General features: G+C 31.9%; 15 protein-coding genes and 1 pseudogene across 20 annotated transcripts in view; 6 read left to right on the top strand and 10 right to left on the bottom strand.

Moving 5' to 3' along the window:
• LOC108334568 (soluble inorganic pyrophosphatase 1) overlaps window positions 1–2,588 on the bottom strand; it is a 3,189-nt gene extending 601 nt beyond the window's left edge. The window contains exons 1-7 of one of the 2 annotated variants that reach the window (XM_017570425.2): window positions 2,416–2,588; window positions 1,890–2,026; window positions 1,674–1,702; window positions 1,249–1,314; window positions 970–1,077; window positions 807–872; window positions 219–339 (exon numbers count right to left, since the gene is read on the bottom strand). In XM_017570425.2, coding sequence (XP_017425914.1) covers window positions 219–339; window positions 807–872; window positions 970–1,077; window positions 1,249–1,314; window positions 1,674–1,702; window positions 1,890–2,016 — 517 coding nt within the window. In that variant the 5' untranslated portion in view covers window positions 2,017–2,026; window positions 2,416–2,588. Of the gene's footprint in view, window positions 1–218; window positions 340–806; window positions 873–969; window positions 1,078–1,248; window positions 1,315–1,673; window positions 1,703–1,889; window positions 2,027–2,119; window positions 2,271–2,415 lie in introns of those variants that run through there. The other variant, XM_017570426.2, reaches the window with a different exon arrangement.
• A 1,730-nt stretch (window positions 2,589–4,318) lies between these two features.
• On the bottom strand, window positions 4,319–8,445 carry LOC108334805 (uncharacterized). Its single transcript, XM_052869542.1, has 11 exons — window positions 7,077–8,445; window positions 6,592–6,702; window positions 6,484–6,516; window positions 6,173–6,350; window positions 5,898–6,079; window positions 5,509–5,645; window positions 5,328–5,423; window positions 5,082–5,151; window positions 4,926–5,000; window positions 4,703–4,748; window positions 4,319–4,529 (listed from the first exon to the last, which is right to left on the bottom strand). The coding sequence occupies exons 1-11, from the start codon at window positions 8,223–8,225 to the stop codon at window positions 4,468–4,470; spliced, it is 2,139 nt and encodes a 712-aa protein (XP_052725502.1). The 5' UTR covers window positions 8,226–8,445; the 3' UTR covers window positions 4,319–4,467.
• An 8,239-nt stretch (window positions 8,446–16,684) lies between these two features.
• Window positions 16,685–18,372, bottom strand: LOC108335125 (isoflavone reductase). The gene is made up of 5 exons (XM_052869541.1): window positions 18,053–18,372; window positions 17,835–17,969; window positions 17,521–17,758; window positions 17,209–17,412; window positions 16,685–17,093 (listed from the first exon to the last, which is right to left on the bottom strand). The coding sequence occupies exons 1-5, from the start codon at window positions 18,266–18,268 to the stop codon at window positions 16,930–16,932; spliced, it is 957 nt and encodes a 318-aa protein (XP_052725501.1). The 5' UTR covers window positions 18,269–18,372; the 3' UTR covers window positions 16,685–16,929.
• A 30,496-nt stretch (window positions 18,373–48,868) lies between these two features.
• LOC108335124 (isoflavone reductase) lies at window positions 48,869–50,451 on the bottom strand. The gene is made up of 5 exons (XM_017571064.2): window positions 50,164–50,451; window positions 49,947–50,081; window positions 49,633–49,870; window positions 49,318–49,521; window positions 48,869–49,202 (listed from the first exon to the last, which is right to left on the bottom strand). The coding sequence occupies exons 1-5, from the start codon at window positions 50,377–50,379 to the stop codon at window positions 49,039–49,041; spliced, it is 957 nt and encodes a 318-aa protein (XP_017426553.1). The 5' UTR covers window positions 50,380–50,451; the 3' UTR covers window positions 48,869–49,038.
• A 5,717-nt stretch (window positions 50,452–56,168) lies between these two features.
• LOC128194303 (isoflavone reductase) lies at window positions 56,169–57,834 on the bottom strand. Its single transcript, XM_052869540.1, has 5 exons — window positions 57,517–57,834; window positions 57,299–57,433; window positions 56,985–57,222; window positions 56,666–56,869; window positions 56,169–56,553 (listed from the first exon to the last, which is right to left on the bottom strand). Exons 1-5 carry the CDS (start codon window positions 57,730–57,732, stop codon window positions 56,390–56,392), a joined length of 957 nt encoding a protein of 318 aa, XP_052725500.1. The 5' UTR covers window positions 57,733–57,834; the 3' UTR covers window positions 56,169–56,389.
• A 5,085-nt stretch (window positions 57,835–62,919) lies between these two features.
• Window positions 62,920–64,425, top strand: LOC128194302 (isoflavone reductase-like; annotated as a pseudogene).
• Window positions 64,426–73,292: 8,867 nt separating this feature from the next.
• Window positions 73,293–74,889, bottom strand: LOC108335208 (eugenol synthase 1). Its single transcript, XM_017571170.2, has 5 exons — window positions 74,580–74,889; window positions 74,362–74,496; window positions 74,053–74,290; window positions 73,752–73,955; window positions 73,293–73,656 (listed from the first exon to the last, which is right to left on the bottom strand). The coding sequence occupies exons 1-5, from the start codon at window positions 74,760–74,762 to the stop codon at window positions 73,490–73,492; spliced, it is 927 nt and encodes a 308-aa protein (XP_017426659.1). The 5' UTR covers window positions 74,763–74,889; the 3' UTR covers window positions 73,293–73,489.
• Window positions 74,890–80,578: 5,689 nt separating this feature from the next.
• On the top strand, window positions 80,579–82,968 carry LOC108335850 (uncharacterized). The gene is made up of 4 exons (XM_017572031.2): window positions 80,579–81,407; window positions 81,511–81,613; window positions 82,262–82,467; window positions 82,601–82,968. Exons 1-4 carry the CDS (start codon window positions 80,791–80,793, stop codon window positions 82,872–82,874), a joined length of 1,200 nt encoding a protein of 399 aa, XP_017427520.1. The 5' UTR covers window positions 80,579–80,790; the 3' UTR covers window positions 82,875–82,968.
• A 7,376-nt stretch (window positions 82,969–90,344) lies between these two features.
• LOC108334598 (syntaxin-112) lies at window positions 90,345–98,352 on the top strand. Of its 3 annotated transcripts, XM_017570466.2 has the most exons (9): window positions 90,345–90,620; window positions 92,269–92,425; window positions 92,518–92,589; window positions 93,177–93,236; window positions 93,730–93,824; window positions 94,143–94,212; window positions 94,323–94,435; window positions 96,535–96,563; window positions 97,261–98,352. In XM_017570466.2, the coding sequence occupies exons 2-9, from the start codon at window positions 92,294–92,296 to the stop codon at window positions 98,181–98,183; spliced, it is 1,494 nt and encodes a 497-aa protein (XP_017425955.1). In that variant the 5' UTR covers window positions 90,345–90,620; window positions 92,269–92,293; the 3' UTR covers window positions 98,184–98,352. The 3 variants fall into 3 exon arrangements, with proteins under 3 accessions (XP_017425955.1, XP_017425952.1, XP_052725499.1); XM_017570463.2 differs by lacking the exons at window positions 90,345–90,620; window positions 92,269–92,425; window positions 92,518–92,589; ... (2 more) ...; window positions 94,143–94,212; window positions 94,323–94,435 and adding exons at window positions 96,741–96,780; window positions 97,074–97,154 and having other exon boundaries at window positions 96,519–96,586; XM_052869539.1 differs by lacking the exons at window positions 90,345–90,620; window positions 92,269–92,425; window positions 92,518–92,589; ... (3 more) ...; window positions 94,323–94,435; window positions 96,535–96,563 and adding exons at window positions 96,614–96,780; window positions 97,074–97,154.
• Window positions 98,353–98,674: 322 nt separating this feature from the next.
• On the top strand, window positions 98,675–100,311 carry LOC108335668 (pentatricopeptide repeat-containing protein At5g66520). The gene has a single exon (XM_017571742.2). The coding sequence runs from the start codon at window positions 98,749–98,751 to the stop codon at window positions 100,306–100,308; it is 1,560 nt and encodes a 519-aa protein (XP_017427231.1). The 5' UTR covers window positions 98,675–98,748; the 3' UTR covers window positions 100,309–100,311.
• An 85-nt stretch (window positions 100,312–100,396) lies between these two features.
• Window positions 100,397–103,617, bottom strand: LOC108335670 (putative glucose-6-phosphate 1-epimerase). Of its 2 annotated transcripts, none has more exons than XM_052869538.1 (10): window positions 103,465–103,617; window positions 103,267–103,383; window positions 103,061–103,183; window positions 102,846–102,897; window positions 102,387–102,524; window positions 101,976–102,074; window positions 101,619–101,716; window positions 101,065–101,172; window positions 100,903–100,984; window positions 100,397–100,665 (listed from the first exon to the last, which is right to left on the bottom strand). In XM_052869538.1, the coding sequence occupies exons 1-10, from the start codon at window positions 103,530–103,532 to the stop codon at window positions 100,600–100,602; spliced, it is 951 nt and encodes a 316-aa protein (XP_052725498.1). In that variant the 5' UTR covers window positions 103,533–103,617; the 3' UTR covers window positions 100,397–100,599. The 2 variants fall into 2 exon arrangements, with proteins under 2 accessions (XP_052725498.1, XP_017427233.1); XM_017571744.2 differs by having other exon boundaries at window positions 103,061–103,174.
• Window positions 103,618–103,671: 54 nt separating this feature from the next.
• On the top strand, window positions 103,672–105,640 carry LOC108335669 (uncharacterized). Its single transcript, XM_017571743.2, has 4 exons — window positions 103,672–104,015; window positions 104,101–104,317; window positions 104,405–104,714; window positions 104,815–105,640. Exons 1-4 carry the CDS (start codon window positions 103,723–103,725, stop codon window positions 105,297–105,299), a joined length of 1,305 nt encoding a protein of 434 aa, XP_017427232.1. The 5' UTR covers window positions 103,672–103,722; the 3' UTR covers window positions 105,300–105,640.
• A 119-nt stretch (window positions 105,641–105,759) lies between these two features.
• On the bottom strand, window positions 105,760–108,715 carry LOC108335667 (laccase-11). Its single transcript, XM_017571741.2, has 6 exons — window positions 108,054–108,715; window positions 107,825–107,976; window positions 107,460–107,704; window positions 107,245–107,373; window positions 106,239–107,162; window positions 105,760–106,105 (listed from the first exon to the last, which is right to left on the bottom strand). The coding sequence occupies exons 1-6, from the start codon at window positions 108,159–108,161 to the stop codon at window positions 105,975–105,977; spliced, it is 1,689 nt and encodes a 562-aa protein (XP_017427230.1). The 5' UTR covers window positions 108,162–108,715; the 3' UTR covers window positions 105,760–105,974.
• A 1,557-nt stretch (window positions 108,716–110,272) lies between these two features.
• On the bottom strand, window positions 110,273–112,972 carry LOC108335250 (laccase-11). The gene is made up of 6 exons (XM_052869537.1): window positions 112,780–112,972; window positions 112,535–112,686; window positions 112,180–112,424; window positions 111,915–112,043; window positions 110,884–111,807; window positions 110,273–110,615 (listed from the first exon to the last, which is right to left on the bottom strand). Exons 1-6 carry the CDS (start codon window positions 112,894–112,896, stop codon window positions 110,485–110,487), a joined length of 1,698 nt encoding a protein of 565 aa, XP_052725497.1. The 5' UTR covers window positions 112,897–112,972; the 3' UTR covers window positions 110,273–110,484.
• A 6,824-nt stretch (window positions 112,973–119,796) lies between these two features.
• On the top strand, window positions 119,797–122,695 carry LOC108336075 (tubby-like F-box protein 5). 2 transcript variants are annotated; one of them, XM_017572392.2, is made up of 5 exons: window positions 119,797–120,169; window positions 120,581–121,010; window positions 121,095–121,182; window positions 121,566–121,695; window positions 121,783–122,695. In XM_017572392.2, the coding sequence occupies exons 2-5, from the start codon at window positions 120,657–120,659 to the stop codon at window positions 122,453–122,455; spliced, it is 1,245 nt and encodes a 414-aa protein (XP_017427881.1). In that variant the 5' UTR covers window positions 119,797–120,169; window positions 120,581–120,656; the 3' UTR covers window positions 122,456–122,695. The 2 variants fall into 2 exon arrangements, with proteins under 2 accessions (XP_017427881.1, XP_017427880.1); XM_017572391.2 differs by having other exon boundaries at window positions 119,799–120,169; window positions 120,619–121,010.
• Window positions 122,696–124,137: 1,442 nt separating this feature from the next.
• On the bottom strand, window positions 124,138–129,330 carry LOC108336114 (U-box domain-containing protein 5). The gene is made up of 7 exons (XM_052869536.1): window positions 129,098–129,330; window positions 128,698–128,989; window positions 128,040–128,111; window positions 127,553–127,738; window positions 127,023–127,130; window positions 125,657–126,810; window positions 124,138–125,334 (listed from the first exon to the last, which is right to left on the bottom strand). Exons 3-7 carry the CDS (start codon window positions 128,091–128,093, stop codon window positions 124,563–124,565), a joined length of 2,274 nt encoding a protein of 757 aa, XP_052725496.1. The 5' UTR covers window positions 128,094–128,111; window positions 128,698–128,989; window positions 129,098–129,330; the 3' UTR covers window positions 124,138–124,562.
• Between the last annotated feature and the right edge of the window lie 13,433 nt (window positions 129,331–142,763).

The raw sequence follows: 142,763 nt of genomic DNA, 5'->3' as shown, positions 1-142,763 counted from the left end.
AGTTATCCAAAAACCTATGGAAGATTTAGTGTGTTTAGTTATAATCCATTAGACACTCCTTGCAAGAGTGACAAGATAGAAAATCTGCAAGTAACAAGTTTTTATATTAGCTTAATCTTCTTTAGGCTCTATTATAAGAGAAAAACTAATTGTCAATAACCACGTATTGAGATGCATGTGGTTACGGGTTTAATGTACAAGTGCAAATAACAGGATACACTCCTCAAAGAATCTTCTGATTTCAGCTAACCGATGTGGAGGAAGCTCCTTGATGTCCGTGTAATGACGGAACTCAGGGTCATCAGCACAAACTGCTATGATCTTGTCATCCCTCTCACCCTGCAGTAGAAATAATAATGACACCAAATTTCTCCAATGTTCTACTAATTGGTGACAAAACTATTCAAATTGTGTGATGTCCAGAGGCAAGAAAATTATAAAGTAAACAAAAATTGCAGTTCTCTACACTCTCGTTGACATAAATTTAACAATGTTCCTTGCAACCTACAATTTTATTTCGTTGCTCCCAAGGAACGAACCTCCTTCTCAATCTGACACTCCCAGCTCAAAATGGACTACGGATCGAAAGGTTAACGGTAACAAATTTCACCTGTCACACCAACTACGTGGTTTTGTTTATCATTTCAATAGACTTTGATGTTTAACACACTATTACTTGCAGGGAAGCAAATAATTAACAATATAGCATTTTTTTCCCAGAATAGACCCTCTCACCCTCACTTCTATTTTATTGTCCAATGCAAATCTTAGTGAAAAACAGAAAGCAAGGACGAGACAACTTTTACCTGGTCAATCATGGGCATTAGTCCTATAGCGCGAGCACGAAGGAAGGTACCAGGAAGCACGGGCTCCTTCTCAGAACAAAAGTCCAAATTTTAATACAGTTGATATTTTGGCCAGAAACGGACATTCTGCTAAGTATCAGGAACAAATAAAATTGAAGCATACCTGCATCAGAACCAGCACGTCCATGGGATCACTGTCTTCACAAATGGTTCTTGGGATAAAACCATAGTTGTGCGGGTAGACAACAGATGAGTAAAGAACTCGATCAACCTAATTTGTTCAGCTCTTTCGTTAGTGTGTTATTTATGCTTCAGTACAGACAGGCAGCAATGATAGATGATAATGCTACCCCATTAGAAGAAAGTCTTTCATCTTTTTCAAACACATCAAAGCATATGGAATGGAAGAAGGGGAATGAAAGTAAGAAAATCGAAACCACACCTTTATAAGTCCACTTTTCTTGTCCAACTCATACTTGACCTTACTGCCTTTGCCAATTTCAACCACCTGCCATGGGAATTGATTTATTTCTCTAAGAAAAACCGTTGGGAAACAAGAGTTCAATGAAACAATCTATGCAGGAAAAATGCAAGATTCTAAGTTCCAATCTGTTGTTGAGATCGCCTTATTTAATCACAGCCTCATCTCAAGTATAAAAGGAGGGTTTCGTTATCATCGTATCCTTGTTAAAGCTAAAGCACTTTTTTTCTAGCTGCATTCACCAAATCTGTAATATTTGAATGATTGCCAGAAAGAAATTAATACAAGCCCCGAAACTCAGATGAACACGATGTTGCAAGATGCGTCCTGAAAAGGATTATTTTTTTCTAAGATTTGCGAAAAGTTACAAAACAGTAACAGCTTACACAGTTGAAAACAGACGGAGCTCCTGGCCCTGCATGTAGAAAAACAAGTTTCAGTCCAAATAGTTTTTTTTTTGAAGAGGAACTCTTGAATCACAATAATTTGCTCTTCAACTAGGAGAAAACAAATACAACAGATTTCTTTTTTTCCAAAAAAGAAAACAAAATTCATTATAATTAAAAGCGACCCCCCAAAAAATCGTACAAAAGTTGGTGTACCAATCTCTAAGTCGTGCCAGGGGTGAGCAGCAACAGTTCTCCGTGACAGAGAAGAAAGTATTCTTTCATTAAGCTTTGGGTGAGGTAAATCCGAATTCCATGCACTTGAATCTTCATGGTGAGCCATATCGACTTAACTACATCATCATCAAACCCATCACACACACAGGCACAAAGAAGACACTATCAGTCCGAATCATTTCAATCAAAACAACAACAGAAGAATCCACCTCATTTCTTAACCAGATTGATTCCAAAAGACCTAGGAATCTGTGTGTACGAGGTATATAGTCATATGAAAAACCGATTCAATAGACGTAGCTAACTAACAGAGCATCAGGTTAAAATAGACCCCGGGACCTCAAAAAATAGCATTATTTGCAAAATGGTGATTACTCTTTTCAGGTCTACATATGTTGCATTAGATCATGAAGCAAAAGCAGGAGCATAACAAAAAAGGAAGGCGAAACAAAGCATAAGGAGCGAATCATAAAAAGGAAAGAAGAGAAATTGCAGCAGAGTGAACCTTTTGCCTTATTGGGGTCCAAAGGGTTAAGGAACTTGTGAGACAGACAGAGATAGAGACAGATATAGAGAGAGACTGGGAGGAGGTGGGTGAAGGTACGAAACAAGCAAAGAATATAACAGGTGATGTATGTATCTATCAGACGGTTCAGCAGCCAGTCGTGGAGTGAATCTGTGTCGTATGATTAAAGTGCGCTTTCATCAGACGGCTACGGATTATAACAGAATATTTCGATTTCAGACATAGTCATAACATGGTCTTGTGCTCACTGCTGGCTGCTGCAAAACTATCATAAGGATCTTTTTCCTTTCCTCTGTGCTGCCTGCTCAAAAAAATACTTTTAAATCAAATTATTGATAATTAAGTCACGCGTGTAAATATATTATAAGTCTATTTAATTTATAAATTAATTAAATACAATTTTCAGTTTATCAAACTAAAAATTTAAATCAGACGAAAAGGTTAAGAAGTGATCAAATATAAATTCAGGCAATAGTGATATAAAGATTCATTGAAAAATGCAAACAGTGATCTAAAAATACGTGTACGAGAGTCAGCAAAACCTCCCTCTACCAAATTAAAGAAAACGCGTATGTTGTCTACCCATACCCAGTTATAGACTAAATCTAATCTGTTTATTTTTTTAACCTATACAGAGCAATTCAATCTTATTTTTAAATACTGTTTTGTTACGTATAATCATGTATATTTTTTTTTTCTTGCAAACAATTTGACTGACAATCATAAATATATTTATTTTCAGTAATAATAATAATATATTTATTAAGTATAAAACTGATTTTAGTACGAAGTTATTACTATAAAATCATAACTTTAAAAGTGTAATTAAATCATGAGTTAACATTTGTAAAAAATATTAGTTAATCCATTAATATTTTTCAAACTTATAAATATTTTATGTCTGTTAACTAAAAGGCATTTGTAACTTTTAATTTGACTATTTAAATTGAGAAAGGAATCTTGATATTCGTCTAAGAAGTAGAATACAGGTAATTCAATTCAATTCAACTGTGACAAGTTCCAAAAAAAGTAGCCACATTGAGATGCTTTAATGAAAGAACAAGTCTAACAAATATGCATTAGGATTATATTGCCAAACCTTCAATTATAGTGTTTCACACATGTGAGTGCTATTATGAGGTATGCTAAAACTTTTTAGCTGAAGTTTAATCGTTAGTTTTTTATGATAATTTTTATTAGAAAATCCTACACAGATGTTCGAGTTGCGAATTAACAAAGTTAACATATTATGAAAACTATAATAAATTTTTTTAATACTTCCATATTAATTTTCAAATTATATACAAAATTAACATTACAGTTTATCCGGTATATATAGTTAATTTTGACTGTTTCAAATTTCAAAATAACATACTCAGGTTAATTATCTTATTTCAAATGTTTTTCATTTTAGAATTAGAATTTTATTATTATTTTATTTTTAAATGACATCTCAAGAGAAAAAAAATGTATTTGAATTATTTTTAATGTTAAATGATGTAAAACTATATAATATATTGAAATACAAATTGTTAAATTTGGTAGAGTAATAAGTTAATTTAGGAAAAAATAAATATAACATTCTCCAACTTTAATAACTATTAATCCGGTCCTAATAACTGTAATTGAGTTATTTTTATTGGTGTGTAATTAAATTAAGGTAGAAGTATCTTATAATAATTAAGAAGAGATTATGAAATATTGTGTGCATGCATTTTACTGATGAGTTTTATTCAAACATCTTACCAACAGAAGTAGCTGATGGATTAAAGTTATGTATATTACTCTGCATAAAGTGGTACACTTTTGCTAAAAATGTTGACAATTAGTTCCACATTTCTGAATATAAGAGAAGAAACAGACTCTTATTTAAGTAAATTCCTTTCTGATCTCTACTAAAATATTTTTCTTTTGACAGGGTTCAAAAGGAATCACGTTCTTCAACTAAGACGTTATCAGTGCTGTTCGTATGATATTGACATTCTTAATTTTCTGAGTGAGAATTCATCCTGTAATGACATCCAAGTTAACCTACACATATTGCCGATTGCCAGAGTTTTTTCTGTACATGCTCATGAACTTGGCCACAAATTCTGCAGAGAAGAGCAAATTAGTCAACAATATTATACCCAGAACAGCAAGTCTCAGCAGGTCATTCAGTTGTATGAATCATTGTATTACATATGCAATACAATGATAATGTTACTTTTGCAAGGCAATCTATAGAGTTAGCTTAAATGCAATTAGAAGGGTGATTTTGCCTTACCTTCTAACTTTAGTAAAGCTGTTATTCCTGGTGGGAGTCTTCTGTCCTGTTCATTATAGACTTTGGTTACTAATTTCCCAAAAAAACAAACATGAAAGGATGACAGAGATTGTCTAAAATTAAATTGAAAAGGGTATGTAGCACAGAGGTATGTTAAAAATGTGTCAATTCTGTTTTACAATTTACTATCACCTTCAGATAAACTATGGAAGGAGAAACTCACATAATAGGCATGCCAGTAGTATAGCTCCCTCTTTAAGCTGGCATCAATTCTTTTTAAGAGATGTTCTACGAGTTTCTGCATGTTTGAACAGAATGTACTTTATGCACTACTATTTTGATGAGTTGAATAAATTATTTATGGACTCTTATTGGTTACCAGGAGAATCAATTTCGGCTGGACAAAATCCAAGAGAAGCATTTGAAATTTCCCTCGAACTGAGAGTAACCTGATAAAACCATAACAAAATTTACATTAAAAACTTAAACCATAATCAGATTGACAATTTCAAGCTGTTACTTAGAATAGAAGTAAAACATGTGAGTCTTATTCCGAACCCGGATAATAAGAAGCTATTAGCTTCTAATTCTGTATTTTAGAACATAAGATAGAGAAATTTCTTGCCGTGAATATGATGGATCAGCTAGGATCTCTGTGGCAACTTCTATTACGATCTCCTCCCATACAACTGAAATTGGTTGTTCTTCTGAAAATGGATAGCTGTCCATCATAGTACCCCTATTTAGTCTATGGAGACAATTTTCTAGGAATGTTAAAGTAAATGTTTCCAGCCGGAAGCTCTTACTTGTGTGCTTTGCATGCTTCCAGAGCCATGATTGCTTTTCTGAGGTTCTGCTTAGATTTTGTAGCAATCTTCGCAGCAAAGTTCATGGACAGATCAAATTTCTCATTCTTTGCTATCTGCATAAGAACCTCAACAACCTGTATAGTTGAAGGTTCATGAGTGTTAATTAGTTATGCTTTTGTTGACATTAAGTTAGTTCCCTCTCAGAAGTTATACGATCATTAATATTAATCGAAGGAAAGTTTGATCTTTTCCAAAATTTGAATTAAGACAACAAAATAAATGATCTAGGAAATAAGTACACATAGAAGTGAAAACAAAAAAGAAACTATGATTTGATATGTTGTAGATCGATGTTAACTTTTACATATTTCAAAATTTATTCTTACTTCGTGAGTTTGAGGAGCATCAACTTGTACCGTTTTGAACCGATTTTTCACAGCATCAATGATGTCTGCATCATCTTCACAGCAGAGTACTAATTTGCATATATCAGAATAGCGGTCTACTATCCATTTGATAATGTGCTGAATGTTATCTACAGCTTTGTGGACATCATAAAGAACTATTACTGAAATTCAGAGAAACCAGCCACATTAACTAGACTCACATAAAGGGTAAATCTGTTTAGGAAGCTAGATAAACAAGTAATTAAGCTCCTAACCTTTAAAATCTGACTTGAAATTAATATTGCTTACTTCAGGGGCAATAGCATATATATTGCTTATTTCTTTGATTAGTCCCATTAAAGCATATTTAGCATTTGGTTCTGAATTTACATCAAGCTCCATGTGATGAGGACTGGATGTTATGGGTACAGAGACTTTCTTAAGCCTTTGGTCCTGTCAATTTGGTGAAAATGCTGTGACTTAAGGGATTGAAGATGCTACTTTTTGATATAATACTCATGAACGGTTTTTTTGTTTATACCTATCACATATCAAAAGCTAAGGTAGGAAAGCGAGAAATCTCTACCTGAATAGGGAAGTGTCTTAAATCATGAGACAGCTGCAAAAGGGTCTAATAAAGTCAGCTTAGAAACACAAAACACGTCCGAAAGGAAAATTATGGGAAGAAACATACATTATAACATGCATCACCATATATTTCTCTAAGAAGAGCCATCGCTAGCTCTCTTTTTCCGGAACCAGAGGGTCCTTTGAGCAGAATATGAGGGCAAGAGCCATGAGACACCTGAAAAGTAAGATAGCTTGAGTCATAGTTATAAAATTTACAAGTACAGTATAAGAAGAGGACTAAACTATGCAATTCTGCAGGTGTTTTTGTTATTATTTTTCACTCAGAACTAGAATTTCACACCAATAAAGTAATATGCGTTTTGAAAATCTGTACTGCAAGTTAGCCTAAGTTACTTAACAAATTTTCAATTCTAATTGAAGAACATCAACAGAAAAAAAAACACTTTTTTAACTCTACGTCTAAGCTTTGTTCATATGGAAACTAAGATGTTTTGATTAGATATAAGAACTTGAGTACATTAGAAAATTTGTGAGGCACGAAAACAATTAAGGACAGTGGAAGGCATATGAGAACATATGGAAACATACCAATTCCTTCAGAAGTTGAGCTTCTTGTCTGTTGCAAATGAAGCCATTAAGGGAAGCAGGTTGGTGCTTATCTGCCAAGAATTGTGGGAGGCTTTCCACTACCACTGCTCTCTCAATGTAAGAAGATTCGTCAATGGGTCGACGTTCAGGAGATTTTCTAGTGGTTCTACAGTTACCTGTTCTCATGCAAGCAAACCATGTATCTTTCTGGTTCTTTTTTCTGTTAGCTGTGAATTTCCTCATGCTTGCGGTCGTCTTTCCACTACCCTCGCTTGTTACACTACTTGTCTTACCAGTGACACTTCCCTTTCTACTCGTGGCAGCAGAACTCAAACCCGTGGTTGATTGAGACAACATATTCATATTCATGTTAAGATCACCGTTATTTCCTTTGCTTTCAGATGGTGTTCTCGCGGAGTTCACCGTTGGCATTGGACCGAAATACTCACTCTGTTGGATGCGTTTCGGCAACGAAGAATTCCTCCCTTCATAGGCATTGCATTCACGAGAAAAGAAAAGGTCACCGGGTTGAATGGAATCAGTGCTTTCAAGCACCGATGAATAATCACTTCTGGGATCATTGGATAGCTTCACCTGGGCTATCATTTCGTTGATTTTTCCAACCGAAGGCGCTTTGAAAGGAGAAGCTTCTCTTTGCTTTAGAACAGTGTCATTGATTATCCCTCCATGGTTGCTCTCTTGAATCCTCAACCTGGGAGCAGTCACTGATCTCTTGTAGTGTGGCTTCTCAGTTCTTTGCTCCCTGAAAGGGGACAAAGTTCTTCCAAGGTCAGGTCTCGGCAAGGGACTGATATTTCTTCGTGTATCCAAACCTGTTACGGGCGATGATGAAGCAGCAACATCTTCTGCTACGTGGAGCTTATAGGGTGATTTGCTATTGTGTCTTCTACGTGGAGCTGAAGTTGTTGAAGCTGATGAGATTTCATGTTCAACCCTGGAAGGGTGCCTCCTGTGTGGTGCCATGGGGCTCTTGTTCCGTTGTAGAATGAAGTTTCTTCTTTCTCGTTCGTGGCGTGGAATCTCTTGCCACTCGGTCTCAGTGTCCGATGGCTCATAGCCACTACGTCCCTTCTTAGTTGAGTTTGGAGTCTGAGGAAATCGGTTATAATAAGGCGGTGACTGAGCCATACGTGAAGAATGTTTTTTACCCGACCTTGATTGCGCTCAAACAACAACTTATGAAACTGGTGTTGTAGTTCTCTTAGAAACTGAAAGAATGGAGTGGAATCTCGTAAGAAGTAATGATATAGTGACAGATAAAAAGACGAGTTTGATACTTTTGAGACAATGCTACAAAAGGGTATCTTCCAACGCAAGGAAAAAGAAGAAGAATAGGGAATAGAAGCACGATGGTTTCGAAATGAGACGCATTGGTGACGATAATGACAACATGCTTGTACGTGGGTAGATGAAAAAAATGTGTCGTTTAGGCCATCGACGTTCATAGGATGTTGTCGTTTTGTCGTCTGGCTTTGGGATGTTACGCATTACATTTTACATAGGAATTTGGAGCATCTCGTGAGGTGCCAGCATTTGGTGACGACATTACCCAATTTTACTTGGTTATCAACGTTGTTCTATCCTGGTCAAGATGAACTTAGTTAAATTCACCGATCTTTATATCAAGTTAATTATGCTTTTATTTAACTTGATTAATTTGTTTATATATTAACTGTTCTCACAAAAGTTCTCGGGACTGGAGGGATCCTTTGAGAGCTTTACGTCTCCACATTGCTTGTTCGATCCACTTAGTTCCGAACAAGAAATTAAGTGCTGTTCTTCAACTTTCATTAATGTGGAAGCACATTATATTTATACTATTTTTTTTAATGGATTTTCTCATACATGGACCTAGGGCAGACCCAAGCAGGTGTTGGCCCCAAAGTTAAGTGAATTATTGTGATATAATTTACGTTTAGCGCTATGATCTTTTATTTAATATTGGTTATTAGTGGTGGGTCATCCAAGTGTGATATTTAGGAAGCTGTTCCCAATTTTGTCATGACCCTGTAGTAATTACTGTACAATCTTTTCAACCTTTCTGGGGACAGACTACTGCTTTTGTTTAGGTTGTTTCACGACCCAATTAAATTAAGCCCACAAGATTATTTGTTTGTTCTTTCTTGGATGTTGCTCTTCCATCATCACTCTTTCTCCCTCCACCTCTCTATTTCTCTTTTATCTATCTCTTCGCCTTTCTATTCATATTTTATTCAAGTAAAATTTTATGAGTTAATATTTTTTAACTTCTATCCACTCTAATCTCCTACGCACACACAACCTCTTCTTTTTCTTTAACATTTCAGTTCTCTCATTGTTTATGTTTCATTTCTTCTTCTTCTTTAATGTTCAAATTCTTTTTCCTCTATTTCTTTCATTGTGGTGTGAGAGTGTGGTGAGTGAGAGGTTGCAGGTGGTGGTGGAAGGAATTGTTCTAGCAGTGTCAGTAGTGCTTGAAGGTGAAAGGGATGAAGGTGTGTGTGAAGATACGTAATCAAACCTAAATTAAAACAAATTAACGTGTAAACCTTAAACGGATATGAGCATCCGTCAGCGGATGTCAACATCCGTTTAAGGCCAAATGGATGTCGACATTCGTTCATGGCCTGTTATCTTCTTTCTCCTCCTCTGCACACACGGAAAGAACACAAATCAGCACAATTGTGAATAGGTGATGATTTACAAAAGTCAAATATAAGATGTAGGATAAAACTACAATAATAAAAAATATAAAATCAGAACATAATTTGAATGTGTTAGGGGATGATTATAATCATAGTTAATCATCATCACATCTTCTTCTTAGAGTTCTTGAGATATTTTTTCAAAAATTGCTTGAGAAAGTGGATTTTTGCAGCCTGAAGTTAATTTCAAAATTATCAGCGAGGTAAAGCCCACTTAAGGCAATATAAGGCCAATCGTACTTTATAAAAGTGATTGCCCGCTCTCTCAAGTTATTTACAAAATGATCTCTCAAGTTAATTACAACATGACCAGTGAAGTAATAAAGCCAAATCAACCCAATCAAAAATCCAGCAGCCAATAATTCATCACTAGAGGGATAGTCACCCCTTTCCTGTTTCATTCCAGCTTCAAGTAATCCAACAAGCTTAGCAATTCTACACTCAAGGGGTTCATCGTAGATAGAGTCACCCTTTTCCTGTTTCTTTTCAGCTTCAGACATTGCAATGAAATATCACTTTTGTAAGAATCCCAAATTTTCTCAAGAAAAGTATTAATAATATTGCTGAAATTTTCATAGACTGTCTCCAGCTCTGCTTGATTCAAAACTTGTTGAGACTTTGGCAAGTATACCAAATCGTTTCAAGTAATAAAACCGGTAAGACCGGATATCGTTTCCCAAGAGACTCGTGTCACCAAACAATCGTATAATTTCCAAGTAACTCAGACTAAAGAATGCTTCATAATTTGGGTTTTAGTGCAACTAAAGTAAACATGCAACATAAATGATAAAAATGATCTTTGATACTCAAACACTTGGAAATGGGAAGATTTGAAATGATATGGAATTGTGTTGTTGGGGGTATGATTTCACCTACTTCACCCTTAAGTAAAGAAAATCACTTCCTCTTCATTAATATGCCAATGTCAATCTACTAAATTACTCAAACTCAATCCCTTGGTAGAGAGAGCCTAGACTTCTTTATTAGGCTCCAATCCCTTGGAAGACCTAACAATTATTTCCGCATTAAGAATTGAGATTTAAGACAACCAAAGGTCCTAGTTCTATCCCTAGATACTATTTCCTTTAGGTGTTTAATCCAAGTCCAGATTTACTCAACATTTCCCAATATCAAGCAAACCCTAAAATCATGTCATGGGTAGCAACTTCACAACAAGCATTAAGAAAAGGAATTAAACACTAACAATCAATGAAAGAGACATATATTCATTTAAAACACAGTAGTTTACATAAGAGTTCAGTGGCTACATCAATCCCCCAATAACAATGAAACTAGCCCTCCATGAATGGAAAGCTCAAGCTTACAACAATGGTGGAAATGGAAGAAGGAAGAAGACCCAAGGGTAAAGAAGGACTGTTCCCACAGCTTCTAGCTCGCCTCCAAGAGCTTCAAATGAGAGAAATCGTGTTTGGGCAGCAAAAGATGTAGATCCCCTTGCGTTGCAGCCCTAAATAGACCAAATTTGCCACATCAGCATCGCCACCGCTCAGCTGCACGCCAGCTACACCCCAGCGGCAGCATTCCAGAGAGCTGGCGCTCAGCTGCACGCTAGCTGGACCCCAGCGACAGCATTCCAGAGAGCTAGCGCTCAGCTACACGCCAGCTACACCTCAGCTACAACAAGTCTGGACGAATGGGGCTCAGCTGCACGCCAGCCGCACCCCAGCTTCAGCATTTATCTTTGCTCTCAAAACTTATTCTTTTACCTTCATTCTTGCTTATATGGTTCTTCAGTTTGGCATACAAGCTTTGATGTAAATGACCAAAACATACTAAACAATGGGGATTAGTGATGAAATTGAATCATTAAAGTGTAAGATGCAACCACTTAAGAAACTAAAAGAAAACTAGGATTTACAAGGCAAAAAGCTAAGAAAGAGTTGATATTTTCTCTCAATTCGACACTGAAATCATGGTAAAATATGTCATTATCACCCGCTCTCTCAAGTTAATTACAAAATGATCTCTCAAGTTAATTACAACATGACCAGTGAAGTAATAAAGTCAAATCAATGAAATATCAGGGGTTCATCGTAGACAGAGTCACCCTTTTCCTGTTTTTTTTCAGCTTTAGACATTGAAATATCACTTTTTTAAGAATCCCAAATTTTCTCAAGAAAAGTATTAATAATATTGCTGAAATCTTCACATACTGTCTCCAGCTCTACCTGATTCAACTTGGGGACCCCTGTTATAAATGCTTTCTGCAGCTGCACCTTTTAGTGATAAAAAGAATTATAAATCTATCATGCAAATGAAGCAAAGAACAAACTTACCTCTCGTAGACCCAAGACGCAGAAACGAAGCACCAGTGACCACCGCACACACTGCCGCACCGCCGTACCGCCACATCGTTGCACTGTCGAATGACCACCGCAAACACCTCGCACCGTCGCACCACGGAACCCAAACGAAAATGGAGACAGGAAACAAATGAATGGGTATGGAAGAGACATAACGGATCTGAGAGTTGGAGGGGGTGGGAACGAATATTGGAGGGGATAGGAACGAATCTGAGAGTTAGAGTTGAAGGGGGCTCTGGAAAGAGAGAAAAGAAAAAGTGAGAGTTGCAATGGGGGGTGGGGCTGCGTAATGAAAATGACAGTGAAAATGGGTGAGTGAATATGAATAAAAATTTATGGTTTCTGAAGAGTAAATAAATAAGGTTAAAAAGTAAAAAAAGCTAATTTTGTAATTAAATATCTTTTATAGAGAGTTGGGGAGGTGGAAGGAGCAAAGGTGATGGTGGAGGGAGCAACACCCTCTTTCTTGTTAAAGTTTAAAATTTAAGTTATGTGGGTTCTCAAATGTTCTTTCCTAGTCCAAATTACATGGCCCAGACACTGATATATAGCTACTAATTTTCTCTCTTTAACTCACTCCTAATTTGTCGGTTCGAAACTCTTCCATACTGTGAGTCCTCAATTAGATTCTCACGTAGATATCAGTGACAAAGCTAAAAGAAAATAAGACGGTGAGTTTAACTTTTTATTATCAAATATTAGTGTTGAAAGTTAGACGTGAACTAAAGATATTATTAGTTTAGAATATATAAATAAATGAAAATTTTATTTTATAAATTAATTTTGTAAGATTGAATTAAATTTAAATTTTTTTAATATAATATTAGAATTATTATTAAAATTTATTTTAATAAAATTTATTATTTATTAAATATATTGTTCTACTCGTCGAACTACTATAAAATTATTTATTAAAATTGTTCACAATAAATAAATAAATAAATAAATATATATATATATATATATATATATATATATATATATATATATATATATATATAAATTTCCCCTATAAATTAATTTAAGTTTAAACTTTATTCCTTAGTACTAATATAACATTAGATTATAAATATAAAAGATAAGCGGTGAAATTTATGGTGATTTCTTTCGTCAACTAGATCATCTTACCATCTTTTTGGAAATTTTCAAAACCTCAATTTTTGACATAACTCATTCCTACAATTTTTTTTATAGGAAAAGTTTACTCTGACCACTGACTTTTTCAAAATCGACTACCTTCAACTATTTTTAATAATAAAATATTATACGTAAATAATAATAGATATAAATGAAGTATTATAACAAAATAATATTTCATGTACTTGTAAAGTGAATGTTCAAAAAAATATTGTTAAATGATAGGGACTTTTTTATATTTTGTACAAATTTTAAATTACATTTCTTATAAAAGTTTATAAAATATGAGAAAAGATTTGAATGGAATTAAAGATTAGGTAATAGCTTTAATGTAACCCATACCTTAAGTCTTCTTCTCATCCACTTTAAGATAATATATGATATTTTATACTAATTATTATATTACTTTTGATTTAGTTTTATTTTATTATTGAGTGAAAGTTTGCCTAATGCAAGTTGCTATTTAGCTTTTAGGCAACACCTATGCCTAAAATATGTCAATCCTTATTTAGTTGATTATGAAGTGGGCGTACAGTTTTTGACCAAAATTTGAAGGAAACTTTAATTGGTTCGAGAAAATTGCTTAAAATATTATAGATTTAAGTTTCATAATCTTCCAATATATTAGAAAAACATACCCACAAATTCAATTTCCTAGAAAAACATAGTTGGAAATATTGTTGACAGTAAAACACTTCAATAATTAAATAGTAGAAAAATTACCTATGAAATTTAAGACATGTTCTTGCTCTTTTTTTAATAGATTTTTTCTATAAGAAAGTGTAATTTTTTTGCATGATTATTTTTTTAAAGATTTTCTTACATGAAAAATTTTTGTATATATTTTTCGCTAAATATTCCTAACGAATTTTCAAATCTTATATCTAATTATTTACGAGGAATTTCCTACCCATCAAAGTCTGCATGAAAAAAGCAGCTAGAAACTCGTATTTTATCCATAGAAAAGTACAATATTTTTAACATTAAATTGAGGTGTACTTTGACAACTACACATATATTAAAAAAAGTAATAAAAGAAATCCTTATTTGGTGGCTATAAATATCATGGAATACGAAATCACGAGTGTAAGAAAAAAATCTCTATACAATTGCGTAATTTACATATGACTCTTACCAAGTCAACTTATTGGAAAGTACCTTTTTCCTAACTCTTTGTTCACTTGAATGGATTTTCTAATCCTTTATTTACTTGAATGGATTTGGGAAAGAGTGATCAGGTGGATTTAAAAGGATTTGAAAATAAAAATTTTTGTTGTTTATTTGAGTGAATTTGTAGGTAAGTGAGAGTGAATTTGGAAGAAAACATTTGTGAGAGTTAGTGTAGGATTTGATTGATGTGATAGATTAAAAAAATTTACTTCCAAATTCACTCTCACATACTTGTAAATTGACTCAAATAAACAACATAAAAATTTATTTTCAAACCCTCTCAAATCCATTTAATCACTCTCTCCCAAATCCATTTAAGTGAACAAAGCTTAACTGGTTTACAACGTTTTCCACAATCTTAGGGGCTAAAATGTCAAAACATATATGCTTGTTGAAAAACTTAGGATTTTGTTATTGGTCACAGAATTGAAAAATATCCATGTTCTATTTTATTCGATGTGCAACTTTGTTTGTATCCAATAATTCTTGGAATTGAAATGCTTAAGAATCATACTCGTATATTTCAATTATATAAAATTAAAATCTTATTTCAACTTTAATTTTATTTTGAGAACTCTTTCCTTATTGGTTATATAATAGTTAAAGGTAGTTATTTAAATAAAAAATTCTACCCGTGCATGGGATGTTAATAATAATAATATTATAGTAAGTGAACCTAGCGATTGAATATTAATCAATAGTCCAACCTATTCCATTATTATATAGTTTTTTAATCAAAAAGGTCAATTTGTGATTTTCAAAATTTTGAAAATTGAAGTCTGAGAGAGAGAGGAAAAAGAAAAGAGAGGTAGGTGGAGATTGAAATTGTTAGAATATAATACGTAATTCCATTGATATTTTCTTCATTTTACAAACTATGTTGAATTTGACTATCAACCAGTGTTGCTATATTGTAGTCCTTGTTTACGACACTAACTCTGCAATAAATAATTTTGTGGAAAGTTTTGACTGTAGACTTGTTAACTTTCCAGCATTTTTTTTACATATAATAAAAAATAATTTTACTTTTTAGTTTATTTGTCTCTACTAATTTTATATTTTATTGATGTTGAATAAGTGTTGAGCAGAGAATAAAATTTGTGTATCATTGCTTTTTTTATGCTGTACAAAGTTTACTCTGCAAAATTTAGATTGGAATAATAGTTTTAATTGGTAAATAAAACAATATGTTAAAATTATACTCATTCACAAATTTCAATACTGTATCTTAAAAAATGTTTTTAAAATGGCTTACATTTGTATTGAATTTCACTGTATAATTGAATTAAATATTCATAGAAGAATTTTATAATTATTATTATTGAAAGTGCAGTCTGATGGAGACATCAACCCAACTCTTTTCATTACCAAAATGTTTTGGTTATTAATTTTTTCTTGCTTCTCTCTTTGGAATTTTAACATTGCACTTCAATGATAATTTTGGCATAATTATTTCTTAGGAGAGGTTCAGATGTAAAAATAATGACATTTAAATGCAAGTTTATTATAGTCTATATTATAAAGATAATTACATTTTTATACAATATATTTAAGTATTATTTATTTTTTAAAAAAATTATTACTATTATTTTAAGGTAATAAATGATTATATCTGCAAGAAAATTTTACTACTTTTTTTATATTGGTTTAAGAGTTAACTTTGTTAGCCGGACAAGTTCAATAACATTTTAAGGATTGTCAACATCAAGTTAATTATAATATTTAATAAAATACATTAAAACAATTCATAATATTTGTAACAGATAAAAGATATTTTGGAGATCGTGAAGATATTAAGTTTGCATAACATTTTAAGTAAAAAAAAAATTCTACAACTTTTTTTTACATGTGCTTAATTTTAATTGAATAATTAAATCATTATTTCTTTTTTGAAATGTTTATCTTTCCCAATAAATCAATGGTAATTTTTTTAAAAGTTTTCAACAGGAACAAATTATCATCAAATAGATTTCATTTTTCTTTCTCTTGAATTTGACAAGAATGATCTTTCATTTTTACGTTGCACGAAGAATTAAAATTATGTAATTCTTTCATATTTTTGTTAACGAATTGGTATTTTATTAAAATTTTGTTATTATTTTACTTATATTTGATTTTTTTTTAACTTTTAAATGATTCAACTCTGTTTTGATTGGCAGGGAGTGATAATCAACTCTGGTGTGCGTCTTGAATAACGTTTGTTGTATTCATGGATCATCTTGCAGAAAACTAGAAATGACAGTGATGTAAAAATTTGAAAAGAGAACGTAGATGATGCGCAAACAGTTGTACCGATTTCATTATTATTTCTCATGTAGAATCTTACATTCATGCGGAGATATTGTTGAAGACAACATAAAAAATAAAACACTAGTTATCAGTAACAAATAATTCAAAGTACAGAGCCTGCAATGGCCATTTTTGAAGAATTAAAAAAGGAAAGCGGCATTAGTTTTATTAAGCTGGCTGCAGAGTGATAAGAACATAGAATTGCATTGGTTTGCGAGACTTGGAAAATCAGACAAACTGGTTCAAGTATTCATCCACAGTTGAGTATTTAACGTAAGGATAAGCCTCCGAAGCTTCAACATCTCTGGCAGGATCAATCTCATACACTGCATCTTTCCTTATCTGTTGGGAGTGATACAACGCCAATAGATAATTATTTGGGAAAGATGACTCTGCAAAAAACCAACAGATGCTTAATTTTAATTTCACACAATTGATGCAACCAACATATGCACAAAATAAATTAGTGAAGTTTAATAATAAAGAGTGGTGTTACTTGCAACATACCCTTAATCTGCTTAAGAACTTCTTCCTCTGGAACATAAATTTTCTCCAGAGTCTTTCCGATTTTTTTCTCCCACATGGATACAATCTCATTTAAGGTCAAATAGTTGGCAGGGAGTCTTATGTGCACGGCTTTGTTCAATGCATTAGGGTCATTCGCTGCTTCGATCGTGAAAGTTCCCACATCAGCCTCAGTCACATATGCTCCTGAAACAATATAATATATACGTAAACATTAAAACAATTGACTTGTGTCTAAGCTTTTTATAGTTTGTGTGTACTAAAACAATTATTATAATTGTACAGTATCACTACCTTTGACATTTCCATCTCCTTGAATGAATATCTTGTCCCGAGGAGGAACAGTGATATCAATTTGTGCCAGGTTACGTAAGAAATAACCGGTAAAAGCATGACAGCATAGGTAAGTGTAAGGGACTCCCTCCGCTTCGATTACTCTCCGGATTTTTGCTTTTTCCTCAAACACTTCTCTCACTGGTTCAACTGAATCGTGACGATCCACGTCCAGTCCAAATTCAGATGGGAAGAATCTCTGTGGAGGAATGAAATTAGTATGGAAAATGTGGTTATTTAGAATAGATTTATTTTGATGAGCAAAAGAGGCATACCTTGACGTTTCCAGCTTCTTTGATTGCTGCAATGATCTTGACCTGGTCTTCTATGAGTAGTCTCCCGAAGGAGCAGATGACGACGTCAACCTGTTTGATGGCGTTGACGAGACTCTGATGATCGTTCATTTCTCCCTGGAGAGAGAAAGGAGTGGTACGATTAATGGTGTGAAAAGAGAAAATGGTAAGAAAGAAATGAAGAGAGGAAGGGAAGGTACTTGGATTAGAAAAACTCCAGAATTTTGGAAGTTCTGAAGGAGTTCATCCCTGGTTTCAGGATTTGCAGCTGTGACGAGCCTTGGTTTGTTAACATTGGCTGGAGTGTCCCTGACCAACACATACGTTGGATTCCCTGCCTTCACACTTGCCCACACAATGTGCCTTCCGATGGCTCCTGTCGGTCCCACTACGAGGATTCTGTCTTTTCCGGTCATCACAGCAGATCAAACTCAAAACAAGAACTTAGCAGTGTATGGCTTTCTTGTTCTGTAGGTAATTGATTAAAGCAGCGATGGCTTTGTGATGCATAGACAATAACACTTTGATTGGTATTTATAAAGCCAGCAACTTTGTTGTATGAGGATTTTTTTGGCTTAATAATTATGGTTAATAATAATGCAATTGCGTAGTTTCTGACAAGTTCAACAAATATCCATTTAGTTAGGGTCCAGCCACCTGGTGTTGTCAATTCTCAATCAACCATTTGACTGTGGTTGTTCGTTAAAGGTGTGCTTACGAGTAGCTGCCGATAGAGAGAGACCTTCCACAGGGGATGACCAAAAATACATTAACAACATTTATTGTCACTGCCATGAAAATAAAATATCCAATAAATTTAAAAAAAAACATATTAAAAGAAACCAATCAATACAACACAACACTCAGCAACAACCAGAGATTGGGATCAACCGATTTAAATTATAAAAAAGAATAAAAAAAAACGATGTAGGTACAGAGGAAACCCAATCTTAAACAAATGACAACAGAGTAAACAAATTTTAGTAGTAACGATAATTGATTATAGGAAATATTTATTTTAATGACTCTAAAGTTTATTGTATTTTATATCTATCGAAAATATTAGTTTCCAAATTTGATAACTTTTGACAACTATACGTTACAAGTAATAAAGAATAAGTTAGAATATAATTCTCTTAAACTAATTGAGTTACGTTATTTAATTAAAATTATTTATCAAAATCAATTTAGAAATAATAATGATTGAATTCATAACTAATGGAATAAATTATAATAACAAGAATTTGAAATATTATGACTAAAAATTTAAAAAACTTTGTTGGAATTGAGTTTCATGAATCATATAAAGATAAAAATATGTTCAATGTTTCATTTTTTTATTTAAACATTCACATCAAAGAATAATAGTCATAATCCCTTATCAACTAGTTCTAAATTAATATATCAAAGTGTTAATCCTTTAGTCAATTTAACACACAATTTGCATTAAATCTGATGCTAAGAATGACTAAGTTATTGGGTTTATCCCTATATCCCAAATCACTTTGGTGTTCTATATGTCCATGTTCAAAGTAGTTACTTTCCAGTAAACATAGACATTAAAATAACATTATATTTCCATAGTAAATTCAAGAAACAACATATGAACGAACAACGATATATTGAATAAGAAAATTACATCAGAGTGAGTTCATTACATCCAATTCCAACGAAAGAGAAATTTAACTACTCTTAGTAATTTAGAACGTACGCATTTGAAGCAATAGTTGGGTTTATCCCTTCCCAAATCACTTTGGTGCTCTATATGTCCATGTTCAAATTTACTTTCCAGTAAACACAAACATTCAAATAACATTATATTTCCATACAATGATAGTAAATTCAAGAAAGAACATATGAACGAACAACAATATATTGAACAAGAAAATTACATCAAAGTGAGTTCATTACATCAAATTCCAACGAAAGAGAAATTTAACTACTCCTAGTAATATAGAACGTACACATTTGAAGCAATCTCTTACAACAATGGTGTCTTGATGTCTTGAAGTAATCTCTTGAAGTTCCTGAGATGTTTTTGTTTCTTTCCTCCGTTCGGAACTTTTTTCATACCAACTTTCCCTATATTTTCCACTTTAAAAACCAATTGGAAGTAACTAATTCGCTAATTCCCTAAACGCACAACTCTTCATGCGCTAAGCGAATATTCAACTGCATATTTAATGCTGGCTTAACTAGAAACACATATATGACAACACTCGACTTGATACATAAATTTTTGTACAAATTATTAAACAACTTTTTTACTTCTAATTACAACATTTTTTATGAGAAAAAATATTATTTCATAAATAAATACAAATTTGAGTTAATTAATAAGTATGAAAACATGTATTTTTTATCTTATCAAAATTCTAAACAAAATGTACTATCTTTTCTTAGTTCAGAACTTATGACGTTTCTTAAATAAAAAATTATCTATGTATGTTTTAGAATTTGAAGACAAAACTTATTAATATAAACTATATGATTATAAGTAAATTTAATGGAAAGTACAAGCATAATAATATTCCTTTCTTTATTCTATGTATATAGTTTTATGTAGCAGTGAGTTACTGACTTTCAATCAATAATTGCGTTCTCGCAGTTATTTCCCTCCTTTAACTTCCTTCTTTGTATTTATCAATACCCTATATACCTTCTTTAAAGTACAATAATATTTGTAATAAATATTATAGTCTAATTTATAGAAAACATTATCAGTATGATAGTATTATTCAAACTGTGTTAAGTATTTTATAATGTAATCTGCAGAAAGTTTTACTAAACAAATCTTAAATTTTATTATTATTATTGTTATTATTATTATTATAAGCTACCTAATTGTGACTTTAAGTTAGTTTTAATTTCCTTCTTAAATACGAAACTTGATAATATAAATAATTATTTCATGTATTTTTGTAATTATATTATGGAAATTCTTTAAATTTATTTAAATGAAATTAATTATTCTCAAACCACTTTTCTCTTAATATATTCCAAACGAAAATTTTCTCATAATATATATTTTTCTCTTATTTTAATTTTTTGTTTTAAAATTTTTTAAATGATTGTGACATGTGATGTAGATTCGAAAATGGAACAGGATTCACACTTCCATTGAAGAGTTGATCTAATAATTTATCCAAATGAATCACATAGTCAACTAACTAGCTTCTCACACTTAATTATTAAAGAAAATTTAAAATTGATTATTTTAAATTCTTAAAATTTTTCAAATAAGTTTTGTGATAAATGAATACAATTATGTACATTTAACACAGTTTTTACATTATTTTTGTACTACGATACTTTATTTCACAATTTCACTCATTTTAAGTCTTGCTTTTAGAGAAAAAACAAAAAGCCATGTGAGACTTTGAAATTTATAAAGACATTCTTTATGGAAGAAAAATAAATATTTTACACAGAACTTTCAAACTTGGAACACGTACTCTTACTTTGAAAAACAGTCAATACAAAATTCAAAAATTTAAACCAAATTCTTTCCTTTTCCTATATAACGTATGCTTTTGGCTACTTCTATGTAATGTGACATCATGACAGATGAGTAAACCAACCCAACTTCCAACTACTCAGCATATATTTAAGTACGTTTTCATAATTGAATTTTAAACTAAAGTGCATACCTTTCGCTGTCTATATCAATTAAAGACTTAAATTAGAGTTTATATTTTTTAATTTCAATCCTCCATTTATTTGTTTATTATTCCACACATATCTATAAATTATACTTGTATTATGTTAACTCTGTCGTGTGATTTTTTTGTAATTTTTACAATCGATAATTTGGTTCAGTCTCTGGTTTTAAATAATGATAAACGGAGTTTTCCATTCACAACAACTTGTATGATAGTGTGATGTTTATAATTATATATCTACACAACTTATGAGAGTTTTAGTACATATATATGTTTACAAGTATGCATGATTGACTTTCAACTTACATTAAGGATAAGGATGTATATAAGCTATTAAAAACTAATGCAAAAATAATTTAAATACAGTGTTATTGGTATAATAATAAGATTAAACGTTACCGATTTAATTTTTTTTATAAAACATAAAAATACTTTTCTATAATTATTTTTTACTTTCAAGGTTTAAAGTATAAGAATGTTCATATGATCAAATTTTTCATAAATTCAGTCCAGTTTAAATATTTTTCAAATGTTGAATTATTTATTTTTTAAATATTAAAAAATAATTTATTTTTTACAAAAATTCTCTAAAATAGTTAGGAAAAAAATTGTTTTAAAATTATAAGTTTTAGTAAAAGAAGATTTCAAAACCTATATAACCCAACTAATTCAACCCAATGCGATTTTGGTTAAATTGATTATGACAAAAAAAATGGAGAAATCTAACTCAATTAAAACCTTTTTTTTTATTATTGAATTAAATGATGAATTTACTTAATCCATAACTTATAACCGGTATACACTCATGGTTCAAAGTAGGATTTTCCAATTGTAGAAAATATTAAAAACAAAAAAAATTGAATCACTGGAAAAAATAGAGAAAAACTAAATATATTTAAATAATCAAAACTAATAACACATAAGAATTAGACGTTTATATAACTCTACCTAAAAATAAACTAGATACACATTATGACAAAGCACAGTAGTATGGAAATTGTGAGAGACTCTGTGTCAAGCTTTTCTACTCAGTTGTACATTTTTTTCCTTTTGTTCATGTTAACCTCTGTCCCAAGAGTTAGTTGTCTTTTTCTAAGGTTTTCAAAACCAATTTTTATCTTTCAATTCCAAGAACAAAAACGTCAAATTTAACCCATTTCACTGAACAAATTTCTATTTATATTGTTTGTTATTCAATATTTACTGAACCAAATATTTATTGTTATCAATATCAAAATACTTAAAGTCAATAAACTTTTTGTTTATGGTGTAGTTGTGATAAGTTGTTCAAGATCTTATAGTTGTTCTGAAATATAATTTTTAGATATAATCGTTCGTTCAAATTATTCGAAGAGTTTTTAGAAAAGATATTATGATGTCAAAATCAACTCAATTTTAACCGTTAAGAATTAATACCACAGTAAATACAAATTTGCTATCTCTTTAATTCAAATATATATTTATAAATTTCAGGGATATATTTTTAATTAATATTAGTCTAATCATGACTTAATTGTGTATATTCATGTTTTTCTTATAAATTTATCAACATTAAAGTTAATCATGTTAATTCAGGACCGACCGATTTACCTCTTGATTAATAGGTTTCATTGATGACTCGTAAATGATTCGAGTTAAGATTAACCGTCCGATCTGTGATTGATCCAACAATTTTCTATTATAAAATCTAACTATTTTCTATATTATTTTAAAAGTATAATAAAAATTCATTACCATAAAAAGTTAAAATAGTACATTATATAATTAATCGTTAAATAAATTATTTTAATATTTTTAACATTTTTTTTATTTTATTAGTCTGAAAAATGGTTAATAGAAACTAAGAAGAACTGATAATATGCATATGATAACTAAATTAGTCTACTATAAAATAAAATAATGAAGGAAAAAAAAGACATGAAGCCAAAATAAAAAAAAATATTTTAGGAATCAAAATAACTTTTATACTTGTGAGAACAAAATAATTTTTTTTTAAGCAACTTGCAATTTTGAATTAAAAATAAAAACCTATTTTGAAATCTTTTTTAACATTATTCACAACCAAAGGGGTCGAAACTACCATTCAATGAATTCGGTTGTCATTTTATAACCATAACAAACATCAAAGTTGATTATTGCCCAAAACCAATAATGTAAACACAAGGGTCAACTATTGAAATTTATACTTAGAAACTCTAAAAGTATCCGAATGTGGACCATTTCTTGATATAAAAAGTTGGAGATATATTTTTTAATTCCATGTTTTGAACGATGTGGATGACTTTTTTTTTTAGAAAAAAAAAATACCATTTCATTAATATATTCCGTTTCTAATATATTTTGTCCATATTATGATAGATGTATTTTAGTTTTTCATACATTTTTCAAGTTTTAAATAACTTAGTATATTTTTTTAGTTTTTATTAGTGAGTTCGCATACTATAAACTTATGAGTTAATAAAAAATTAGTGAGATTTATAGGTTGTAGAATGAGTTGTATGATTACATACAGCTAATTGCAAGTAAAATAAATAATTAAAAATTTGCTCGTTTCTATGTGCAGTCCAGTTCACCAAACATTTTGTTGATTAAAAATGATTCTGAAATGTGAATATATTATATATATTGAAAAAATGCGACTACATTTTGAATTTTGACTACTGTACCATGCTTTTGATGATCAATGACTACTATAATACAATAATGTATGTTGGGTGTTGGGCTTACAATTTATATAGTTTATTGATGCATTTCTCAATTAATTTTAAAAATATATTAGTACGTAGACTTATTGAGAATATTTATTTAATATTTTTTCATTTAATTTTTTTAAAGTTGTTTTAAAAGTATCTTTTATATAAAGATATATATTATATATATATATATATAATTGATATTTATGAAATTAAAATTAAGATATTCTAACATTTGGTGTTGAATTATATTTTATTCTATTTACACTAATTTTATTTATATATAGAATACATTAATAAAATAAACTAAAAATATCTTTTACATAACACGTTTTTAATGTCTTTATATTTTTAAAATATTTTTTCAAAACAGAAAAATTTCATTTATGGTATTAGAGTCATAATTCTTACAATACCTCTAAAATATAATGAAATTTCTCATAAATTTTTATTTCAATATTTGATGATGAATTATGATTTATAAGTTTTAAAAATGAAAATTTTATGTAAAGGAATTAGATTTATAAAAAGTTGTAGAAAAAAAATGACACTAATTCATTGTCTAAAAATCTTACTATGATCCAAAATCAAAATAAAAAGAAAAAGAAAACGATAAAGAAAATAAAGATAGAAACACGTTTATTTGTTAATATTTCATAAATAATCCTCACGAGAGTTATATAATTATAAAGTCGCTTAAATTTTTCTTAGGATTATTTAAAAGCATAAAGGAAATGACAAGATTTGAAGTGTGAAAATGTTAAATTTAATAAACAAATTTAAATTAAATGATGAAAAAGTATAAGATCATTAAGAAATAATTAAAAAAATTGTTAAATAATGTTAATAAGATAATTTATTGAAAAAGAAGTTCCTAATTTTAGATTTATTGAAAAGATTATAATAATGATTTTAAAGATACATGAAACATCTCTTGTCTAATATGAAAACATGAATGATCCATCTGTAACATCCCAAAAATACAGTATAAACTATATAATAGAATAATTACATTTAATAATAATTCAGATCAGTCTTATATTAAGAAGAGCGTATGGTTATGGCCGAACGACCTTACAAAAAAAGAGTTACAAATTTAAACTGTACAGAAGTACAAGTCTGACCTCACAGTTTACAAAAAAACCAAATACCGGATGATCATATAAATCAAAAGGGGAAAGGTGATCGAACGACCACCTGACTATAAAACTAAACTACTGACCGAACGTTCTATTGTTCAGTCTTAACTTCAACCTCGACCAAATTTTCTTCTTCCAGCGCATCTTCCAACAGCTCGTCCCCTTCTGCTCACATCCACAACGGATGATCATTGCAACGACAAAGACGGACATACAAAACAAGACAAGACAGGAAAACACAGGGTAAGCTTATGTAATTTAATTCATGGATAAACATACATTTCAAACAATCAAACACACAAGATAAATTTAACATACGTATCATACAAAACCTATTACTAGACTGACTGTCCGGCCTGTATGAAATCTGTGTAGCTACAGGCGTCCGTGCACCCGGGTGATGTAGTAACTGGGATGCCCTCAACAGCTGCCACCCGAGGTTAGTCCTATCTGTCCAAAGTACCCCTAAGGACTAGGACCTCCTGCCGTTCCCACACATGACCTACCCTCCTCTATGTGAAGATGAGTACTCACGGAACATCAGGATGAACGGCCAGCTTAGCATGCCCACAGTCATACTTTACAAATTCCAATAATTCATTCATGAGTCGTTCCTCCCCGGAACGCTCGTCCAAAATCAACATATTTCCAACCATATCATATTCTCTTTTCTTTCATTAATAATCATCTCACTTAAACATTTCATCCAAAGATCCGTTCAGATACAATTTACCGAACGTTCAACCCTGACTCAGAACGAGACCGAACTATTGGAACGAGACAGAGAAATCTCTCGTTCCAGTATAGAATAAGACCGAGAGGGTTACTGTTAGGTTGAGAAAGAAACTGAGTACAATCATACATCACGAGAAGCGAATAGAACGAACTTAAATTACAAAATGAGCCAATTAGATGAACTGACTCATAAGAGCTACATCCGAACACCTAAATGACCAAGCTCATTACTAAGGCTCTAGGCCGGAACCAATGGACACAGACACTTCAAGATTTTCAAAGAATAGTACGTAGAGGAATTTCCCATGAAGAAACCGAACGGTCAAAGACTGTTCAGTAACAAATATACACTATCTTAGGGGAATTTCATATTCAGAATTCATATATATTCAAACTAATTTCTTAGTATATAACTTCCTAATTTCATACATTCTTATCATAGTACATTTCATATTCCTCATACATCAGAACATAATAACCAACATATTTCATATAGTCAAATATCTCAACAATCATGCTTCACTTTAATTTTAACAACACAACGAACGTTCATACAGCACATAATCATGTAAATTAAATTAATAAGCTTCCCTTACCTCTGAGCGTGAACGAACGTTCCTAGAGGCAGAAATACAGTTCACCACTACCAGTTCTTCTACCCTCAATGCTCGACAATTTTCCAACTAAACCAAGTAAAACCAAAATACTCTCAGAACCACTCATTTGAATAATGGTGATCAACACAGGAAACCAGAACTGGATTTGCATGTCTAGGAAAACGAACGATTGGTTGAAGAGAAGGACTTACCAGCTCAGCTTCACAAACCGAACGGTTTATCTGGAAGCTCTTGACGTCGGAAGTACTTCTACGGTGCCTGAATGATGATCGGAGAAGAGAAATGATGAGATTTCTTAGAGAGAAGATGAAGGAGACGTAGTGAGAAGGAGGAGAAAAATGAGAATTTCAGAGTCTGGGAAGAAGGGTGCATGTAGAAGAGAGTAACGGGAATTTTCAGAAAAAGTCAGTTTTGCTTCCCAGTCAAAACGAGCGTCCGCTCATCTGCTGACACCTGTCTTCCACTATCTGATTTCCAAATCATCGTTGCTTGACACCTGGCGTCCGTTCAGAGGGGTTTTTGGGTGCGTTTTTAATGGTTCTGACACCATCCAATTATACATTTATTATGTAAATTGTATATCAATGTTTTTATTATAATATTGGTTATGCAAAATAGAATAGTTCTCCAATAATTATACATTATTTGATATTCAATTAAATGCATGTTTAAAATAGTTATTAGAATTTAATACCTATTAATACCCCCAAACTTACAACTTTGCTTGTCCTCAAACAAAAGTACTTCTCCTAGCAAACAATTCAATCCAATGGTCTAGTAACTTTAAGCACGCTTTCAATCAAATAAACAAAATCAATCATGCTTGCTCAACTTAGAAATCACATTCAAGAGACAATATAGTCTTAGCAAGCTAAACTTCAACCATGGTGCTCACAAATTCAAAATCACATGATAGATGCAGATGATAGATCAACAAACATGGCAAGTTGTTTTCAATGAGTGCATGGAACCAATCCTCACCAAGGAAAGTGTTTCACTCAAGCACAATGGTGTATAAGGATGTGTGTCTAACTCTCAAATATCACAATGTTACACAAATCAACTTTGCCTTTCGTTTCAACAATTTCAAACACATTAACAAGCAAGTTACATCACAAGGACTTTTTGAAGCTTGTATTGTGGCTGGGCTAAGAAGAAAATTTGGTTTTTCTGGACAACAAAGCACCTTGAGATAAGAGACCAAACAATTTAATTCATGCTATAGCATAGTATTTCTTTTTCTCCAAAATTGAATAAACCACTCTCAACTTATTTCCCAACTCTTTTTCATTGAATTCATGTTTTTGTTTTTCTTCTTCTTTCTTCTTTTTCTTTCTTTTTAACTCAACTTATTGTTTTTCTCAATGCTCCCCTTTTTACAAGAACTCCCCCAAACTTAAACCATTCTCCTCATTCTGACATATATGTTCATCTCTACTCAAGGTAAGGAGGTTAAGGATTTGTTTCAATAAGCTTAAGGTTTTAGGAATGAGAAAGTTTTCTTTAAGGTTCAAAGGTTATACATTGGCTTTTAGGCTCAAAATGTAGAAGAGGTGGAAGAACAAGATGGCCTTGATCATTTGTAACAAGCAAGTAACTAGTTCAAATAGAGAAACTTAGGCAAAATCAACTGTGATTCCAAAGTAATAACATTCAACAATAAACTCTGAGGCCCAACATCTCACAGGTTTACACAGGGTTCCAAAATTTGATAAACATCCTGCCAAGTATTTGATCACATTTAAAACCAAACATCTATCTAAACAGATACAAGCAACCACAATCTCTGTTCAACAAGCTCAACCACATAATCTCAATCAGATTTTCAAAACAATTCTCATGGATAAAGAGCAAGCACAACAGCTTTGTATTCAATTCAAGCATATCAAATGATTCACTCAAATCTCCAGACCAATTGCACAAGAACTATCCACAAGGCAAGTCGAAAAAAGAAATCAAAAACACAAAAGCTGAAAGCAGATAAAACAAGAACTTAAAACTGAAAAACCGATTTAAAATGGACTCTTTGCAGCTCCAGCAGTGTAGAACACTAGCTTCACTTTTCATATGTAACATCTTCCTCCAACAGTAGCTTATACTCCGCAACTACTCCACCTCCCCCATCAGTAGGGGCCTGGCCCCCAGGCCATGCTACACGAGCAGCAAAATCTTCAAGTCATATGGTTGCTCAACTCATGCATGCCTCAAAGGATGACCACTGGTGGTTTTAAACTCTTTAATTCCTAATGAAGATGTTATCCTGTAACAATAAAGCTCAAAGAAAAATTAGTATCCCATAGTCAACAACTGAAGAGAAGAATCCATAAACACACTAAAAGAAATCTGCAAAAGAAAGCAGCAAAACAATCAAAAACAAAAAAACAAGTAAAAAATTTTGTGCTTAAACCAGTGCTGCTGGGGCCGGGCGCCTACCGAGCAAGAGGCGCCGGGCGTGAACCGAGCCAGGTGCTACTTGAGCCGGGCGCCTGCTGAGCAAAGGTCTGCTTGAGCCGAGCGCCAACTGAGCCAGGTGCTGCTTGCGCCGGGCGCCTATTGATCAGGTGGCGCCGGGCGTGAATTATGCAGAAAACTGCAGAATTCTGCAGTTTTCGAAATTAAGCTTCCCAACTTGTGATTTTTGGTATATGACCCTTATTCACACTCAAATCAATCCAGAATATCATGTTTTCATCATTGAAACTTGTCTAAACTATACGGAATGAAATTGAATGCATGAATGGGTGAATTGAATGCACATTTCCAAAGCTTTTTACTCTACAACTCAAAACTGCACTTATGCATCCAAATCATATTTAAGCACTTAAGATCACACCAAAACATCCTAGAACACACTCTAACATGTCATAACAGATTTAAGCACTTGAAAACACACCAAACAAACCACAAAAACACATTACAACTCAAAAATCACAACAATTCAAAACTACACAAACATGCAAAACATAAGCTACTAATGCACATAACACAAAAATCATACAAACACAAGTAAAAAGGGTAAGAAAACTGGGTTGCCTCCCAAAAGCGCTTGTTTAACGTCATTAGCTTGACGGATTACTCAATGAAGTGCAAACTTTGTTGTTGGTGAGCTCCTTTCACCAACTCCTCTTGAATCACATTCTAGCCACCAAATCAACTCTCATAGCTTGAATTCTTCATTTTTACCCTTCCACTACCTTGACATCTTTAAATACTCAATCCTCTTGATCAACTTTAGCTTGCTAGGCTTGAGTTCTTTGTCTCTCATCCAAGGGTGGTGGTGACTAGTCTTTCTCTTTTCCTTCTCCCTTTCTTCTTCATCTATCACTTAGCACTTGGAGCATCTTCAAAGGAAGAAGAAGTTGGGGCAGCTTGTGATGCTCAACATAGTTGTCTCCTTGTGTCCTATAATTTCCTTCAAACTCAGGGTCTTCATGATGCTTTTGAGGCTACAGTCCTCCATGTATGAACATCTCCCTGCATATACACTTAGACACAACTAGGCTAAAGCCACAAATTAGCCCAAACAAAACTGAAAATCTATTTACAACAAAAGAGTTAGTTCTATATACAAAATCAAGTCTACATAAGTTAGAAACCTCACAAAAGTCTAGTATTGACACGAGTCCCCGGCAACGGCGCCAAAAACTTGATGACCCAATTACTTGTTAGCCGTTGCTAGGACTCGGGTTCAATCCCCAAATCCCCGGCAACGGCGCCAAAAACTTGTTAGTCCAAAAACTTGTTGGGCTCGATTTCGGCAAGCGTACCGAATCGTTCAAGTAATAAACCGGTAAGACCGGGTATCGTTTTCCCAAGAGACTCGTAATACTAAAGAATTGTGCGATTAACAACTCATATAGACTCAAGAACATAACATCAATTTACAAACAAGTGCAGAAAGATAAATTCATACATAATTACAAGGTTGGACTTTGGTATTGAAGGCACTTGGAAATGGAAAAGACTAGAAATGGTATGAAATGACATTGTTAAGGCTAGTTTTCACCAATGCACTCTTGTGTATGACCAATTTCGTCTCCTCTCTATCAATTTACTAAAGTCAATCCACTGAAACACTCTAGCCCTAATCCCTTAGGTGAAAGAGCCTAGGTTTTCCTTATCAAACCCCAATCCCTTGGCAATCTAACAAGCAAAACCCGCATTAAAGAGCTAGGATCTAAGACAACATGTGAATCATCTTCCATCCCTAGAATCAATGACCCACAAGGACTCCTATTTCAATTCCGGGTTTCATCTTACGTCCCCATAATCCATAAAACCCCAAAATCAAGTCATGAACGTCCCTATTACATGCAAGCTTTAAGATCGGAAACAAGAATACTAGCAATTGATAGAAAAGGCATATATATAATCAAATCATTCAACAATTACACAAGAATTCAAAGGCTACAACTAATCCCAACAAGATGGGTTTGGTTCTCCATTTCCATGGAGAACCCTAAAGCTTACAAACATGGAAGATGGAAGAAGAAAGAGACCCAAAGGAAGAGGAGGAGATGTTCCCACAAGCTCCCCACGCCCTCCATGAGCTCCAGCCGTGAAATCGCACCTCTAAAGAACCAAAGACCGTTTCCCCTTCGCGTTTTAGGGTTAAATAGACTCTGTTTGCCACATCAGTAAAAATCGCGCCCGGCGCTCTCTGTCAGTCGCGCCCGGGCGCGAGGCTCTCGGGAAAAATCGAAAACTCACGCCCGGCGCCCTCTCTGTTTCGCGCCCGGGCGCGAGCCTCTCGCAAAAAGTCGCGCCCGGCGCCCCGTCGCGCCCGGCGCGTATCATCTGGAAAAATTAAAATCTAACGACCGTCCTATTAGCTCCTGGACGAGCGCCCATTTCTGCCTTCTGGACGAGCGTCCGCTCGTGCTTCCACTTTGGACGAGCGCCCGCTCTTCTGCCTTCTGGACGAGCGTCCGCTCTCCTGGGACGAGCGTTCTTGCGCTGCTGATGGCGTTTCTTCGTGCTAATTTCTTGGTCCAGTTCTATACATTGTTGGAGACTCTTCCAAGCTCATTTTTAGCTACAAAATAAGGGATTATTGATGAAAGTACATCAAAATAGCCAAAAACACAATTATATAGAAAACAAGACAAAACAAGAGGATTAAGCAAGTTATAAGTTAGAAAGGAGTTGATTTTGTTACTATAATGATGCTTAAAATATGGTAAAATTTAGCATTATCAGCTTCCCAGTCAAAACGAGCGTCCGCTCATCTGCTGACACCTGTCTTCCACTATCTGATTTCCAAATCATCGTTGCTTGACACCTGGCGTCCGTTCAGAGGGGTTTTTGGGTGCGTCATCCAATTATACATTTATTATGTAAATTGTATATCAATGTTTTTATTATAATATTGGTTATGCAAAATAGAATAGTTCTCCAATAATTATACATTATTTGATATTCAATTAAATGCAGGTTTAAAATAGTTATTAGAATATAATACCTATTATAAAAAAATTAACTGCAATTATTATTGTGCTTTACTTTTAACCACAGTTCATGCTAAAATCATTATTATTTAAACTGGTGAAGAAATATTTAAAAGTTTAAATAAAGTTAAAATAATATAATTTGCTTCCTGATAAAACAACGTTTGATACATGTATTAAGAAGTCTTAATTTAACTTTTATTAAGAATTTATGCAAATACTTAAAAAATGATATTTAAAATTAATAATATGTTTAAGATAATGAAATTTTATTATTTTAATATAAAATAATTATAATAAAGTTTTATTATTTTAAAATATTTTATTTTTCTAAAAATTATCTTTCTAAAAATTATCTTTCTAGAGTGGTTTTCTTTTTTATAAAGTTCTGTTCGTTTGCGAAGAAAGTTCTATTCACACGAATATGATATACGGATTAAAAATAAATTTTGCGTTCGTTTAGATAGATTGTCGAGGAAGGAAAGGTGAGTGAGTACGAGAATCGTTTTTTTTTTCAATCCTCCAAGAAGAAGCATGATTTGCAGAAAAGGATTTACAATCAATTCTCATATTTGTCCTTGCTGCAATTCATAATTCCCAAGATACATATTTTATTATATTCCAATTTGGTGCTTATGTTTATAGGGTTTGGAAAACAAAGTTACATAAGAAGGCTACTATCCATATCTCTTCATAATTAATTTTATTTTTTTTCCTCTAATAATAATAATAATAATAATACAGTCTTTTATTTTCATATTAAAAATTAATTTTTATTTTTTCTATCTTTATAATAATTTTTACAATTATATATAATATTAACAATTATTATTTTATATTATTTTTACTACTAATGGTACTTTGGTAATCTTTAATTTCTATCAATTAAACCATTTTTTTTATTTGTCACATTGATCAAATCCTACACTAATTTTCACAAATTTTACTTCTAAATCCATTCTCACCCACTTCAAAATTCTTTCAAAAAACAACAATCAATTCACTTTAATCTCCTCAAATTCATTCACCCTCTCTCCTCCAAATTCATCCTCTAAAGTGAACATAGCCTAAGTGTTTTTATTTTTTGGTTATTTGTTTGAATATTAGAGATTACTGTGATGATCCTTTTGACGAGCTTTTTCTTTTTGTCTGATCAGTTTCTCCATTTGTGTAAGTTGAAATCTTGTTTTTTTCCCCTTTGGTCGAACTTGTTTTGGCTTGCATGTAACATTATCTTAGTTGTATGTAGGGTTTTAATTTTAAAAACGAGTCTCTACTAATTAATGATTATAATGGTATGATCTGATTGTGTTTGTTGTAACATCCAAATATTTTAAAGGGTATTACTGATAGTAGAGACTAAATTAATTTGATATCTCATATAAACAATCAAACTTTATTTCAATTACTCCAAAGTACAATACCAAACTTACAAACTTTAAACAATATAGTCTTCACCATTGAAATTTCAACTTATAAATTTTACACAACATAATCTTCCCAATACAAATTTATTCTTTTTACAAAAATCCCTGAAAGTTTTTTCCCGCACCTCTCTCATCTCTAAGCTTTTTCAACCGCATCTGCAACATTATCTAATCACATATAACATGAGTTATATGATCATAGTACAAACAAATAAGGGTAAGCCAACCATATCATAAAATCATTAAACTTGTAATAAAAATATTATAATCATGTATTTCTGCAATTGATAAAATATCATTATTCCGATGTCATTAATTCATCATTATCAAAATCATCTTTCTCATTTCCATAAATCTTACAAGTGTACCATGCTTACTCATGAAGCCTTATGGTCAGACCGCTCTCTGCCTGCTTCCTTAAGCCTCACTTATATACTATGTCTTACTTTCTGAAGCCTTATGGTCAGACCCCTCTCTGCCTGCTTTTATAAAACTTACGAATCATATGTTTATGTCAAAGCCTTATGGTCAGACCACTTTCTGCCTGCTTTCATAAACCTCAGGTGTTACTTTGCTCATACCAAACTCTCATGGTATAACTCGAACATACTACTCCCGGTAGTAACATCATTTCATAAGTAATGATTTCTCATATCCACCCCAACATTTCATAAAACCAACAATTCATACCCTCTTATCCACCTAACTCAATCATGTTCATTCTTTAATCATGAATTCATAATAACCTGTTTTGGTATCAATAAATTAAACATATTGCCAGATATCATGCTTCATATTATAAACTCATTTTGCCCATAACGAGTATAACTCAACGTATTTTCACCAAACAAAGATCATGGATCAACCAAAATATATCAACATATCTTAGGAACTACATATTAAAGTCTGGGCTCAATGTAATAAAATATATATGAAATTTTTACCATGATAATATTATGCATCTACAATCAACTTGTTTTATTTTATTTTCATCCTAGTATAGATTTTTCTTTACTCCAATTGGTCACCGGAGAGGACCCAGATGTCTGAACGCATCAAACTCACCTTCGACGCCAGCACATATGACTAGTCACAACTGACTGGACCAGGCCAGGGCTGCTCTATGATCAGGGATGTGCCAACTCAGGTTTTTAAGGTTCCTCTATCCTACCAACAAAGAAAGGCCCTCAATAATTAACAATTGATTTATTTAAATTATCTACCATGTTCTCTTATGCTCTAAATTTGAAATGCCAAATTTTAATGTGTTCACTTCCTCTCATAGCAACCTCAAACAATATCTGTACATCTTATTTAATACCCATATATAAGCTATTTCAGAATCCTTACTTCAGACCTTCCAACAAGATCAATTTCAGCCAACAAACTCATTCAGAACAGATTAAATTCATCACATCACAACATGTACAATTTCACAGTTTCAGTTATCATACCCAATATAATAAAAGTCATAAAATAGTTTCACAAGAGCACACCAGTTCAACATTCATATGCAAATATTTTATAAAATAAATTCATACAAAAATAATTAGCTCCCATTACCATCAAAATAATATTAATATAAAAATTTAGGGGAATCAAGAAGTTGAATCTGGCAGAGCCGGTTAGACAACTTCTCATCCTTCCAGAAAGATAAAATAAAAAAATAGATAAAACAATAAAATTTCTGGGGAAACAAGAAGTTGAATCTGGCAGAGCCGGTTAGACAACTTCTAATCCATCCAAAAATACAATATAATTAAATAACACGAACAATAACATGTCTGGGAAACAAGAAGTTGAATCTGGCAGAGCCGGTTAGACAACTTCTAATCCTTCCAAAAATGCAATAAAATAAATAAGTAAAGCAATAAATAGTTTGGGGAAACAAGAAGTTGAATTTGGCAGAGCCGGTTAGACAACTTCTAATCCTTCCAAAATACAATAAAAATAAATAAGGAAAGCAATAAAATGTTTGGGGAAACAAGAAATTGAATCTAGCAGAGCCGGTTAGACAATTTCTAATCCTTCCAAAAAAAAAAAAACAACTAATAACATACAAATGGCATAACATAATCAATATCACATTTTACAATTATCACACTTGGATATCATCACAGAAGCATACTCTTATTTAAATTTCAAGATCATATAGAAACAAAATACTCCATATTCAAGATTTAAGATCAGACAAAAGCAGAATATAGCATATTCCAGACTCAAGATAATACAAAACGAAATACTCAAAGTTAGCTCCCCTTACCTCTATTCCAGACTTAGTTTCCTCTTCTCAAACCGTTCTCCGGAAACTTCCAGAATTTCCCCTCTTCAACTAGAATTTCCTCCAACTCTCTTCTCTCACAATTTCTCTAGAATTTTGGTGTAAATCTTCAGCCTTCCCCCCCTTGGCTATTTATAGCCAAAAATTTTACTATTCATTTTTACTATTCATTTTTACTATTCACTTTTACTATTCATTTTTACTATTCAAAAATTATTTTTTATTCACCATTCTTATCTCTGAATGATTAATTCTACGTGGAGTGTTCTCTTCCACAATTTATTTTAATATATATTTTTTTTTTATTTTTTTTTAACCATTCACTATTCACTATTCATTTTTCACTATTTACTATTTACTATTCACTATTCACTTTTCTTAAAAAAATCCTAAATAAGTTATCAAAAATTTGAAGCTCTCCCTCTAGAATTACTATAATTTTATATCCAAAAATTTACATTTTTCTATCCATTAAAATTATTATTACTAATAAAATGCTAAAATTTACTATTATAAATATATATATATATATATATATATATATATATATATATTTTCATGGGTCTTACATTTGTGGTGTTTTTATGTGTAGATAAAACATTTTGTGAGCTTGAATGTGTATTTGTTGTCTTGATTTGTTTCTTTAGGTGAGGGAAGCTAAAATTTTATGGTTGTGATATGCTTGTTTGGTGATTATTTGTTGAATTTAAGTTTGGATTTCTATTCAGTTGAGTTTGTGCTTATATCTAGTTCCTAATGAATTTGTGATGTTATGGTAGAACATGTGTGGAATGATAAAAGTGTGAAATTGTTGTTTCGTGCGTTTGAATTGTGAAATTAACTAGTTTTGTCGGAATTGTCTCTATGATATTTGAATTGGGTAATATGACATGGTTGAGCTAAAAACCTTAAATTTTATGATTATAGAGATGTTCAATACTAAGAATTGGCTTAAGGAATGACAATTTACACAAATCAAGCTCAACAAGGGAAGTTGAGATTTTCTAATACTGTTGGGCGCCACTGATAGCATTAAGCACCACTTAGATAATGGCTTTTTTGAGTTGGCTGTTGTTGAGCAAGGGTTTTTCTCACTGTGTGACACTAAAGTTAGAGAGATCATTGACTTGGTGTCGTTGGGTGTCAATCAATACCTTTGGATGCCAGAAAATCCAAATAAATCCTAGGAGCTTCAAGGGTCCTCTCGTTGGGCGACCATTGGGGTCGTTGGACGCCTAGGCTAGCGTTGAGTGCCTCTTAGTTTGCTGTGGGTGCTCTTTTGCATGAACTTCTCTGTTAAAGTTGCGTCGGGTGATAACTAGTGGCACTAGACGATAACATGATGACTTAAAACATGTTTTTTAAACTTCATAATGTGGTAATTATGTATACAGATGGTGGTGTAATGATGATATGAATGTTAAAAATATGTCCAGGATGGATGAAGAAAATTAATGGATTTCTAAGAGAGAAAATCCTTTTGGATTATGTATTTCTTAGGTTATGCAATGAAGTAGGGCCACAAAATGAAAGTTATCTAGAGACTCTACTACTCATTCATACTTATATAAAGGAGGATGAATTAGATAGTGAGAGTAGTAGGAGGTGCATGTCTAAAGAACAATTTGTACTTCTTATGACAATAAAAGGAATAACCTTGTTGGGTGGAAGATTGTCCATCACAAGTGCATGATTTTCAAGTTGTTCGACATCAATGCATTTGTTTTGGATGATTGATAGAAGAGTCTTTTTGTAGATTGTGTGCTTCTAATTGTTTATAGTTATTTAGTATAATGTTGTAATATATTTAATTGATACATGATGATTTTGTGTTTATTAGCTTATTTTCTCTCGTTGTTTGTCTTATTTTGTATTTTTCTTTTTTAATGATCACCTTATTATAAATAGATAACGATGCATGATCTATGAAAGATGAAAATATAAACGTTTGAGATTTTAGTTTGTGATACATAGTGTTAGGTGAAGACTGAAATGTGATAGTCTTTATGTATTCCTATGTATGTTAATATATATATATATATATATATATATATATATATATATATATATATATATATATATATATATATATATATATATATATATATTCTCCTTGAACAACTATATTAATATATTATATAGCTATACCTTAAACTATGTTTTTGGATTATTAATTATAAAATAGTTTATTATATATCTATTTTAATAATAATTTATAAAGTTTATGATAATATATAATGATTTTTCAAAAAAAAGTAAAATTAGATTTTATAAGATATATTTGTTTATTATTTGTAAAAAAAAATATTTTAAATATGTTCTTCTATTAAAAGGAAAATATTTTAATTTGTTTTATTATTGATTTTAGGATTATTTATGAAAAAATAATTAATATTTTAAGGAATTAAGATTTAGATAATTAAAAAGAATGATCTTGAAAACGAATTTATCTTTCTAAAATGTGAATACTTCGTAGAAAAAAGATTTGTATGATATTTTTTTCATTTATCTATCCCATTTTATCATTTATTTATTTTTTAAATTACATAGTTATTTTATCAATTTTATCTTTTAAGTGATTTTTTTTAAAGTTAACTACTTTTTATTTAATTTTTTTAACTATTTATAATAAAAAATATCTAAAAAAAATAAACATTATCTACCAAAAAATTATAAAAATTATTTAAATTTACTTTTATAATTACAATATTAATAATTTTATTATTTTTTGTTATCATAAAAAAAATAAAAACATATGTATATAATATATGTATTTTTGATAAAAAGAGAAGAGAAAAAATATATAATACCTTATACTTAAAACCATTTGAGAAGGAATATTAATAATTTTATAAAAAATAATTAAATGTAATTACTACTTAATTGATTACAACTTTAGAATCTAACATCCCCTAATCTCATTGATAATTCATAATTGATATATTATAGCATTACATTTAACGTAACATTCTTTAATCTCACACTTGATAATTCATAGTTGATATATATATGTTTTAAACTCAGATTTCAACTATAAACTCATAAATATAACTCGAATTCTTCTAATTTATTCTTCTATCTCTTTCTTCATTGGCACTGAATCACACGACATTCCTCCATCTGCTCCCGTATAACGAATTATACGATCATCGCACATACACAAACACAAACAAGTAGGGTGAGCTAACATGCAACCAATCATTTATAAAACATGCATAATTACTTTGATACACTCAACAAACCTCATATAATAATTATGTCAGAAACCCTCATACCATCATACAACAATCGCATTATAGATACTCATCTATTACTTTGATACACTCAACAAACCTCATATAATAATTATGTCAGACACCCTCATACCATCATACAACAATCGCATCATAGATACTCATACCATCATACAACAATCGCATCATAGATACTCATCCCACAATTACTAATAGACACTCATCACACAATACTTAATAGACACTCGTTCCACAATACTCAATAGACACTCATTCCACAATACCTAATAGACATTCATTCCACAATATCCAAGAGACACTCATACGATGATATGTTGATGAGCGATCACGGGAGGTTATGTGTAACACCCAAATATTTTAAAGGGTATTACTGATAGTAGAGACTAAATTAATTCGATACCTCATATAAACAATCAAACTTTATTTCAATTACTCCAAAGTACAATACCAAACTTACAAACTTTAAACAATATAGTATTCACCGTTGACATTTCAACTTTTAAATTTTACACAACATAATCTTCCCAATACAAATTTATTTTTTTACAAAAATCCATGAAAGGTTTTCCCCGCATCTCTCTCATCTCTAAGCTTTTTCAACCACATCTGCAACATTATCTAATCACATATAACATGAGTTATATGATCATAGCATAAACAAATAAGGGTAAGCCAACCATATCAAATCAATCATTAAACTTGTAATAAGCATAGTTTAATCATTTATTTCTACAATTACTCAAATATTATTACCCTGATGTCATTAATTCATCATTATCAAAATCATCTTCCTCAATTTCATAAACCTTACAATTTATACTATGCTTACTCACGAAGCCTTATGGTCAGACCGCTCTCTGCCTGCTTCCTTAAGCCTCACCTGTATACTATGTTTTACTCTCTGAAGCCTTATGGTCAGACCGCTCTCTGCCTGCTTCTATAAAACTTATGAACCACATATTTATGTCAAAGCCTTATGGTCAGACCACTTGCTGCCTGCTTTCATTAACCTCAGGTGTTACTTTGTTCATACCAAGCTCTCATGGTATAACCGAACATACTACTTCCCGTAGGAAACATCATTTCATAAGCAATAATTTCTTATATCCACTCCAACATTTCATCACATCAACATTTCATACTCTCTTATCCACTCCAACATTTCATCAAATCAACAATTCATAACCTCTTCTTCACATAACTCAATCATGTTCATTCTCTAATCATAATTTGACAATAACCCATTTTGGTGTCAATAAATTAAACATATCGCCAGCTATCATACTTCATATTATAACTCATTTTTGACCATAACGAGTATAATTCAACATATTTTCACCAATTAAAAATTCATAGATCAGCCAAAACATTTCTTCATATCTTCGTCACTACGTATTAAAGTCTGAACTCAATGTAACGATAAATAAAATAGATATGAAGTTTTTACCATGATAACTTTATGCATCTCCAATTAACTTATTTTATTTTAATTTCATCCTATTAGAGATCTTTCTTTACCCCAATTGGTCACCGGAGAGGACCCAGATGTCTGAACGCATCAAACTCACCTTCGACGCCAACACATATGACTAGTCACAACTGACTGGACCAGGCCAGGGCTGCTCTATGATCAGGGATGTGCCAACTCAGGTTTTTAAGGTTCCTCTATCCTACCAACAAAGGGAGGCTTTCAATAATTAACAATTTATTTATTTAAATTATCTACCTTGTTCGCTTATGCTCTAAATCTAAAATGCCTAACTTTAATATTTTTACTTCCTCTTACAACAACTTCAAATAGTATCACTACATCTATTTAATACTCATATACAAGTTATTACAGAATCCTTACTCCAGACCTTCCAACAAGATCAATTTCAGCCAAGAAACTCATTCATTATAGAATTCATACAAGATAATTATAAACAATTACCCATAATAAGATATTACTATACATGGTCATAGAAGAATACAATATTTGACAATCATAAGAATAATCTTAATATAAAAATTCATGGGAAACAAGAAGTTGAATCTGGCAGAGCCGGTTAGACAACTTCTAATCCATCCCAAAATACAATATAATTAAATAACAAGAACAATACATGTCTGGGGAAATAAGAAGTTGAATCTGGCAGAGCCGGTTAGACAACTTCTAATCCTTCCAAAAATGCAATAAAATAAATAAGTAAAGCAATAAATAGTTTGGGGAAACAAGAAGTTGAATCTGGCAGAGCCGGTTAGACAACTTCTAATCCTTCCAAAAGTGCAAAAAAATAAATAACTGAAGCAATAGAAAGTTTGGGGAAACAAGAAATTGAATCTGGCAGAGCCGGTTAGACAATTTCTAATCCTTCCAAAATACAATAAAATTAAATAAGGAAAACAATAGAATATTTGGGGAAACAAGAAATTGAATCTGGCAGAGCCGGTTAGACAATTTCTAATCCTTCCAAAATACAAAAAAATAAACAACTAATAACATACAAGAGGCATAACATAATCAACATTACATTTTACAACTATCACACTTGGATATCAACACAAAGCATACTCTCATTTAAAATTTAAGATCATACAGAAACAAAATACTCCATATTCAAGATATAAGATCAGAAAAGAAAATATAGCATATCCAAGACTCAAGATAATACAAAAGGAAATACTCAAAGTTAGCTCCCCTTACCTCTATTACAGACTTAATCCCCTCGTCCTCTGAAAACTTCCAGAATATCCCCTTTGCAAAAATTGAAATTCTTCCAACTCTCTTCTCTCAAAAATTTTCTAAGTTCTTTGGTGTAAATTTTCAGCCTCCCCCCCTTGGCTATTTATAGCAAAAAAATTTACTATTCATTTTTACTATTCATTTTAACTATTCATTTTTTTATTCATTTTACTATTACAAAAATAATTTTTTATTTGCAAATTGATAAATTCTGATCTCAAAGCTACGTGGAACACTTATCCTTTCCAAAAATATTTTTATTTTTATTTATTTATTTTTTTTTTACTATTCACTTTTTACTATTCACCTTTTACTATTCACAATTTACTATTCACTTTTTTTTTTTTTTTTTATCTAGTATTTAACTTACAAATATTTTTCAAGGATCTTACATTATGCACTTGTGATGACTTCTACTTCCTCTTACAAATACACTTCCAAAATACTCCATATCATCCACAAGGTTAGTCCTCAACACTATGTCCAAAACCGGCACATAGACCAGGACCTCCTGCCCCTCTCACCACATAATTCATCCTTCTCTACTTGAGACTGGATGATTATTAGAGTATCAGGATAACTTCAACTACAGGACCCTCAACATCAACATATACACAAATACCATATCATTATTGAATCTCTCCACGAGACTCATACCATGTTCATATTCCTCAACTCACATTATACCCTTACACAATCTCCCCATAATACTCATATCATGTTCAGATGCATAAATTCAAATCCAATAAAATCCAATACAATCATCATAGAAATCATACAAAATGAATATATCACAAAATAAATTAACAATACTAAAATATCACCATAAATGGTCACCGGAGAAGAATCAAATGTTTGACGAATCAAACTCACCATAAACGCCAGTACATATGACTAGTCACAACTTATTGGATTTGACCAGGGCTGCTCTATAATCAGGGATGTACCAACTCCGGTTTTTAAGATTCCCCTATCCTACCATCACAATTATAATTCATAATTCCATATCTACCACAATAACATGAATTCATCAGAAATTTTCATTCCAACAAAATATATTGCACAATAGTTTAACAATACATAATTTGTTCAACAAGATTTAAGTTAAAAACTCGTCGAGTAGACTTCCAGGAAAGAGAGGTGCGTCACAATGGAAAACTTAAGGTCTTTCCTTAGCCAAAGTGTTCCTCAACTAGTTTTAACAAATTTCTTATTTACAGATTCAAAAAAACAGCATATAATATTAGCACAGAAATTCACTATAGATAGATATACAATAAGCACCTATGTTTTTCATTAACAGTATTCACACAGAATTTCAAGACATGAATAGTAATAAAACAATACTAAATCATAATATAAAAGCTTAGAAATGTTAGCTCCCCTACCTCTATTCGAGACTTAATCTCTTGCTCAAAATTTGTTTCTCCGAAAACCCTCAAGAACCTCTACTCTTCTTGCAACTAAAAATTTCTTCTTAACTCTTTCTTCTCTATTTCTCAAGTTTTCTCACTTGATTCTTCCTCTCTTTGTGCAGAATAGCCTCCCCTCTCATGACTATTTATAGTCCAAAAATTTTACTATTCACCAATTTTTTAATATTATTTATTATTTTAATATTATTTTATTATATTAATATTTTAATCACCACATATTGGATCCCTCAATAATGCCTTAAAATCTGAGTACTTTATCCACTATAAATATTTTAATTTTTTTTTAATTTTTATTTTAACAAAAATGTAGAAGAGAGTTTGAACCCATGTTTTTGAAATCACCACAATTTTCTACCAATTAAACTACCAAAATTTCTTATTTAGCTTTCCACATTTTATTTTATTTTTACATAAACTTATTATATTATCCATTCACAAAAAAATCTAGTAATAAAATTGTTACTATTAAGGTAAATATTTTTTATGGGTCTTACATAGAACGGGTCCAATAAACACTAAATAATGTCATCTTTATTAAATACTAATAAATTCACATGTATTATATACAGATAGTGAAAACACGTGTGTTACGTTTTTTTTATGATAACAAAAATAATAAAATTATTATTATAATAATTTTAAAAGTAAATTTAAATAATTTTTATAATATTATTATTTTTAAGATAATTTTTATTATAATAATTATTTTACTCTATAAAAATAATTAAGTTTTAGAAAAAAATAAACAAAATTGAAAAAAAAATCACTTAAATAGTAAAATTCGTAAAATAATTATTTGATTTAAAATACAATTAAAGGGTAAAATTGAAAACACAATGTTTACATAAAAAGAGAGAATATCTTTATATACTAGCATAGATTATAAAATTAAATATAAATAAATTTTATTATTTTATTTATAAGTAGTTTTTATTTATTTGTAGATATTTTTTCAATTAAGAAATAATTAAGTTTAGAAAAGCTTTCAAATAAAAAGTGGTTAAATTTAAATCACTTAAAAAAGTAATATTGATAAAAATATTTATTTTAATTTAAAAAAATTATTTATAGGATAAAATTTGAAAACAAATGTGGAAAAAAAATCTCCTTTACATATAAGTACGGATAATATATATATATATATATATATATATATATATATATATATATATATATATATATGTAATTTAAATATACAAGTTTCGTAATAATTTGAATCAAAATATTCTTTAGTAGTATAGTGTTGATTAATTTGAATTATAATATACGGTAATTATATTATCCACTAAAATATGCTATTGCTGCAATCAAATAATCATTTTAGTGATATAATTGTTATTTTTTATATAAAAAAAGATAAAATAATTTAATAAAGTCCTGTGAGAAAAGTTAATACGATGCTAAGTCTATATATGCATTTAGGTGGTGACAAAATATTTTTATAATAGACTGCATAAGACATTAAAAAAATTCATATTTATATTAATTTATAACTTTATTTAAATATAACATTTTTATTATTTATATTGTATAAAGTCGATATAATCTCGGGTATTACCTGATTGAAATGATCTCGGCTGGTATCTGTGAGACCTTGGAAAATTAAACCATAATTATCATGTCTAATATGTTATTAATGCACTGCTGAGTCACCTGGCTGTTTCCATAAATGCACTGCGCCACGCACTCAGTCTCATTAAAACCCACTCTGCACTCCATGCATGAGCGCCACTGGTCACAATAGAGGCTTCTGAGGTCAGTAGTGGAGTGCAGGTGTCGGAGGGTGAGACGCTCGTCCGTTTAAACGTGGGTTGAACAAAACAGATTTCTGAAAAACTCTCCCACTACCCTGCACGCACTCTTCTTCTTCCTCAGAACTCAACCTCCATTTTCTCCACCTTCTCTCTAGAAAGCCTTCAACTTCTCTCTACTGTTACTCACCCATTTCTTCTCCGTTCAATATTCAGAACCGTAGAAACGTTCGTCGCGCCGTGAGCTTCCATTTGAACCGAACAGTTTTTAGAACTGAAACGAGTAAGTTTTCCTTCAGTAGTTCGTTCTTAGGTTTTCTGAAAAACTAAGTTTTGGCTGCATGCAAGAGTTTAGTCTGAGTATATCGATTTTTCTTGTGGTTAGATTGATTGGAATAGTAAGCGATCGTTACTGCTAGAGAACGAACGTTGGACGAGTCTCAATTCTTACGTATTGAACGTTTAAGTCATCAATCCGGGTAAGGGAAGCTTATTAAATTTAATTCGTATGCTTTTGTTTGTGCTGTATGGATGTTCTGAGAGTTGCGTGAAGCATGATCTGTGATATTTGATTTTGATATATGATCATAAGTATGAGTTGATACATGGTGAATATGAAATGTACTATGATATGAGTATTTGAAAATATGAAATATATATATATATATATATATATGCTGAGAAATGAGTGAATGTAAGTGAAACTTTGAATATAAACTCCCCTATGATAACGTACGTTCGACATTAAACGGTTCTTGACCGTTTGGTGTTCTAGTAAACTTCTTTGAATTGGAATACTTTCATTTGGGAAGAATTCTGGTTGAGGATGAGCTATGTCGGTCTTCTACTTAGAGCTCATAATGAGCAGTGTCGATCTTATACCTAGCAATCGTATTGAGTAGTGCTCGGTCTTACACCAAGCGCTCTTACTCCTTTCTTGAAAAATCCCTTGATGAAAAATAGTGTTGGTCTAACTTCAATAGTGTTCTCTACCGTGCTCAGTCGTTTACTAGCATTGGAATTCTTGTATGTAAACTCTACCAACTGGTCCTTCCGACAAGTTGACCAACCTTGATATTCCACGAATCGAACCTCAGGTCGTCCATCTGTGTCGACCGACCATGTCGAGCACCCTTGTTAATACAGGTCGTCTATCTGTGTCGACCGACCATGTCGAGCACCCTTGTTAATACAGGTCGTTCATCTGTGTCGACCGACCATGTTGATCACCCATGATAATACAGATCATCCATCTGTGTCGACCGACCATGTCGAGCACCCTTGTTAATACAGGTCGTTCATTTGTGTCGACCGACCATGTTGATCACCCATGATAATATAGATCATCCATCTGTGTCGACCGACCATGTCGAGCACCCTTGTTAATACAGGTCGTTCATCTGTGTCGACTGACCATGTTGATCACCCATGATAATACAGATCATCCATCTGTGTCGACCGACGATGTCGAGTCACCTTGTAATACAGGTCATCCATCTGTGTCGACCGACCATGTTGAACACCCATGTTAATATAGGTCGTCCATCTATCTTGTAGTCGGTCCTATTCTGTTTTGGAACGGGGGAAATTCTTAGGTCTCGTTCCTCACGTTTGTCCTCGTTATAAAGAGGGCTGAACGTTAGTGATTTTATGTACTTGTACTGGAAGACAAAAGCAAAAAATAAAGTGAAAGATTATAAATGATGAACAGTATATGTGATGAATAAACGGTTGTTGATTTTGAACGAGCGTTCCAAAGAGGAACGACTCATATATATATATTGAATATTACATTTGGTAAAGTATGACTGTGGCTATGCTAAGACTTGTTGTCCATCCTGATGTTCCGTGAGTACTCATCCTCACGTAGAGGGGGTAGGTCATGTGTGGGAACGGCAGGAGGTCCTTAGTCCATAAGTTAACATGGGCGACGTAAGAACGGACTAACCTCGAGTGACAGCTGTTGAGTGTATCCCAGTTACTACATCACTCGGGTGCAAGGACGCTTGTAGCTACACAGATTCATACAGTCCGAACGGTCGGTCTAGTACATATATATATTTCGTATGATGTTACATGTTGAACTATGTGCTTGTGTGGATTGAAATGTTGTTGTATATGTTGATGTATAAATTAAATTACATAAGCTTACCCTTTCGTTTTTCCTTGTGTTGTCTGTTGTCTTTGTACGTTCGTCCTGTCATTGCAATGATCATCTATGTGGATGTGAGCAGATGGGGGTGTGTCGCTGGAAGAAATGTTGGAAGAAGAAAATTTGGACGACGCTAATCTGGTGGAAGTGGAAGTTAAAGCCGAGCCTTAGAGCGCTCGCTAGGTTTTTATTTGTTAGTCGTTCAGTCTTTATTACGAAGGTTCGGTTAAGTTTTGTAAAATCGTTCGACCTTGAACTTTTCTTTACTGCTGTGTTGTATTTAACTCAGTATTTCAGTCGTTTCGGCTTTGGAAATTAAATTTAATGTTAAGACTGCACTGTTTGATTATTTAATGTAATTAATTCTAATTACAGAATTTACTGTATTTTGGGATGTTAAGTATCACAAAAACATATCAAGCTTAACTTGTATTAGAATATAACGATAATGTGTAAGTGATGCTGATGTCAACCTAAACAAAATAATAAGTTTGTTTAAGTTTCAACGAGACATTTACTAATATTTCTGAGTAAATTTAATTTTTTTCTAAAATAATACAAAATAATTAATAAAAACCTTTTCTATATAAAGGTGATTCATGTTAAGGAAAAAGATATTGAAAATCTATTCTTACTGAATTAGGTTACTAATATGGACTTAAAAATTGTCACTGGAAGTATCCAATCTTCATTTCCGTTAACTCAAGGTTAATACGAAGACATCTTGGACAGCGTAACATTGTAGGACAGCTCGAATTAGCGAAGTAAAAACACGCCATATCTCTTAAGATAGTTATATTTCACACAAGATATTACTATTTAACATCTTTTTTTAATAATTTTTTAACATAATCACTATTTTATTTCAATCACAAACTACTGTATAAACTGTTTGTAAAAAAATTATTAAAAAACATTTTTCATATTATTATTATTTTTGTATCGGTCATTGTGCTCTGGATGTGAAAGTAAGTTCTGGATTGCTTATTCTAGAAGAAGAGGAAGAGGTAGAGAAAAGGTGAGGGAGAAAGTCTCCCCTCACCTATAATACAAAAATTAAACTATTATTAATGGAAAGTAATAATAAATAATAATAATAATAATAATATGAATTAGTTTATATCTTAATAACAAGAAGATAATAATAATAATAATTAAAATAAATTTATAAAATAGTAATATTAAAATAGAATAAATGATACAAATAAATTTATATCTTAATAACAAAAAAATTAATAAGATTAATATTCCACATCCTCAAACAATTTTAGCTTTAATCTCCCACGATGGGATAATCTCACAATTGTTTTTTCTTTAAGGGTGTTATGGTAAACCTATTTTCTTTTACAAACATAAGAAACTCGAAGTGCTTATAACCGGTTTAATACAGTGCTTCACCGTCAACCACATGCTAAGTTCCACATGAGCCTGCGTCTTCTTTTTAATAACTAATATTTTATGCTGAAATTCATTTCTACTCTTCTGCACATCTTTATCTTTCGCATATCAAATATCCTTTGTTTTCTTTTCCTTATTTTATCTGTTTAGTGTGCCTCTTTCATGAATCTCCATCACAAGTGCAGTTTAGTGTGCTTCAATTCTTTTTTTAGGGTCCTTACTACCAATCAGAAAATAATCAAACGTACTCAAGAATTATGTAAAACTTTGGAAACATTACTTTTGACTGCAGATTACACATTACAGTACTACAATTCTTTTGGGTTAAAAGAAGATTAAAACAATGATATATATGAATGATTATTGAAGTCTTAGACAATCGAAAGAAACTTTGCAAAAATAAAAAAGGAAGACATCAGCATTTTGCATAGGCATCATAAGATTGCATTTGTTCCTCAAATTTGAGAAATCAGAGAAACTGGTTCAAATATTCATCTACGGTGGTGTACTTGACATGAGGATAGGCCTCAGAAGCCTCGACGTCTCTGGTGGGATCAATCTCATACACTGCATCTCCCCTTATCTGCTGTGAGTGATATAATGCTAACAGGTAATTATTTGGGAAAGACAACTCTGCACTCAACCAAAAGAAAAATAAAACAATTACATGCTTTATCTCACAAACCAGCATATCAAAGGATATACTCATATCCTACCCTACAGAAAATGAATTTGTTAAATTACTTACCTTGAATATCCTTCAGAACCTTTTCCTCTGGAACATAGATTTTCTCAAGACTCTTTCCAATCTTTTTCTCCCACAAAGACACAATCTCATTTAAGGTCAAATAATTGGCAGGAAGTCTTATATGCACGGCTTTGTTCAATGTGTTAGGGTCATTCACTGCTTCCACTGTGTAAGTTCCCACATCAGCCTCGGTCACATATGCACCTGAAACCAGTAACAATATTATATACGTACTCCTTGAAGCAATTCACTTTGTCTACGTTGTTATATAACTGTTTTGATTATAACTAAAATTGAAGTTTACACTATTACTACCTTTCACGTTTCCATCTCCTTGAATGAATATCTTGTCCCGAGGAGGAACAGTGATATCAATCTGTGCCAGGTTACGTAAGAAGTAACCGGTAAAAGCATGACAGCATAGGTAAGTGTAAGGGACTCCCTCGGCTTCGATTACTCTCCGGATTTTTGCTTTTTCCTCAAAAACTTCTCTCACTGGTTCAACTGCATCGTGACGATCCACATCCAGTCCAAATTCAGATGGGAAGAATCTCTGTTGAGGAATGAAATTAGTATGGAAAATGTGGTTATTTAGAACAGATTTATTTTGATGAGCAAGAGAGGCATACCTTGACGTTTCCAGCTTCTTTGATTGCTGCAATGATCTTGACCTGATCTTCTATGAGTAGTCTCCCAAAAGAGCAAATGACGACGTCAACCTGTTTGATGGCGTTGACGAGACTGTGATGATCATTCATGTCTCCCTGGAGAGAGAAAGGAATGGTATGATTAATGGTGTGAAAAGAGAAAATGGTAAGAAAGAAATGAAGAGAGGAAGGAAGGTACTTGAATTAGAAAAACTCCAGAATTTTGGAAGTTCTGAAGGAGTTCATCCCTGGTTTCAGGATTTGCAGCTGTGACGAGCCTTGGTTTGTTAACATTGGCTGGAGTGTCCCTAACCAACACATAGGTTGGATTCCCTGCCTTCACACTTGCCCACACAATGTGTCTTCCAATGGCTCCCGTCGGTCCCAATACCAGGATTCTGTCTTTTCCGGCCATTAGGGCAGATGACACTGAAAACAAACACTTAGCAGTGTGTGGTTTTCTTGTTTCGGTAGGTAACTGATTAAAGCAGGAATGACTTTGTGGTGCAAAGACAGGAACACTTGGGTTGGTATTTATAGGGCAACCCAGTTGGCTTAATATCTCTAAAAGATTGACTCTCTTGATAAAGAAATATGTATTTTCTCACAGAAGGGGAGGCTGCGCCATGAATTCAGACGTTGAAAACCAACGAATATTTTACTTTGGTATTTCATGTTCGTAAAATGTCTTGTAAACATATATCTATAATGTTGATCTCCATGTTTGACGCCCCAAAAAGAAAGAAATTTGTATTTCCTCACCAGCGGCCGTCGGCATCACATGACTCCATCAATTCTCAAGTCCATAAACAACCAGTAATTTGACTTTCGTTTGGTTATTTTTATCCAGCACAGAAACATGATTGCTAACAAACAAGAGAGAAACTATCCACTGTAAAAACCTCTCCCAACGTACCAAACAAACAATGTTTAAAACTCATTAGAGCATATTTTCACTTAATAGTCTGGAAGAACATTATGCAAGCGACAAACTAAAACAAATTTAAAATAGTTATATTTTTTATAAGCATGAAAATTGCGTGTTTTCTTACTTATTAATTAATTCAAAATTTATATTTATTCACGAAATAACGTATTTTTTTTATTAAAAAGTTGTAATTAGAAGTAAGAAAGTGTGTAGTAAATTGTCCTAAGAATTTATACATCAAAGTGGAGTGCTATCGTATGTTTCTCGCTAAGCCAGCATTAAATTGCTCAATTAAATAGAGTTTTATTCGCTCAGCGCACCAGCACAACTCTCTAAGCGAATAAAGGAAGGACAATTAAAGATATGTTGCCGTTCGCGCTAAAGAGTTGTGTGTTTAGCGAATTAGTTATTTTTTTCAATTGACTTTTAAACAAGTTTCTGACAAAGAAAAGAAACGAAAACATCTCAGTAACTTCCAGAGACTACTTCAAGGCATCAAGACACCATTGTTGCAAGGGATTGCTTCAAATGTGTACGTTATAGATGTCTATGAGTAGTTATTTCGTTGGAATTGGATGTAATGAACTCATCTTGATGTAATTTTCCTGTTCAATATATGGTTGTTCGTTCATATGCTCTTTCTTGAATTTAGTATCATTGTATGAAAATATAATGTTATTTGAATGTTTCTGATTACTGGAAAGTAACTTTGAACATGGACATACATAAAGCACCTAAGTGATTTGAGATCTAGGGATAAACTCAATAACTTGGTCATTCTTAGCATCGGACTTAATGCAAATTGTATGTTAAATTGACTAAGGGGTTAACAGTTTGATATATTAATTTAAAACTAGTAGTTAACGGATTAGGACTAGTATGCCTGATGTGAATGTTTGAATGAAATAATTATATATTTACATAGTTTTATCTTCATATGATTCATGATGTTTAATAAAATACCAAAAAGATTGTTTTGTATATTTTGATGTCTAATTGAGTTATAAAAGGAAAATTTATCATGTGTTGCATAAGTCCAGAAAACGATATTTTTACTTATTCACAGTATTACTTGTAACGATTTGATATACTTACCAAAAATTTATCAATTTTTACTACAAAAAAGTTCCCTAATATTCAATTAAAGAAGTCAGTCAATGGAAATATGAGGTGTAACATAATTTTGATTGTCTATGTAGAAAGAAGAAAAACGGTCAATTTTGTCCAAAACACTACTATATAGACAAAGTCAGCCAATGAAAATAGGAGCGACCAAATATTTATGTCTAACAATAGGATTCATTAATAAACTCTGGCTTGTGTCACAAAGTATTTGAACTTTAATTATATTATTATTGGCTCAAATTTTTTTTTATGCAACCGCCTTACATAATTTAAACAAATGAGTCTTGACTGCAGGAATTTATTAAAATGATAAAAACAATTTAACGTTATATATTTTAGTTTTTAATTAATATCTGGTTTTTAAATACTTTTCACCTGAAATAATACATTTACTCAATGTAGAATTAGTACAAAATCAGCTTTGAATGATACGATAAATTTATGAAACAAAAGCTTTATAATCACATACACAAGAGACATGTCAAAAAAGTTATATCCTAGAAATATGGCTGAAAAGGTTCAGCCGAAGTAATCCAAGCTACATATCACTATACTAAACCCGGCGGCAATCGGAAAATATTATTATAATCTAAAGTTCTAAAATGGCGATCAAACATATTTTCATCGTTGAATTTCTTTACTTGACTTTTTTATTTTTTTAATAAATTGGTTGAAAGGTGGTAATATATTTTTTAATATTTTTATCACATGAAAAAGAGGAATTAATATTTTTTAAGTTCATGTGGGCAATTGTATAAACTTTCATTTAAATATAAAAACTTATATCTTCTTTTTAATTTTTAATTTTTTAATTTGAATAAATTTTGTTTTGTTACAACAATTTTCATTATCTCTCTACGATTTTATTAGTTTGATATTTGGAAAATTTTCTTCGATCTCTAAGTTACACTTCCCATTTTATTAATAATATCTTTATTTATACATTTGTTTTCTTCTTTGACAATTTTACATCTTTTTAATATGTTTATTTGTTTTGTTGTTTATTGTGATTAGATATTTTTTTGATGAACTTTTATATAATTATTTTTATTTTTTAACTTATTTTTTTAAGTAATTTTATCATTGCAAATGTATGGATGTTTTATTTATTATAATATAATAATTCAACAACCATTATCATGAATCATATGTCATTATTAAATATAAATTGAAGTTATAAATTGAAGTTTAAAAGAGGAATGATCTATAGTTTAATCTTATTTTTCTGAACAATTTGATTCAAGAGGTGTATTATAAATAAGATTACAACGGGTTAGATCGAACACAATTAGTGTTTATCTATTACTCGACTTATAACAAAAAAATTTCATTTGTTATTAGTTTAAAAAATACTCATGAATATTTTAAAACTCGTGAATATTCGTAAATATTTAAAAAATATATTCTATAAATTTTTAAAATAAAATATAAATAAAATTACAAAAGAAAATATAAAATATAATATAAATTAAATTTTAATTTTAATTAAACTTAATCTAATAAGATATAAATTGATTTTAATTTTAATTAAATTTAACTTAATCAAATATAAATTAAATTTTAATTTTTTCGAGTAATATATACCTGCGAATATAATTTTTGTAGATATATGTTATTCACTACCTACGGATGATAAATATCTATAGGTAAGTATTTTTGTCATCCCAAATTATAATTTTTATTAATATCTAAATAATCATTAAAATTTAGATAAAGGAATTAAAAAACACATTTAAAATATTTTAAAACTTAAATATATTTATTTATTTTTATAATTTTAAAAAAATATTTTTTAATTTTATCAACTTTATTTCATTAATGTTTATAAAATTAATAAATATTTTGGTTGTCATGAACTTTTTGACGTGGAATTATGTAATATTTTATATAATTGTTTTTCATGAATTTGTTGATACCTTGATTTAAAATTTATATTACTTATTTTATAAAAATATTTGACATTAAATAAATGATAATACATGTTAATATTAAATATTTGATAATAGTTTTTCTTTTATAAATATGAATTAGTTAATATTAAAAAAGTAAAAATATATATATAAACATGAGTACAGATATATTTATTATTCTGTGAGATAAAGATGACACAAAAATTATATTTCATTAAGATTGAGTATGAAAATGAAAAAAATAAAGATGAGGATATATAGTTTTGATTTCAAAGATGAAAATAGAACAGTAAAATTCGTCCCGTACCCTCTTTCGTTGCGATCTCTATATATTAACGCTAGCGCACGGAAGATTAATTATATCATAGATGACATGTAGAATCTGGATAACATGCATTTATTTCATATATGTTAAAACAAGTTAAACATGATCGAAATTGATTATCTAAAGACTTAGTACAGTAGACTTTCGTTTTAAAGATTTGTTTTACTTTTTCTTTTTTCCTATATATAGTAGGTAAACATTTTCTAATTTTTGTTGTTGTCTCACATTGTATAAAAATAAAAAAGTTTAATAATATATAAATGAAAAAGACTAGAAAATTATTACTTTAAGTTTCTTTTAAAGGTAATGTTATTGTACCGTATGGCCTGAACGAAATACAATCATCACATAATCAAGTCATCCGGATGGTCCTGAAGAGTAGGACGCAACTAAATAGTTATCGAACGTGGCAGAATTAGCAAGCGAAACCAGACTGGCAGGAGCAGAAGGTCCATTCTAAGGAAAAAGGTAGGATTTTCCTACAATGATTAAGGTAAACAATTGGGCTGAGATTGGGTCGTGATTAAGGTTTCACTAATCTCAAACTCACGCTGAAAACTATAAATATAGGTCAAAGGTAAGAGGTAGGTGATCACATTTACTGTGTATTTAATACTTATACTGAACCTCGTATGAACAGTTCACTGACTTAAACATTGTATAACCTTTGGCAAGTACACATCCGGATGGAGGAGTAAAGACAGGAGCAAGAAGAACGGTTTCCAAGAGAAATGGTGTAGGTATGGTGTAGGTGTTTGGAGTAACTCGACATCATAACCAAAGCAGTTATGTTATTTTATGTGATTTATTGGTGTATATCATAATGTTTGTTTTTCTTGGATTGCTTGAGAAGTGATATCAAAATCAATGTTCACCCGATGATAATTGATTTAGACAAATATGTTTAATTGGGTGATGAATCTTTTCACATACTTATATGAACACATTTAATGAGAGGTGTTTTATGTTTAAGAATAAGTTATAAAGTCATACATGTAAAAATAAATAAGTTTTCAGTAATATTTCGTGAGTGAGTTTGAATTGAAAGTGAAGTTATATTATTGAGTAGTTATTCTTCAATAGATTAGCATCTAGTGTGTGTCCTCTTGGATATAGAACAACAGGACATATACAAAAGCTATCGTGATCCATTATTAAGTTATTAAATCTAGAGGTTGTTATTAACTGATAATTATTGTAACAAAATTATTTATTACCTGACCATTTCAATTTGATGAAGGGTACTATTATTTTACTCAGCAAATTTTTATATTTACTTTAATTTTATTATTTTACTCTTTAATTTCTTTTTTATAAATATAAAAATTAACTTTTTTAAAAATTAAAAAGTATTCTTAAAAATGGAGTTTCTGTGTCTTAATACAAGTGTGTGAGAAACACATCTAAACAAATATTTATATTAATTTGACACAATACTTATTATAAGTTTAAATAATCATTACAAAAAAGAAGTAAATATTCATACTTTTTCCTATCACAAGCGTCGTCAGAATATTCGCGAGAAGATCCAATTAATCAACAATTTTACCCTCAAACAATTTTACCTTTAATCTCCCAAAATGGGATAATTGTTCTTTCATAAAGGTTGCTACGGTAAATCTATTTTCTTTTAAAAACATAAAAAACTGGAAGTGCTTATACACTGTTCCACCGTCAACCACATGCTCAAGTTTCACCCGGCGTCTTTTTTTGAATAACTGATATTTTTATGCTGAAATTAATTTCTACACATTATTACTACGTTTTATCTTCATCTTTCGGTTATCAAATATTCCTTATTTTTTTTTCCTTATTTTATCTGTTTAGTGTGCCTCTTTCATGAATTTCCATTGCAAGTGCAGTGTACTTGGAGCTTTTTTTCAGGGTCCTTACGAAACACAAAATAATCAAGACACGTATCAAGAATGATGTAAAAGTTTGGAAACAGTACTTTTGACTGCAGAACACATTACAGTACTACAATTCTTTTGGGTTAAATGAAGATTAAAACAATAATATATGAATGATTATTGAAGTCTTAGACAATCGAAAGAAACTTTGCAAAAATAAAAAGAGGAAGACATCAGCATTTTGCATAGGCATCATAAGATTGCATTTGTTCCTCAAATTTGAGAAATCAGAGAAACTGGTTCAAATATTCATCTACGGTGGTGTATTTAACGTTAGGATAAGCCTCAGAAGCCTCAACATCTTTGCTGGGATCAATCTCGTACACTGCATCTCCCCTTATCTGCTGTGAGTGATACAATGCCAACAGGTAATTGTTTGGAAAAGACAACTCTGCAGTCAACCGAAGGCAAAATAAATCAATACACTCACAAACCAGCACTTGAACTGATATATATATACTCATATCCTACCCTAAAAAGAATGAATTTGTTAAATTACTTACCTTGAATATCCTTCAGAACCTTTTCCTCTGGAACATAGATTTTCTCAAGCCTCTTCCCAATCTTTTTCTCCCACAAAGACACAATCTCATTTAAGGTCAAATAATTAGCAGGAAGTCTTATATGTACGGCTTTGTTCAATGTGTTAGGGTCGTTCACTGCTTCCACTGTGTAAGTCCCCACATCAGCCTCGGTCACATATGCACCTGAAACCATTAACAATATTATGTATATATGTACTCCTTCAACCAATTCACTTTGTCTACGTTGTTCTATAACTGTTTTGTTTATAACTAAAATTGAAGTTTACACTATTACTACCTTTCACGTTTCCATCTCCTTGAATGAATATCTTGTCCCGAGGAGGAACAGTGATATCAATCTGTGCCAGGTTACGTAAGAAGTAACCGGTAAAAGCATGACAGCATAGGTAAGTGTAAGGGACTCCCTCCGCTTCGATTACTCTCCGGATTTTTGCTTTTTCCTCAAAAACTTCTCTCACTGGTTCAACTGCATCGTGACGATCCACATCCAGTCCAAATTCAGATGGGAAGAATCTCTGTTGAGGAATGAAATTAGTATGGAAAATGTGGTTATTTAGAACAGATTTATTTTGATGAGCAAGAGAGGCATACCTTGACGTTTCCAGCTTCTTTGATTGCTGCAATGATCTTGACCTGATCTTCTATGAGTAGTCTCCCAAAGGAGCAGATGACGACGTCAACCTGTTTGATGGCGTTGACGAGACTCTGATGATCGTTCATGTCTCCCTGGAGAGAGAAAGGAGTGGTATGATTAATGGTGTGAAAAGAGAAAAATGGTAAGAAAGAAATGAAGAGAGGAAGGCAGGTACTTGGATTAGAAAAACTCCAGAATTTTGGAAGTTCTGAAGGAGTTCATCCCTGGTTTCAGGATTTGCAGCTGTGACGAGCCTTGGTTTGTTAACATTGGCTGGAGTGTCCCTGACCAACACATACGTTGGATTCCCTGCCTTCACACTTGCCCACACAATGTGCCTTCCGATGGCTCCCGTAGGTCCCAATACTAGGATTCTGTCTTTTCCGGCCATGAGAAGAGATAACACTGAAAACAAACACTTAGCAGTGGTTGGCTTTCTTGTTTTGTAGGTAAGTCACTAAAGCAGGAATGGTTTTGTGATGCATAGACAGCAACACTTTCATTGGTATTTATAAGGCACCACAGCTTTGTTCTGCATGCAAACTTTGGCTTCATGTGCTGTCAAAGTCTTTGCACCAAATAAACAACAAATATGTTCAGCAGCTGGCGGCGCCGTACCAATTTAAAGACATTTTCTTTTGGTCAAGCATTCAATTGTGCACCGATATGAATATTATGTTTTTGTTCAATTTTTAATACAATTATATATATATATATATATATATATATATATATATATATATATATATATATATATATATATATATATATATATATATATATATAACTTAGACTCAAGATTTTCCTAAAGCTAAAATGATCACACATCAGTTCATCCATATGTCATTACAGTAACCCAAACAAGGATAATGATACTTTGACAATATTTTTTTGACAACATTTTAACACTGTCTACGTATCATTCCGTGATTGGTCTATATTGATGTTTATGATTATTATTATTGATTATGGACTAATTTTGAACTAATCACAGAATGACACGTAGACAGTGTTAAAATGTTATCAAAAAAATATTGTGAAAGTATCATTGTCCCCAAAGAATAATTAGATGTTGTATTAATACTTAATTACAAAGAACTACTATTATCTTTTATTTTATTTCTATTTAAAATAATTTATATTATTAAGAATGTAAATATAAAACGACACTGATAATTTTAAAATTTTAATATTTAAAACAACTTAAAGAAAATGTGTTTTTCTTTATTAGTTTATTTATAAATTTAATATGTAAAATACATTTACATGTTTTAACTTAATATATAATAAATTTAAAATAGATATTATTTTATTAAAGTTAAAAATATATTAAATAAAATTAATTTAAATATTTAAGTGAAATGATTTGAAATATGAATTCTGAAAAATTATTTTAACATTTGTATATAAATTATAATTAAGTAATATGCATGAAATTTACTCAAATATTCAAAGTATTTTTTTTCCAATGATAACATCAACTATATTTTTTCATTATCTGAGATTTCATTCAAATGATATATTTCATTTCAGAAAATATAATATGACAGTTTTATTGAATGAAATCGGTTTTACAATTTAAATTTGATCGTTTTATTTCTTTTTAATATTTTTATTTATTATTTATTTATTGTAAAAATATTAAATTATTAATTTTGAGTATTTAATTATTAAACTCTTAATTTACTATCTAACATAAAAAAAAAACTTATCTTTATTTTTATATTTCATTTCAAGAATTCTTGTTTCAATATATACAAAAAATTTCATTCTCTTTATCAACATTGAACTCTTTCAACGTCAACAAAGTTCACTTAAATTGTCAAAAAAAAATTCAATTTTAAATATATGCAATATTTTATTTTTATATAATTGTTTGAGATTCATGCAATTTTTTTCATACTTTATTTTAATCCTTATATAATTATAATTTTTTCCTTAAAATTTGACATTAAAGAAATTAAATAAATAAAATGTGTCCTTTTAATATTAAATTCTTGATAATACTACATTTCCTTTGTTATGATTTTTATTTTTTTTAAGAAATTTATTTAATTAGTACTTGATATAATGTATAAAAAAATGTGCAAATGAGACACAAATTGCATATTTTGATGGAATAAAAACGATATGGTCAAACTTGCAATCGTCGTATTTCCAATCTCAAGTTGATTGTATTGATATAAATTTCTGGAATGATACTTCTATATTCTTGTTTTTAGAAGTATAAAATTCTTATTAAAAGCACTCAATAAAGTTTATGAATTAATTTTATGTTGTCCAACTTGTCCGTTTTTATACAAATAGGACTCTAATAATAATCCTTAACCATACTTGTTTTGAAGCTAATTAATACGGCACACATTGACTCTAATATTATTTGTGAAACAATTGGAAAACGAAAACATAAAATAAATGTTTATCAATAGGTCATAAATAAATATAAAGGAAAATGAGATCTTCAAACCAAAACTTTAATATATAAAATTTATAAGTCTTTTCACTTGTAAATTTTTCAATTTTTCAATTTTTTTTCATTTTTATTCCATCTAAAAATTCTAACTTGACAACAGCATAAGTTTTACCTAAAAATGCAAATGAAAAAAAAAAAACTAAAAGCAAATATCACTAAACACAGTTTATTTTTGGAATCGTATTACCAAAGCCACTAAATTATCAATTTCACAATAAATTTTCATCTATTGTTATAGACCAATAATCATATGTAGTTTATTCTAAATAATAAATAAAAATATTTAAAAAAAGAGTAAAAATAATGAAATAAAAACTATTTGATTAAATAAAATTGATAATACATTAATTAATTTAACTCTACACAAAAGAAGAAATGTGTATTAAAAATATATTAAGAGAAAAAATATTTTAAAAATCTTAATGAACTTTGTGGATAAAGAACAAAAAGAATTGTTATAAAACTAAAGACCAGTTCGAATATTTTTATTAATTTAAAGTTGAATCAGGATAAAAACAAAAATGAGTATGAAAACAAATATGATGACAATGAAATAGATACATAGTCATCATCGTTCTCATATCCAATTCATATAAAAATTATGTATTATTCATATTGATAGTAATATACTTAATTGATATGAAAAAATTTCGTTAAATGAAATACTTATATAAAATTATTTATTTGCCATTCCTACTTTAGATATTGTACAATATGAATGTTGGGTTCGATAATATTTTATTACGTGATTTAAATTTATTTTTGCTATAAACTCAATTGATGGGACACAAATCAAATCTCATAATTTTTGTATTATTAGGTGTACCTTGATTGAGAAAATGAAGATAGAAACTAAAATTCTTAATATTCGGAATTAATAACATTTAGATTATATAGTTTTTAAAAGGATTCCCTATTGACTTACTGTGTTTTTAAATTTAATAAATTCTGTTATAAGACCAAAGAAGAAGAATCTACACCACTCTACAAACAATTTATTATAAGTATGAAAAGTCCAGCATAGACATTCAACGATGGAATACGTTTGATCGCCATTTTAGAACTTTAGATTAAAATAATATTATCTGATTACCGCCGGGGTTAGTACAGTGATATATACGCAGCTTGGATAATTTCGGCTGAACCTTTTCAGCCATATTTCTAGGATAATAATTTTGCTGTCCATTTCAGATTTATTCACTATATATTAATTAATAACTAAAACGGATTATTTTAATTTTTTTTTTATCAAAGTAACGACTTAAATTATGTAAAGTGGTTACAGGAAGAAACAAAATATCTTTTTTCCTTTACCAAAAAAGGAAGATATAAAACGTTAGTCTAAATTAATTTAAAGAATTCATACATATTTTATTAGATAGAACAATCATTAAACATTAAATAAGTAAGTTTTTCCAGACATATGATCGCGAGTGAAATTAAAATTAATTATGTGTATATCAAAACTTTTTCCACTAGAGTAACCATAAGGTCAATTAGTATACTATAAGGTTATATTTGTTACACAATCGTCTAATAATAAACCATAATCAATATAATTTTTTAAGATAGTTCTCGTAAAAATATATAGTTTATTGTAAATGGGAGGAATTATACACATATTGTAATGAAGAAATTTAATTCCATTAAATTACTTAAAAAAATAACAACGATTAATATCACAAGTACATACATATATAGATCAACAAGCATACTCCTCATTTTCATCCAAATTTATTTATTTATTTTTTACATAAAGACATATTCTTTATTTCAATTGAGCGACACTCAAATTAAAGTTTACATACACACGTCATGCCTCAGGCCACATAATTTATAATTTATTGGAGCAAAGATTATTTGACATACCTAAATATTTTACATTCATTTGACACTACCCTTACTTACTTTTTATTCTCTTCTTTCTTGAAACAATACAAAAGTTTACACTTTTTTAACTATTTTACTCTTATAGCCTATGTCAAATGAATATAAAAGTATGCCATTGTATCATTACTTGATTTATTGACAGCTACGCAAGGTTCCTGATACCTTCATCCACTGACTTTTTAAATAAACAATATAATATATCATGACACACTTTTACATTCATTTGACACAGAATATAAAGGTAAAACAGTTTTAAAAATGTAAAATTTTGTATTTTTTTCAGAAAAAAGAGAGTAAAAGGTAAATAAAAATAGTGTCAAATGAATGTAAATTTTTTTTAAGTGTGTCAAAAAAATTATTTTCCATACACATGTTACAACCTGATAATTAGCTTGAAAAATATTATCTGACACACTTAAATTTTTTACATTTATTTGACACAATCCTTACTTACTTTTTACTTTCTTGTTTTTTGAAAAAATATAAAAGTTTATACTTTTATGACCATTTTAAATGAATGTAAAAATGTGCGGTGGTATCTTACTCTGTTAGCTTATTTGAATGAAGCCATGCTGCACAAAATTCACTGTTTGCCTTCTTTCTACATAAACCATAAAAATATGTTACAACCTCATATTTCGATTGAGTCACTTCTTTAATCGAGTATTTGGGAACCTTCTGTAATCAGATTATAATTATTTTACATTTAGTTTCTCGCTGGCATAATTTTGTTCAAGACTAGAGTATATATATTGAAGTGAATATGAGCTCTAATGAATTTTAAACATTTTTTGTTTTGGTACTTTGGGAGAGGTTATCTACGGTGAATAATTCCTCTCTTGTTTGTTTGCAAACATGTTTCTGTGCTGGATAAATAACAAAAAGAAAGTCAAATAATTGGTTGTTTATGGACTTGAGAATTGATGGAGTCATGTGATGCCGACGGCCGCTGGTGAGAAAATATATATTTCTTCATTTTGTGGCGTCAAACATGGAGATCAACATGATAGATATATGTTTACAAGACATTTTATGAACATGATATACCAAACTAAAATATTCGTTGGTTTTCAACCTCTGAATTCAAGGCGCAGCCTCCCTTCTGTAAGAAAATACATATTTCTTTATCAAGAGAGTTAATCTTTTAGAGATATTAAGCCACAAACTGGGTTGCCCTATAAATACCAACCCAAATGTTGCTGTCTATGCACCACAAACCCATTCCTGCTTCAATCAGTTACCTACCAAAACAAGAAAACCTCACACTACTAAGTGTTTGTTTTCAGTGTCATCTCTTCTCATGGCCGGAAAAGACAGAATCCTCGTATTGGGACCGACAGGGGCCATCGGAAGGCACATTGTGTGGGCAAGTGTGAAGGCGGGGAATCCAACGTATGTGTTGGTTAGGGACACTCCAGCCAATGTTAACAAACCAAGGCTCGTCACAGCTGCAAATCCTGAAACCAGGGATGAACTCCTTCAGAACTTCCAAAATTCTGGAGTTTTTCTAATTCAAGTACCTTCCTTCCTCTCTTCATTTCTTTCTTACCATTTTTCTCTTTTCACACCATTAATCATACCACTCCTTTCTCTCTCCAGGGAGACATGAACGATCATCAGAGTCTCGTCAACGCCATCAAACAGGTTGACGTCGTCATCTGCTCCTTTGGGAGACTACTCATAGAAGATCAGGTCAAGATCATTGCAGCAATCAAAGAAGCTGGAAACGTCAAGGTATGCCTCTCTTGCTCATCAAAATAAATCTGTTCTAAATAACCACATTTTCCATACTAATTTCATTCCTCAACAGAGATTCTTCCCATCTGAATTTGGACTGGATGTGGATCGTCACGATGCAGTTGAACCAGTGAGAGAAGTTTTTGAGGAAAAAGCAAAAATCCGGAGAGTAATCGAAGCCGAGGGAGTCCCTTACACTTACCTATGCTGTCATGCTTTTACCGGTTACTTCTTACGTAACCTGGCACAGATTGATATCACTGTTCCTCCTCGGGACAAGATATTCATTCAAGGAGATGGAAACGTGAAAGGTAGTAATAGTGTAAACTTCAATTTTAGTTATAAACAAAACAGTTATAGAACAACGTAGACAAAGTGAATTGGTTGAAGGAGTACATATATACATAATATTGTTAATGGTTTCAGGTGCATATGTGACCGAGGCTGATGTGGGGACTTACACAGTGGAAGCAGTGAACGACCCTAACACATTGAACAAAGCCGTACATATAAGACTTCCTGCTAATTATTTGACCTTAAATGAGATTGTGTCTTTGTGGGAGAAAAAGATTGGGAAGAGGCTTGAGAAAATCTATGTTCCAGAGGAAAAGGTTCTGAAGGATATTCAAGGTAAGTAATTTAACAAATTCATTCTTTTTAGGGTAGGATATGAGTATATATATATCAGTTCAAGTGCTGGTTTGTGAGTGTATTGATTTATTTTGCCTTCGGTTGACTGCAGAGTTGTCTTTTCCAAACAATTACCTGTTGGCATTGTATCACTCACAGCAGATAAGGCAGTGTACGAGATTGATCCCAGCAAAGATGTTGAGGCTTCTGAGGCTTATCCTAACGTTAAATACACCACCGTAGATGAATATTTGAACCAGTTTCTCTGATTTCTCAAATTTGAGGAACAAATGCAATCTTATGATGTTGTGCAAAATGCCCAATAAGACTAATGATGTCGTTTTCCCTTTTTTATTATTCTCTCCAAATTCCTTCGTTTATCTAATTATTCAGCCATTTACATTAATGTATCTTCTTTTGGCCAAAAGATTAGCAAAACTGTAATCAGGAGTCAAAAGTTACTGTTTTCAAATACTTTACATCATTCTTGGATGATTGCGTGTTATTTTATGCTTCGTTTGGTGAGTGGCTCTCAAAAGGATTTCAAGCCCATAAAACAACACTTTGGTTCTACGAGATTGATAAGGAAAAATAAAAAATAGTACAAAAATATATACACTTCATTAGAAAGAAATATGTCAAAATATAACTATGACGGAAAAGCATCAAATGTGATTTAAGTTGAATTAAGTTTCTGTAATTGGACGAATCTTACCCCTAATAAGTATTCTATTAGCTTATCTCTTCCCTACAATTTTTTATGTGGACTATTACTCACCATCATTGGCAATAATATTTCTAGCAACTAAACTTTTAACCTTTATTATAAACGTACAAATATAGGGAAATTAAATTTGATAACTTAATTTCTTTTATAATTTTTGGAAACGTAATAAATATATTCAAATAATATTAATTTAAATTATTCCTGTTAGAGTGTAAATTAATGATAAAAATGTACAAACATGCCAGACATTATCCAAAGTACGTAGGGGAAAATATCAAATATGGTTTAAGGCGAAATTTGACTTATAGTTACTGTAGGAATCTTACTCTAATAAGTTATTTTGATAGCTTAGATTGTCTTAATATTCTTGGGAATTTCTTGCAACTTAATTTTCTTATCCTTTATTATTGAGATGGCATACAAACATCATGTGCGATTCTTTATTATTCTACTTTTTGTGTGCAAATGTTGCAGGGATAAATTTATTTTGTTCTTTATCAAATTAAGAAAAACAATGTCGTAAAATAAAACTCATCAAGCCAAATGCAACATATTAAATAACTTTGATTCAGAGTAGAATTTACAAATGAAACTGAATTAAAATTCACTCAAACACCCATACACTTTTTATGCTTTTTGTGAAGCATGGTTTGTTTAAAAAAATAAGTTTTTATATTTCTTAGTTGTAGCCATCATTTACAAGTATGTGTATTATTGCGAAGCTTATGTCCTATAGTTAAATCTTAACATCTCGCCACACAATCTTTCTACAATCGAGTAATTATCACCTGCACAACTTATATTTAAGCTTATAAACAGAATGAATAACTTTGATATTATACTACAATACCAGTTACTATAGTTTTAGAACTCAAAAATCTCATAAATTGCATACTAATATATTATACCTCTAATGTAAAACTAATATATCCTGCAATTGAATCTTAACCAGATCTACTAAAAGAAATAGTGACAGAACATTAATGTTACTTTATTGAAAAATGATTTTTTACATACCTACACATTTTACATTTATTTACATTTATTTGACACTACCTTTATTTATATTTTTTTCTCTTTTTAAAAAAAATACAAAATTTAATATTTTTATAATTATTTTATCTTTAATTTTATATCAAATAAATAAATGTAAAAAAGTGTATCATTGCTATTTTATTAGAAGAACTTTTACGAAGTTGAAATATACAGCAAAGTGCTCCTTTTGTAGAAAACACAAAGCACAAGTAACTAACCAACAGAAAGACAACACAAATGCTGCTTTTATTGAATCGGGTGCAGTAGTTTATTGGCAACTACGCATTTCCATAGATTTCAGACGAACGCATTCAAATAGTTGTCGGCGGTATTGTATTTGACCTTCGGGATAAATTTCCGAAGCTTCCACGCCGAAAGAAGGGTCAAGCTCATAGTTCGAAGTAACTTCCCTAACCAGCATTGCATGGCATATTGCTAAAATGAAATTGGAAGGGAAAAGAGACTCTGCACAGAAAAATAAGATCACAACAAAAGTGTAAAAGCATTGCATTGAATTCACTGGACAATTTAAATATTGATCAAGTAACTTGATTCATTATGGTCACAGAGAGTATATACACTGACCCTGGATGTTCTTAAGAAGTTGGTCTTCTGTCTTGACAAGAAAAATCTTTCTGAGAAATAAATTCTGTAATATGACTTGTAGTTTATATTAAGCAATACAAGAATTATTTATCATTTGACATGACCTTCAACTATGTTCATTAATTATATTATTACATATGTTTTAATCATTATTAGAAACATTAACAACTTCTACAATTAATTTTCTAAGACAATTAATGTAACAACTTCACACTACTCATATTTAAGTTTACACAACAAAATCCTTTTTTTCCTTAAACTTAAAATTTTCTGAGTTCTTTTTTGTCGTTGTGGCCAACTTGTTTCAGACACCAATTTTTTGGTTGGACTTTTCTTTCTCTTTTTCCTTTCCACGACTTCTACCACCAAGACCGCTTATACTTCCTTGGTATCAACTTATGCTTTGAATGTTCTGAGTTTCTCCCTTTATTTGGAGTAGTTTATCAAATAACTTTCACTTCTTTTTTAGCTGCTCATGAGTCTCAAGTGACCCAACAAGCTCTTTAATTGAGAGCATTGACAAACATTGGATTGTTCAATGACATATACTATATTCTCAAAGTTGTCACTTAACGACCTTAAAATTTTCTCCACCACTCAGCAATTGGGAAGTGTTTCATCATTCCTTCCAAGTTGATTCATCATGGTCTCAAAATGAGAGACGGACTTGGTAACTCTTTCAACTTCTTTCATCCTCATGCTTTCAATCTCGTTTTTTAGAGTTAGAAGTCTTGTCTACTTTACATGATTGTCCCCTTTTATAGATTTTCTCCAATATATCTCATGCTTCTTTTGAAAATTTAACATTTAGTATCTTCTCCAAATTGGACTCATCGATAACTCGATACAACAAGTATATATGGTTGGTTTGTCCTTCACTTTGTGATGCTCTCAACACAACAAGTTGAGCAATTGTCTAATCTTCAATGTCTGATGGATTTTGGTGCCATTTTCAACTACTTCCCATACTTTTTGGAAACTGATGAGAGTTTTATAAACAAACTCCAATCATCAAAATTAGTTTTCTTCGTCAATTGTGACAAGAACGTGTGAAATGTAATAGAAAATGCGTTGGATATGAATAATGTACTATATATATTCTATTGATAAAAAAATATATTCATTCTATTATCGGTTCGATATCTATAAAAGAATATTCATGAGTTTTTTTATACTTACAAGTATCTATGTAAATTATATATATATATATTCAAATATTTGTCGTCTATTATCAAATAAATATTTTTATTCGCAAATATTCATGAATTTTACGTGCATGTACATATTTTTTTTACACACCAGACCTGAATTATGAGTTCTGTTTTAGGCTAAGCCTTCACGGATTTATTTTTGGTATCACTCCAAAAGACCTCTTACTAATGGAGGTATTTTATGTGTATATAAACTCGTGTTTATCTCTTATTTTATTTTATCTCATGTGTGACTCTCTATCCAAGAGAATCCGTTTAGAAAATATTAGATGAGAAAGAAAATATTATAATAAAATATATGTGATGTATTGGATTGAGGATGCGGTTTTTTTTATTGTCCTCTTCATTTATTCATTATATTATTATTGTTTGACATTATTTTAGTAATGATAATTGAGTTGCTTACATAAGGAGAGGTTTTATTTTTTCTCGTTCAAACTTCACTTTGATTTGGTCGAGGTAAAAAATAACCTCAATTATTCCCTTTCGAAAAAGTAAGAATAAATTGCTAATAAAGTTAGAGCTTTCTCTTTTCAATTAGAATAAATTTTAAAACAACTCTGATAAATTTTATTTGGAAAATTTGTTAAAAATTTCATTTATAATTTACTTAGTCAAAAGGAACTCTTTTTATATACTTAATAGTTTTGTTTGGAACATCTGCTGACTATGTTTTTAATGGTTACAAGGAAACTGCCAAAAATTGTTACGACTAATGCAAAACTTTTAACCTGTCGTTCTTTGATGGTTTAAAAAATTGTTGGCTCTATATTTTTTAGTTTAATCTATGTGTATTAGTATAAGTTTTTTTACTCTGTTAATTAATCAGAAATAATCTTTAAAATGAATTACAACTTAACAAATATTCATCATGATATTCTTCTATTAGATAATGGGGTATATTTGTTTAAAATAGTCAACAAATAAATTATTTTCTTTAGTTATATCATCTTCAAACCGCAAAGTTGGTAATTCATAACAGCCAACAATTCAATTGTATATATATTTTTTCTTTATTTCTAATAATAAAATAACTAATTATTTGAATATAAAAATAATAATTATATAATTAATTAAGTATTTGAGATACAGGTAGTTTGTGAGTTACGGGACAACTATGAATTGCTTAATTAATGATTTTTTTTAATGTTAGAATAAATTATAAATATTAGAATGTATGTAAAGGAATTTAATGACTGCATGATTATAAAAAGAAAAGTGACTTTATATGTAGTTATTCCATTGGTATGTGGAGAAGGGAACTGTTTAACTGGGGAAGGTAGAAAGTAGAAGATGAAGATGAATGAATAGATGGGTTAATTAATTCTGCATATTAAATTTTAATGAATACTTAGATGCATGGCTGGTGATTATTTAATAGAAAGTGGCGCATGAAGAAATTACCAGCAAAAGTATTATTTTTGGGTGGTCAACTGCTCATATATATAATATATCATTTGGAATAGAAGCATTTATACTCTGTTACTATTATAAACCCGCTAAATTTGACATCATGGGAGGTTACAATAGCTTGCACAAACTTCTAACCTCTAAATTTATTTTTATTATTATTTACGTTGAGGCCAGGTGTAACATCCCAAAATATAGTAATTACCATAGATTAGAATTAATTACAATTAACATAGTAATTACCATAGATTAGAATTAATTATAATTAACAGTTAAAATATGCAGTCTTAATTTAAACACAAAAAAATTCCAAAACCGAACGTTCTACGAAACAGAGGTAAAATACCATACAGCAGTATTTCAAAATTTAAAGACGAACGGTTTTACAAACTTTAACCGAACGTCCAAAAGCTAACAGCAAGGATAAAAACTACAATTTAACGAGCGCTCTAGGGCTCGGCTTTAACCTCTACTTCAACCAGATTGGCGTCCTCCAAATTTTCTTCTTCCAGCGCTTCTTCAAGCAACGCCTCTCCGTCTGCTCACATCCACGCGGATGATCATTGCATAGACAAGACGAACGTTCATAAACGAACGACAACACAAGGAAAACAACAAAGGGTAAGCTTATTGAATTTAATTCACAAGTAATTCATACGCATAACATTTCAACATTCATAAAGATATCACAACACATATAATCAGTTCAAACTCTCGTAAGACAGACCGTCCGGACTGTATGAATCCATGTACCTACAGGCGTTCGTGCACCCGGGTGATGTGATAACTGTACACATTCAACAGCTGCCACCCGAGGTTAGCCCTATCAGTCCAAAGTACTCAGTAGGACTAGGACCTCCTGCCATCCCCACACATGACCTACTCCCCTCTAATTGAGGACGAGCACTCACGGAATATCAGGATGAACTGCCATCAGTAAATTTACCATGGTCATACTACACAACTTCTCATATTCAAATCATAGAGACGTCCCTCCTTGGAACGCTCGTTAAAATTCCATAATCATAGTTTCATCTCATACATGATTCGCACATTTTATAATTCCCTTTAAATCACATTTTCATTCTTAGTTCCACTTTCATAAAAAGACGAGCGTTCAACCCCCTTCATAATGAGGACGAACGTTAATATGATACCGAGAGACACTCGTTTCTGATAGAAGGAAAACGAACGTCTTCCAAGGACGTACGTTGTGACCACTTGAATCAATTATATGGACTGACTCTAGAGTGATTCAACTGATACTTAAAATAATTTAAATTCAAGGACTTTAGATTGAATTCAAATGAATAAAGACATCATAAGACTTTTAGATATTGAAACAGATACGAATTTATAAAAGGTATTAACCGTCAGTCAATGACCGAGCGCGGTAGCGGATATAAATTTACTGTTTGGACGAACGCTATTTAATTTTATGGACGAACGCTATTTGTTAATTACGGAAAGAACGAACGGTCGGTATAGAACCAAGCGCTACTTATCATTTACACTTTTAGGACGAGCGTTCGGTATAAGACCGAGCGCTACTTAGGACGTACGCTCTGGGTCGAGACCCATCGCTGAGGCAAAGTATTAATAGAAAGGGAAATTGTATAAGATATTCATAGTGAAGGGAAGTATTTAAGAATGACTAAGTATATAAGATGGTATTTATCTAAGCTTCTCACTTTCTCGCTTAATACTCAGAGTATCTCCGTTTGGCCGAACGCTCAAACGTAAGACTAATAGAAGAGGGCGTTCGTCCTAACACAGTATTCTTTCCAAATGAAAGAATTCTGTTTTCAAGTAAAGTACAAAATACCGAACGGTCAAAGACCGTTCGATAACGAACGTTCATTTTCATAGTATTTCATATTTTCAGTCTCAATTACAGTAACTCATTTTTCAGTATAAACTTTCATACATTTAACTACTCATATCATAGCACATCTCCAAATTTTCATATATCATCACATCATCCAGATCATACATCAAAATCCAAAAACACACATTTCATACTTTATAATTTCATACAATTCATACGACACAACACATACACATGAATTAAACTTAATAAGCTTCCCTTACCTGGTTCAGCAGTGAACGCCCTAAGCGAATGCTTTTTAACTTGCCCAAATACAGTTTCCTACCCTCAACGTGCTTCTCAAGTGTTTCACTAAATCTAACCACAAGAAACGTAGAAGAACTTAGCTTATACTCTAACATGCAGTTGTACCAGGGTTCGCATGCAACTCAGAAAAGGGTATTTAGAGTTTGAAAACTTACCGGTCACAGAACTCTAAAGCGTTCGGTTCCAGTGAAAGCTCACGACGCCGTGAATGGTCCTACGGTTTCTGAAATGGGATCGGAGGATATGATGATGAGTTATCTTAGAGAGAAGATGAAGGAGTTTTAGAGAGAAGGAGGAGAAGAAGAAAAGCCAGAGTTTCGTGAGGGAGAAGGTGAATGCAGGGAATGAGGGGAAGTGTTTTCAGAGAAATCATTTTCCCTTCCCACGCAGGACGAACGTCCATTCTCCTGATGCCACTTGTTCTCCACTATCTATTTTCAAATGTTCCAGTCGTGACACTTGGCAGATGCATGCAGAGTGAGTGTGAGTGCGTTTTGACGTGGCACGGTGCAATTAATGATGATCAGAGCGTGGGGATTTAGGTGCGTTTCTTAATACAAATTCTGGACAGGATTTTAGAGCATTAATGACGTGATTTGACAGGTGGCAGTGGTTTAAATTTTCGAGACCTTACACCAGGCCTTGTTTTATTGAAAAAAAAAGTTACAGTTAAAGAAAATGAAATAAAACTAATTTATGTAATTGTTAGGATTGAAGATGTAAGTTCTTCATCAAAGAAGTTGGTGATTTGATGATAGGGAGCTCATAACCGAAGTTTTCAAATTTTAAATTTAGTACAGTATTGTCTTTCAAGGTGTCTTCTTTGGAAAAAAATGAGTAATGGAAATTTGGTCTTTTTTTAAAATGAAAATGAAATTATTACCAAATAACATAGGATTTATGAGAAATGAAATACGTAATGTTTATCCTTAAAAAGTTATTGAAAGAGAAGGGTGCACACCATTCGCACCAAAGTAAATGTACATAGTTCAACCAACCACGTCGTAACATAAAAGTAAAGTAGTATACGTAAATCAGTTTATTGTTGTCCTTTTAATAATTTATGTATGATTTTATTTTCTAAATTTTCATATAGAATTGGAATTTATTTATATTCTAAATTTTGATATATTTTTATTTTTAAATATTAAAAATAATAAATATAATTATTTTAATTTAAAAATGTTAATTTTATTTTTTTTTATTTGTTAAAGTCTATTTTAGATTGACTTTTAAATTAGAATGTGTACCTATCTCTCTCATTCCGGTGTATGTTCGATTCGTCCATGTATCCCAACTTTCGCTTTGGGGGAGAGGCTAGGCTCTGATACCATCTGTAACGTCCCGGCAACTCCCAGAATTACTCCAAGCTAAGCACGCTTAACTATGGAGTTCTTATGAGTTAGGCTACCGAAAAGCAAATGCATTTGGTGATATGAGTAGCCAAATCAATCCCTTTAAGCTATCCTTCAACTGTATAGTCCCATACCTATACAGTCTCCAGATCCCTCTCATTCCGGTGTATGTTCGATTCGTTCATGTACCCCTTCCACTCGAAGCTGCCAGGAGCCGCTCCTTGTCTGTGCCCCTTGCACCATGCCTCTTGCACCGGCGTCACTCCCCGCCCTCGTCAGTGCCCGGATGTCACACGAAGACTATACTAAAATATATTTAATATGTTAAAAAACATTAATTTAACTAATTTAAAAAATTATATTTATTAATTTTTAAGATTTGAAGACTAAACAATATGTTTAGAATATAGATGAATTTTAATTTTACGTTAAAGTTTAAGAATTTTTAAGTAATTTAATTATATTTTTGAACGAATGAAATTATTTTTAAAGCTATACCTCATATGCTCCATATATATTTGATGATTAGATATATCATATTTTGAGTTTAGGTTTTTAATACATCTTTCTAGATGGTTTTTAATAAAAAAATTTACTTTTTACAAATGAAAAGGTAAATAATTTAATGTTTTAGAATTATAAAATGCATTCAATTGCAGTAGAGTTATTTAAAATAAAATTAGTAGAAATATAATAGAGGATACAATAAGAGGATTTAAAATTATTGCAAGCAATATCACAGTAAAAAACGAATGGTAATGATAGATAGAACATTATATTATGAGAAGTTTAAAACAGAGCCAAGCCAAGCGAACAATAACAGAGTCATAATAGAGGGACTCTTGGGACAACAACATAAGATTAAGTAACTAATTACTTGAAAGACAAAGTACAAATTCTTGAATAATTCACAGAATGTTCTGATTTTATTCCCTGGATTTCAGACAAACGCGTTCAAATAATCATCCACCGTGGTGTAGTTAACCTCAGGATAAAGTTTAGAACCTTCCACTCCGAAAGAAGGCTCTATCTCAAAGTTTGAACAATCTCCCTTTACCCACAATGAGTGGCCTAATGCTAACGTAAAGTTAGAAGGGAAAGGAGACCCTGCATATATAAACAAAATCATTAAGGTTAATTAAATGTAAATGTATTTAATTGCCTTCACATAACATTGATTAAGTTAATTATAACACACTGACCCTGGATGAGCTTAAGAAGTTGTTCTTCTAGGATGTAGACTTTTTCAAGGGTACTCTTAATCTTGTTCTCCCACAAGGACACCAACTGGTTGAAGGTCAAAAAATTTGCAGGGGGTCTGAGGTATAGATTTTTGTTCAAGGTTCTTGGATCCTCCACTGCTTTAATGGTGTAAGTTCCAACGTCTTCCTCAGTCACAAAAACACCTTAAACAAACGTTTCAAACGCACAACTCAGACAATTCTATTGCATATCTGTTATCTTTTACTTGTACGAAAAACTGTAATGGATAATTTAGCTCACCTTCGACGTTTCCATTTCCTAGAATGACAACCTTGTCCCGAGGAGGGGCTGTGATATTTTCTTGTCCCAGTGTAGACACCCAGTAACCAGCAAAGGCATTTGAACAGACATACGTGTAAGGGATTTCTTCAGCTTCAATTGCCCTTCTGATTTTCGCTTTTCCCTCAAGATAGCTAATCACTGGCTCAACTGCATTGTGACGGTCCGGATCAAGCCCGAATTCCGATGGGAGGAACCTCTGATGACAGAACAAACAGAGATCAATATGTCTTATTCAATGTTTTGTGACAAACGACATTATGCATGTACCTTGATGTTTCCAGCTTGTTTAATTGCTGCAATGAGCTTCACTTGATCATCTATCTGCTCTCCACCCACTGCAGATATTACAACATCAACTTCCTTCAATGCCTTAACAAGGCTTTCGTGATCACTTAGATCACCCTGCAAAATCACCCACAGGGACTTTTATCAAAATTTGAAACACTATCCGAATTTTTCACCTATATGAAAAGAAAAGAACATACATAAAGCAGAGTGGCTCCAGAGGTCTTGAAGGTCTCAATAAGTTTAGACTTTTCAGGATTTGAAACAGTGTTCTCTCTGACCAACACAAACGTGGGATGCCCTGCTTCTGTGCTCGCCTTAACTATGAATTTTCCTAGGTATCCTGTTCCTCCAAGAACCAGGATTTTGCTCTTCGCTGCCATTCAACAATAATAACTTTAGCGTATAGTTCAGATCAAAATAGAAGCACTGAGTTTGAGGATATGATGAATTTAGGGATGAATTCGCCTCCTATTTGTATAGGACAGTTTCGGTCAAAATATAAGCCAAGTGAAGTGTGAATAATAATGAAAGATACGAATCTGATGTTTATTTTATTATCTGACTGTGATGTTATGTCTTAAAGTAGCTCGCATTTATTAAAATAAACTAAAATCTTGAACCACTTATACTTTTATTGGCCAAATTTTCCACTGAGTAGTAACGTGTTTAGAATCAAAATTAACTATCTAGTTTTTCGTAGTGGACTCCAAATTAACTATCTCAATTCATTCAATGAATATAACATAATGTATCTTTTATGTGTACGAAAATTATACAAGTGTTGGAGTGGCTGATGGAGGTTTGATTTTGTTGCCTTCGATTTTTTTTTTAACATAATTTGTCGTCCTTATAAATTTTTTAAAATAATAACATGTCTCCCAGAAAAAGAAAATTCATAATATTTTTAGTTTTTAAATTTAAATACAAAACTTTATTTTCTTCAAAATTTTAAATATCTTTTAAGCCTTCCTCAATAATAGTTATAAACGTTACGCAATAGATATGAACATAGTATTAGTTATAAATCTAATTAAATTTACTCGATTCACCTGTTAAAACGTATATATATCTACGTCAAAAAATGTTAGTAACAACTAAAAATATATTTAAATTTTGAAAGGATTTTTTTAAAAAGTATTTAATATATTTAAAACTTAATAAAAGTGAAATCACATTTTACTCCATTTTATATTATTGTTTAATAATTGTAGTTAGGTGGCTTGGAACAATATTTTATTCTACTAGTTTAAGTTTATTTAATTTATTCTTCCCATATGACAACAAGTAGGATAAAACACATTCATTTCTAAACCGTTAAAAAAATTAATTTGTTACTCGATTCATTGTTTGTCTATTCATTTAAAAAATATCCATACATGTTTAAAAAAGATGTTTTGTAAATTTTTAATGTAAAATCTAAATAAAATTATATAGAAATATTAACTATAATATAAATTAAATTTTAATTTTAATTAAATTTAATGTAATAAAATATAAATTCAATATTAATTTTAATTAAATTTAATTTAATAAAATATAAATTTAATTTTTATTTTTTCCATGTATCAAATACTTGAGAATACGAATAGTATCATACTCGAATTTGACTCGTTTATAAAAGAGTATTAAAATATTTGCTACTTATAAGTAATAAATATTACAAATATTAAGTATACGCCATGAATATTATTCGTAAATACCTACAAACACGAATATTTTTGTCATTCTAAAAAATAAGTATTTTCCTTTACATAAAAAAATCTTATATTCCCTAACTTAAAATAACAAATAAGGATATTTCCTAAAAAAAAGTAATTAATTTTGTAGTGTATATGACTGAATAGACTTATCAATCCTGCTAATCACGATCTACAACTTAGGTATATTGGAGGTCGGTTATCGAGAACTTGGTATTGAATGTCGAATACCAATGTCTATTAACACATGCTAAGGACACTCCACTATCACGTGATTTAGAAGAAGAAGAAAACAAGACTTGCTTCATATGTAAGTTGGTCATTGGGTCTTAGGACCTATGGACCCATCGTCATTCAAGTGGGGTCCATGGTCAACAAAGTAATCTTATAAATAGTATATCAATGATTATTTGACTTTTACTTTTTGCATTTAATCCACATTTGACCTAAACTCTGCTATCAAGTGTTGACTTAAGTTTTGAATAATCTTTTGCAAGCATAAATGTTAGAAGAAGGTTCTCCCTGTACCTCACTTATTTCAACTTGCACCTCTCAATTGATAGTTAAATCTTTCATTTAATAAAATCTAAAAAAATTAATGATGGTTTAATGATTCACATGTTGAAACATATATATATATATATATCTACGTCAAAAATGTTAGTAACAACTAAAATTATATTTAAATTTTGAAAGGATTTTTTTAAAAAGTATTTAATATATTTAAAAGTTAATAAAAATGAAATCACATTTTACTCCATTTTATTATTGCTTAATAATTGTAGTTAGGTGGCTTGGAGCAATATTTTATTCTACTAGTTGAAGTTTGACTTTAATTTATTCTTCCCAGACAACAAGTCCGATAAAACACAATCTATCCATTATCTAAACCGTAAGAAAATTAATTTGTTATTGTTGTTTATATATTTATTTAAAAAATATTTAAAACTATATATAAATATTTTAAAAAATGTTTTATGCATTTTTAAAATAAAATATAAATAAAATTACAATAAAAATATAAACTATAATAAAAAATAAATATTAATTTTAATTAAATTTAACATAATAAAATATAAATTAAATATTAATTTTAATTAAATTTAATTTAATAAAACATAAATTAAAATTTAATTTTAATTTTTTTCAGGTAACAAATATTCGTAATTACGAATAGTAATAGTACGATACTTGAATCCGACTCGTTTATGAAAAGGTATTAAAATATCCACTACTTATAAGTAATAAATACTACAAATACTAAGTATATGTCATGAATTTTATTTATAGATACCTACAAACAACGATGTTTTTTTCATTCCAGGTTTAAAAAAAAAATAAGTATTTCGCTTTACATAAAAAATCTTATATTCCACCATTACTCAAAATAAAAAATAAGGATATTTCCTAAAGAAAAATTAATTAATTTTGTACTGTATATGGCTACTAAAGACCTACCGATCATGCTAATCACGATCTACAACTTAGATATATTGGAGGTCGGTTATCGAAAACTTGGTATTGGGTAGTCTGTAATCAACGTAAGAACCCTAAGATACTTTAAGAAAGACCAGAGCGAATGTGGAATACCGATATCTATTAACACATGCTAGGATACTCCATTATCACATGACTTAGAAAAAAAAAAAACAAAAATTGTTCCACAAATATATTGGTCATTGGGTCATAGGACCTATAAACCCATAAACTCTTACCCATTCCAGTGGGGTCCATGTTGAATAAGGTAATCTTATAAATAGTACATTAATGATAATTTGACTTTTACTTTTTGTATTTAATCAAAATTTGACCCCTAAACTTTCCGGTCAAGTGATGACTTGAGCTTTGAATAATCTTTTGCAAATATTCTCTTTCAATCAGGAACACAAAATGTTAGGAAAACGAATATCAAGTAATGTGAAAAAGTCGTGAAGAAAAAACATCTTTACCGAATACATTCAGTAAGAACAATTATAAAAAATGTGATGCTACTTTTTATGAAAAGATAAGGTTAAAATTGAAATTATTTTTAAAAAAAGAAATTATGAATGTTAGACTAAATTACTATTATTTTTTATATATATATATATATACAGTACTTTTGTGATAAGTTTTGTTTCATTCTCTTATTTTATTTTTCTTACCCTTCCTTTTCTAAGCTTAATATTCTCTTGGACTAAAAGAAAACATAAGAAATTAAGGGTTTAAACATTTCAGTATGGAAACTATAATTATGATTAAAATAAACGTAATGGTGGTAATGGAATTCAACTGAAAATTTCTAGGCCTTAACGTCAGCCTTTTTTTTTTAATAATAGCGACAATGAAATTCAAACAAAAGGTTTTATGTAAACTAAAGTTAGTCGTTGTAATGGTTTGTTATGCTTCGCCGCCTGATAATAATGTATAATTAAAAATTGAATAATAATATTATTAATTTTATGTTTGTTAACGTGGACATTTGGTAAAATAAGAAAGAAAAAGCACACTATTCCCTCTCAAAACTAGTACCAAAAACGATAACAGTATATTCAACATATTCTTCAATTAAAAATTATCTATGCGATAACAGCACCTACCAATTTTTAAATCATTACAAAAAAATTTAAGATGAATTGAATGTTTTATATTAGATAAAAATGAGTAAGATGATAAAAAAAAATTAATAATATAGAATTTTAGATTGAAAATAGTATTTTGATCTTTTTACACAGACTTCTTAACAACTTATTAGTATCAAATTTTTAAACATTTTCATTATATATTCATATTTTATTTCAATGTGGAAAAATTCCCGCTTGAATTAAGATGATCAATATATGAGTAAATGACTTATAAAATATATATTTTTCTAGTTTTGAACAGTCTAATTCAGCTTATTTTAGACAAAAAAAAATGTTTTTTAATTTTATGGAAGTATTTTTGTAAAAGAAAAGAAAATATTCTCAAACATATCGCAACATGGTATTTTAAAACTTATAAACCATATTGATTTCAAAAGGAATGAGTTTATTGAAAAACTTGTATTGGTAGAACACATATTAACAATAAATTATTTGACACATTTTTTTACCATTGAGTAAATTTATATATAATTCATTAAATATAAAGCGAAATTTGTCTCTCTCTTTTTAGTTAAAGATTGTATAAAAAATTGTGTTTTTACCTTTTATGCTAATGATGCCTAAGCCTAGGTAAGAGAAGAGTTATGCATGTATTATTTTGAACTATTTTCTTTTAATATTTAGAAATCATAGTTTTTTCTTAAATTTTACGTCTTATAATATTTTCTTTAACTTTTAGTAACAGATTAAAATCTCGAAACTAGTCAAATATTTATTAAACTATATTGGAGATTATCTTGGTAATGCTCTTCATTTAATTTAAACAATATCGTCATTAACTTTTTCTAAATTGTAACTATAATACACCCGTTTCCTCCACTATTTTGTAATATTAAACTATCAGTTGGACTATTGTTATTTAAACTCTCAAATTTATTAAAATATCTCTTTTTTTATATACACGAATTTTTAAAATATTTTTCGTAAAGCATTTTTTGAAATAGATTTCAATAGAAGAGAGATATACACCAAATGAATCTTAAACCGCCTCAATAATATATTATAATTCTACTTTCAACTCAAAAATTATAAAAAATATATTCGTGAGTTTTTTTATTTATATATTATTCATTTTATTTAAAAAATATTATTTTTATATAATGTTTGAAAGTAACAGAAGAAAATGGAGAAGCCGTGGTTTTATGAAGCTAAAGTAAATAGAAGCATTTTGTATAATAATTAGCTGGGTTACTATTAAAAAATGTAATTTGTACGACAAGTAATTCAATTGCATTATTAATTACAAATTCTAGCGTAATTACTTCATTTTCAATGAAAAGGTTACTTTTATCATACTTAATTAAGCTGCTTTTAAAAAGATAAAGCGTGTCATAACTAATTTAATTTCATTTAAAAAAGATTATTGATACGATCATTAATCTGATTGCTTTTAAAAAATAAATTATACACATAATGAATTATACGATATGAATAAATTTATATTTTATTAATATTTTCATAAAAGAAAAAACTAAAATAACGAAAATGCCTTCCCATTTGATATTGTGATTAAACACAAAATAAAAACACATTGACAGTGAATATTGTTTTGATACACGCCCTTGAAACTAAATGAAAAAAATGATTTTTTTCATACATGATGAAAACATGTTTCTACCGTTTATTGAATAATGGAAATGTATTTGTCAAGAGATTTTTTTTACAAAAAAAACTTACATGTAATGATGTAGGTGAACTTAGGAAAAACAAGGGTGGAAATAGCTTAGGAGTGGCCAGCCTTATCCATTTAACTGGGTCTACACATGATTCAGCGTGGGAGCTTCTTCCTACACCACATTGTTTTCTTCTTGCACCTCCAAATTTTTCCTTCATTTCATTTTCCCCCTCCAAACTAGAAGAGGAGTGTTCTTGCAGATTTTTTGAAACTCGGTTGTAACTATGTCTATTGGATTATATAAATTGTATTCTGTAATTCAATTTTTTCCTAATATTGTCTCATTTATATGATACTCTTAACAAGAGTTCACTGTCCACGTTAGCGCACGTTGGAGAAGAAAACAAAGCCTCAGGAATTGGCATTGGATCTGAATTCTGATAATCCTGTTGTGTTTGTGTTGTTTTGTACGATGATGATGGTCACCCAAGCTGAGCTCATGTTGAGACCCTCCACTCTGGGTCGACACTTCTTCTGCAAATCGAACTCATTCTCACGCTCTAGCGCTTGTCTTTCCTTACAACGCGCCGTTTCCACCACGGCAATCTCCTCCTCTCTCACGCGCCGCCCCATTCCTCCAGATTCCAATCCCCGTAACTTCTTCTTCTCCTCTCTCACCTCTTTCCAATCCCTAAACTCTTCCTCCCACCTCCCTAATGCTCCCAACAACCCCTTCCTCTCTCAACCACAAGGTGGTGGTGCCTTCGTCTGGAATCCCGCTTCCCACACTCCAAGCGCCACACTTTACGGAGCCAAAGACCGCGTGGCCACGGTGGTCCTGCTGGGGTGGCTCGGAGCGAGGACCAAGCACCTCAAGAGGTACGTGGAGTGGTACAATTCGCGTGGCTTCAACGCGGTTACCTTCGTCGTCGATGTCGAGGAGCTATTTCGAATTGACCTCGGCCACGTCCTCGAGACCCGAATCTCTCATCTTGCCGACCACCTCGTTTCTTGGTTGTCTCTTGAGGAACAAGATGGAAGGGAACGAAGCTTGGTTTTTCACACTTTCAGCAACACGGGTTGGTTTGTGTATGTGCACTTGTTGTTAATCGTTCTGCTATTTCCAAACGACCCCTCCTAGTGACCAGTCCTTGTTTCACATTTGTGTATGTAACTTTCTTTTTCTTTGCAGTTATGGCTACATTCTGGCTCGAATTCTGGGTAGTGATGATCTCATGGAGAAGATTAAGGGTTGCATTGTTGATTCGGGAGGAGGAGAACCTTTCAATCCACAGGTTTTTAAACACGAACATTCTAATTTATTATTGTTTACTAGGAGTATCCCGTTGCTTAAGCCTTGAAATAGGGGATCCACCATTTGTTTAAAAAAATTGGCATTTCTAAACTCTGCTGTTACTGCAGTGCTATGGTTTGGAGTATATTTGTGAACTTTGGCTGGCGAAACTGTGTTTTACTTTGCTTTGTTTTCTCTTGATTTTGTTACCTCCCCTTACTCTCTGGTCTACCCTGCACCTTTTTGATTGAAAAGAAAACTGTGACATCGTGTGCCGTGTTTAAAATAATGCAGGGATTAGCAGTTTAGAATCTGTTATTCAAGGCTTACATTTCTTACTTTTGAGTTGATAGAATAGAATGGAGTGGATTGGAATCAAATGATATTTTGATGGTAATAATCATTAAATTTTACAGTTTACAGGAAATAATCATTAATGCTCAATTACATGTCATGTAAAGATTAATGGGTAACATGTAATCCTGCAATCCTTTTGTTAAATATTCCTCTAAATATCCAAACATAGCCTCTTTAATCCTTTTCGTAAACTACCATGATTTGCTGTTCATTCCTCTAGGCTGGTAATTCCTCGGATTATGAATTCTCAAATTGTTTTACCTCCATGTTTTCTCTGTAAACATGACTGTAGGTCTGGGCTGCTGGCTTTTCTGCTGCTATACTCAAGAAGCGCAGCTCTTTAGGACCTGTAGTCGATGTAGAAGGCAAGCAGAAATCAGAGACTGAAGCTAGCTTGTCAAATATTCAGCAAAACCAACCTTCCAAGATGGAAACAGTGGTCTTGACACTATTAGAGAAGTTATTCTCATTTGTTTTGCAGTTGCCAGATGTGAATCAGTAATTTTCTTCCCTGCAATTCTATACGGATCATACCATTATCTAAGTTTGTTAATAGGCCCTCACATATTTAATATACTTGAAAATGCTTGGTGGTAACTGATAAGGGCATTTTTTTATCTCTTGAAAACAGGAGATTAACAAGGATTGTGAATGTGCTCAAGAAACACCAGCCTTGCCCTCAGCTTTACCTGTATAGTACAGCTGACAAAGTAGTTCCATTTGAATCAGTAGAAGCGTTAATTGAAGAGCAGAGAAAAATGGCAAAGAGGGTTAGCTCCTTTAACTTTGGATTATCTCCCCACGTAGATCATTATAGGACATTTCCAGACCTGTACTTATCACAGGTTACTGAATTTTTGAAACAATGTTTTACTACGACCACACACACAACTTATAAGACTTAAGTTGCCATTCAAAGTGTAAATTTTTTGCGTAGCATTAGTCCGTACTGGAATTTGGTTCCTTTAGTTTTTTCAAACGGAATGTTGCTCATTACCACAAGGACAATGAGAGAAATTAGAAGTGGCCACACATTACATAAGGATATTCACATAATTCATTGACCTGCAAACAGTGCCAGCCAATTACACATTAGAGTAATTCTTTTGAGGATTGTTGACAAAGCTCGAGTGCTAACAAAAATTGAACATGGTCTACTGATGAGATGAGTGTCACGTGAAGATTTATTAGGATTTATTAGTTTTGAATAAATCTGGTTTACAGAGAACCTGTCTTTTTCTGTTTCCACTATTTTCGGACTGTTAGTATACAACGTGGACTTACCACGAAATGTGCTAACTGCACTTACATTCTGTTATTGTATTTGGGCTTATATAAGCCTTGATCAATTCATTAATAATATCACAGTGAGTTGCTTCCCTCCAGTGTGTGAGCATTTTTATTGCACTTTACAATTGGTACAGAGCTCCAAAAGGGGCTGATACAGGGTGTCATTGTGAGGAGTGGAAATATTGGTGACAGTGTGAGGAGTGGAAATACTGAGTATAAGAGAGGGATCACTGCAACCAGACTGAAAACACTGTGAGTGTGAGAGTGCAGACAGTGAACCAAAACATTGTGAGTGTGAGAATGCAGACAGTGAACAAAAGCTTGTTCGCAATGTCGTCTGAAAAATTTGTTCAGCCAGCCATTCCAAAGTTTGATGGCAATTATGATTTTTGGTCCATGACAATGGAGAATTTCCTAAGAAGTAAGGAAATGTGGCGTCTTATAGAAGAAGGTATTCCAACCTCTGCACCTGGAACTATACTGACAGAGGCTCAGGGGAGGCTATTGAAGAGGCCAAGCTCAAGGACTTGAAAGTTAAGAATTTCTTGTTCCAAGCCATAGACAGAGAAATTCTTGAAACTATTCTGAACAAAGCAAGTTCGAAGGAAATATGGAGCTCTATGCAGAAAAAATATCAAGGGTCCACAAGGGTAAAAAGAGCACAACTTCAAGCACTAAGAAGAGAGTTTGAATTGCACACTATGAAAGAAGGAGAATCAGTTGATGGCTACATAGGCAGACTTCTCCATGTAGTCACCAAAATGAAATCAAATGGTGAGGTAATGGAAGAAAGCACTGTTGTCAGCAAAATACTTAGATCCTTGACATCGAAATTCAACTATGTTGTATGTTCGATAGAAGAGTCAAATGATTTGGATGCTTTAACTATAGATGAACTACACGGCAATCTTTTGGTGCATGAACAACGTATGCAGGACTTCCAAATAGAAGAACAAGTTCTGAAGGTAACAAATGGTAGTAGACCTTCTAGGGGCAGGGGTGGTAGAGGTGTATTTAGAGGAGGCCGCAACAAAGTAGCAGGACGTGGAAGAGGTAGACAATCATTGAATAAATCACTCATTGAGTGCTTTAAATGTCACAAAATGGGTCACTTCCAATATGAGTGTCCAGATTGGGAAAAACAGGTTCAGTATGCAAAACTTGATGAAGAAGATGAACTTTTATTAGTTGCATATGAAGAACTTCATCACACCACACATGAGGACCTATGGTTTCTAGATTCCGGCTGCAACAACCATATGACGAGAAGCAAGGAATGTTTTATGCAAAACTGTGAAGCTTGGAAATAATACAACAATGACAGTGGTTGGAAAAGGAAGCATCCGGGTACAAATAAATGGTTTTACTCAGGTAATATCAGATGTTTATTTTGTCCCTGAGTTAAAGAATAATTTACTTAGTTTGGGCCAACTTCAAGAGAAAGGCCTATCCATCTTAATCCAGCAAGGTAGCTGCAAGATATTCCATCCAGAGAAGGGGCTGATTATGCACTCTAAAATGAAAGGTAATAGAATGTTTTACGTGACAACATTTGCGGCACCTAAAGAATCAATGTGTATGCAAACAAATACCAGTTTCGATCAAGAAACACACTTGTGGCACTGTCGTTTTGGTCATCTTAGCTACAAAGGACTAAACACACTTGCAAGCAAAGAAATGGTCACAGGACTTCCACCACTGAAATTTCAAAACAAAATTTGTGAAACATGTCTCATTGGCAAACAGCAAAGGGAGCCAATACCAAAGAAATGCTTATGGAGGGCCTCAAGAGAACTTCAACTCATTCATGCTGACATTTGTGGTCCCATCACACCATCTTCAAATAACAACAAGAGGTATATATTAACCTTCATTGATGATTTTTCTCGTAAAACTTGGATTTATTTTTTGCAAGAAAAATCCAAGGCTTTGACTATGTTCAAAAGATTCAAAGTTGGTGTTGAAAAAGAAGTTGGTATGTGCATTACGTGTCTGAGGACTGATCGAGGAGGTGAATTTACATCAACGGAGTTTGAAGAATTTTGCAGAACTCAAGGAATTTCCAGACAATTAACTACTGCTTACACGCCTCAGCAAAATGGAGTTGCTGAACGGAAGAACAAAATGATCATGAATGCAGTACGGGCAATACTGAATGAGAAACAAGTTCCTAAAGTGTTTTGGCCTGAAGCAGCTAGATGGTGTGTGCATGTACAAAATAGAAGTCCAACTTCAGCTGTAGAACAGAAAACCCCCGAAGAAGCCTGGTGTGGTGAAAAGCCAAGAGTAGATTATTTTTGAGTCTTTGGTTGTGTAGCTCATGCTCACATACCCGATCAAAAGAGAAGCAAACTTGATGACAAAAGCAAGCGTTGTGTATTCCTGGGTGTCAGTGATGAATTCAAAGCCTTCAAATTGTTTGATCCTTTAGCAAAGAAAGTCATTATAAGTCGAGATGTCGTCTTTGAGGAAGACAAGAGTTGAAACTGGGAAGGATCAAGAGAAGAATCTAACACTGATGTTCTGGACTGGGACGAACAGGTGTTTGAAGCTGGAAGAGAAGATTCAAGATCATCACAACAGGAAGGCAATGAAAGTATCACTATCGGGGTGTCCTCAAGCTATCCCAATGACAACTCAAATTAAACAAATTCACCACTAGCCGAGAACGTTGATGAACATGCAACACAAGTCCAAGGGAGGGCAATGCGACAGAAAAGAAAACCAATTTGGATGGCAGATTATACCTAGTTTTCTGCAAAAGCTGACCTCATGGCATTAATGTTAGCCGAACATGGAGGTGATCCTCATTCCTACAAGGAAGCTTCTCAAAGTGTAAAATGGAGAGAAGCAATGAATGTAGAGATCCAAGAAATTGAGAGAAACAAAACATGGGAACTCACCGATGCTCCAAAGGAATCATACCTATTGGAGTCAAATGGGTTTTTAAAATAAAACTCAATGAACATGGGGATATTGCGAAACACAAGGCTCGGTTGGTGGCAAAAGGGTACTCACAACAATATGGCGTGGATTACACTGAAGTCTTTGCCCCGGTAGCAAGGCTCGATACCGTGCAAGTGCTATTAGCCTTAGCAGCTCAACATAGATGGGAGGTATTTCAACTAGACGTCAAGAGTGCATTTCTTCATGGTGAGCTCAAAGAAGAAGTGTATATACAACAACCTAAAGGTTTTGTTAAGGAAGGCAAAGAAGACAAAGTATATAGATTGAGAAAGGCATTATACGGTCTTAAACAAGCTCCAAGAGCTTGGTACAGCAGAATTGAGGCATACGTTGCCAAAGAGAAATTTGAAAAATGTCCGAGTGAGCACACCCTGTTTACCAAGAAACATGGAGGCAACATCTTAATAGTTAGTCTTTATGTAGATGATTTGATTTACACTGGAAATAATAGAAGAATGAGTGAACAATTTAAAGGCTCAATGATGCTGGAGTTTGATATGATTGACTTGGGAAGAATGAGACACTTTCTCGGCATAGAAGTAATTCGGAGTGAAACTGGTTTTTTCATTTGTCAACGTGGATATGCTCAAGCAATATTGGCACGATTCAACATGGCAGATTGCAATTCAGTAAGAAATCTGATTGTGCCAGGGACAAATCTATCAAAAGATGAGGAAGGCACTAGAGTAGATGTCATGCAGTACAGACAAGCAGTAGGTTGCCTCATGTACTTAACTGTAACACGCCTAGACTTAATGTTTGGAGTAAGTTTGATCAGCAGGTTTATGACAGATCCAAAAGAGTCACGTTGGTTAGCAACAAAAAGGCTTCTACGATATGTGAAAGGGAACCACAGAACATGGGATTTTTTATAGGACGGGAGAAAGAAACACGAGCCTTATAGCCTATATTGATAGCAATTATGCAGGGACCGTAGAAGCACCTCAGGTCTAGTATTGAAGATAGGTTCTGGAGCTGGATCATGGGCCTCCAAGAAGCAGCCTATTGTCAGTTTGTCCACCACTGAAGCTGAATATATTGCTGCAGCTTCTTGTGCTTGCCAATGTATTTGGATTAGAAGAATTCTAGATCAGCTTGGAACAGAAGAACAAGAAGCAACTAACACAGTGATACTTTGTGATAATAGCTTTGCCATTCAATTGTTTAAAAATCTTGTCTTTCATGGGAAAAGCAAACACATTGCAGTAAGATTCCATTTTCTTAGAGATTTAGTAAGAGATGAAGTTCTGAAATTAAGTTATTGCAAATCAGAAGATCAAGTTGCAGACATTATGACAAAGCCACTAAAGCACAAAGCCACTAAAGCTTGACAGGTTTGAGAAGCTCCGAGGCATGCTTGGAGTAACGAGAGTCAATGAAATAAGCTAGCTGCATATGCATCTAGCTTAAGGGAGGGATTGTCACGGGAAGATTTATTAGGATTTATTAGTTTTGAATAAATCTGGTTTATAGAGAACGAGTCTTTTTCTGTTTCCACTATTTTCGGACTGCTAGTATACAACGTTGACTTACTTACCACGAAATGCGCTAACTGCACTTACATTCTGTTATTGTATTTGGGCTTATATAAATAAGCCTTGATTAATTCATTAATAATATCACAGTGAGTTGCTTCCCTCCAGTGTGTGAGCATTTTTATTGCACTTTACAATGAGACCATTTATGACCTTGTTGGATTGATCAAGCAGTTTACTTGAAGCTGAAATGGCGTGCTCTTACTTCAAATCAATTGATTTAAATACTTCAGTTCTAGTTCTGTTCTGCATTAATCAGTATCAATTATTATCTGGAGCCATTAACTCCGTGGAGAGCAAGATATAAGGTTGTCACAAGTTGAAATGCTGTAGAAAAGTGTTCAATATCTGTTGGATTAATTGATTTAAGAATCAATTTAGTGTTCTTGATCCGCAGCTCTGACATGTAGTGACACTTAGCGGGCATTTGATAAAGAGAAATATTTTATGGAAATCTATAGTTGATAAAATATGTTCTATGATTGATTTACACTTAAAGTTAACATTTCTAAAAAATCAATATTCTTGGGATAATTTTGAAGAAGCATTTCACCAAAACATTCCTACAAAGAGGTTAAAATCCTTTTTTTTAAAATGAAAAAATGAAAATGAAAATGTTCTCATTATAAATTGGAATTAGTTTATACATAAATTAAAAACAAAGCACAAGAAAAATAATGTAAGAAAAGGTAGTTAAGTTTTTTTTTTTAAAGTTAATTATAATGAATTTAGAACTTGAAGTTAGGTAGAATTAACTAGAAACAAAATGTTATAAAGTTGTTGGATGATTCTGATTTTGAAAGATATCTGTTAGATATTGAATTAGATTTGCATATAGAGGTGCAATTTTGAATTGTGAGTAAGTTTTGGAGAAGTGAGAAAGTTTGAAGTGTTATTTTGGTATATTTTTTAGTTGTTTTTTCAAAGTGAGAAATTTTTTGCCTAAAGGATATTTGAGATCTTATATTTTTCTACAAGCTTTGATTTGAGGGGTATTCTAACTCAAATAAGAAGAACAACACAGGTTGAGAAACATAATATATCTTAATTAAGATAATCACCATACACAGTTTTTTGTTTTTTTCTTAATTATTTTTATAAAAGAGCATTACTTAAAGCAAAAACATCTCATTCAAGTGATATTCCTCCTATTATTAGGATTACTTAGGATATTTTTTAAATGTGTTATTAATTTTTTTCTTAACATAAAATTGTATTAATTGTTATATGTTTTTAGTTATATTTGATGAAATTGACTAAATTTCTTGATATGTTTATAAATTGTTTTGGTAAGAGATAATAAATATCTTTTGGTAGGAGATAATAAATGTCCATATATAAGAGTAATTTGGACATACATGGTATAAGTATCAATTAAAGAAGATACTTTTCTGTAAGTTGTTACTGTATAAATCAAATTGGGGCTGATTAATTAGTTGACTATCATTATATCACATCAATAATTTTATAATTAAATATTTTGTGTAAAACTAGTTAATACATGAATAAAAAATTATGGTAAGATAATTAGTTGATTATAACATGAACACTTTGATGTTCAAACATTTAAATTATTAGTCTAATTATTATTTTTTATTCTTAAATTACATTGAAATTAAGGTCATTGTTTAAATAATATGTTGAAAGTACAATTATACCAAAACTATTTTGTTTAACGTGTATTTTTCTATTGATATTTTTTTTTCGTAACTCACTGTTTACCTAATTATATTTTTTAACAACCAAACATGCCATTAATCTATCACATTCCCTGCCTAACACTTCGTCATTGCCCTCTCAATCACTATCTAATATCTAATAAGTTATATTTTTTTGCCAAACAACTTACTCGGTTTATTATGGTAGTTAATACTCTGCTACTAACTTTAATTATTTGATAAAAACAGTAGAGGAAAAAAACAACGTATTTTAAATAAATATTATTCAAATTTATTTATATTAAAATAAAAGTATTTGAAAATAAAAGTTTATTAACAAATTTGAAGGATTAAATTAAGTTAAAATAACTAGGTACAATTCATAATTCAATCCCCCAAAATATGTGTAATTTATTTTCCAAATGAGGGACCATAGATTTGCCGTACATTTTATGTTAATAAATTAAAATAGTAATGTAACTAGACTATTATACGACCAAATTCGAAAGACAAAATCAGATCTTCCTACTTTGGTGATGTGATTGGGTCCATGTTTTAAAGTAAGAAAACAAATGCCATTTATCTATTTCTCTACATATCTTATTTATTTACTTATTTTCTTTAGTTATTATTTTACTTTTCAAAGTTTTCAAGTCCATCGTTCCAATTTTTTATGTGAATTTTATTTATGTAAATAGTATATTTCTATTGTGGTAGTAATCGATTTTTGAACTTATTTTTGGTATATCTAGTATGTTAAAAATTAAAAATATATTTAACAAATTATATATATATATATATATATATATATATATGAAATCAAAATATTATATAAATTAACTAAAATTTAATAAGAACAGTTTAAAAAGACAAGAGGCATTGTAAATTGATTACAGTTTAAAAGCCTAAATCCTTTAAAATGAAGTAGTATTTTATTCCCTGACTTACGGAGACTTTTTGAAAGCTCCAGTGCCAAAAGCCATGCGTGAAGTGGGTTGGGACATAATCGGAGATTGTTCGAAACTTCTTCCCACCCAACTTCAACACACTAAGGAAAGCCAGATCAACGGGTTGCCCATCCACGAACCTCGTCAAATCTGCACGCTCCTCCGCTAAGACCTCCAAGTCTAGGTTCATCGTGGAATATCACCAGTTCTGGCTCCGCCTCCACTTTTGGTTTAAGCCTAAGATCTCCGTCAAGGTCTATTTCCGTTTTCTTTGCTTATGTGTTTTTGGTTTTGATCCTTGGCTCGGGCTTTTCAGTGTGGATGGTGAGGTGGGTCTTGAGCGAGTTTGAGTTTTCAGCATGGAGTCTCAGATGGCTCGTGGTCAAGTTTTTGTTTTTAGTGTGGAATATGAACAGGGTCTTAATGGTTTTGCAATTTCAGTACGAAATATGAAGAGGGTCCTGGTCAATTTCTCGTTTTTAGGATGAAATATGAACTGGGTCTTCCCAGTTTTTGAATTTTGGAACGAAATCTTAACTGGGTCTGGATAAATTTTAAATTTTAGAATGAAACATGAAGTGGGTCTTGATCGATTTCGTGTTCTTAGATTGAAATATGGTAGTAATTTTACAATGAAACATGAACTGTATCTTGGTAGTAACTTTTTTTTTAAGAATGATTTATATGAGCTTGGTCATGATCAGTTTTGAAGTTTTGGGACGAAATCTGAAGTAGGCATTGGTCAATCTTTCAATCTTAGAATGAAATATGAATTGTCGGACGATCAATTTCGCGTGATTAAAGGGAAATCGAATGTGGGCCAAGTTGTAGTTCGATATGTCATTTTTGGAGTGAAAAGTGAGGTAGCTCCTGATTAATTTGATGTTACTAAGATGAAATCTGAAGTGGGTCTACTCTGATTATTTCGAGCATAAAGTTTGATGATGTTAGGGAAAAATTGTGAGTGTCACATATAAGATACTTGGATTTTAATCATTTGTGCTATGACATCTGCAATTCTTTTTTATTATTTATTGTTCCAAAATGTAGTTCATTATCTATTGTTCAAAATGCTATAATGTGTTAAAACGTATTTCAAAATGTTATAAGTGTTCAATATTATTTATTGTAAATAATAAACAAAAACCTATTATTTAGGTTGAGTATGGGACAGATTCAATACTTGAAGCCTTAACAGAAAATTGACATGATTTTTGCATGTAAAATTAATATTTTTTTCGTGTTAAAATATTTTTTATGGGCTGATCCTGATCCACATAACTAGTATTTTGGTCTTATGGGCCTTTCCAATAAGGATCTTCTTGGTCCTCTGGGTATTTTTTATCCCAATCTATATGAGTGAGATCAAACCATGTGAGGTGGTAGATAAGATATTTGTCTTTCTTACTGCATCCAATTTGTTTATCTGATTCCCCTGTGTCCTCATAGGCACAACAGACCATTAGATACACCAAAAAAGGCACAACTACCGAAAAGTATAAATATATTTTTTATAATAACCAATCACAAAACACATTCTTTAATTTTTTACAATAACCATTTATATCTATACATAAACACAAAATTTATTTGGTGTAATTGTTATATTCTTCCACAAATATTACCCATCAAATTAATTTCAACCAAGCGTATAATATCGACTGTGTTATAAACATTTTCTCACGAATTAAAATTTGTTAAAAAAAAAAGAAAATTTGAAGTTCTGCTATATTTATTCAACATTTTTTTCTAATAATTATATGTTTTTAATAAACTTTAATTAAAACATATGTTAAAAAATGAATTGTTGGCGTTAATCTATAGAGTAATTATTATAACGATGTAACAAATCTTATACCCCATCTTGACACCTACCCAATACCACTCTTTTCTCGTGCTTAGAGCGAAAGCAATTTGAGCACATTGAATGGCGGTTCAGGATGAGCATGACCCTATGCTCATGGTGCTTCCTTCTCTCTCTCCACCCAACACCTACCAAGCCGTCGTTATCGGTGGCACCTTTGACCGATTGCATGACGGCCACCGTCTCTTCCTCACTGTCTGTCTCCTTCTTTCCTCTATTATTTCAATTTTTATTACCATTTCTTATATTTAACGCAAAAATTGTGAAAGTTTGAAACTTGTATGCAGGCTGCGGCCGAGGTGGCAAAGGGTCGGATTGTAATTGGAGTTTGCGACGGTCCTATGCTGGCAAAGAAACAGGTTACTTTTACATTTTCCATGTTTAATCGGTTCTTATTTTTTTGTTTATTTCTGCTAATTTATTTTTAGACACAACCTCTGTAATTATACATCCACACTTTTAGGTTTTCAACTGAAACTGACAAATGCAGTTCCTTTTACAGTCTAACCAATTCGGTAGTCCGTTGCTTTGATTATATTCCACTTAGAGTTGGTTGGTTTTTCTCAGCTTTTTTCTTGAATTGTTGAGTTCTTCGAATTCTATGTAAATTAATTCCAATTCAATTTTGACTGCTCTAATTATTTATAGGAGTAGATAGCAGTAAGTTTACAGAATTTTAGAAATTTCAGCAGATGAACTGAATTTAGCGCTTAAACAGAGAAACTATTGAGTGATTTCAAATGTTCTGCTCTTGAAATTCAGTGATCAAAGTTTCATCTTTATAAAAATTATGGTACGAGCTTGCTAAATTAAGGTGTTGTGCTATTTGATTTTGACCATTGAAAATTTTAAGCATACGGTGAAAATCGTTTTACTTATGTACAACAAGCGCCGGGGCTTGTGGATTTTACATACAGAGGAGTCTGTTCATGTTCTGCTTTTGCAGTTTGCTGAACTGATACAGCCAGTTGAAGAAAGGATAAATAATGTCAAAAATTTCATTAAGGTACGAGTATGTGTTCAAGCAACTACAGTTTTCCTTATTATTTATTCAAGAATTGAGTTTCCTGTGTTTTGTTCGTTAAAGAAGAAAACCGAAATTGACTTACATTATTGTTGGTCAGAATACATTAAGCTTTTCATTTTGCATGTTAATGTAGAACAACATGAGGGACGGATTGTAGGCATCTTTACATCTGTGTCGCAGTAACATCCTTTTCAAGTTGTATATAAGAGTTTGCATGTTTTTGTACTGTTGGTTGCATGTCTTAGATATATAATATAGAAGTTTTCACGTTTCTTCATCTAACAGTTTGTCTTTTGGAATAGTTAGTTCGTGGGCTGTGTGTGAATGTGACAAATGTTATAGGAATCTACATCTCTACATCTGTAAAACTAATGTTCCATCGAATGCTTAGTGTTTTTTCTAGCATAATTTATATGAAAAGTGCATTTTTCTTAATAAATCTTAATTAATATTAGTTTGAACTAACATGCAGTCTATCAAGCCAGATTTAGAAGTGCAAGCTGTACCAATCACAGACCCCTTCGGCCCTTCCATTGTAGATGAAAATTTAGAGGTTGTGATTGTGAGGTTAGTGTTAAGACTGGTTCCTGAGTGGCCATATTAAATTTTTGGTAGAGGTAGTGTGTATTCGTTTATGTATCTTCCATGTTATAATCAAGTATCTCATTCCTAGTGTCTGGTTTCTGATCTCAATGATCATGGTAATTAAAACCTTGTTTTGGTAGAAAACGTATCCCATGATCCATTGTTGTCATGATTTTGTGATTTCTCTCTTCAATTCTGATTGCGTTGCTGTAGAAACAATTGATCACAACTTTATGCACGTTCACTTTTAAAAGTGTCATGGAGTTATTTGATTGCTAACTGGATTTGGCTATGTTACAGCAAAGAAACATTACCGGGAGGATTGGCAATAAACAGAAAAAGAGCTGAAAGAGGCCTTTCACTGTTGAAGGTCTTAAATTATTGTTTGTGGTTTGGTTATTCTTTCTGATTAAGAAAAATTCTTCAGTTTTCTAAATATTTTATGACATATTAGGAATTATTTTCTGGGATCATATGCAGATTGAAGTTGTGGATTTGCTTTCTGGAGAATCAGGTGAAATTAAGCTGAGTTCGACGATGCTACGGAAGATTGAGGCTGAAAAGGCGAAACAACAAAACACGATATCGCAGACGTAGTTACAAAAAAAAAAGCTTTAATTTGTTTTTTCTTTTTAAATATTTCTTGAAAGATCGAGTTTAAGATGTCCATTACAGCAACTGATATGTAGTTGCATGTCATGGCACTGTTTCTAAGTTTGAAAGGCGGAAGGTCACATTCTTTCAGAAAAAAATATTGTCTTGATGTGTCTTTTTTCTTTAGCTGACAGCAACAAAAACACTACTGTTTTGTTTAGAGAAATGTGTTGTATTTATATTTATATTTTCTCTAATAAAAATAAATGTTTTATTTTACTGCAACCAGTGTTGTTCATTTGATAACGTCACATGAACATATTATATAATAAATTTAAATAAAATTAGATAAATTTAACTAAAAATAGAGAGATTTAAATAAACACTTTCTTGAATTTTAGAGAGAAGATGGCCAAAAAATATGCTTGTTTGAGTCTCGATTGTCGAAGAAAAACAAATTGTTGGTTGGTTGGTAAAATTCTTTTGCTTTTTAAAATTTGTTCTGTGAGGATTCTTTTTAAGATTTAAGGTGAATAGAAATATAATTATTTTTATTGAAAAGCGATTTGTATTTATCTTACAAACAATATTCATGTGCGCAAAGTGTTAGTAAATAAATTCTTTGAAAAAAAAATTAAAGAATATGAAACTTGGTATCTTTTCAAATACTTAGAAATACAACATATTAAAAGTGTCTTTTTAAATACTCAAAAATATAACATATTAAAAGCTATATATTAAGAAAGATTTATAATTGATTTATAGAATATTTCTATTAGTTATTTTGATTATGTAAACATTAGTTATTTGAATATAATTATATTAAAATGCAAAACCGCGTGTAGCTTAAGATATATAAACAATTAAATCCTTGGATTCGGAAACAATAAAAAATTATTATTGCATAAACCAATAAAAGCAACAAGAACAATTGAGATATTTTTTTACTATATTACGATGGATCTATATAGTAAATATAAACTTTTATAAAATTGACCGAATATGATAAACATTATAAATATATTATCAAAGAGCTCTAGAATGTAGTTTTTCATTTTATTTATTTTTTTATGTTAAACCATATAAATTACGCATGAGAGTAAGCTCTATTTATCAATATATTCTCTTATCCTATTTTATTTTAATCTCACATTTATACGCTCAATACGTCATTGTTTTGACTAAAATGATGCTCTTTTAAGCAATTAATTTGAACTCTTCCATTTTAAAAATATAAAAAACTTAACCATAAAAATTAAACCAAACCAAAACGTTAATAATTTGAGATTATAAAGGATACTAACTATTTAAATTGATTTAGATTTTTTTTTCTTTCCTAAAATAAACTAAACTAACCCAGAAATATTCTTAATTATCCTTCGCGTTTAGTCAAAATCACCGTTTTTTCAGAAAATTTTTCTAAGGTCATGTTTTTTCATTCAAGTTTTAAGCATTAAGAGAATTATTTTTCTAGTTGTATAACTTTTTTTTTTAATTTATAACTGTTTTTTTAACTAAAATAATTATGTAATCAGTTTTATTTTTGACTGATCATTTATTTAAATTTAAATATTTTTTAAATTAAAAATGTTATTTTACCATATTATCACAAGTGATTGGTTACTTAAATTTAGTTATTTTTTAAAATTAATTATTATTAATAAAAAAATAAATATACATAAACGTAACATATGTGTTTTTATTAATAAATTCAGAAACCAACGTAATAACGAAGTACCATTATAAAGATCAAATCCACAATTTTCCGTTTAATAAATTAATCATATGGATGAGATCCGCTTATTGATGCTAATCCAAGTTCAAAGTTCAAGTTTTTTTTAAGGTCTCGTTATTGAAATTTTTTTAGAAAAACAAAAACTAACAAATGATAATATGTGAAAATAATTAACATTTTGAACTAAAATAATTATTTTAGTGTGTTTTTTTTAAAAAAGATATCAACGTTGCTTTCCTTTCACTTGCATTCCTAATTTTCTTTTCATGTGTTTCTTAAATATTTTAGCAATAGTATACTTTCGCGCCCACCGTATTTCCTAGAGTTTAATTTTATTTTATAAGCAATTATTCTCTAATGAAGGATTAATGCAGTGTTTGTTTCACTTTGGTGTTGGAGGGTTGAAGTTCAACAGGTACCGTTTTTCTTCCTTCCTCATTTCTAACGGATGTTTTTCGAACAAAAGAAAATTCAAATTTTTTATCGGCATTCAAATTTTAGTTGAGAGAAAATATCTCACATTGTTCACTAAACTGATTCAAAATCTCCAATTTTGGTCTTCTTCTCAGTAATTTGTTTAACGAGGGATCATCAGCACTCAAGAAAAAGGTAACAACATTAGTTTCCTCAGGGTCCCTATTCTTCTATTCCTTCAAAGTTTTAATCACTCTGAAACTGCAAGGGTAGTTCTTTTGCCACTCTGAAATTGCATGGGAGGATTTCCTGATCATACTTTTCCTTTTGAAGTAAAGTAAAACGTCTCCGAACCACGTTTCTCTATGCGTGGCACAATAAAGAATCAATTTTGATGTTCCATTCTTTCCTTTTCTTTTGTGCTTTGGTTCTCATCTATTGCTTCGATTGTCATTTTACCGTCGTTAACTGTGTTTTCTTTCATGTAGGTCATTTGGAGCGTTTGTTTCATTGACAAAATCTTGCGTCCATTGAGAAATTTCACTCATTTCTTGAATTTGTGCAAAAGGGTATGCTTCACTTTCTTCTCACGAAAACCCATAAACGTTTCGTTTTCTTGCTTTGTACCTGATCAGTTCTCTCTCTGTTTTGGATCATGTTTTGTGGGTTTCGCAGGTGGGATTTTGCAAAACTTTGCAAAGATGAATGATTTGATGACAAAATCGTTCCTAAGTTATGTGGAACTTAAGAAACAGGCACAGAAGGACCGTGAAGGCGATCTTGACATTGAGGCAGGGAAACTCTACCCCACGGAAGACCGCAACCTCTCTCAGTTCTTTCAAGAAGTTGAAGCAATCAAGGTTGAAATGGAAGAGATCACCAATCTCTTATTTGATCTTCAGCAACTCAATGAAGAGGCAAAGTGCACCCACAGTGCCAAAGTGCTTCGTGGCCTAAGGGACCGGATGGAGTCTGACATGGTTGCCGTGCTTCGCAAGGCACGGATTATCAAGGAAAAGCTTGAGGTTCTTGACAAATCCAACATGGTCAACCATAGTTTGTCAGATTCCTACAAAGAGGGGAGCTCAATTTACAGGACCAGAATGTCTGTCACAAATGGTTTGAGGGTCAAGCTTAGGGCCATGATGAATGATTTTCAGTCATTGAGAGACCAAATTTTATCTGATCACAAGGAAGATTTGAAGAGAAGGTACTATACAGCAACGGGTGAGGTTCCCACTGAAGAGGTCATGGAGAAGATGGTTTCTGGGAGTCTCAAAGTGGAGTTTTTGGCTGGGAAAACGGATGCAGAATTGGACACTCAGGTTAGGCATGAGGCTGTAATGGATATCCAGAGGAGTTTGAATAAGCTTCACCAGGTTTTTCTTGATATGGCTGTTCTGGTTGAGACACAGGGAGAAAGCGTGGATAACATTGAGGATAATGTGGCCAATGCGGGTAACTTCATCCATGGTGGAACCAATAGTCTCTACTATGCCAACCAGATGAAGAAGAAGAACAGAAAGTGGGTCTGTTGGGTTTTCGCTGTGGGGCTGATTATACTACTCGTATGCATCGTTGCAATGTTGTCTTCTTGACTAGTGCAATTGACAAGGAGATTGGTTTGGAGTTTTGAGACTGTAAAGCTACTTTCATTTTACAGTTCAGTGGTTCTTGTGTTGTTGAAAACAGTTATGTTGATTGATTCAAACTTGTTCATGAGAACAAAAATTTACCTAATAGAATTGATTGTTAATATTCGAGTTACTTTTTCTTTTTGGTCTTTGGTTGAACATTAGCGAAGTTAGTTTGTTCTTCATTTGGGTTTCAGTGATTTTCCCCTCGGTAATAACCTTAAAGAAAGAGGCCTAAAAATAAAAATAGCATCGCCAAATAGCCAGTTCCATTCGTAATTTTCAAAAGCTGTCTAGTAATAACTGGTCAATGTTGAAACGACAACGTAGGTGGAAAAAGCCAAAGGAAGGCGATTTTATTCTTTCTATCTAAAACAGGATATTATACATTCACTAAAATATCTTATCCCAAACTAGTGAGAATAAATTATAGCCACTCATTTTGCGCAATGTCCACTATTTTTTTCTCCAAATTACTTCAACTTCTCTTCGGAGGATAACTCGATTTCTTTGCACTTCGACGGTGGCTATGCTGCTCGTTTCTCCAAATGCGGAGCAGACCCAGGCCTTATTGGAGAGATGTTCAAATATAAAAGAACTAATGCAGATTCATGGCCAATTGTTGAAAAAAGGCACTATCAGGAATCATTTAACAGTACACAGGCTCTTGGCTTCGTATGCAAGAATAGAGTTGGGTGACTTAGCCTACACTCGTATGATTTTTGACAGAATAAGTTTACCTAATACTGTCATATGGAACGCCATGATCAGAGCATACTCAAATAGTAATGACCCAGAAGCAGCGCTTCTTTTGTACCATCAGATGCTTCACCATTCGGTACCTCACAATTCTTACACTTTCCCTTTCCTTCTGAAAGCATGTTCTGCCCTTTCAGCCTTTGAAGAAATCATGCAAATCCACGCTCACATTATCAAAAGGGGTTTCGGTTCGGAGGTTTATGCCGCAAACTCTCTCCTTCGTGTGTATGCAATTTCGGGCAACATCCATTTTGCACACGTTCTATTCAATCAGCTTCCCTCACCGGATATTGTTTCTTGGAACACAATGATTGATGGGTACATAAAATTTGGAAACGTAGATATGGCCTACAAGATTTTTAACGCGATGCCTGCGAAGAATGTCATCTCTTGGACAACCATGATTGTTGGGTTTGTTAGGGCGGGCATGCACAAAGAAGCTTTGTCACTTCTTCCGCAAATGCTGACTGCTGGCATCAAACCTGATAGTATAACTCTCAGTTGCTCTCTTTCAGCATGTGCAGGCCTAGGTGCATTGGAGCAGGGCGAGTGGATTCACACCTATATTGAAAAAAACGAAATAAAAATAGATCAAATTTTGGGTTGTGTTCTTATAGATATGTATGTTAAATGTGGTGAAATGGAAAAAGCCCTACTAGTGTTCAGTAAGTTGGATAAGAAATGTGTCTGTGCTTGGACAGCAATAATTGGTGGCTTTGCAATCCATGGAAAGGGTAGAGAAGCTCTAGATTGGTTTACCCAAATGCAGTTAGAAGGAACTAAGCCAAATTCGATCACTTTTACCGCAATTCTGACTGCATGTAGCCATGCAGGACTCACTAAAGAAGGAAAGTCCCTGTTTGAGAGCATGAGTTCTGTTTACAATATTAAACCCACTGCCGAACATTATGGATGCATGGTGGATCTTTTGGGTCGTGCAGGGTTGTTGAAAGAGGCAAGGAAGTTCATAGAGTTCATGCCCATAAAGCCAACTGCTGCAATATGGGGAGCACTGCTCAATGCTTGCCAACAGCACAAACATTTTGAGCTTGGTAAAGAGATTGGCGAAATTCTGATCAAGTTGGACCCTGATCATAGTGGTCGGTATATTCATTTGGCAAGCATATATGCTGCAGCCGGAGAATGGAACCAAGCAGTCAGAGTGAGAAGCCAGATCAAACATAGGGGACTGCTAAATCATCCAGGATGCAGTAGCATCACCCTGAATGGGGATGTGCACGAGTTCTTTGCTGGGGGTGGATCCCACCCACGAGTCCAAGAGATATATGACATGCCTAATCATCTTGCAAATAGATATGTTAACTATTGATGAAAAGATTGAGAGGAGAGTGAAATGAAAAATGGTTCTCAATGCCTGTTGAGATGAATGAAAATGAAAAAAATATAGTTCTCCCGTGTCTATAGAAGGAAGAGAAAATTATTATTTCCTTTTTGTTGTTACAATAATAATAATGTTATGAATGTAATGAGATTTAGACAAGGTTTATCTCATACATTATGCTTACTAGTAGTGGCATAGAAAATTATTTATACAGCAGATACATACTTTTGGCCTATCAAATTAAAAAAATAACCGATGATGTAGAAGCACATTTACAATTCAAGCTGTGCTAAGGTGCTGCACAGCTGTCCAAGTCTGTTCTGGCTCTAGCTGGACACTTCCAATCTGAAGCAATTAGTAGTAGTAAATATAATATTCAGAAGAATCAATAGAGAAGCTTTTAATACTATTTCAGCAATTAGAATACTGTGTTACTGCAGGATGTCCAGGAGGATGTCAAAAAGCCACTAGTGTCTACTTAAATTCAATAGCCATCATGTCAAAATTGTGGTCATGAAAACATGCTCCGCCAAGCGGAGAATATCTTTAATGCTTTTGTAAAATGTTTTGTAAAGTCATTACCTTAGCATTTTCGACACAAACAAAATCTTTATAACATGCCTCCATTTGAAGATAAGGATTCCACAACACAGCATCTGACCAACTGCATGTGTAAGAGGCAAAATAAGTAGAGCAAGTGAATTGGGCAAACCAAATAATTAATAGAAGTTTAAAATTACATACTTTGTGTTCTTGATAGATATTAGATCACCCAAACCATTGTCAAGTTGCAACTCACTGGAAGCATCAAGGTAAACACAATCTACAAATCCAGGGAAAGTAACCACATCCCTGCATTATGAAGATTCCACATTATTCAATGAAATTTTGGTTTTACGTGAATTAGATTGAGTCAAATATACCTTTGCAATAGATAAAGATGAAGAATGACAAAAAAATAAAAACTCAAATGCACGGGAGATATGTTGGCCACCAAATGAATGCAATGTTTCGGACTTCTAGTTTAAATTTAGGCAAAATGAATAAAGGTGGATTTTGAGTAATAGTTGACATATATAAAGAACAAAGCGTATGCACAACAAGAAAATGCATGTCAACATATGTATAGCTTGGTAAAGTTCATTGGAAATGCTTTAAAAGTTACTTAGCATAGTTTGTTATCTAACCCTTGGACTAAACGAAAGCAAACTTCAGTAACTGCCATTTTCTTTATCCATCCCAATTAATTATTGTTTTATATCTATTTAAGAATCCCCTGACAAAAGTATCATACATACCTCTCTTCCCTACCCTCCACCGGATTTTTAGGATCTGGATCTTTGTTCAAAGTTTTGCAACCTTTCAACCCCTTTACTGATGCATCACTAGCAGAAGCCTGCAAGACAACACAAAATTATTACTTCTACAAGTTCAAGCAGCAAGTGTAAGCAATAGAGTCGAGTTAAAAAATTGTGCATTAGATTAGATCAAAATGATTTAAATAACACTGAAAGGTAAATGTTTGTAAACGGATTGGATGTTTAGTTTCAGTTAAGATCTTCAGTAAACCCAATACCAAATGTCAAAGAACAGAAAAACACTGTTTAGGTTATTCCATGGTGTGATTATCCAAATTTCCGACCCCAATCACTTACTCGAAAATAAGTATGCAAGGCGGTACTAAATGAGAATGCTTTACTGTCTGTATTTTTAACTGTTAGTTCGGTTGAAAGACTTTTAGCATTTAGTGTGACCTGCACAAAAGGAAGCAAACAATTGCGTCATCATTAGGTAGAAGAACATGACAGATGTTAGCGCAAGTAGCCTAATACTATTACAATGGCTCTTCTATAGTGACAGTACTTCAGAGGATAAAGTGCAATTATACTTGTTCACTGAAAAAACAACAGTTGGAATTCAGTAAAATACATGTATGTGCATAATAAACTATGAAGTTACAATCTCAACTGTACAGTTTATCCTCGAAAGTGAAAACCTCATTTTGGAGAACATAATATGTAGTATTACAAAGATGAATTGTGGTTGAAAAAAATTAAGCCATTAACCTTGAATAAAGCATGGAAGCTGAAATCCCACATAGCACGACTATAAGGAGAATCCTTCAGTTCCATAGTTACAACAGGACTTCCTTCTGCGTTCTCAGAATCAACAAGAGTCCAATCCACATTCCGTGCAAACCCATGCTGTTGAATACTCAACCAAGCAAATGTTTTAAATGAAAGCATTGGTATACAGTGGAAAAGAAGAACATTACAATCATAAACCACTCATGAATTGGAATTTTACTAAAGGGAAGCAAGTTCTATTAGCTAAAAGAAGAAAAATTTACCAGAGTAACCCAACAGTCAACTACTCACACTGTGACCTATAAGCCAGGACCGAGAGGTCCATTACCTCTATTTCCCAGCCTTTTTGTATTTTAATGTAGCAGATATAACATGAAAAAAGATATGAACTGCAGAAAATGGATGGCATTGAGTAATTGACTAAATAAGTACGCATACCTGCTGAATTGGACCGGGACCAAACTGTGGAAAACAATGCGGAACGCCTCCACTGCCCAAATATAAAATTCATCAGTGCTGGGTCCAAAATGAGTGTAAATTAGAACAGCAAAAAACTAAACTATATGATTGGCACAATCTACGGAGAGATTCTTAAGAGAGTAATTGAGCATTTGAAGTAAAGAGAAAAGGGGTTTGTAGGAGAAGAACCTAACCTTATCGGTTTCTTCCCGTTGAAAACAGCGTCAGGGCGAACAAAGAGGAGGTCCTTGCCACCGGGAACTTTCCAAGAGGTAATGCACCCTCCGTAGAGGTATATCTCAGCTTCACTGCACACACTCCACAGATTGATTCAACGTTGCATTAAAGCTCGTGTAAAGGCCAAGAGTGAAACGAAAATCGGTTGTAGAAAACTACGCACCTACCAGCCGGAGAAGAGAGCACAAGCTTGGGCAAATTCCCCTCTCCCTCTGTCAGTCGCACTCCCAAAGATGCACCTTTTTGATTGCTCAAGCTTGCAAACGCCATTCCACCACGCCTTTTACCAGATGCAAAGTTTATCAATTTGAAACTACCGAAGAATTTTTACGTTAGCATAGAAATTTAAATTTAGATTAACCTGTTAATTTGGCAACGATTGGGGAAGGTGGGATTGTTGACGCTCAATGCCATGGAAACCACCGCCATTTGTTTTCCTGCTTTCCCTCTCGCTCACACTCACAAAAATTATTATTCTACTTTTCATTTTAGTTCACGAATATTGATTTACACCCCGAACCGGCCCAAAACCAAAGGTGGGCCGAACATATTGAGCCCATGAAGGAATAGGAAAATCCAGTGGAAATGTGTTTGGGACAAGAAATGTGAAGAGAAAGAAATGTGGCGATCACTGGAGTTGTTGGGGAAGGTGAAAGCGAAAGCGGTTAGTGGGGTCCAGTTGAAATGGATGAGCACGGTGATGTGTTTGGGTGATGGTAGCCAAGGAGCCGTTGGATCTCCGGTGGGTCTGGGACTCCACGCATATGAACCCACCCCTGTTGCTACTCTTCCTTCCGACATCGTTAGCGTCCACGCCGGACACTACCACTCCCTGGCCCTCACTTCCCACGGCCATCTCTGGGCCTGGGGCCGAAACAACGAGGCCCAACTCGGCCGCGGCCCATCCTCCAGGTAAGTAAAGTAGAGTAGAGTAAAATAAAGTGAGTCCAGTTTTGTTGGTTATTTTGAGAAGCAGTTTTTTTATGGTATTTGCTAGAGAATCATGGCATGAGCCAGAGAGAGTAAAGGGGTTAGAGAGTGTGAAAGTGTGTGCTGCTTTTGCTTCGGGTGTTGTTTCCGCCGCCGTTGGGGATGACGGTTCGGTGTGGGTGTGGGGGAAGTCCAAACGCGGTCAACTTGGGCTTGGTGAAAATATCACCGATGCTCTTGTGCCTACCAAAGTTGAAGCACTTTCTGGAGAGAACGTCTCAAAGGTATTGTTTTTCCACTTCATTCCCTGCTCCCATTCGTAACCAGCTTAACTTGTCTCTTCAATTGTTTCTTTGGTCAAATTTGGACAGATCTCGTTTGGATGGGGGCATGCTCTCGCTCGTACTTCGGATGGCAAGTTGTTTGGATGGGGTTATTCTGCGGACGGTAGGATAGGCAAAATGGGTAATCGCTTTGAGACATCTCCGTTGGAATCCACGTTTCGGAATAACTCACAACTCTCTAGTTCAGACCTCAAAGATGCTGAAAACAGAGTCTTGCAAGGAATGGAACAGGAGAATGACATACCAATAGTGTGGGAGCCCCGCTTGGTTGAAGAATTACGCGGTGTTCATGTTGTCGACATTGCGTGTGGCCTTGATCATTCTCTAGTTCTTTGCCGTATGTAACACACAACAGTCAATGCACACCTCATTCAATTCTCGTAACAATTTATAAGATGCATGTGCTTTGTCCTTGAGTTTTTACTGTCTTATATCAGGTGACGGTATGCTCTTGAGCTGTGGGAGCAACGTTTATGGCCAGTTGGGTCGAGCTGAAGCAGATTTGGGAATTTTTCCCGTTGACATGAGCTTCACTCCCATTTTTATTGCAGCAGGGCTTGGGCATTCATTGGCAATATGTCAGCTAGGTGAATGGGATGCTAGTGTGGGGACTACAAACATTGCTTCGTGGGGATGGAACCTTAGTTCTCAGCTTGGGAGGCTCGGGGATGGGAAAGTACCCTCTTTCATTGATGCATTGAATGGGGAAAACCCTGTCTCGGTTTCGGCTGGGCGTGCACATTCCCTTGCTCTCACGTCCAAAGGGGAATTGTGGTTATGGGGCTCTGGTAAAAGCGGCAGACTTGGATTGGCTACTTCTGCTGACCAAGTGGAGCCATTTTGCCTTGATTCTTTGGAGGGTTTTCAAATTTTACAGGCCGTGGCGGGGTTTGATCATAATCTGATTCTAGTTGCTGGCTGATTTGGCTTCAGCATATACCTTGACGTTAGCCCCAGACCCAGAAAATTAAATTTGGGGAAAAAGGAAAAACAGCGAATAGTCTTCTATGCTGGAACTTATAGATGGACTGGTGAGTGTAGTCTATAAATAAAAATCTAAGCACTCTGTTGGTCCAATGTCAAATGTAGTTTTTTTTTTCTTTCTTTTGGACTTGTTTTATGTCCTGTAATCTAAACACTCTGTTGTGCAATTTCATGGAAACAACCGAGACTGGTATAATTTTCTTGACGGTAGTTTATCTGTATGAAGTGCATTAAATCATGTATAAAGGTGACAGGAAGATTATGACGAGATTAATTTAATAGGGGTCTTTGTTTTTCAGTGGTCTAGATCGTGAAGTCAATTGTTGCAGACAGTTTTGGTACAAATAGCTTAGGGAAATTTTAACTTTTTAGAGATGCGAGAAATGAAGAAGCAATACTGAAAACAAAATAGGACACATTTATTCTTTTTTTGAAATTTAATTGAAAGAATTCCTAAAAATCACTCCTCACTATTGCTCCTGCTCTTTTTATAGCACACAATTTAAAACCTTCTGCAACTTTCACAGCAAGGTTGAGCAGAAAGACACAATAAAAGTAAAAATATTGAAAAGTGTTTTATTGAATTTAACTTTGGGTATATTTCCGTGGATGGTTAGCATGTGGGTAGGTCCTTCGGTGGAGGCCGAACAGATTGATCTTGTCCTGGTCCATTTTCCACAACAAAAGCCGTTTTCAACCCCCAACCAGTGTGCAGCTCCAAATGACAATGCATGAACCAAACACCTACAGTACAGAAGAACATAACATCAATCATACATAATATACCTGTTAAATATCAGACAACACCAGAAATGCTTAGATTGTTCAACACTTGAATGTTATAGAAGTTTAGGACAACTTCACGAGACAGACGTACCTGGATTATCTGCCCGAAAACGAATTGCAGTCCAACCGCCCGTAGGAACCCCAACTGTGTTCCTCTCAATAGGATCTACCAAGTTGTACATGGCAGGGTCTTTAGCAGGATCGAAGTTACCAACCCCGGTTCCAACAACAAAGAAGTTATAACCGTGAAGATGGAATGGATGTGACTCAACACTGAGAAGATTGGTGTCCTGCAAAACTAGCTCCACCGTGGAATTGAAAGCAATCTTACTAATTCTTGTGCCAGTTAACGTGGCGAGATTGGCGGTTAGTGGCGCACCAGTATAGTTGAAAGGGGTAGGAGGGTGGTCAGGGAAATCAGTTCTGAAAACCCCCTTGATATTGAAGTAGTGAGCTTGGAGAAGGGCAGTTTGGGGCATCACAAAAGATACATTGTTTAGTGAAGCAAGTATCCGAGTCCCATTGAGGCATGTGGGGCAAGAATTCTGGCCTAAACCGATAGTGTAGAAAAGATTTCTATCAACTTTAAGAGGAACATTAGCAGGATACAGGGCAGAGTTCAGGCTCCTTAGTTTCTTGTTGTAACTCAAAGCAAAACTTGTGTCATTGCTAGCCGGCAACTGTGGAAGAATGGGGAGGACCGTGTTTGGGATGCCTTTGTATTGGAGTATTGCTGTGGCAGTTTTGTTGTCAACTGGAATTGGAGCATCCATGAAGGCCTTGGTGGCCATGAAGTATCTACCTGCAACTTGGTTAGCTTGGACCAGAACGTTTGAGGTTTGACCAGGTGCAATTAGTATAGCTTGAGTGGTGAAGGGTTTGGTATAAACAGCGTCAACTTCCACTACCGTCAAAGTGTGACCGGCAATGGCAAAGAAAAGCTCGTCATTTAGGGCAGCATTGATGATTCTCAAAAGGTAAGTCTTCCCTTGTTCTACTTCCATTGCAAATGTGTCTAAAAAATCGAAACAAACTGCAGTCAGTACAAAGTTTTCACTCTTTCCAAACCTCAACCAAGTAGCTAAATATTTCCTTACGCTTCTCAGAACACGGGAATAGTGGTCCTGGCTTCCCATTGATCGTATGTGCATCTGACATATTTGGTGGCAACCCCATTTGGTTCCCTTGATTTTCAATCTCTTCCACATCATTGTTCCACCATTCACCTATTGCATGCACACACAGTTAGTTATAGGAAATTTCTTACCCTGCTATTCTTCCAATATTAAGATACAATGACATTCAAACTGACCCAGGAGAATTTCAAATTCTCTGTCTGGCTGTGGGAAAGGAAATGGTGTTCCAGGTGTAGGCATAATCACTATTGCACCATACACAGTGGCCCTCAGCCATAGAATATGTGCATGCCACCATAGTGTTCCTCTTTGACCAGTAACATTGAAATCGTAAGCATAGCTTCTTCCTGACTGTATTGGGCACTGTGTGATATAAGCTGGTCCATCCGCCCAACCATTACGATATTGTTTAAGTCCATGCCTATAATAAGCAATAAGGTTGTAAATTGTGAGAGAAATAAGAAATTAACGTATACACATATACATGCTTGTATCAAAACCTTCACCTATGTTTCTTATATATAAAGCACAATTGGCTTACCAGTGAATCGACATGTTGTATTGTGCATGATTAGTAACATTGATCAGCACTCTATCTCCTTCATTGACATATATAGTTGGCCCTGGGAACCTCCCATTTACCGTTACAATGGGCTTTGAATGACACAGTCGACTCACATTCGCCACTTGAATCTGTAGAAAACAGAAAATGCTATCAAGCGAACCATGCATAAGCATGTTGATTATGATATCAATATAACTTAACTCACATCAAACTGGTATTTCTTTACGGAAGCTTCAGAGGAAGAAGACATTAAGCCAACAAATACAAAGAAGAAAAAGGTTAAGACAGACATGGAACACCCCAAGCTCGCCATTCTGTCTTTTGTGTCCAAGTTCTATACCGATATCTTGGCGCTTGTTGAGATGCAGGAAGTGTTGCATGTGCTGGGGTATTTATGAATGGGAAGAAGGTAAGATATGGGCTATCAGTTTGTTGCATTAAGAATTATCAACACCATAGGCTGATTAGGTAGCACTTTTAAGTTTGTATGAGCTGTGAGTAAAAACTTGTAAACGAAATATGACAAATTGTAAAGGCCTTGGCTTCCGTATAGGCTGAGTTTCTATGGATCAGTATATAGAGATGATATTACTTTATACTACACGTTTTCAAAATTTGAACTGAAAATGATAGGTAGATGAAATCCAACCCAGTAATCTACCTCAATATACTCTTCTGCCTACAGGCTTTATCGTTAAGGAGAAGTAATGGCTTAAAGCCAAAGGGTGAATGCCAATGCTAGAAATTAATTCCTTGTGTCACCCAAGTGGAAGAAAGTTCCTTTGCCACTTATTTTAGTTATTGCTGCGATTCCATTATAGTTAAATCTCACTATTTTAAGATGTAGCAACTTTTAAGAAAAGAAATGTAACGACCATGGACTATATCAGTTTATCTCAATTTCTTCTGTAAGAACCTATTGAACCCACGAGGCTATTTGAGAAGCTTTAAAAGCGGTGGATGAGTTTTGAAGGTCACGACACAACAATACCACTATGTTTTCAATAATCAAAATAGCTTATTTGATTTCAACTAATTTAGAAATACAAATTCCAGATTTTGACCATGGGAGTAACAACAATAGAATTCTTTTGTCACGTCAATTTTAGACCTTTATTTATCTTTTTCCATCTTATCATTTTTTTCCCTCGTCTGGTCTCTTTCTTTCTGAAGTATATTGATCCCTGGCTGTTCGAGAAAACATCTTTTTGGAGACAAGTCATATGTAGCTTTATGCTTCAGCTACCAAACCTGAAAACAATTTATTTGTTTAGGCTTATAATTAAGAGAGAAATTATTACATGTTCCAAGGTAGTTCTGATAATATAATATCAAGTTCTCAAATTATAGTTGTATGTAATGTTTTTTTTATTCATAGGTGAATTAAATATTTCATATTAGTCATAAATTGTCATATAATTAACCTGCCATCAACCTAATTTGTTTTTATTGCTTGGAAAATGCGGTTGAATGGTCGAGCATGTTCCACCAACTTAGTTCGTTTGCTAGCTGTTTATGTTTTTCCACCAACTTATATTCTTTTTTATGAATATCGTTTTTCTAATTCTGGTATATTTTTTAGTAAACAAATGCATGGAGTTCAAGCATTTCATGGGCTAGAGCTTTTCCTACACATCCCTTGTTTTGTCACCGTATCATTCAATCAAAGAAAATGTCCATTACTTTCCTTCTTACAAAAGGGTCTTAGGAATCGTTAAGAATAATAGTTCTTTTGTTAAGTTATAAAACAAACGAAGCACCACATATGCTACTGCTTTCATGTTTTACAGAATATTATAAATACTTTTAAATACATGTAAATTTAGAATAAAACCAAATGTGTAAAAATCTATATAAAATTTTATCAACTAATATTCCAACATTTATATAAAATAATTCAACACGTGACCAAACATTCAATATAAAATGTATATTGGAGTCGAAAACTATTTTGTGTGACTTCGATATCACAACTATTTTTGGCAAAAACTATTGGCAGAGCATCACATCAGCCATGATATGACTAAACTTTTCTGGGTACATGTAGCAGCTGGGAAGTCTCAAACATGTATGAAATAGCTGAATATTTGATTGCGCATGCATGAATGAACCTATAGAACCATAAAATACTGTCCATCATTTTATTTTATCTTTCCTTTTCGATAGCATTTTATATATTTAATTTTAATAAGCATTCTAATTTTGAAGTCTGAAGATTCAATCAAACTTCATGAACATAGCAAGTTGAGTTTCAAAGAAACTAGCAAGCAACAAGGAAGTAGATATCTTGCTTTCAAAGTTCTACTAATTGGATGCATCGTTCAGTTCCGTCTTTTGGTGAAATAAATGACAACTATATAAATGAGAAGATAAGTTTTGTTTATCAGGTAAACAATTTATTAATGCATCATCTTGAATAATGTATTCTTATAATTGTTTAACATAACCTTAAATCGCAATACATATCAATAACACTGGGATAAAAAGCACAAGTAAATCTTATGCATGCTCCAAATTGGGCTTACACTTGTTAGCTCTTGATTAAAACTCTGCATCTTTTTGCAGGAAGTATTAACAGATAATAAATGTCGAATATAACACAATCCAAGGTTGTTGACAATTTATTTTACACATGTCTAGCATGTTGGAAGGTCCTTTGGTGGAGGAACAACAGATTGATCTTGTCCTGGTCCATCTTCCACCAGGAACGCCGTTTTCAATCCCCAACCTGTGTGCAGCTCCAAATGACAATGCATGAACCAAACACCTACACAACCATAAAATTAGACATGTCAACATATCACAACTAAGACAATCCTTATATTACCGAATGTGTAACATTTTCTGAGTTTTCTAAGGTCGCAGATGCACTTCATCGTAAAGAAATTATTAAATAGTCTCAGATCATCGATTGTTCACGGTCCTCACCAATCTTTATATGATATGTGGTTAAATTTTGCTAATTTATGACAAAGAATGAGCAGCAAACTGCACGAAATAATTTCTTCTAGAATGACATGCATACACATACATACCTGGATTATCAGCTCTGAAACGAATTGCGGTCCAACCACCGGTGGGAACCCCGACAGTGTTCCTCTCAATAGGATCTACTAAGTTATATTTAGCTGGGTCTTTTGCAGGATTAAAATTACCGATCCCAGTTCCAACAACAAAGAAGTTATAGCCATGAAGATGGAAAGGGTGCGACTCAACAGTGAGGAGGTTGGTGTCTTGCAAAACTAGCTCCACTGTAGAATTAAAGGGAACCTTGCTAATTCTTGTGCCCGTTAAAGTACCAAGATTAGCCGTTAACGGTGCACCCGTGTAGTTAAAAGTGGTTGAAGGCTTATCGGGAAAATCAGTTCTGTAAACCCCCTTGATATTGAAGTAGTGAGCTTGGAGAAGCGCGGTTTGGGGCATCACAAAAGAGACATTGTTTAGGGAAGCAAGAAGCCGCGTTCCATTGACGCACGTGGGGCAAGAATTCTTGGCCAAACCGATGGTGTAAAAGAGCTTTCGATCAACTTGGAGTGGAACATTAGCAGGGTACAGAGGAGAGTTTAGGCTTCTTAGTTTCTTGTTGTAACTCAGAGCAAAACGCGTGTCATTGGCAGCAGGAAGAAAAGGAAGAAAAGGGAGGACAGTGTTTGGAATGCCTTTGTATTGGAATATAGCTGTGGCGGATTTGCTGTCAACTGGGATCGGTGCATCCATAAAGGTTCTTGTAGCCACGAAATATCTTCCAGCCACTTGGTTGGCCTTGACAAGAACATTTGTGGTTTGACCAGGTGCAATGAGAATGGCTTGAGTGGTGAACGGTTTTGTGTAAACAGCGTCAACCTCCACCACTGTCATGTTGTGACCCGCAATGGCAAAGAAAAGCTCATCATCCAGGGCAGCGTTGATGATTCTCAGTAGGTAAGTCTTCCCTTGTTCAACCTCCATTGCATATGTGTCTGAAACATGAATGTAAATTTTGTATTGGAGGATTAGGAATGAAACGGTTTTTAAGTTAAGTTCCCCCTGGAGAAAAGATACTTTTTATATCCATATTTTTTCTTACGTTTCTCTGAGCAAGGAAAGAGTGGTCCTGGCTTTCCATTGATTGTATGTGCATCTGACATATTTGGTGGCAACCCCATTTGGTTCCCTTGCGTTTCAACAGCTTCCACGTCATTGTGCCACCATTCTCCTGTTAAGAAATTTGAAAAAATCCATTGAAAAGCCAAAAATCGCCATAATGATTACCTTTTGAAGTTCAAAGTAGTATATCTATAGCGTAAAACCAAACACTATATGTGTAATGTATTTCAGAAACTGAAACTAACCTAGCAGAATTTCAAATTCTCTAGCTGGCTGTGGGAAAGGAAATGGAGTCCCTGGTTTTGGCATGATAACAATAGCACCATACACTGTGGCCCTCAACCAAAGAATATGAGCATGCCACCACAAGGTTCCTCTTTGCCCTGTGACGTTGAAATCATAAGTGTAGCTGCTACCGGTTTGAATCGGACATTGTGTAATGTAAGCTGGCCCATCAGCCCAACCATTGCGATATTGTTTAATTCCATGCCTGTAGTATAGCCAATAATCCATATAATGCTATAAGAATCCCACATTTGCATGTGCAAAGATAATATAATTCATGTCACTTTTGTTTCTGGAAAATACAAATTGGATTACCAGTGAATTGACATGTTATATTTTGCATGGTTGGTTACGTTGACTTGTACTCTATCTCCTTCTCTGACATAAATCGTTGGCCCTGGGAACCTCCCATTTACTGTTACAATGGGTTTTGCATGACAAAGTCTACTCACATTCTTTACTTGAATCTGTAGGTAGAATATAATCAACGTGATCAAAATCAAAAATCAATGTTAAGCATGCTGATTATGACCATAATAAATGCATACAACATAACTCACGTCAAACTGGTATTTCTTTGTGGCTGCTTCAACTGTGAAGGAGAATAAGCCAAGAAATCCGAAAAGAATCACTAACAAAGATTTGTGACTGCTGATGAAGTCCATGCCAGCAGCCATTTTTCTGCTCTTCTTAGACAACTTCAGTTTAGTACGTATATGTATATATGATGCAGTGTTTGATGAGATAGTTGTGGCGAAGAAATGCAGACATAGTATTTATACAAATTGCTGCAAAGGTATAGGTTGGACTAATTAAGCAGTTTATTAAAAAGAACTTGATTAGGTAACGAAATTGTTGTACATCAAGGCTTGCAAGCGATATGTTGAGAAGGACTTGAACGTCTTTGGAATGCCTTAGAGGCTGAGATTCCTAAGCCAATAAAAATATTCACAAGCACAATTCATTTCTTATATAGTTTTTAATGTCAGTGTGGACTGAAAGTGAGGATATGGGGACCAAACAAGCCTTACACATTGCGCTAATCCATTTCTTTAAAGAGAAGCAATGTGTTAAATGGTAGAATGTAACTGTAGGGAGAGATTGAGCAGATAATTATGTGTGTGCTTTCAACCAAATATATATATATATATATATTATATCAGTACTTAGTATTTGAGTTAATAATAATTTAGTTGGCTATTGTAGGATATTCAGCAAACAGAAATGGTTGCTTGCTTTAGACCTTACATTCTTTCTGTAAATCCTTCGCTGGTAGACTTTCTATTACCTGGGACCAGACTAGATTGGCGTTGCAGATAAATAGAAGAACTTTTAAGATACTGCTACGTCATATCCAAGTTAAGAAATGTGAGCCTGTGTCACTGTGTAATTAACTAGTCACTGGTCATTCTTTAGTAAGATAACAGCACTGATAAACTAAAAATGTTTTTGTGTGTATAATAAATCATGTGATATATCCAATTAAACTTAAATTATCGCTTGTTAACTCTAATTTAACAATATATCAAAGTAAATTAATGTGTTTTAAAACTTTTGATTATCACCCTGTGATTTCAAAAGCTTTTGTTTAGGTGCCTCAACTTATTTTAAGATTATGATATGTTAATGTTTCAATGCAATGCTGAATTAAAATATAATTTTGTAATTAATTATAATGTTCTTACGGAATAGTTTAAAGCTTGTCAATGTTGTTGTGGAAAGATATAAACAAAAAGTTTTGGGACCTTCAAAATTTATATATTTAATTATTGTTATTAATAAAAAAATTAATTCATAATTTAGTATAATTATAATCAGAAAAGAAATCACACTTATCAAAAAGATTATTCTTTCTTTTTTCAAATTCTTGAATTAATTGTAAATGATTATATTATCGACAAGAAATTCATTCTCATCTTATTTGTAATTTTATTTTGATAATCTTTATTGTAAAAATATTCATAAGATGAAAAATCATGCTACTTATTAAACTAAAATTCATAATACATTACTTTTTCTTTTATATTCATAAAATATAAATATATAAACACTCATGAGATGAAAAATAATATTAACCATCAAATTAATATTTCACTATTAAGAGAGACAAAATTATCATTTTTTTTCTTTAATATTAAAAGAGAATATAAAAGATTATAGAAAAAATTAATGAGTTTGTATTTAACTTTCTCTTTCTTCCTTAAAACAAAACAAAAAATGTTAGAGATGGAATTAATATAATAAGTGGAAACTTAAAAAAAAAAAAACAGTATCTTAATAAATATTTTTATTTATATTTAATTTTGTGATTTATTATTCATTAACATTAAACATTAAACGTTGTGTTTTATGAAAGAAATAAAAATATATTTAAATTAATTTCTATCAATTCCTATATATACTATATATAATTTAAAAATCTCAAAAAACTTTAAAAGTTCCCAGTGTATAAATTTAAAAAGAATTGGGGGGCCAGGCCACCCCTGCCACGTAGAAGATCCACCGTTTGGGACAAAGTGTTGGGTTACTGGGACACAGTCGATGGGCTGTGAGCAGTTGTGATGTGTTTCTTCCTTCACCCACCAAATTTCTTTCATGCATCCTATCACATGCTTTCAGAATAAGTGTGTCTAGAAAAACATTTTCGGAAAATGTTTATTTAACAACTTGATAACCTTTTTACAATAGTTTATTTGATAGTTAGAGATTGGTTCGTTTTAAATATACAAATTAATAAAATAATAATACATAATTTATTATAAAAAGTTATTAAAAAGATTATTAATATATTATAATCAGAATTGATTTAGTATGTAAAAAAAAAAAAGTAAAATCCAAGTAGATAGGATGCAGATAGAAATTTGATAGGGTAGACAAAGAAACATAAATAAAATGAGTTGTAGCCCAACCAGGGCATCAAAATAAAAACAGAAGGAAATTATAGTATTCATTCATTCCTTTAAACTTTTTTTCATTAATATCTCATTATCATCGATCTTAAAATTTCCCCTCCATTGAAATACTTCTTTTCAGAAAATGAACAAGTTCACTCTTGTGAAAAAATAATGGTTTGAATGGAATAATTTGATAGGAACATATAAAGAAATGCTTAAATAAAAAAAATAAAAAAATAAAAGAATAAGAAGAAAAGCTATTGAGTAATTTAACATTTTCAACCTTACTCTTACTTTTTTGTATATGTTGTCATTATTTAAAACATAGACATAATACATTTTCATTGTTCTATTTTAACATTCTATGGGTGTTGAATTTGTTATTTGAGAAGTTCGAAGTTTATTACTTGAGTTTAAAGAAAATGTCCTACATGTTTACAGTGTGTTACAAAGATCATTGATTTGGTATCTATTTGTATTTTTTGGATCACACTAATGTGCTCCCATATTAAATTATTTTTATTGTCATAATAATAATATTTTCGTATTTTGTTTAAATTGACAAATTACCAAATATATTTTATTTTTTAAAATTAATTACAATCATTTGCAAATATCTTTACTTTTATTCCATTTTTCTTTCCTTTTTCATTTATTTGATTTCCATCACTTAATCCAAGCAAAATATAAAAGAAATACATAGAATTAATTAAGCGATGAATATTAGATAACATATAAAATATCCACAATACATTTTGATATCATCTAACCATCAATAAAACAACACTTCAAATTGCAATAATATGGACTTGTTAAGTAATACACCTTATCATACACATATAAGTAATAAAATCAAAACTAAAAATCTTTTTTAATTCTATAGTTGTTATAAAAAATTCAATTAGATTTTTAATTTTTTTAAATGATTTTATTTTTGTTATATTAATGTTAGATTTCCATTAGAATTTATATGTCAAATTATTTTACATAAATACAATTTATACGTTAAATAATTTTATCTAAATTTTGTGATTTGATGTATAAATTTTAATAAAAATTTAACACTAATCTAATGGAAAGAACTTAATTAGATTATTGTTAAAAATTAAATTGAATACGAAATAAAAATTAAAAATATAATTGATTTTTTTATAAGAATTAGGGGATAAAAAAGATTTTATTCTGAAATCAGTATACAAACACATAACTTAGAATGAATTATGAAAATTGTCATCTCACTTATTCGTTTATTATAGTGCCTTGTTTGTGTACAACTATGGAACAAAAAAAAGAGATAAAATTCTAAATATGCGAAAAACAAAAAATAATAATAGGTAAAAAAATAAATATGATGCTATTAAGAATTCAAGAAAATATAATTTTTTTAAATATCAAATATAAAAACAATCGTATTTACATGAATTTTAAATCAAATCATAAATAATAATTAAATAATTATAGAAAAAGTAAAAATAAGGATTTCAAATAACGAAATTAACAGCCACAATAAAAGTTAATATACTTTTTTTTAAGACTGTCTAACAAAGTAAATTATTAAATATGAGGACATAAATGAGAAAATAAACATCTCACCATATATTACTCAAACCTGTACTTATTCAACTATTTTCACACATCACCAATTCCGTCTGTGTTAATGAAAAATTACAAAAATTTAATATCCTTTATAATATCTAAACTATTCATCTTTATGTTTATGTCGAATGAGTCAGGCATAATATTTAATTCAATTATAATAACTAAGACATTACATTTAAGAACATTTTAGTAAAATACAAGAACTTTATTAGATATACAGATATTAAAAAATAAATATTTTAAAATATTATCAATATATAACTTTTGATATTATGTGTTGACAAAATACGTTTAATATTTTCTTTTCATGAAAAGGCCACTGAACAGAATCAAACTAGTCTCTTCACTACATACAATTATCGAACAAAAAGTTTAAATCACTCAAATGTCTTGGCAAAGACCGGAAAACATTTGCTTCACAATAGAAAGACAAGTATTAAATTGTAGCTATTAAAACACAACACATAAACTTCATCTAGAAAAATCTATTATAGAAACTAACACATTAACTAAGACAATTTATGTATATATTTTGATATAAATTTTATTCTTTTTAAGTATATTATTTTATTTGTTATTGAACTAAATATTAATGTCTAATTTATATATGAACGTAAGAAAGTGTTAAAAATTCTAAATCAACTAAAAATAAAATAAATTTAAAATATATAATGTAATTTCATTTTCAAAAAATCACTTTCTTTAAAGTCAAATTAAATTTAAAATCTATTTTTTCTTTTTGATAGCTAATTTTTCTTAATGAGTATTCTGAAGAGAGAAAAAAAAAAGATTCCAGCTATTTCATTCCAAGTACAATCTGAAACACGAGCACTGAATTTGAGCAAGCCCCACCACTAGAAGGAAGCTTCCATATGATTCATATTCAAGTGATGATAATTCATGAACACAGGAAAAGGCCCACGGCCATGTTTGTTCTCTGGAGCAGTGGATAGAAGATAAATGTTGAAGAAAGGACATCGAAGACGCAGCACGTGCAAGTGTCACATGTTTTCCTCTGTTATCTTTTCTCCTTCCAACGTTTCCCAATAGCCCCACCCTCCTTCACCCTCTTCACGTCACATCATAACCGTATTTTTAATATTAAATTTATTATTTAAATCACAACGGCTTATTCATATTTCTTTTACAATAATTAGAGTTTACAAAAATATTTTATATTTTACTGATAAAAATAGAAAAATGTTATACATCTCCCCTTTCCATGAAATTAATTCAATTGAAGACAAGTAATTAATGTATCAAATTATTTGGATAAACTCTGAAAATAATTATTTTAGAAAATGAAAGATAATCTCTGACTAAATTTCAGTTATTTTCTTTCTGATCCAACAAGATTAGTTTCAGTTTTTTTTTTTGTTTTTTATAGGAAAGTATATTAGTTTAAGGTAAACGTTTAAATTAAAACCCTTCCAAGTTGGGCTAATTAAAACGTTACTCAATTGTGACGTGTCAATGTAGTTGTCATTATGGAACGTGCTTTCCTTCAATGTCCTATTTAATACTCCCGCTCCTTTATTTGTCCCATTCTTCTTTAAATTACATGTAATTTTTTTTCTTTTTCATTTTTAAATTACAGTTAAATATGTTTTTGATTTTTGTTTTTTTTTTAATTAAAATTAAATTTTCTTTAAAATTTTGGATTAAACATTAACTTTTTAAATAATTATTAGATTTATTTAAAGTTTTAAATGTATTTTTAATTAATATTAAAAAAATGTTAAATAGAATCAACAACTCCAGCACTTACGTAATACAATATAATCAAGTTTTTATTTATAAAACTAAATGAATTTGAATTTGATCAAATTTTACAAATTTAACGTTTTTTTTTCATTAAAACCTATGATTATTTATGATATATTCAAGGTGTAAAATAACCTTAAAGTTTACAAGTAAAATATTTAGTGGAAATTTTATATAATTTAGAGGATTTCAGGACGGAAATGCTGGAGTTTTAATATTAAGCACAATTTTATATTTTGATAGCTTTCAAGAGAAGTTCAAAACAGTGGTGATAAACCCCGTTTTAAACAATTCAAACTGTATACACCAATATAATAAAACCTCACAAATTTCATTTTATTTCGTGTTTAATCGTGTTCAACACTATCCCCTTTCAATCGGCTCAACTCTTTCATTATTATTTATTTTTTGAAATATTTTATATCCGAAAAACATCATTAAGGCTTACTTTGCATATTCTTATCTGTGAATGCAAGCCACTAATATCCAGCTGTATTTCGTACAGATAATAATTTAACGTTGCTGGGGTGCTACCACTGAATTCTCTTTTTTTCTTTTCATATTATTCTTTTTGTTTTTCCATAAACAAAAGAGTTATTCGAAAATTTCACTTTTAATTATTTTGAAGGATTTTAGATTAAATTTGACAGCACGTTGAATTGTCTTAATTTTGAATTACTTGATTTTTTGACACTGTGATGAAATGACCCTTTTATATTTTAAACAATTGAACCTTTGTATATCATTAATCGCCAGAATTAAAAATTTTCTTGACGCTAAATTGGATCATATAGCATCACATTTCTTGCATTTTATCGTAACGTATAGAAACAATCAAGATAAGGAATTTTGATTGAATATTGAATTTTGAAAACTAATTTCCTTTGTATCGTGTTTGAAACACTGATACATAAAAACGACTTTTCAGTTGATATTTATTTGATAATTGAGACAGCTTTTATGGGATATACATTTCAAAACTAAATGTCAGCGCTTTTATCCCGATAATGTTAAAAGTATTTAGCAGAAATACCAAGATTTAATAAATTTGAAATGTAATAATTTAATTTTCTGTTAATTAATTTAGTTTTATATTCTTAATAACGGGTGCGCACACAAAATTAGCTTGAAGGGAAGTTTTTGTGAGTGGGTATGATTTATTTCCAATGAGGTAACGCAGAAACGTTGATTGGATGACCTACAATCCAAGTTGTGATGAACGATTTGATCACCATTTTTTGTGTTACAAGTACGATGTTGAACAAAAAGAAACAGATTGCCACGTGTCGCGGTGTAAGAAATAGGGAGTAGCGTGGGTGGAGCGCACTGGATTGCCCAAATAAACTACGCTTCGCTTTCTGCAACAACATTGCTAAAATAAGATTTAAGATAAAAGACTGGATCCGATTCATGTCACAGCATTCCGGTTCGGACTACCTTTTTCGCGGCGGTGCTAGTGGCGGAGACTTGGCGCCGGAATATTCCCTCTTTACGCCTCCTCCTTCTTCCTAACCTAACCTAACCTTCTTCGCTTCAAAACCACTTCATCTCCTCACTCGTATCTCTCATTTCCCTTCTCCGATTCGCTTCTTCTCCTCGCTTATCGATCTGCTTTCTACAACCTTTCTATAGACAAACCTCAATTTCTCAGCTGATTTGGTGTGATTCGACTTTCACTCGCTTCAATTTTCAGGTTTTTTTCTTCCTTCTTTTGCCCCTTATTTAGTGTTTAAAGAACAAAAAAGAAGAAAAAAAAATTTGTGCTTATGCATTCTTCATTCTGGTTTGTCATCAGAATTTATAGATCGATGAGGACACGGTGTCTGCTATAAAGTCTTTGATTTTTATTTTTTTGTGATACTTTTAGGGAGGGAGATGAAAAATAGTTTATTCCTTAGTTTTGTTACTTTATATATTACACTTGTCAGGAGTTAGGGGAATACTTGTTATTCGCAAGGTATGATTTGTGAATGTGTTTTGAGCTTGAATTGAATTAGTAATGGTTTCAATGCATTATGCTGTGCTAAGAGCCGTTGTTGTTGGTATCTGATAAATCAAAAGAGGTGACTTTGTGATACATGGGAGTATTTTTTTCACTGTGTAGAGTGGAGATTTGTTTGGGTTTTAATTGGGTGGTTGCAGTTTTTTTTGTGGAAGGAAGATTGATATGCTCTGTGACTATGTCGTTGAAAAGCATAGTAAGAGAACTGAAGGAGATGAGAGACGGGATTGGCAACATGTCAAAGCGAGGTGTGGAGAGCAGGCGTTGGAATGGTCGAACAAAGTCACATGTTGCTCCAGATATCACTCTAACTTCACTTGAACCGATTCAGCAAGGGCAGTGGGCGCATTTACCCCCTGAGTTGCTGCTGGACATAATAAGTAGGGTGGAAGAGAGCGAGACTACCTGGCCTGCACGTGCCGTTGTTGTTCATTGTGGTTCAGTTTGTAAATCTTGGAGGGATGTTACCAAAGAAATTGCCAAGACTCCTGAACAATGTGGAAGGATCACATTTCCTATTTCGTTGAAACAGGTGATAAATTCTTCTCCCTTGCGTAGCTCAATCTTAATTTTCCTTTTTCTCTGTTTCTTATCTTTCTCTTATGTTTATAAACAGCCCGGGCCACGGGATTCTCCAATACAGTGCTTTATCAGGAGGAACAGAGAAACTTCTACATATCTATTATACATTGGCCTGGTGCCATGTAAGTTTGTTACTTTGTTCATTGCTGATGTGTACCATTTCTTTTTCGATAGAAACAGGGATGCCATGTTTCTCATTTTAAGTTACTTATTAAATTCTGAGCGAACAACTTTGAATATTGAACTGCAAGTTTCTTACTCTAAAATTCATGATTCATGTATTATTAAACTCATTTATTTATGCACAATGGTCAACATCATTATCTTTGGAACTCTTCTCAAATGGATTACTTGGTATTCACCCACATATATTGTGAACCAGAATATATTTGAGCTATTTGAAGAAGAGGAAAATCGGATAAATTGGATTTACCAAAAGCCAAGCCAACTTTTGTTCTTGAAGCGATAACTGATAAGTTGTGTTATTTTTATGTTAATTCTGCAGCGGAGAACGAGACTGATAAGTTGCTACTAGCTGCCAAAAAGGTAAGAAGGGCAACAGGGACAGACTTTATTGTGTCTTTGGTTGCAGATGACTTTTCTCGCTCCAGCAACACATATGTTGGAAAACTCAGGTAAGTTTTGGTTTGATAGAAACATGCCTTTATTATTTTTCATCTGGCTCCATACCATATCTTTGACTTGACAATAAAATTTGACAGGTCTAATTTTTTGGGTACCAAGTTCACTATTTATGACAGCCAACCACCACACGGAGCTGCAATTCAACAAGATAGTGGGTCTAGTAGGAGATTTCATTCTAAGCAGGCATCTCCTAGAGTTTCAGCATTTAACTATGTTGTTGGCACCATTGCCTATGAGTTGAATGTTCTCCGTGCAAGAGGGCCAAGGAGAATGCATTGTACCATGAACTCCATACCTGTCTCAGCTATTCAGGAAGGGGGCACTGCTCCAACACCTACGTCTTTCCCTCAAATCATTGACAAGCCTTTTTCTCCCTCACCAGCTCTAAAAGGAAAAGGTCCAAGTACAGATTTAAATAATGTAAACCTCCCTAAGCTAGCAGTACCTAGTCAAGGGTCATCTGAGCCCATGGTACTAAAAAATAAGGCTCCTAGATGGCACGAGCAACTGCAATGCTGGTGCCTAAACTTCAAGGGTCGTGTTACAGTGGCTTCTGTTAAAAACTTTCAACTTGTGGCCGCAGTTGATCCATCTCATAATGTTTTAGCTGCAGAACAAGAAAAAGTAATCTTGCAGTTTGGAAAGATTGGAAAAGACATATTTACTATGGATTACCGTTATCCGCTCTCTGCCTTCCAAGCCTTTGCCATATGTCTGAGCAGCTTTGACACCAAACCAGCTTGTGAATGAAACCAATGGCACTGGATCATCTGCTGATTTGTATCATACATGTAATGTGCCAGGCACAGTTCCCTCAGGCTTGGTGGGGCATGCAACTGAGGGGCTGTGCAGTCTTTAGTATTTCCCATTGTGTTGTTAGTTCATTCTGGAGTTTAACTTTATGCTGTTTCATAGCGCTGCAACTAAAAGTAAGCTTAGTGAATCATCACTTTTATAATATAAAGTCTCATTTTATTTCTCACAAACAAATCTGGTTTTTGTTTTCCAATAATGAGTTTTTAGTTGTATGTAGTTCCGAACTGTTATTTTCCTTCAATGTTATACAGCTGACTTTATTTATTTATATATATATATATATATATATATATATATATATATATATATATATATATAATTTGATCAACCGGTATGTTCCTGGTAGTTATAGGTAATAAATTGAATCCTAAGTTTGATACAAAAATAATCTTAGGACGCCATTTTTGAATGAGTTTATGAACAATAATACTTGGCAAGAATAACCCCACCTAAACCAGAAAAACATAATTCTACAATTTGGTTGGTTATTTCTTATTACAAAATTATAGGAGGATGGAAATACTTTTTAATTTTTTGAACATGTCAAAATTCGAAACGAGTCCCGGAAAATAAGATTAATAGACTATTTTTGAATTTTGATATATAGAAACTAATCAGGAAGAACTATATATTTTTAAAGACCAAAAGATATTTCGTCTAATATTAAAAGTGAATTTATTTGTATGCATGATTGATATATATATATATATATATATATATATATATATATATATATATATATATATATATATATATATATATAAAGTAGTGTGTAATTGACGGGACAGGACTATTCATTCAGATTTCTTAAAACCTTGGAGGATTATAATTGAATTAATCTCACGGAATGGATGTGTTTTTAGCGGTTAAATATTAAAATCCAAGGAGTGTGCTATATGTGGAGGTCATTTTTGGATCTGCAAGTATATGGAATAATGGAATAATTGAGTAATGGTAGTAACACATTTTAACATTTATTTAATACACAATATAAAATAGTCATAAAAAAATATGTTTTTATAATTTTTTAAAGAAAAAAAAGTAAAAAGAAAATATAATATTAAATAAATATAAAAAATTTATATGTCAAAATATAATTTTTAGAATAACACTAAAAAATAATATTTTAACATACATAAAGTTTTTACATTCATTATATATTGTCTTTTCTCATTTTTTTACTTTTTAAAAAAATATTATAAAAATTTATTTTTTATAATATTTTATTTTTATAATGTGTCAAATAAATTTCTGTGACTTTATCATTACTCTAATACTAATAGACGAAAACTACTATACCATGATGAGTTATATGTTAACAAGGATCGCTTGCAAGCAAAGGTAAACTTTCATCAGATCACCAATTTATCAATGATCATAAGTCAATAAGAACTAGAGGAATTAACTAAGCGTGATTTAGGAATAGTGGACAGATGTAGTCAAGAGTCTGTTTTCAAGATTTGAAGAGCCCAAACCAACAACCTTACCATTGTGCCAAGATAGCCCTAAATGAAATAATGAAATAAAATAGTAACATAAAATTGGTCACATAAAGAAGGTAAAGAATTGGAAGGTACCCTCCTTTATCATCAAGGCCATACAATTAAACAGCAAAGTGTTAAATATAGGCAAACACCTTCATTGCAATAATATCTATTTTACAGCCGTATCCACTGTACTGAAGTGTTTAATATATACACAATAAGAATAAACAAGAAATGTATAATTGGTCTACCTAGTATATTGACATGAAGGGAAAGAGAAATCAGAAAACTTTCTACTGTCTTTAACAATTCACAAGTCCTGAATTGGAATGTCAATACTGAAAGGAATATATCATCATCATAAACACAACTGTACATCATCTTACTACCTGTTGTTACAGTGCAAAATTAAGTAGCAGATGCTTTGCGAATGAATCTTTAAAGCTAAAAATTCCGCAAGTGCTAGGAAAGGCAAAACCCACATATGGAACTCATCTGAACGTCATCTGTTGTCCCCCAAATAAGATCACAAGGTTGAAATGCCGAGGAATTCATTGTCATCTTTTGGATTTTGATCCATGTGAACTGGACTTTGAGAATGGTGATAGCTTCTTCAGAAACGTGGATTTCTTCGGTGGTCTATTTTCTTCAGCTGGGTGAGTGTTAGAATCTCGACAAGAGTTGCTGATATTTGGCTCAGGGCAATCTTTATTGTCACCAATGTTGACATCATCCAAAAGATGGATCAATTCCAACGCACTTTTCTTTCCTTTATCGTTTCCATTCTGGGAGATCAAGAAAAGAGAAGGTATGATATTGTCATGCTCACTCATTACTAACTTCAAGTAATCCACATGAGAGCATAGAGAGACTAGAACTGCCAGTGCATGTTCTTGTTCTTCATTATTGCCGGTATTAAGTATTTCAGTAACCGAAGTTACGCACCCCTTTGTTTCAGCAACAGAATTCCTACCCTCTTCAGTATCACAAAGATTTTTCAGTATACGTATGCAATACCTCAAAAGGTTTCTGTCTTCGAAAAATGGCAGCAATTTTGGGATGCACTTGAGTGATAGCATGCGGGGACAGACTTCGCCAATGAAAGACAAATTGTACATTATTCTAATAGCTTGTTGTTGGAAACCTTTTTTTCCGAAATCAAGTATGTTTAAAATAGAATTGAGAGCACTGGATGCTGCAATTTTAGGTGCATTATACCAACGTCCTGACAGTTCTTCCAGTATGGCAAGAATTTCTTCTGTCGCTTCTGAATCAAGAAAACTTGCCAACATAATGAACGTCTCTTCATTCAAATTAGTATTACCATTTCTGCAACAAATAATATGCAAATAACAAAAAGATCATTCTATTATCAAAAGGCAAGTGCAAAGATAAAACGATCAAAGTATGGAAGAAAATTACAAAAAATAAAAAAGAGAATAGAATGTGATTTATATCCCTCGAAAATTCTATAACTTTCTCGTGATTTTCGTTTTTGAAGGATGTTAAACAATGTTTCAACAAATGAACACTGTTTTTGAGGATAGATGTGAATTAATTTAGAAAAATGACATGAGAAAATATAATAAGCAAAGCAAATAGTTAGCAATATAGAAATAATAAGATTAAGAAAGCGGAAAAGAAATCATGCCTGCAGTTGTTCACAAAATCCAACAGAAGTTGAGTTCCAGCTCTCAACGCTTGAACATCACGCAGATCATATGCATTGTTCAGAAATCTGAGGAGTGGTTCAACCAAACTGTCTGCAGATACAGAACCAAAAGCTTGGCTATTGCTTTTCAAGTGATCTTTCAGGTCTTGAATGACCTTGCATTGAGAATCCCATTGAAGATCACCGAGTTGAGGCAAGAGCATCAAATCAGTATCATGTATCTCTGTATGAACTTGATGTCTTTCAGAATTGTCACTAGTCCTGATCAGCATAGAGCCACGAGTGGTCCTACCATGCGAGGCATCTGAACTAAAACTAGCATCAAGTGACCCAATTGACATGTTACTAAGATCCCCTGGCGGGTTGAAATCATTGAAATAACTTCCTATACTATTAATGGAAGTGCTTGAAGCATCCCATGAGGAAATATCTTCTGCTTGCCTACTAGGATCTGGAATGGAGACTCCATTTTTTCTGCACCACTTTGATATTAAGTCCTTCATGGCCACATTTGGAGTTAAAGCCGTATGGATTAGTTTCTTTCTGGTTTTGGGGCATATATCCTTACCCTCATCAAACCACTTTTTTATCCACCTCCTTTCATATGTTACTCCTGATTCAATGATAACAGGATCATTCATCAACCTTGAGGATATTGGGCATTTATATTGCTCAGGGAGGTCAACTCCACCTAACTCACCGGTGTGAGTTATATACTGATCATAGTTTAAGCTTTGGTCTGACTCCACATGATGGTTTCGTAGAGAATCGTGATAAGAGTTCTCCGTTGCAACATGTTCTTCGGAAGAATAGACCCTCTCCTCATGTTCTTCCACCAGGAGCTTTGCATGCTTTTTCAGTAGAAGCAGAAGATAACTCAGTATCTTTTTCTTTGTCAGCTCATTTGGTCCAAGTTTATCCAACAACTTCCTAATAGATCGTTGCTCTGTTACGATGGCCCTCGCTGATGTTATTTTCAGTCGCGATGCCACAGACTGAAGAGCTTTAAATTCAGAATCGTCGACTGAATCTGAAGTTGAAGTGAGCAACTCTTTCACAACCCTCCCAGCCTCTTCTTCATTGGGGTCCAGAACAAATCTCGTACACTCAAGATCATGAATTATTCTAGAAACCTGCAAGTTATATTTCAATCTCAACTAGATTATTGGAATGAAGTTCCGTTTGGGTAGGCTTAAAAAGAAAAGTCAGACGAGTCTAGTTAATATGCCTGATTGTAATAAACAAATTATCATTTTATTTTAGAGTTTAAAGATCCAGTTAAAAGAATCGTAATAATCCAATAGAATCAAAAAGAAAATTTAATAGAGAATATAAGCTGACTGACCTTCACTGCCAACATAACAGGAACCATGTTCTGAATTTGGATTAAGCTTTTCTCTAATAATCGTGTTGTCTTTAGGCATCTTGAGAGTACTGTATCCCCTGTCATAACCTGAAAGTAGTATCCAAACCAACAAAACTATCATCAGTACCATCACTATCATGCAGCCTGCAAGTATAATCCACTGATAAGTGCTAAGATCATGTGTATTTTTAGGTGATCATGTTTTTCATATAAGCTTGACAAAGAAGATATTAAATAAATCATCAATTTCACCCTCTGTGCATTACTGCTAAGTATCTTCTAAATTAATAGAACTATACAAGTAATCTTTCAAGTATTGAGTATCCATCAATTAACAATATATTTTACTTTTAAATATGATGTCTAATACTTGAAAAATTATTTATTTAATTGTTTTGCTCGAAGAGACCATTTAGGATAGTAGTATGAAATTGAGCATTCGTTCAAGAAGAAATGGCGTGTTGTATTTGTGTGTGTTGTTTTGCTATTATTAATGAAGGACTACACACCAGGTAGAGTTTGCTGCATTCAGAGCAATGCTGCACGAGCACTTTGGCTTTTTCAATTGTGTTGTTCAGCAAACACAGAGACTCTATTCCTGATGAGAACCCTGGCCGAGCCGCCTCTATGTCTGGAACTATTCTTGAGATTCTATGAACTAATTTTGCAAGTTCTGTGCACATTTTACCATGCACCTGTCGACATAAATTCCCATTAATAGATTGGTTAGTTCTAATATCACAGTGCAGTTGAAGAAGGTAACGTCATATCCTGAAGAACAAAAAATTGAAGCCCGGTTCCGTTTTCTTCTAGCTTCAATAAATACCAGTTTTAGAGTAGAAAATTGATATAACTGGATAGTAAAATGTACCACTAACTTCATAGCTGACTTTTCTATTTTTCAAGAAAAATCAATATAATTGGTATATTAAAAGGAGAATCTCTGGAAAACATTCACAATAAACATAATACCGAAATTCAATTATAGTTATGTACCTTAAAGGAGCGGGGATTTAGCAAGGCCTCCCCTTCACCAATGTCCATTCTCATTAGGAGAGTGTCCTAGACCTGCACATTAAACAAAATTATTCATATTGTTTGAAAGAATAACTAATACAGTAAAAACTAAATGAAACCATATTTACTAGAACTGAAAACATATTTGCATCTAAACTAAAATGTTACTAATATTCATATTTTTCTGTATTTATCCTTTTCTCTTTTGCTATTTTACTAACCTATAGTGTAAATACATGATTTTTATTGTAATTCTTTAAACAGTGTAAAGATTTTATATTTTGTATTTTTGATTGAGATCAAAAGAGTCTATTTCACTACCAGAAGGAGATAAACATAAATTTCAACGTGAAAATTGGTTCTATTCCCCCTATCAGAGACACATGTGCATTTCCAAAAATACTGAATACAGAGGTGACAAAATGGCTTCTTGGACTCATATGGATTGTCCCGATGCAAACTGAGATATAGTGAGCCGGGAAAAAATTATATTGAATTCGATTTTTTAAACCTAGATTGGTATACGGTTGAAAAATCAATATTTTAATTCAGACTAAAGTTAAAAAGGAATTCCTAAAACACTGTAACGAACAATAAATCACCTAGAGTTAAAGATGGTGAATAAGAAGCAACTTACAAGAACTGTAATAGAAGCAATTCTTTGTAATCTCCCTTGAACCGCGCCAAAATTCAGATTAATTACTACAGAGTTCAAATACTGATTTCGTCTCACCGCAGAAAACTCAGCAGGGGTATGAATTTAACATGAAGCTTTGTGTTCGGGGGCAGCTCTAAGGTGAACAAAGCAACAGTTGAATGGAATCATAATCTATTCTCGGAACCACGGTTGACCCTCTCTAGAGAGAGACACACATGATGAACTGAATTGAGTAAACAACAAAATCTGATGCTTAACCAGAAAGATTAGTCTGAAACAGAAAGCAATAAATAGAAGAAGATGATATTATTCAGTGAAAGCAAAGCAAAGCAAAGGAAGGCGTGGATTCGAAAAGGTTGATGAATCATATAACTACTACCCATGAAAGCAAAAACAACAAAAGTCTTCTCTTTAAGATGAGTAGCATCTCGTAATATGAGATTATTGTGCAGAGAGTTACGAGGAAGGAGAGAGAGAGAAAGAAAATGGCAAGAGAAAGAGAGACCCGTCAACGTGATTATAGTTCTCGAATAAAAGCATGACCAAGTCAACCAAACCCTACAATTTCTCTCCCTTTCTCTATTACCCAACAGTGGGAATGGAATTTTGGATTCTTTCACTTCTACTCTCAAATTATGATCTCACTTCACCCAATATATTAAAAAAAAGAGCAAGAAATTAAGTCATCTCATTCATTACAAATATCTAACAATTATTATATATATATATATATATATATGACGTATTATATGTGCATATTTAATGCACATAAGTCAAATAGTAAAGTGTGTTTGATTTTCAGTCATATGTTTCATTCATAAACGATCACACTTTAGAAATTAGGAATATTTTTTTTATTGTGCTACATAAAAATATATAATGTTATTATAATAATTTTTATAATTTGTTGATGAGAAAATAAATGATGATGATGATGGTATGTGAGGGACATGATGATCATTGTGGATAATGTGTGTGTGTGGAAGAAAGAGATGATGGTGGCTGTGAATGACTATGTATGTTGTTGACTGAGACAAAAAGCTGACGTTTCAACGGCAGACTCCGTTGAATTGAATGCTGCAAATGCAATACCAATTATTAAATTAATTAATTGCAACAATGCAAATAATACAAGTCAGTAATATTTTGTAAGTCAAAAGCCCAATTCTTAGTGCTGCTACCAATTTCTTCCCAAGTTTGTTTCATCCCTTTTACTTAGACCTGGTATTTATTTAAAAAAATAATAATATTACTTTATACATCTTCATTCATTTTACAAAATGTAAAAATACCCTTTTAATAAGCCAAAGTTGATTATGAGAACATGTCAAATATTACCTATTAAAGATAGGGGCAAACAATTCTCTCACCCTTGAATCCAAATTATTGCCTAATATGAAAAAATCATGGGAAGTTTTCAACTACATAGTCCCGTGACAGTTTTTAACGTTACTGTAACTGTCAACAGTTTTTAACTTTACTGTAACTGTCAATTAATTGATCTAATTTACCAACATCTTTTAATATTTACTATCTAACGAGACAATGTCAGGCCAAGGGAAACATAGTAGTTGATAAAGAATTTGTCATCATGCAAAAAATTTAGGTTTTTTAATTTATTTTAGTGGTGATATGTTAAGTATAGGATTCACAACTAAATTTTTTGACATGAATATTGTCCGCTACAAAAACGAAATTATTAATTGGATATAGATATCGTAGAAGTAATATTTAATTTTTTGAATTGAATATGAAAACATATTAAATAAAGAGGTAATTTAAAAGATTTATATATTAATTTTTTAGTCATTTATTTCTTAATTTATTTACAAAAACACATTTGATCAATTTTACACTTTTTTTTATCATTATTTGTTATTTATCTAATCGTTGTTTAATATTTCTATTTGATATTTATTGATGTTTGATATTGAATATATATATATATATATATATATATATATATATATATATATATAAACCTTGAATACTTTATTATATCATCTTTTATTTATTATGATTTTTATGTTTATAGATTAAATAATATTTAAGTTAAAGCCATGTATGACCACAAGTACGGGATATACTTTTCCGATACGATTTAGGATGGAAACAAGTTATATACCTTCTTGATATAAAGATAAAGAATGAAAATGAAATTTTACTTCAAAGACCACGATCAAAATCAGACATTTTCATGGTAGTATATCATTTTGTTAAAAGTGGTTTCTAATATTTCTTTATTTATTTTATTTTAAAAATCGAAGTAATTCAAAAGTAGGTAATTGTGAAAGTTTTAAAATGAATTAAGTGCTGCCTCGTTTTGAAGTGTCGTGAAGGATTATTTATGTTAAATATTTTTCTTATTCGGTTGATGCTATTTGTTTGCTAACTGACGAGTATTATAGATGAAGCTTTATGTAATAAATTTAATCATTTATCTTAATATTTTAAATTTGTATTTATAAATTTTAAAATGAGTTTCAGATTATTAAACTTAATTGTTTTTAAGGATGATAGTTTGATCTGTAACTGTTAGTACTGTCAAATTGGATTGTAACCCACGAGTGAATCCGAGCCACCATGGGTTTGAGTCAGATCAAGTTTGAAAAAAATGTAATTTTTTTATGCGGGCTAGTTTTCAATCCGGCTCACTTAGAACCCGGCCACCCGAGTTGAACCCGTGGTGAGCCGGGTTGACTCACCAATCCACCTAATTTAAATAAATTATTTATTATTTTGTGTTTCAATATTATTAGTTGGCTTTTTTTATTATATTGGAGATGGTGATAAAGAAGAAGATGTTTTAAGAGAGAAAATTATTATAAATTTATCTATTCAAGACTCTAATATTATAAATGGACAAGTGATACAAAAACTATCATTATTTAAAACTTATTTGTTCATCTTTTATACATGTTTTTTTATTATGCTTGGATTAAATGATATTTCTTTTTATTTTGAATTGTCTTTGGAATTTAACATAATTTTAGTGTGAAATTTATTTAAATTTGAATTAATAAATTATAAATCTTTTATTTTAAGAAAAACTTATAATTAAATGAGTTAATGAGTCAACCCATTTAACCCACTAACTTGTGATGGATCGAGTCAGGTTCGAATTTTTTCAATTCACTAATAAGTGAATCAGATTGAATTAGCTTACTAAGTGATTAACCCGTGGTAAGTTAGGTCAGATCGAGTCAGGTTACCTATTTTGACAATCTTAATAATTGTTCAATCTTGAGTAGTTTAATGAACTAGTGAGTCGTTCGATCTTAGACTAATAAGATAATCCTACGGTACATTTAATCATTTTGATTAATTTGTTGAAAACATATTTGAATATTAGATGTCTTTATTGTGTTATTGTTTTATTTGTTTTGTGTGTTTCACATGAGAACCCACTTGTTAACTTTAGTAATGATAATAATTGGACTAGAAGGAAGGAAAATGATAGGAAAGTGTGTGGATTTGTGAGATTATTTAAGTTACCCTGTTTTGTTGGCATTATTACTCTCCATTGATTTGTTGGTTGGTGGTACCAAATATGAAAGACTACTGATAAAGAATATATATATTTTTTTAAAGTGACTCGTGAGGCCCACCCTAGCTATCACGTTATTTAATTATGTGCTAAATTTCATTTTTATTGAAAACAATATATTAATTTAATTCCTCATTTCTGTCTTGTTATTGAAAACATGTATAAAGAAAAATACTATAATAAAATCATGATCTATCTGTCTATTGCTTTTTTCTAATGAGACGTTTAGAAAATTATGAAAAATCATTGATGGAAAGAAACCTAGAAGGTTATGATATTAGCTTCGCGTGGTTGATCCTGGAAGAGGAGAAGGGAATAAGAAGATGAGAGAGAAAACAGACGTTTGTTGAAAAAATGTATTGAAAATGGATAATTGATTATGTTATATGTATATAATTAAGTCTCTTGTTAAAAAAATATTTTGTAAGTGTGTTTTTTTATATTTTATTAATTATTGAACACTTATAGTTAATAGTGAGTTTGTTATTATTATAAAAGTGAATAATGATAAAAATATTAATAAAAGTAAATTTTTTTATTTTTATTTTGTTGCTTTTAAACGTAATTAAAAATACCATTATCTTTTTTTTTCAGTTTTATTTTCTTTTATTTCTACCATCACTTCCAAAGTCAGTGGTATTAAAGAGTTGTCCTGTCAGTAGTCTGGTTTTATTTAGTAGCATGATGTCTGATTTTTCTTTGTGGCCTATAAATAAATACTATTTATAAATAAGACTTTGCATACAGGTGATTTGTATCGTTTAATAATTAAAAATAGCATTCACCACTCTTAGCCACTTAATATAAGGAGCTTCAATTCTCAATTAATAAAAAATATAAGGTTAGCTAAGTTTTAATTTTATCATACATTTAACTATTTTCAACTGTATTTTTATTAAAAAAATTCTTATATTAAATATTTGAAAAATATCTTTTTAATTGAGTATATGTTATCTAGTTTTTTATTAATTACGGGATGCTATCTTGTTATTTATTTTTCACCTGTTAAGATATATGAAGTTTAGTAGTTAATATAATGTTATATTGTTATTAATGCAAAGCAACAAATTATTTATTTGTAATGTTTTATTGAAATTGCAATTAATAATAAGTTAAATTTTATTTTTGGTTTCTATTTTTGTAAGAATATTTTAAAAAGGTTTTTCTATTTTTACCTATCTCTATTTAGTTTTTATTTTGAGAAAATTGATGCAATAAACCTTTTTTTAAAAAAAAATCGTTAAATGTAATAAGATGAAAATCTTTAATGGATATAATGTAGTGCAACAAAGGTGTTTTAGTTGTTTATTATTGTTCCTTTTTTGTTGAAATCCTAAATCAATGGTCTTGAGTCTTTATCTTATTCTTTTTTCATGTTCTGGTTGGAGTAGTTAAGGTATGTCTTTGGGCCACTCTTGTTCGTCTTTCACATATAATGGTTAGAAAATACAAAACCCTAATGTCTATTCTCGTGGTGATGGTGGTCTAGGAGTTTTGATATAACACTCATTTGTCATTATGAAGAGAAATCAGTCTTTAAACTACGAGTACTATGAAGAATAGGAGGAAACAATTTTGAGATTGCCCTCAATACAAGGTAAGATACATGGAAGCTATGATTTTTTTTTTTGTTTTTGAAAATAAAAGTTATTCTTGGTATATTAAAGGTGGTGTTTGGTGTCTTTTGAACAAAGTAGAAGTGAAGAATTTATTGGGTGCAATTCCTTTAAATGGTGTAGTAAAGATGAGATTGAAGAAAATGATGATTTCACTCTGAAGATTGAAGAAATGGATGAGTTTTATCATGACTGAATAAAAGGATGGTGATAAGAGGAAGAATATGTAATTTGAATAAATTTGTTAAGAATTTTGAGAAATGGATTAAGATGTTGATATAAGGATGGTTTGTATTGTTTGAAATTAACATAATCTTACTTTCAATGTGATGAGAAATCTATGATGTATTTTAAAAGTTATATTGGTTGTCATATGATGTAGTATTATATTATTTAAATGGAATGTTGTAGTCTTGTTTTATGTAATGTTTTTAATGAATGAAAAAGTGAGTACTTTATAATTCTTCATTCCAAAAAGTTGGTTCTAACAAAATGAATGAAAAAATTTGATTATATTCATTACATAAACCGAAATATCAAACCAATAATTCAACTTAAAAGTTGTTATATATACCAAACCAATAATGTCCAATAGAATTGATCTAGCATTGTAATATAAAACCTCTTATATGAAAGAACACTTGCTTCATATTGATATTCATAAATAAAATATTATCTTGATCACAAAAGAGTTGGTCCATTATTTCATAACTACATCACAAAAGACGTGGTCCTCCACTTCATTATAATATTATCACAAGTCTTGATCCATAAAACAATAAAAACAACTTTTATAAAGTCTTTAAGTTTTTGAAACAGACAATCATCACAATAACAAAAAAAAACTATTATCATGATAATTATTATCAATATGATTTCAACGAAAATAATAAAAATTATTTATTATTTATATTAATATATCAACAATAAACTTTATATATTTTTTATTACATGAACAAGTAAAAAGATATAAGACAATATAATAACTATTTTACCCAACTAACTAATAAAAAAATAAAATGATAAAAACTCAATAAAAAATAAAAATTTTTAAGTACTCTATATATAAAAAGAATTAATAAAAATTCAATTAAAAATTATTTTTAGAAAATTGATACTTAATTAAGTATCATCCTATGAAAAAAAATTAAATAACTTTTGATTTTAATTATGTTTTTTACAATTTTTTATTTTCGATAAAATAATTCAAACTTATCAAAATTTATTTATTTTTTACTTACACAGAGCCAGCTATCGTTAAATATAAAAAGTGAATTTTAACATTAAGAAAACTAATAATTTAAAATTAGTACTTAATGAAAAAAAGTTTATTAAGATTTTGTTAACTCGCATGAAAATCATATGAATAAGCTTAATTTTCACTATTATAAATTACTATGATTTTAATTGACATATCTATAGGCCAAAAGTTTTGTCAACCGATATTAAAAACTAACTTTTAACAAACTTCAAGAAAACATTATGTGAGTACCAAAACAAGTCATGTAGTTATTAATTAAAAAAAAATAACAAATACACGTAAATGTAAAAGAAAGTCTAACTAATATATTGACTGAAAACATTTCCTTATATCAGTAAAAAATATTATCCTTCGAACATTTATAAGAAATTTTGATTAATATTGACAAAAATAATTATGTTAACATTCAACAATAAAATTTTGACTAATATCAATTAAAAAAGAAATTTAACTTTATATTTCATAAACAAATCTGATTAATATGAATTAAAAATGACCGTAATTAATACCGATAAAAATTTTACATTTGACATTAATTAACTTTTCTTTTACAGATATTGATTAAAAAATACTTAACTAAAGCTTTTTAAAAAATAACATTGGTTTATATTAAGAAAAAGGTAGTTACAGATGAAAAATAAGAACAAATTACTTGATCATGAAAAAAGGAATTCCATTGACATTATTTAATAACAAAATGTTAAATCTGCCAAAGCTTGAGAAAAAGAAAAAATATAATGACAATGGACATTAAATTGAAAGACAAAATTATATGGAGAAATTCAATTTTTTATTTATTTAATTAATTTTTTGAAAAAAAATTAAAGTTCTATAACAATGCAACTTTTTAAGTTTATTACTAAATTTTTGGAAAATTAAAAAATTCTAAAACAAAACAATTTTTTGAGTTTGTGGTTTTTTGAAAATACATTTTTTTATCTCTTTTAGCAGGGTAAAATATAATTAAAATATTTTTTACCAAAAAAATTGTGTTTTAATTCTTTTATTCATACAATAAAATGCAAAAATAGGAAATATGAAAAAAAAATCAAAACCCTAGAAAAAAAAAGAAAAAGAATAAAACGTAAATTTTGGAAGGAAATGAAAGAGACGTGTCAAAGTACATTAACAGTTTTGATGTGAAATATAATTCGAACCATAGATTTAAACGGAATGAGTATTATTAAACTCTCTTATTATTGTTCTCATGTTAATTTTGAAAAAAAAAAGTTATAATTTACAAATTTTTTATAAATTAGATATTTATCTAATTGATGAATCAGATTAATTTTTCATGGAATTCTTAACTTTTATATTCCTTCTCAAATATAAAAAATAATAAATATATTGTGTTAAAATATTGTCGAAAAACATGTATCAAAATATTTGTATCCATATATATATATATATATATATATATATATATATATAATATTGATATATATTATATTGAGTACAAATTACACGGTTGTACTGTTTGGTTAAAATAGGTACAGAATTTTTGGAAGAAAAAGATGGTTTGGAAGCTTTGTTAGTGACAGAGCAGATTATTGAGTAATGGAGAGTTGTAACAATCTCTGGTTTTGACCATCACTTCATAACAAACAGTAACTTCCCACTATAAGTGGCTCAGAGAATGCAACATATCAATTTTTGTGTGAAAGCTACCATGCTAAAATCCGAAGGAAAAACCACGTTTCTGAAAAATGGCCCTCTTACTTTTACCCACATTTTACATTCACATTTTATTCTTTAATCTTTATTTTCTTTTATAAATATAAAAATTCATTTTTTAATGACTACTAGATTGTCAAGTCGTGTTAAAAACATTTTTCTGTATCTTTTCCAACTTTGTTAGGAAGAATATGCTATTTTCTGTAGTTTTTAACTTATTGATACCATAAACAACGTAAATAGTAATAGAAGCAAAGGTTAAAAAATCGATAAGTTGTGAATAAATTGAATTAGTTTAAGTTATGGCGATGGTAAGTAGATGTAGTTTGTATACATAATCCTTTTTATGGACTGAGTTAGATTTGATTTCCCTACAGGCAGACCTTCCCTGACCCACAGCCAACGTAGCAGTGAAGGTAGGCGAATTTGTATGCATTACTTTTATGGAAGTGGACTTCAAGTGATAAGAGTATTATTCCATGTTTGGACAATATTATACAAGAACAAGGGCCACTAAATGCAGATTCCCCACACTACATATCTTCCCAGTTCCTCATACTCCCATCAAACCATCACTCCATTTTCCAAATGCTTTCAAACTATCTCTACCTTCAACTTCAAACACTAATACTTTCTTTCGCCAAATTCATCTCTTATCCCACTGTGAGATCTCGAAATTTTAAACATAATTAGCATGTCAAATCTGTAATTATTACACTGCTGAGTCACCTGTCAGCTTCCATAAAAGCGTCTCGTCACACGTTCAGTGCATTAAAAACGCACCAACCGCTGCATGCACGAGCGCCACTTGTCACTTTGGAAGGTTCTGAAATCAGAGTGAGTGTGCAGGTGTCGGATGGAGAGACGTTCGTCCGCTCGAACGTGGACTGAACAAAACTTGAGTTTCGAAAAAAACTCTTCCTCTCACCTGAACCTCTCATCTCCTTCCTCAGAACCTCAACTCTTCATCTTCTCCAACTTCTCTCTAAAACATCTAAACTTCTCTCTTCTGTAACTCACCGGTTCCCTCTCCGATCACGTTTCAGAGTCGTAGGAACGTTCGTCCAGCTGTGATCTTTCTTTTGGACCGAACAGATTGTGGATCGGAACTGGTAAGTTCTCGTAGTCAACCGTTTATATTTTCTGGTTTCATGCGAACCCTAGTTTTGGTTGCATGCATGGATTCTAGGTCTGAGTTATTCTGATTTTTGGTATTTTAGACTAAGTGGAAGTTGTTGAGTGAACCCGGGTGTAGAACGCTGTTAGAGGTCGAACCAAAAATCTTGCTTTTGGGAATACACTGCTAACCAGGTAAGGGAAGCTTAATAATTTAATTCGTATGTTTGTCGTGTACTGTATGAACATTATGTGTGTCGCATGAAGTATGAACTGTGTTATTTGATTGTTGGTATATGATCATAAGTATGAGTTGATATGAGTATTTGAAAATATGAAATATATATATGTATGCTGAGAAATGAGTGAATGTAAGTGAAGCTTGAATATGAATTTCTCTATGATAACGTACGTCCGACATTAAACGGTTCTTGACCGTTTGGTGTTCTAGTAAAATTCTTTGAATTGAAATACTTTCATTCGGGAAGATTTCTGGTCGACGTTGAGCTGTGTCGGTCCTTTACATAGAGCTCATAATGAGCAGTGTCGATCACCCTTGTGACTACAGATCATCCAGCTGTGTCGACCTACTGTGTCGATCACCCTTGTGACTACAGATCATCCAGCTGTGTCGACCTACTATGTCGATCACCCTTGTGACTACAGATCATCCATCTGTGTCGACCTACCGTGTCGATCACCCTTGTGACCACAGATCATTCATCTGTGTCGACCGACAGTGTCGAGTAACCTTGATTAATACAGGTCGTCCATCTATTTGGTAATTGGTTCTATTCTGTTTTGGAACGGAGTAAATTCTTCGGTTTTGTTCTCCACGGTTGTCCTCATTATGAAGGGGGCTGAACGTTCGTCTCTTTTAAGAAAGTGGAACATAGAATGAAAATGTGAATAAAAGGAAGTATTAAGGTGTGCGAACACTATAAGAAGTGAAATTATGATTTTGGTATTTGAACGAGCGTTCCATGGAGGGACGACTCTGATGTTTATTGAATATTAAAATTTTTGGTAAAGTATGACTGTGGATAAGTTAAGCCTCGCAGTCCATCCTGATGTTCCGTGAATACTATCTTCATGTAGAGGAAGTATGTCATGTGTGGGAACGGCAGGAGGTCCTTAGTCCATAAGTTAACATGGGCGACGTAAGAACGGACTGACCTCGAGTGACAGCTGTTTGGTGTATCCCAGTTACTACACCACTCGGGTGCAAGGACGCTTGTAACTACACAGATTCATACAGTCCGGACGGTCGGTCTAGTCTTTATATATTTATGTTTTGGATGATGTTATATTGTATTGAAGTTATGTGTTTTGTTTGAATAGAAATGTTGAAGTATGAATTTAAATTACTTAAGCTTACCCTTTCGTTCTTCTTTGTGTTGTCATCTTGTTATGTACGTTCGTCCTGTCCTTGCAATGATCATCCGTGTGGATGTGAGCAGATGGTGATGCGTCCCTGGAAGAAATGCTAGAAGAAGAAAATTTGGAGGACGCAACGCCGGTGGATGTTGAAGTGAAGGCCGAGCCTTAGAGTGCTCGCTCGTAGGTTGTAGTTTCGTTAAGTTTATTTTTGTGGACGTTTGGTTATAGTTTTGTAAAGCCGTTCGTCCTTGAACTCCTGTATGTTTTAACGTTCGTTATTTTCTGTATGTTTGGCCGTTCGACATTTAACGCTCGTTCGGTTCAAATTGTAAGACTGCACTGTTTATTTGCTTAATGTAATTAATTCTGATTATGGTAATTACTATATTTTGGGATGTTACACCCACTCTTTCAGTTATCAAATCCAAATTATAAATGTTTTTGTTTGTATGGTTGAGGTCTTATTTGTTCTTTCAACTCTAAGTTTAGGTTAATTTTTTTTATTTCATTTTTATTATGAATTGGAGAATTACGTGCACAAGATACTTCGATATTAAAGTCAATAAAAATTTGGCGATACTAACAATAAATGCGTATTAGATGTAACCAACCTATCATAATATCTTTGTTGAAAGTCTCATGTCCATATTGCAACAACTTTTTGTGGAATTAACTTAGACTTAGGGTGTGTTTACTTTGGAAGAATGATTTAGAGGAGAGTGAGTTGATGAATTTGAGAGAATTTGAGGGTAAATTAATTGTTGTTTATTTGAGTGGATTTAGAGGTAGGTGAGAATTGATTTGGAAGTAAAATTTGTGAAAATTAGTGTAGAATTTGACTGATGTGATAGATAAATTGATAAAAATTGAAGATTACCAAAATGTTCATAGTTATTAAAGTAATATAAAATGATAATAATAATAATTATTATTATTATTATTAAAGAAGAATAAAAGTATGAAAATTATCTATCAAGGGTAAAAATGAGATTTACTCATCATTCCTTCCAAATCTTCGCACGGGCGTGGTGATTGACGAAAAGCAAAATCCCGCAATTTCTTCTATTTCATTTTTCGTTGTTTTTTGAAAGTGAACACATTTTTTTTAATCCATCTCGTTATTCTGTATAAACAGTACTTTATGTTCAAACAAACCTTAAAATCCAATTTCTTAATAATCTTAAATATATTTATAAAAATCATTTGATCTTAAGTTGACCTATTAATTATTTATGAATAAATAAACTCTAGAATATATATATATATATATATATATATATATATATATATATATATATATATATATATATATATAATGTAAAACCCCAGAAAATGGTGTTTTAGAAGTGGTGGTAGTCTAAAAATAGTGAGACTCGATTATTTTAATATTAAACGGTTTTATTATAAATAGTTTTGTTATAACGAGTTTCATTATTTTAAAACGTACCATCTCTCTAGAAACTACTTTTCTAGAGTTCTCTACCATCTCTCTAACCTTTCTCACTATTGGATCATCTGTTCGACGATCAGGAGGTGTCTAGATGATCATGGCGTCAAGGTCTACCATTCTATTCAATCAATTTGTTGTTAAGAGCAAGTAAGTTAGAAACTCCTTTCTTTGGTATTTTAGGGTTCTTGATTCGGTAAAGCATTTCTGTTTTACATGTATCAAGTGATCTTCTTCCTTGATTATTGGTCTGTTTGTAGTTCTAAGGTTGGTCTCCAATCATCAATCGGTGATTTGTAGGTATTCTAGAAGTTCCTTGTGCCACAAGAAAATCTGTGGATCGTTTAGAGGTTTTAGAGCTGTTGAGTCGAGGTAAGGGAAGCTAGAAACGTCTTTAAATTATAGTTAATTGCGTATCTTGTTGAGAATATGATCGTGGAACTGGTTGAGATGAAATCATGTTTTAGGGTAAATAAATATGATGAAATTTGATTGATTTGAGTATGAAATGATGAAATGAGATTTTGAACTGTATGAAGTGATGGTTGTTTTGTTATTGGATGTTTATAGTATTGGAAATTTCTGATGTTATGAGTGGTCAGGAATGTATTCAATTCTTGTTTTGGTTTAAGTTAGTTTTGATGAAGTGGAGTAGTGGAATTGAGAATTTGGGGTTAGATACATGATTGGTATGTTGGGATAGTTTGAGTGAGTCAAATGTGACTTGTTTGAAGTCTTACCTTGCTGAAAAATGTGTCAAAAGTGATAAATCATGAATTGGGTCCTTAGGGGTTGGAATTGTAAGTTTTGGAGTAGATATTGGTTCATAAACACTTTAGATTGATGTTAGGAAGGTTTAGAATCACTTAATCAAATCTAATTAGGTTTATAAAACAATTTATGGGTGTTTGAAGTTGGGAAAAATAGATAGAATTGGTATTTGGTGGTTGAGTTGCATAATTCTGCAGAATTTCATTATGCAGATTATGCAGACTCGCTGTGCGAATCCATTCGCACAGTGAGTCACCCTGGCAAGATGCTCTCCGCCAGGGCATTCGCACAACGTATAGACGCGCTGTGCGAATGGTTTGAGAGGATTGCTCTCTGTTTGATGAACCGCATGGCAAATTGAGGCGTTATGCGACTGGTTGGAGTCTGATTCAATTAGGAGTTTATTCGCATAGCGTGTTTAATCGTTGTGTGAATGGTTATGAGGGGTGGGTCTCTGTCTGAGGATTCGCTTGGGTCGTTGTGCGAGAAACCTCTAGATTCGCTCTGCGAATGTGTGCGTTGTGCGAATGGTCCAAGTTTAGTTCACTCTTTTCTTTTAGTCTTAAGTTGATTTAAATGAATTGTTGAGTGCAATATGAAGTATGTATGATCATGTATTATAGTAATTGGTTGTTCATTTCTTGAGTTAAGTTTTAAAGTGAAAGTATGTGATTTCAAAGTATGGTTGATGGACGTAATTCTATGATCCTCACTGAGAGATTACATGGTGGTGCCCTATGTTGTGATCCAAAGTGAATTCTCTTGTTGAGATTCAAGTATGTTTAGAATGAATGCAAGAGTTCAGTCTTGGGGGTTATCCTGAAATTCCAATGGTATTTCATTCTTAAGTAGAGAGGATTGATCCATGTCGTGAGGAGTAGCAGGAGGTCCTAGTCTTAGGTGCTTCCAGTATGATCCAATGTGAGTGATAACGGACTAACCTCGTGAGTGTGATAGGGTGAAACCCATTGGCAATGGCTTTGCAAAACAGTAGAAGTCACCATGAGTGCACAACCTGCCATAGCTCGGCATTCATTCTAAGTCCGGACAGTCCACTTATAATAAGTGTTCTACATAAAGGGTTGATGATTGTGTAGTGATATGTTGGTTGTATATAACATGTTTTAAATGAGTTTATATGTGTGTTGTATATATATATATATATATATATATATATATATATATATATATATATATATATATATATATATATATATATATATATATATATAT

The sequence above is a fragment of the Vigna angularis genome, chromosome 10 (assembly GCF_016808095.1).
Source record: "Vigna angularis cultivar LongXiaoDou No.4 chromosome 10, ASM1680809v1, whole genome shotgun sequence".
Classification (NCBI taxonomy): Eukaryota; Viridiplantae; Streptophyta; class Magnoliopsida; order Fabales; family Fabaceae; genus Vigna; species Vigna angularis.
Note: the sequence above shows the minus strand (reverse complement) of the source record. Positions and strands in the feature narration are given on the sequence as shown.

Coding starts and splice junctions, on each gene's coding strand:
- LOC108334805 (XM_052869542.1), bottom strand. CDS start 8,225: ATGGCTCAGTCACCGCCTTATTATAACCGATTTCCTCAGACTCCAAAC. Junction 6,351..6,483: donor TAAGACACTTCCCTATTCAG/GTAGAGATTTCT, acceptor CCAAATTGACAG/GACCAAAGGCTTAAGAAAGT. Junction 5,424..5,508: donor GAAGCATGCAAAGCACACAA/GTAAGAGCTTCC, acceptor TATGATGGACAG/CTATCCATTTTCAGAAGAAC.
- LOC108335125 (XM_052869541.1), bottom strand. CDS start 18,268: ATGACCGGAAAAGACAGAATCCTCGTAGTGGGACCGACAGGAGCCATC. Junction 17,759..17,834: donor AAGAAGCTGGAAACGTCAAG/GTATGCCTCTTT, acceptor ATTCCTCCACAG/AGATTCTTCCCATCTGAATT. Junction 17,094..17,208: donor AGTTCTTAAGCAGATTAAGG/GTATGTTGCAAG, acceptor GGTTTTTTGCAG/AGTCATCTTTCCCAAATAAT.
- LOC108335124 (XM_017571064.2), bottom strand. CDS start 50,379: ATGGCCGGAAAAGACAGAATCCTGGTATTGGGACCGACGGGAGCCATT. Junction 49,871..49,946: donor AAGAAGCTGGAAACGTCAAG/GTATGCCTCTCT, acceptor ATTCCTCAACAG/AGATTCTTCCCATCTGAATT. Junction 49,203..49,317: donor GGTTCTGAAGGATATTCAAG/GTAAGTAATTTA, acceptor GGTTGAGTGCAG/AGTTGTCTTTCCCAAATAAT.
- LOC128194303 (XM_052869540.1), bottom strand. CDS start 57,732: ATGGCCGGAAAAGACAGAATCCTAGTATTGGGACCTACGGGAGCCATC. Junction 57,223..57,298: donor AAGAAGCTGGAAACGTCAAG/GTATGCCTCTCT, acceptor ATTCCTCAACAG/AGATTCTTCCCATCTGAATT. Junction 56,870..56,984: donor AGGAGATGGAAACGTGAAAG/GTAGTAATAGTG, acceptor TAATGGTTTCAG/GTGCATATGTGACCGAGGCT.
- LOC108335208 (XM_017571170.2), bottom strand. CDS start 74,762: ATGGCAGCGAAGAGCAAAATCCTGGTTCTTGGAGGAACAGGATACCTA. Junction 74,291..74,361: donor AACAAGCTGGAAACATCAAG/GTACATGCATAA, acceptor TTCTGTCATCAG/AGGTTCCTCCCATCGGAATT. Junction 73,657..73,751: donor ACTTCTTAAGCTCATCCAGG/GTCAGTGTGTTA, acceptor TTATATATGCAG/GGTCTCCTTTCCCTTCTAAC.
- LOC108335850 (XM_017572031.2), top strand. CDS start 80,791: ATGATGATGGTCACCCAAGCTGAGCTCATGTTGAGACCCTCCACTCTG. Junction 81,408..81,510: donor AGCAACACGGGTTGGTTTGT/GTATGTGCACTT, acceptor TTTTCTTTGCAG/TTATGGCTACATTCTGGCTC. Junction 81,614..82,261: donor GAGAACCTTTCAATCCACAG/GTTTTTAAACAC, acceptor ACATGACTGTAG/GTCTGGGCTGCTGGCTTTTC.
- LOC108334598 (XM_017570466.2), top strand. CDS start 92,294: ATGGCGGTTCAGGATGAGCATGACCCTATGCTCATGGTGCTTCCTTCT. Junction 94,436..96,534: donor CAAAACACGATATCGCAGAC/GTAGTTACAAAA, acceptor TCTCTAATGAAG/GATTAATGCAGTGTTTGTTT. Junction 96,564..97,260: donor AGTGTTTGTTTCACTTTGGT/GTTGGAGGGTTG, acceptor TGGGTTTCGCAG/GTGGGATTTTGCAAAACTTT.
- LOC108335668 (XM_017571742.2), top strand. CDS start 98,749: ATGCTGCTCGTTTCTCCAAATGCGGAGCAGACCCAGGCCTTATTGGAG.
- LOC108335670 (XM_052869538.1), bottom strand. CDS start 103,532: ATGGCGGTGGTTTCCATGGCATTGAGCGTCAACAATCCCACCTTCCCC. Junction 103,184..103,266: donor CTCTCTTCTCCGGCTGGTAG/GTGCGTAGTTTT, acceptor CAATCTGTGGAG/TGTGTGCAGTGAAGCTGAGA. Junction 100,985..101,064: donor ATATCTATCAAGAACACAAA/GTATGTAATTTT, acceptor TTACACATGCAG/TTGGTCAGATGCTGTGTTGT.
- LOC108335669 (XM_017571743.2), top strand. CDS start 103,723: ATGTGGCGATCACTGGAGTTGTTGGGGAAGGTGAAAGCGAAAGCGGTT. Junction 104,016..104,100: donor GGCCGCGGCCCATCCTCCAG/GTAAGTAAAGTA, acceptor GGTATTTGCTAG/AGAATCATGGCATGAGCCAG. Junction 104,715..104,814: donor TCATTCTCTAGTTCTTTGCC/GTATGTAACACA, acceptor GTCTTATATCAG/GTGACGGTATGCTCTTGAGC.
- LOC108335667 (XM_017571741.2), bottom strand. CDS start 108,161: ATGGCGAGCTTGGGGTGTTCCATGTCTGTCTTAACCTTTTTCTTCTTT. Junction 107,163..107,244: donor ATTCCCGTGTTCTGAGAAGC/GTAAGGAAATAT, acceptor TCGATTTTTTAG/ACACATTTGCAATGGAAGTA. Junction 106,106..106,238: donor TTTTCGGGCAGATAATCCAG/GTACGTCTGTCT, acceptor TCTGTACTGTAG/GTGTTTGGTTCATGCATTGT.
- LOC108335250 (XM_052869537.1), bottom strand. CDS start 112,896: ATGGCTGCTGGCATGGACTTCATCAGCAGTCACAAATCTTTGTTAGTG. Junction 112,687..112,779: donor CAAAGAAATACCAGTTTGAC/GTGAGTTATGTT, acceptor TTCTACCTACAG/ATTCAAGTAAAGAATGTGAG. Junction 111,808..111,914: donor CTTTCCTTGCTCAGAGAAAC/GTAAGAAAAAAT, acceptor TTCATGTTTCAG/ACACATATGCAATGGAGGTT.
- LOC108336075 (XM_017572392.2), top strand. CDS start 120,657: ATGTCGTTGAAAAGCATAGTAAGAGAACTGAAGGAGATGAGAGACGGG. Junction 121,011..121,094: donor TTCCTATTTCGTTGAAACAG/GTGATAAATTCT, acceptor GTTTATAAACAG/CCCGGGCCACGGGATTCTCC. Junction 121,183..121,565: donor ATACATTGGCCTGGTGCCAT/GTAAGTTTGTTA, acceptor TTAATTCTGCAG/CGGAGAACGAGACTGATAAG.
- LOC108336114 (XM_052869536.1), bottom strand. CDS start 128,093: ATGAGAATGGACATTGGTGAAGGGGAGGCCTTGCTAAATCCCCGCTCC. Junction 127,739..128,039: donor TAAATCCCCGCTCCTTTAAG/GTACATAACTAT, acceptor TTATGTCGACAG/GTGCATGGTAAAATGTGCAC. Junction 125,335..125,656: donor GATTTTGTGAACAACTGCAG/GCATGATTTCTT, acceptor TATTTGTTGCAG/AAATGGTAATACTAATTTGA.